Source organism: Rutidosis leptorrhynchoides, chromosome 9, assembly GCF_046630445.1.
Source record: "Rutidosis leptorrhynchoides isolate AG116_Rl617_1_P2 chromosome 9, CSIRO_AGI_Rlap_v1, whole genome shotgun sequence".
In the NCBI taxonomy this organism is placed as follows: Eukaryota; Viridiplantae; Streptophyta; class Magnoliopsida; order Asterales; family Asteraceae; genus Rutidosis; species Rutidosis leptorrhynchoides.
In genome coordinates this window covers 329,739,479-329,883,657 of record NC_092341.1, presented here as the reverse complement: position 1 = coordinate 329,883,657, position 144,179 = coordinate 329,739,479, and the positions used below count along the sequence as shown (strand labels likewise).

The following is a 144,179-nucleotide window of genomic DNA, read 5'->3' as shown; positions in this document are numbered from 1 at the left end:
CCTTGAAGTCTTACGGCTTTAGATGCCGGAAAGAATTGTTTAAGAAATTTTTCAACTAAAACGTCCCATGTATCAATCGCCCCTTCAGGTAACGATTCCAACCAATCTTTGGCTTCTCCCTTTAAAGTCCAGGGAAATAACATGAGATATATCTGTTCATCCTCAACTTCTCTTATTTTAAATAGATTGCAGATCCTACTAAAGGTACGAAGATGTTCATTTGGATCTTCCTTCGGCGCACCACTAAATTGGCATTGATTAGTCACCATGTGTAGAATTTGTCCTTTGATTTCATAATCTGACGCATTAATGTCTGGATGAGTAATTGCGTGACCTTGGCCAGTGCGTTTAGCTCTCATTCGGTCTTCCATACTTAAAGGTTCCAGATTCTCCATAATTGAATTTGTTGAATTGGAATCACTGGAGGATTCTGCTTTAATGGTTCGTTCCTCAACAATCTCTGTTTGAATGATTGGTGGTTCCGGAGGAAAATTTAGTGGTTCAGGATCTATGAATCATCCCTGAATATTCTCCGGATTCTCAATTGTGAGGTCGGGTTCAAAAAATGGATTATCGGAAATTTGAACTGGAGTACTTGGTCGACTGGATGACGATTCTAAAGAAAAATCAACGGCGGTAATATTTTCTAAATGTCTTGATCTAGTTACAGGTGGTGAACGTACAAAAGGTGGTGAACGTCTTGCTCGGTGCATTCACTGAATATCCTATTAGTTTTTAAAAGGAAAGAAAAATTATATAAGTTATCCAATCAATAGACTTTTCTGATTTTGCCCACGTTTCGAATAGCCAAAAGATGCAGCAGAGGGGCAGGATTCGTTTGATCTCAATATAATTGAGGACTGTTTGGCTCCAATAACCCGGTCCACGTACAAATCCAACTATTACTACGAACCAGAAAATTTTGATGTCTATCAATTTAACCACTTAAAATAAATTTTCGTAATTTTAAGAAATTTAGATAAGAAGTAGAAAAAAAAAATCTATGTCCTAAAACTAGAATAGCGAGAAATAAGAAAGAAAAAGAGTGCGTCGAAAAAGAAAAAGAAAAGGGTTGAAAAATAAAAGGCGTCGGAAAATAAGAAATAAAAAGAAATGACTTATAGAACTTAAAACCACTCGACTAACCCAACCTTATTACTATCACTAACTTAAAATTATAATCGCAAATTGAGATTACTAATTGGAGTGATAATTGATACATAGGTAAAAGGCGTCGAAAAATAAAAATAAGAAAGTAGCGCGTTGAAACTTAAAAAGACACTAAAAACTAAAAATTAAAAGTTGCTTCTAAAAATATTAAAGCTTACAAGTAAAACTATATCCCAAATGGCAATAACTTAAAAAGAAACTAAAACTTAAAAAGGCGTCGCAAAATTCTAAAGCACCTAAATCTTAGTCTAAAGAAAAAGCACTTAAGGGATTTTACGGCAAGGCCTAAAAATCTATAAATAAAAATAACTATGGCAAAAACTAAGTTTAAAACTAAATACGAGCGAAAAATACAAATATTACGCTAAAACAATTAAAAAAAAGAATAAAATATAAAAATATACTAAAAGTTGTAAAAAGTACAATTTTTATAAAAATGTTATTTTTATATTATTTATTTTATAAAACTATTAATTTTACAATTTAATTAAACTAAATAAACTAAATATATAAATTAAATAAATAACTAAACAATTAAATAAACTAAACTTAATTAATTAAAAAGTAAAACCTAATTAGGGTTTTTAATTATTAATAATAATAATAATTACACCGTAATTAATGCCTGATTAGGGTTCTGTGTACCCGTGTCAGAGTGGCTTCGCGAGTCGCGGTTCTAGAAGCTGAAAAACTCCTCAAGTCGCGGGGTTCGAAATTTCAGATTAGGTGCAGGCCAAAAATCGTTCGTTTCTGTTTTTTTTTTATATTTTCTGTTTAAATATTTAAATAAAATATTTATAAAAAAATAAATAAAACTTATATTTTAAAAACTAAAATAAAAATAGAAATACTTTATAATTTAATAAAAATAACAATCTAAAAAAATAGATTTATATATATTTATTTTTTTCGGTTTTTTTTAAAATTTTTTATATTTTAAATAAACACAAAATATTTAAATAAAACTTATATTTTTTATAAAATAAAAATAAAGAAACTTTATAAAACTTAAATATTTAACTAACTCTTAAAAATATTTATATTTTTGTTTTTCTTTTTATATTTTTGAATATTTAAAACGTATTTTTACAAAAGCGTATTTTTTTATATTAGTAAAAAATAAAATTTTTTTTTATATTATTTAGCGTTGCGCTTTCGGCGTTTAAGTTCCCCGGCAGCGGCGCCAAAAATACTTGATAGTCAAAGCTAAGGGGTATAAAATACTATTAAATTTTACAAGGAAATACTATTAAATAAAATACAATTTTACACAAGATATTTATTTATTTAGAGAATGGATATACTTAAACCTTGCTACAACACTTATAGGCAGTGTACCTAATCGTACAGTAGTGTAGTTTTTAGTAAGTCCGGTTCGGTCCACAGGGAAAATCTTTTAAACAAAGCTTAACGCTATATTAGTTTTATTTTATAAAAATACAAATATATATATAAGTAATATTATTATTATAAAGGGGGGGTTTTACAGTTTAATGACCGGTTTGTCGATTTTAAAACTTTAGTCGCAGTTAAAACCAAATGTAAAATATTAAATAAATAAAAGACTTAATTTAAAGCGTAAAGTAAATAACGATAATGAAATTGTGAATAATAAAAGTGCGATAAAATAAACTTGCGATAATTAAAAAGTACGATAATTAAAAGTGCAATTAAATACAATAACAATAAATAAAAATGCGATAATTAGAAGTGCAATTAAATATAAAATAAAGGAAATTAAATATGAAATAAAAGAATTATGCTTATTTAAACTTCCGTAATCATGATGTTTGACGTGTTGATTTTAGTTTTATGCCCATGGGTTAATTGTCCTTTGTCCTGGATTATTTAATATGTCCGTCTGGTTTTGTCCATAACAGTCCATCAGTCATAAATATAAAGTGCGAGTGTCCTCGTCAAATTATCCTTATACCCGAAGTTAAATATTCCAACTAATTGGGGACTTAAACTGTAACAAGATTTTAATACTTTGTTTAATAATTACACCAGGATGTCGACTGAGTGTAACCCAAGGTTTTAATACTTTGTTAACAATTATGCCAAGTGTCCTTGTACATAATTTCACCCCTGTTTTAATAATTCTAGTGGCTATTAATCCATTACCGTGTCCGGTTAAATGAACGATTATTCGTACATATAAATACCCCGCCCATCGTGTCCGATTGAGTGTATATGGTTATTTATAGGGACATCCAATTGTAAATCTTTATATTAAAATTAACAAACTATCATTTAGTTAAACAAATATAAAGCCCATTAATAGCCCATAGTCTAATTTCCACAAGTGTCGTTCTTTTGTCCAAACCCCAATTATGGTACAAAGCCCAATTACCCAATTTTAGTAATTAGCCCAACATCATGATTACTTCGTTTTAAATAAGCATAATAATAACTTGGCTACAAGACATTAAATTAAAAAGGTTGAACATAACTTACAATGATTAAAAATAGCGTAGCGTTACACGGACAGAATTTTGACTTACACCCTTACAACATTCGCTAACATACCCTTATTATTAGAATTAAAATTAAAATATAAATATATATATATATATATATATATATATATATATATATATATATATATATATATTACGTATATATTGAGAGAGATAGATTATATGATATTTTTGTGATCAAACTGCGTTTGTTTTTATAGGGATTTGAGTCCAGGTGAGCTCCGCGACTCGCGCCCTTTTTGCTCTTCAAACTCCGCGAGTCGCGGAGTTTGTAATTACAGCTCACCCAGCTTTGGCTCTTTGTTTACCGACGGTTTATTATATAAATATAATATATATATATATAATTTATATAATTAATTATATATTATATTATATTTATATACATAGTTAACTTGTAATTTTTAGTCCGTTGCGTCGAGCGTTGAGAGTTGACTCTGGTCCCGGTTCCGGATTTTCGAACGTCCTTGCGAATAATTTAATATCTTGTACTTTGTGTTTTGAATCTTGTACTCTTGTAATTTTGAGACGTTTCTTATCAATAATTGGAACCTCTTTGATTGTATTTTGTACTTTTGAGCTTTTTGGTCGTTTGCGTCTTCAATTCGTCGAATCTGCCTTTTGTCTTCACCTTTTATTATTTAAACGAATATCACTTGTAAATAGAACAATTGTAACTAAAAGCTTGTCTTTCTTGAGGAATAATGCTATGAAATATATGTTTGTTTTTAGCATTATCAATATACATATTTATAGGCTAAAAAAATAACTTACGTTACTTAGAAAATGAAAGGTTTATATATTTATTGATTATTAATTACTTAAAATTTATTTATGACATTTTATTTAATATGGTTTTTATTTTATTTTTTACTTTTTTACCATAATAATTTTAACCTTTTTTACCAGTCTATTAAATTACGTGGGTAAGTTTTATTGAATTAAACGTATTTAATACACCATACTTATGATTCTAGGACTCAATTACTATAGATAGATATATAGAATATAGATAGATGTATTGTAATTATAAAATTTTAAAATAGCGTTTATTACATTAGCTCAAAACGGTTTCCCGAAACTACGCAGGGGCTACCCATTTATCTCGTTTATATCATTATTTACAATGTCAACCATTAAATGATCAAATAGTTTTTTTTAATAATACAAGTTAAATAATTAAATGAACCTTAGATAAGACCGAGCGATATGGAGCTTTGTACTTAGCCCAATTGTTTGACATAACAATCCATGACGCCCATATGGGCTCAGCGAGGCGTTGGGGTGACTGTAGGCGTTGGGGTAATTGTTTGGGGAAGAAACCACGGTTATCTGCAATGAAATTTTAGCGAATTAAATTTTTACTTCTTCTTTAAATAAATATATTATATTATAATTTTCTCTTTTCTTCATTCAGTTATCAATTACAATTTACTACATTACGCAACACTAATCACCACATTATCACATAAACCTTCTTTCTTACTGTCAAGGATACTATGTAATCTTCGATTACAATTATCCTCCATATTAATATGGATAGTTGTTATAGTCAATATTTTCTTTTAACTGCATATGCTTTCCTTAGTTATAACATTGCATAGCTGTTTTTTATACACATCCTATAGGCTATATATGTAACGATGTGTTATTATGAAATACAAGAAAACACATTTACAGTCCTATATGATATCACGAGCCTTGTTCCATCAAACCTAATTTCTACTCTTTCATTCCAGCCATCTGCAAAGCTTCATAGCCATAACTATGACCTCCCATACCATTCCAAATGATGTTGATCCAAGCCATCCAATCATCGTTGTCACTCTTACGAACATCATCAAACTCACATCCATCAACTACATGTCCTGGAAGCTTCAAATTCAGGCTACATTAGACGGCTATAGTTTGTTTAAGTATCTCGATGGCACTTTTCCAGCACCACCATCCACAACCACCAAGGATAGCACAACTACTCTCAACCCGGCGTATTTAACTTAGGTACGTCAAGGTCAGTTACTCTTTGGTGCGTTAATTGGAACCCTTGATCAACATGTCGTACCACCTATCTCCTTAACAACGACCACCAAAGATTTATGGGATACTCTTGCCAAAACCTTCGCAAGCTCTTCGCGTGGACACATCAAACAACTTAAGCTCAAACTCAAAATGATCACTATAGGAATGCAATCGATCACTGAGTACATGAATGCTATAAAAACTACACTGATCATATTGCTCTTCTTGATACAATTGTTCCACCAGAGGATATTACCGATCGTATTCTAGATGGACGGGATGATTCTTATCAGAGAGTCATCGATGGTGTTAATGCACGAGATTCCTTGATTAGTTTTTCTGAACTTCATGAAAAACTTCTTAATCGGGAACTCACGTTGAAATCCCAACCATTACTTGGAGTTGTTCCTGCATATGCTCATCCTACTTGTGTGCATAACACTCCTAAATCTTCACCTCAAAGCTCTCGGCCACAAACCACTCAAACAGAAAAGTTAGTTTCACTCAAACAGAACAGTTAGTTTCTTTCACAAGTTCTCGTCCTTTCCTTGGTAAATGCCAATGGTGTCATGCTAAGGGTCATTCGATCCAGAAGTGCACTGTTTTCGCAGAAATTCATCCATATATTACTTTTCCTAAGCCACCAACCTATCGAAATAGTAGTTCGCAAGTGCATGCTACCACGGTACAATCGTCACCACACCAAGCTCTGTGGTTACTTGATTCGGGTGCGTCGCACCATGTCACTCAGGATCTCGCCAACCTTTCGCTACACAATCCGTATGATGGTACCGATGAAATTATCATTGGTGATGGTAAGGGGCTCAAAATCACTCATATCAGTTCCACTTCTTTATCTTCCTTTGCAAAAGCTTTAAAAATAACTAATGTTCTATATGATCCAAACATGCGTCGCAACATCCTTTCAATCTATCGTTTATGTAAAGATAACAATTTGCTAATTACCTTTACCTCTAATTCATATATCGTGAAGGATCGACATACAAGAAAACCTATTCTCAAGGGACCAACTAAAAATGGCATCTATCAACTTTCTTCCTCCTTAGCTTCCATATGCGCATACTCTACCATTCGAACATCAGCTATCCACTAGAATTATCAATTGGGTCATCCTTATTTAGCTACTTTCAAGTTTATTGCTTCGTCTTTTATATTACATGTTTCAAATAATGTTTCATTTAATTACAATGTGTGTCATTGTAATAAAAGTCATAAGCTTCCATTTTCTAATAATACATTGGTTTCTTATTCACCTCTTGATATTGTTTATACTGATGTGTGGACATCCCCTGTTTATTCTTTTGATGGATATAAATATTATGTTATATTCGTTGATCATTTACGCGACATTTTTAGTTCTATCCACTTAAGGAAGAAATCATACACAAAATCAGTTTTTATTCGCTTCAAAGCTATTGTTGAAAAACATTTTAATCGCCCTATGAAAACTCTTTATTCTAATAAGGTGGTGAGTTTGTAGCTCTGTCAGACTTACTATCCATTAATGGCATATCTCACCTAACGACACCCCTTCACACTCCGGAACATAATGGTCTTGCCGAACGTAAGCATAGGCACATTTTTTAAACATGACTCTCTCTTCTTTCACATGCCACTCTTCTAATTGAATTATGGTTAATTGCCTTCACCACTGCTTCTTATCATATTAATCATTTACCTACCCTTGTTCGTTTCAAAAAGTCTTCGTATCATCTCTTATTTGGTCAACCACCAAATTATCTTACACTAAGGAGTTTCGATTGCTTGTGTTCTCTGTGACTTCGTTCATATATCTCACACAAATTGGACTCCCGTTCCATCCCATGTGTTTCTATTGGGTATTCGAGTACACAAAGTGCGTACCATTGCCTTGATCCAGTTACCCAACGACCCAATACATCTCGACATGTTAGGTTCGTTGTAACTGAGTTTCCATTTCCATGTTGATCATATACATAGCATTGTATATGTATATTTTATTAGCTAAGGGCTAGAAGCAGAAGCTATGCGAGTTATGGCCAAAAGGTTTGGAATATTCGCTTAAAATAAAGATAGCGGGTCAGTTTCCACGCTAATAAAAGACTGCGGGTCATTTCACTAAGTTTTCGCGGATAATTAAGCAATCCGCAGACCGCGGATATTTCGAATACTATAAATAGAGAGCATGGCCTCTCATTTATAGGTTGTTGATTCTCTGCCATTTGCTCTAGCCTTCGTGATATTCACTTGTGATTTTGCCCAAGGGATTTCTACATTGCGCTAAGGTGAATCATGCTAATTGACAATCAAGACCGGGTCGGGGTGGTTGATCACTTGATTGTTAAAGTGAAAGACGATCATCGGGGCCCAAAATAATCATCAAACATCCCATCCTCCATCTTATTATTGCCCTCAATCCTTAATTAAGTGATAACTTCATTTGGGATTGATCAATTGGCGCCATCCGTGGGACACGTTTTAAGAATTAAACTAGAAATTTTTTGTTTTGTGCTATCAAATGATTAACTGACTTGTTTAATTCTAATCGTGTGTTATTTTGATGATACACAGGCGAATGCGTTTGTAATTGACGGTAAATTATTTGATTAATTGAAATAATGAGCAATATCAGAATGCATAGCGGTACTGCTGTCACTGTGCAAGCGAATGTTCAAAAAAGAGGACGAAAGCGAAAGTCGGCAAAAATGTATCAAAATTGGCAGTTCGCGCCAATTAGTTTTCCAAAAATGCAGAGCGATGATTTCTCGAAACTGCCGATAGTAGTATCGTGCAAAATTGCGGAAGCCGGAATCACAATCATGAAAGTTCATGTTGATAATGGCAGTAGCGTTGATATTGTATATGAACAATGTTTTGTTCAACTGCCGGAGAGTCTTAGAGCAACTTTACAACCAAACGCAGCTTCGCTAACCGGTTTTGCAGGAGAATCCTCATTGCCTATGGGAATTTTGCCCTTAGATGTTGAACTCGTTAATGAAAATAATGATGGTTTAGCGCGTCAAGCACGGCTAAATTTCTATGTTATGCGCACCTCATCTCGCTATAACATGTTGTTCGGTAGAATTGCCTTAGGTAAATTTGAAATTGTTCCATCAACAATTCATGGCATGATTAAATTCGCAACACATAAAGGTGTAGCGACAATAACATCAACGAGCATCATGCCCATTTGTGCGGCTGTTAATGTAAAAAGTGCAGAGCAAGAAATCGTTGATGCTTCAGATAGCATGGTAGTGATTAATCCTGCATATCTAGAACAAAAAATTACAGTGGGATGCAATGTTAGTGCGGACACAAGGAAACAAATTGTGCAGTTACTTGTGCAGTATATGGATGTTTTTGCTTGGTGTAAAAATGATATGACTGGTGTTCCGCGTCATATTGCGGAGCATAAACTCAATGTAAATCTAGCTTTAAAACCTATAGTGCAGAAGCGTAGAGGTATGGCTCCAGACCGCGTAAAATGGCTATGCGAAGAAGTAACTAAATTGGTGCGAGCTGGAATTTTACGAGAAGTTCAATACCAATCATGGATTGCGAATCCGGTTTTGGTGAAAAACCCTGATGGATCATGGCGAATGTGTATTGATTTTAAGGATTTAAATAAGGCATGCCCTAAGGATAATTATCCACTCCCAGAAATCGATTTGAAAGTGGAATCATTGCATGTTTTTCCATATAAATGTTTTTTGGACACGGCAAGGGGGTATCATCAGATTCCAATGGCTCAAGAGGACGTAGATAAAATCGCATTTCATACTGGCAAAGGCATATTCTCTTATATAATGATGCCTTTTGGATTAATTAATGCGGGTGCGACATATCAACGTCTGATTGACACCGCGTTTGAAAAACAAATTGGGCGTAATCTTGAGGCTTATGTTGATGATTTGGTAATCAAAAGCACAATGCAAGAGCGAATTGTTGAAGACATACGCGAAACGTTTGACACACTGCGCAGAATTAACATGAAGCTCAATCCGCTAAAATGTAGTTTTGGAGAAACTGAAGGAAAGTTTTTTGGGATATCTTGTTACAGAACAAGGTATTCAAGCTAATCCAAAGAAAATTGCGGCTATAGAAAATATGACTGCACCAAGAACGGTTAAAGAAGTGCAAAGTTTGACGGGAAAGTTAGCCTCGTTAATGCGCTTCTTGTCTAAGGCTGCTGAAAGGCAATTACCATTTTTCAAAATTTTAAAAGGTTGTTTGAAACAAAAAAGCTTTGTTTGGACAAGCGAAACAGAAACCGCGTTTCAAGAAATGAAGAAGTTTTTGAAAACTTTGCCTACGTTAACAGCGCCAGTTGATGGCGAAATTCTTTACCTATATGTGTCTGTGGCAAATGAAGCTTTTGGCTCAGTATTGGTTGCGGAAAGGGATAAAATACAAAAACCTGTATATTTTGTTAGTAAAGCTCTTACAGGAAGTGAAATAAACTATGCGCCGATAGAAAAGTTTGTGTATGCACTCATATTAACGTCGCGAAGGTTAAGAACATACTTTCAAGGGCATCCAGTGAAACGCCCCGTCCTAATCCATATGGACGAAGTCTTTAACAGTTGGTCCCATTGCGAGGTTCTGACCTCTATATGCCATAAACGACTCCATGTAATATGAGTAAATGCACAGCAGAAGATTTATTTCATACCTGAGAATAAACATGCTTTCAAGTGTCAACCAAAAGGTTGGTGAGTTCATAGGTTTATCATAAAACAATAAAATTCATCATTTTGATAGACCACAAGATTTAAATCCTGCATGGTACAAATGGGCCCGAATCCTATACCCACCTGTAATGTACATGCTATATCTTTTAAATACATTACATCTTTCTCGTGTACGAAACCATTTTCATAAATCATAGTAACCGTACACATATCTTGTGCACAAAAATAACATACCCATAACCTGTGTATAAAATCATTCTCTCGATATATAACATTCACATCAACTGGTAGCAATTATCATGTCTACATAATTCAATTGTGGCAATTATCATGTCCACATAATTCAATGGTGGCAATTATCATGTCCACATAATTCAATGGTGGCAATTATCATATCCACATAATTCAGTAATAATCCGCAGAACTTCTGTCTGCATAATAATTCATTCAAGGAATGTTTTGCTTGTGTCTATCTCGTCAAACATTTATAAAAGCATTTCATGTATTCGCAGTTCAAAATATATTTCAAAAGCATTTAATAAAGCAGTTGTAAAAACAGCGCATGTATTTTCAGTCCCAAAAATGTAAAGAGTAAAAGGGAATCAAATGAACTCACCTAATGTATTTTGTAGTAAAAATACATATGACGGCATAGAACAAGTATAGGGTTGGTCTCGGATTCACGAACCTATAACAATTGTATATCTTATTAAAACATACAATGGAATTCACATAAATTTTCATTTATTAATTATTTAATTTTATATTTATTTGTTATTGTAATTTATATAGAATTTGTACCAAACTCTGCCTATATATATATATATATATATATATATATATATATATATATATATATATATATATATATATATATATATATATATATATATATATATATATATATGTTAATATGTTTATTATATAATTATAGTTAATATAAATATATTTTATGTACAAAATCTTTACTGGTTACAATATAGTAATAATAATGAAAATGATAATTTTTAATAAGAGTGATAGTTTTAATATCTTTAAGAATTTTTAATAATAATGATACTTTACATAAATACGATAATGAGAATGATATTACTAATAAGATTGATATTAATAATAATAATAATAATAATAATAATAATAATACTAAATGTGATAGTTTTTATATAAAGTAATAGTTTTGATAAAAGTGACAATTTTTATGATGCTACTAATAATGTTCTTGATTATAATACTATTAATAATAATAATATTAATATTAATAGTGATAATAATATAAGTTGTGTTACTACATATAATAAGTTTCATGATATTTGTATTAGTGATAATAACAAGTACTCTAAAAATAATAATAACAACATCATTAATAATATTAATAATAAAAAAAATTACTTGAAACTACCTTTAAAAGCTTTATCCCTAAAAAGAATGCCGCAGATAGGGCTCGAACCCGAGACCTATTGCTTCTCAACATCTCCCCTAACCATATGTTCTGCACAGTTTTTCTATTTTAACTCCCAACTTGTACGTATTTAACTACTATTTCCGTTTCTTTTTCTTGGCTAACAGCCCATGTCTATTTCGGCCCAAATCCATTATCTTGGCCCATTTTTAATCTCAGCCTACTCCCTTATTTTGGCCCAAGTCTACTTAAACAATATAAAAAGCTACATCAGTAGCTGAGATTCGGTCAAAGGAAGAAAAGAAAATAAAAATACAAAATAAAAATAAAAATAATAAAATCCAAACTTCATCATTCTCTTTTTCATCATCATGCCATCACCGAATTATCTCATGTATCCTCACAATCATCTCGATCATCATCGTTACTTTAACCGCATCATCATAGTAACCTAATCAATACCTTCTTCGTTATTAAATCATCATAAAATCACAACCTCGTTCATCATTTTTTTTACGAATCATCATCACTAATCATGATCAAGTCATCATTATTATTTATCTCCTCGTCATTTTTTCTGCAGCAGCAGCAGCGAAGGAAAAAAATAAATATATATGCTCGAGTGATTTTCACAGTGGACAGAAACTGATCGGCGACAAGAAACAGAAATGGAGGCAGACGGCAGCAAATAGTAGCAGCAACAGTGGTTTGCAGGCGAGTTTTAAAGGGTGTGTTCTTGGACGGGTTTCGTATGTTGGTGAAAGATGGTGGTGGTTCGAATGCTTGATGAAGGTGGTGGGTGTTTTATGGTTGTTCGAATAGCAGAAATAAAAATAGGAAACTAACGGTTTCGATGGTGGTCGCCAATTAAACAGAAAGTCATAAACAATGGCTGTGATGGTTGTAAGGCTTCACGAAGTAAATAGAAAAAGAAACGGTTTCTTGATGATGATGATGATGATGGTAGTTCAAGGTGGCGGTTTAGTTTGAAGGTGGTGATACCAGTGGTCTAGTGGTGGATGAAGGGTGGTCCGTTTATGTGGTGGTGGGAGGATGGGTTATTAAACAAAATAGAGATAGAGGTGGTCATGATTGTGTATTGATCAAGATGTTGGCGATTGGTTCTTGATGACAAAACATGATGGTGTTTGTTGTGAACGAAAATGAGAAATGAAGAACACTAATAGTGGTTTATATGGTTTAATGGGTTTTGATGGTTTGTTTCTCATGGGAGGTCGAAGTGATGATTCTCGATTGTGGGTTTATATGACAAGCATATATACATATATAAAGGATAGAGAAGGAGGTGACGTTGATTAAATGGGTGTTTAAAGATATGGTTGATCATGAGTCTAGGATGGTGAAAAGTGATCAAGATGAAGTTAGAGTGATGGGTTGGGTGATTTCCGTGGTTATATGCAAACAGAAACCGAATTATTCGAGTATTGTTATCGGGTGTTGTAGGTGATGAGGATGGCAGCGAAGGTGGTGATTGAGAGAAGAGATGGAGAAACGAGAAGAAGATTAGTGGTGTTGGTTTCCATCGAGCAAACAACAAGATATATATGGGTACTCTTGTTGACAGATGATAATATAAAAGATGGTGGGATATCATGCATTCCATATGTATATGTTAATTTATTATGATAATAACATTTACTAGTGCAAGTTGAACGATTAGCAATAGAAAAAAAATGGTGGTGGGGATATGGGTTTGGTGTGATTGGTACTCAAGAAAGAAAGAAAAGTTTTTGATATACATGTAGGTTAGTTATCTGCATATGAATATATATGTATATTTATAATAATCAGGAAGTCAATAAAGGCAATTAATCAATCAATCTTTATATTACTAATAAAATCACAACATACATGGGATGAAAATAAAACAGTGAGCCATCGGATATTTTGTTTTTAATCTACCTACAGTTTGCACAGGCTGTGTATCGTGCGAAATTAGTAGCGGATAAAAGTGTTCAGAAAAATCCCATATTTTTATGTTAACTTTATTTATTTAGGTCATTATGGTATAAAATTCGATCCTTAAATTGTTAAATAAAAATTACATCAACTGTCCCTCTCAATTATGGGTAAAATATAAAAAGTGTTAAAACTTAACAAATAGTTCCTAAATACATTTTTAATAAGCCTAAATTTTATAGAACTCATTTTCGTATCACCGTTTATTTTAAAATTACATAAGTTTGAATTTAACTTGCTTAATATCAATCGAAACATCAAACGAGTATTACAATCATTTAATATTTATTTTTAATATACTTTATTTATATATATAGAGATATATTTTAAATAATAATTATTATAATATCCTATTTTTTATTTTATTAATTTTTAATAACAACAACATATAATACTTCAAATTATATTTCGAATTATTATTTATATATACATACACACATATCTATTTACAATTAATTGTTCGTGAATCGTCGAGAACAGTCGAAAGTCAATTGATTATATGAACATAGTTCCAAAATTTTCTAGACTCAACATTACATGCTTTGCTTATCGTGTCGGAAACATATAAAGATTAAGTTTAAATTTAGTCAGAAATTCCCGGTTCGTCACAGTACCTACCCGTTAAAGAAATTTCGTCCCGAAATTTGAGTGAGATGGTCATGACTAACAATAAGAATGTTTTCACAACAAATATAAGTTGATAAAATAAGTTTTATCATCTATGAGTAATATAGATAAAACAATTCGATTACTCGAAGCGTATGAGTGAAGCTATCGCAAAAGATTGAAATAGGAAAAGTAAAGATTCGTCTTAACTTTGACAGAGTCAGGGTTGAATTCCGGAATTCAAGGGATTTAAAGAAAATCTTCGAAATCTAAAAGATTTGATTCTTCGGTGAGTAAGGAAATTAAAATCTCTAATTTTAAATACGGTGCTCTGCCTCGATTACTCCGTCTGATATTCCTATTATAAATTAAACTTTTCCATTCCATTATTCTCACCATTCCTGTACTTTCTTTCTTATTTCATACATACAAAAGATTGTGAAAATGCTTAATCCAATTCTGATCCTTGTCTTTATCATGACTAGCGCCACAATCATTCTCCTTTTCCAACTTCCACCGGGGGAATCTGTTTTCTTCTACTTCGCCCTTGGGGTTATAGTGTTTTTAATTCTCCCGTGTCTTTATGTTGCGATAAACATTGATATACATGGTTTGTAATTCCTATGTTTGTGATCGGCTTTATATTTTCCTTTATTTTTCGGAGCTCCATGCTCTTATTTTCTCTTCCCAATTCCGAGTCAAGCGAATAATGGTCCAGAATTCGTAGATATAGAGTTTTGAATGATTATAATGTTCTAAGCAGGGTGGAACGTGATAGCACGATTTTATTTTCAAATTTATCAAAAATACAGACGATAGAACTATCAAGAATATATTCTTCTTGATATGTTCGGAGGTTATGTACAATGAAAGAGTTATGTAACATGACATATGATGATGGTATAATCTACTGTGAACCATCATCACGTTTCATTAGAAACTCAGCATGACTTACTGTAATATAATCACGTTGGTCAAGTGTCATTATATTATACTAACTCATGTATCAGTTCCCAACATTACTTCAATAACATTTATATTTTAAGCTCGAGAGTTTACAGAATATAGAAACTAACAGTTTCTATATTATGTAACACTGATAGCACGAAGAGATTAATGATTTCAGATAAGAATGGTTATGAAAATATCTTCAGAAATATGGAGGATATTTATAATGAAAGATACGATGATATCTTAGAATTTCTAATATCGAAGGATGGTGAAGAAAATTTGTCCGCAAGAGTTTGGAGTCAAAAGCAAGGTATTTGCTAAAGATTTCATCAGAAACAGAATCATCAGGATTCTTAATGTACAAGTTTAGTCCTTGTGTTTTGTTCAGAGACTCCTTCGTAGTTTGCTCAATCCATTTTCCAGTTCCAACTTTTCTGAGCTTTTCCAACATACTATTCTTTATCATTAAACTTCCGACGATTAAGGTCGTTTACGATTATCTACAGTTTCTGCTGCTTCATTCAGTTTTTTTCAACATTCAGAGTATTGATTTGTAGACTGAGTGCTGTTCAGAATTTCAGAATGAAAGACCATAATTGTAAAAGATAAATGTTATACATATAACTGTTGATGTAGATATGCGGTGAGTTTTCAAAGTACTGATTGTTGATTCCCGGTAATTGGTATGGCAGTTCTCGTTACAAGATGCGGATGAGTATATGATAGGGTTTCAATGAATAAATATAATGATTTATCAGAGAGATTTAAGCCAAGAAGCATCGAGGTTGTTGGTACGTCTGCTGGTAATATGGTGGAATATAAAAGAATTCTCCAATATCAAAAGGGTAATCGTATATATCAGGATTATAGTAAGACTACTTCGAATGAGAAGTCGAAGTTGACTTGCTGGAGCTGTGACAAAATTGGCTACTTTGAAAAGGGATTGCAAAGTTATTTTTGCTAATAAATGCCAAAGGATCTGACGCGGCTACGTGTTAAACTTTTACTCAGTTGCTGAGAGTTTCTCAGGTGCATAACTATATGCATAATTCTTTTTTTTTTGTAGATGAAGTGCGGTTGATTCATCCTATCGATTGAGGTGTTTTCAAGAATCATGAAAGGTTTGAACGCAGATTGTAATCGTCAAGATATAAATGGGGATTAAGATGAAATCAAGTGGCAACTTGAAGAATTGTTTAGTTTCATAGGTTATAATCAATATTTTAATTCATTTTAATTGTCCAATGTTATTAGTCCACAGTCGATAGTCCACAGTTAACAGTCTAATAATTCATATATAATTTAATATATAATATTCGAATTAATTAATACGTATCGTGACCCATGTACATGTCTCAGACTCGATCACAACTCAAACTATATATATTATTGTAGAATCAACCTCAACCCTGTATAGCTAACTCCAGCATTACTGCATATAGAGTGTCTATGGTTATTCTAAATAATATATATAGATGCGTCGATATGATATGTCAAAACCTTGTATACGTGTCCCGATATTTAAAGTGCGTAAAATAAATAACAGAAATTAAATGACGATAAATTAAATTGCGAGAATTTAAATTGCGATAAATAAATTGCGATAAATAAATGTATTATGGCATTAACAGTTAGTTAGGAACAGTTAGCTGGAAACAGTTAGCGTAGATTCTTAACAAAATTTTCCTCATAGTTAATTTGTTTGTTTCTAACAAATTTTATTTTGTCCAATGTTTTCTTCATTATACCACTTGTTGGATTCTGATAAGTCAAAATCCAAATATGAAATTGAATAAAAATGATTATTCTTTGGTGAACGGATATGTATATCTGTAGATGTAGGTAGAATAGTAACTGACTGTTGAATCAGATTCAAAGAATGTACAGTGTAACTTATTAATGTGAAATCTAAATATTCATCGGGTATTACCTACCCGTTAAAATATTTTTACCATTAACAGTTTGTACGAAAGAATTTTTAATTACAATCTTTATGATAGTATATTTACATATATATTTTCTTCAGATGTAAATCTTAGATTTGATGAATTAATATGATATTAATATCATCTGATTTATCGTTAGAACTAGAATACATAATCTCTAAAACATTAGAGATTACATAATCGCCATGTATAACGAAGATAATTGATGTAAAACGATACGTAGAATGATGACTATACCCGAGGTACAGAATGAGATGTTGGGGCATGGATTGTTGATGGTACTGTTGATGGTACTAGTGCTGTTTATTGATAGTACTGTTGGTGCCGATGATGTTGCTAAAGCTAGTAAATTTTGCACCATATTTTCCAAATTTATTAATCGAGTGCGAAGCTCGTTGACTTCTTCCATTACTCCAAGATGATTGTCGGTCGGGACGAGCGGATGAATAAGGTTTAGAATTTTTAGATAGAATATAATCGTGGTGACATATTCGGGAAATGAGTGAGAAAATAGTGCCTCGAACAGGTTCTCCGGTAAGTGCTTCAGGTTCACCGCCAAGAGGTGAATTTGGTTGATGGAAAGGATTACCTTCTTTTTGTCTCCAATGATTAAGTAGGCTACGAACCCATCAGATGAACTGGCTGATTCATTCTGGTGACACTGCTTTCGGAGCTTAGGTGAAACTCCATATCGGAATAGCTGTCGGAATCCGAGTAATTCGAACTAGTTGAAGGATTCATCTCGTACGATCAGATGAAGGATTTCGATAAGAAATAGATTATAGAATGTAGATTAGTATCCTGCAATACATAATTTACATATGCGTATATAATACTAAAATCTCATAAGTTACGGAGGAATCTACGGAAGCTGTCAGGCAAAGATAACAATAACAGATACGCTAAGATATGAATTAGTAGATATGCTAAGATATGAATTTTGTCTATACACTATTCATGCAGTCAATGTAATAAGATGTGTCTAGACTAAGAATAATAAGCAGGTAATCTACTAAAGATGATAAGCAAATGATTTTCGACAAAAATGATAAGCAAAACTTTTGACATGCAGACACGGTCAAAGCCCAGACTCACTAATGCATCCTAACGACTTATCAGTTAGACACACTAATGTAGACCCGGTTCACTAAGACCACTGCTCTGATACTAACTGAAACACCCCGTCCTAATCCATATGGACGAAGTCTTCAACAGTTGGTCCCATTGCGAGGTTCTGACCTCTATATGCCATAAACGACTCCATGTAATATGAGTAAATGCACAGCGGAAGATTTCTTTCATACCTGAGAATAAACATGCTTTTAAGTGTCAACCAAAAGGTTGGTGAGTTCATAGGTTTATCATAAAACAATAAAATTCATCATTTTGATAGACCACAAGATTTAAATCATGCATGGTACAAATGGGCCCGAATCCTATACCCACCTGTAATGTACATGCTATATCTTTTAAATACAGTACATATTTCTCGTGTACGAAACCATTTTCATAAATCATAGTAACCGTACACATATCTTGTGCACAAAAATAACATACCCATAACCTGTGTATAAAATTATTCTCTCGATATATAACATTCACATCAACTGGTGGCAATTATCATGTCCATATAATTCAATGGTGGCAATTATCATGTCCACATAATTCAATGGTGGCAATTATCATGTCCACATAATTCAATGGTAGCAATTATCATGTCCACATAATTCAGTAATAATCCGCAGAACTTATGTCTGCATAATAATTCATTCGAGGAATGTTTTGCTTGTATCTATCTCGTCAAACATTTATAAAAGCATTTCATGTATTCGCAGTTCAAAATATATTTCAAAAGCATTTAATAAAGCAGTTGTAAAAATAGCGCATGTATTCTCAGTCCCAAAAATGTAAAGAGTAAAAGGGAATCAAATGAACTCACCTAATGTATTTTGTAGTAAAAATACATATGACGGCATAGAACAAGTATAGGGTTGGTCTCGGATTCACGAACCTATAACAATTGTACATCTTATTAAAACATACAATGGAATTCACATAAATTTTCATTTATTAATTATTTAATATTTATATTTATTTGTTATTGTAATTTATATAGAATTTGTACCAAACTTTGCCTATATATATTTTATATACTATATATATATATGTTAATATGTTTATTATATAATTATAGTTAATATAAATATATTTTATGTACAAAATCTTTACTGGTTACAATATAGTAATAATAATGAAAATGATAATTTTTAATAAGAGTGATAGTTTTAATATCTTTAAGAATTTTTAATAATAATGATACTTTACATAAATACGATAATGAGAATGATATTACTAATAAGATTGATAATAATAATAATAATAATAATAATAATAATAATAATAATAATAATAATAATAATAATAATAATAATAATAATAATAATAATAATAATAATAATACTAAATGTGATAGTTTTTATATAAAGTAATAGTTTTGATAAAAGTGACAATTTTTATGATGCTACTAATAATGTTCTTGATTATAATACTATTAATAATAATAATATTAATATTAATAGTGATAATAATATAAGTTGTGTTACTACATATAATAAGTTTCATGATATTTGTATTAGTGATAATAACAAGTACTCTAAAAATAATAATAACAACATCATTAATAATATTAATAATAAAAAAAATACTTGAAACTACCTTTAAAAGCTTTATCCCTAAAAAGAATGCCTCAGACAGGGCTCGAACCCGCGACCTATTGCTTCTCAACATCTCCCCTAACCATATGTTCTGCCCAATTTTTCTATTTTAACTCCCAACTTGTACGTATTTAACTACTATTTCCGTTTCTTTTTCTTGGCTAACAGCCCATGTCTATTTCGGCCCAACTCCATTATCTTGGCCCATTTTTAATCTCAGCCTACTCCCTTATTTTGGCCCAAGTCTACTTAAACAATATAAAAGCTACATCAGTAGCTGAGATTCTGTCAAAGGAAGAAAAGAAAATAAAAATAATAAAATCCAAACTTCATCATTCTCTTTTTCATCATCATGCCATCACCGAATTATCTCATGTATCCTCACAATCATCTCGATCATCATCGTTACTTTAACCGCATCATCATAGTAACCTAATCAATACCTTCTTCATTATTAAATCATCATAAAATCACGACCTCGTTCATCATTTTTTTTACGAATCATCATCACTAATCATGATCAAGTCATAATTATTATTTATCTCCTCGTCATTTTTTCTGCAGCAGCAGCAGCGAAGGAAAAAAAATAAATATATATGCTCGAGTGATTTTCACAGTGGACAGAAACTGATCGGCGACAGGAAACAGAAATGGAGGCAGACGGCAGCAAATAGTAGCAGCAACAGTGGTTTGCAGGCGAGTTTTAAAGGGTGTGTTCTTGGACGGGTTTAGTATGTTGGTGAAAGATGGTGGTGGTTCGAATGCTTGATGAAGGTGGTGGGTGTTTTATGGTTGTTCGAATAGCAGAAATAAAAATAGGAAACTAATGGTTTCGATGGTGGTCGCCAATTAAACAGAAAGTCATAAACGATGGCTGTGATGGTTGTAAGGCTTCACGAAGTAAATAGAAAACGAAACGGTTTCTTGATGATGATGATGGTAGTTCAAGGTGGTGGTTTAGTTTAAAGGTGGTGATACCGGTGGTCTAGTGGTGGATGAAGGGTGGTCCGTTTATGTGGTGGTGGGAGGATGGGTTATCAAACAAAATAGAGATAGAGGTGGTCATGATTGTGTATTGATCAAGATATTGGCGATTGGTTCTTGATGACAAAACATGATGGTGTTTGTTGTGAACGAAAATGAGAAATGAAGAACACTAATAGCGGTTTATACGGTTTAATGGGTTTTGATGGTTTGTTTCTCATGGGAGGTCGAAGTGATGATTCTCGATTGTGGGTTTATATGACAAGCATATATACATATATAAAGGATAGAGAAGGAGGTGACGTTGATTAAATGGGTGTTTAAAGATATGGTTGATCATGAGTCTAGGATGGTGAAAAGTGATCAAGATGAAGTTAGAGTGATGGGTTGGGTGATTTCCGTGGTTATATGCAAACAGAAACCGAATTATTCGAGTATTGTTATCGGGTGTTGTAGGTGATAAGGATGGCAGCGAAGGTGGTGATTGATGTAGTGACCCGAACTTTTCCATGTTTATATATATATTAAATGAAATTGTTATTTACATGATTAAGTGTTTCCAATATGTTAAGCAATCAAACTTGTTAACACTTGATTAATTGAAATAGGTTTCATATAGACAATTGACCACCCAAGTTGACCGGTGATTCACGAACGTTAAAACTTGTAAAAACTATATGATGACATATATATGGATATATATATATATATAGTTAACATGATATTATGATAAGTAAACATATCATTTAGTATATTAACAATGAACTACATATGTAAAAACAAGACTACTAACTTAATGATTTTGAAACGAGACATATATGTAACGATTATCGTTGTAATGAGATTTAATGTATATATATCATATTAAGAGATATTCATACATCATAATATCATGATAATATAATAATTTAAAATCTCATTTGATATTTTAAACATTGGGTTAACAACATTTAACAAGATCGTTAACCTAAAGGTTTCAAAACAACACTTACATGTAACGACTAACGAAGACATAACGACTCAGTTAAAATGTATATACATGTAGTGTTTTAATATACATTCATACACTTTTGAAAGACTTCAAGACACTTATCAAAATACTTCTACTTAACAAAAATGCTTACAATTACATCCTCGTTCAGTTTCATCAACAATTCTACTCGTATGCACCCGTATTCGTACTCGTACAATACACAGCTTTTAGATGTATGTACTATTGGTATATACACTTCAATGATCAGCTCTTAGAGTCACCTAACACATGTGGGAACCATCATTTGGCAACTAGCATGAAATGTCTCATAAAATTACAAAAATATGAGTAATCATTCATGACTTATTTACATGAAAACAAAATTACATATTCTTTATATCTAATCCATACACCAACGACCAAAAACACCTAAAAACACTTTCATTCTTCAATTTTCTTCATCTAATTGATCTCTCTCAAGTTCTATCTTCAAGTTCTAAGTGTTCTTCATAAATTCTACAAGTTCTAGTTTCATAAAATCAAGAATACTTCCAAGTTTACTAGCTTACTTCCAATCTTGTAGAGTGATCATCCAACCTCAAGAAATCTTTCTTATTTACAGTAAGATATCTTTCTAATACAAGGTAATACTCATATTCAAACTTTTATTCAATTTCTATAACTATAACAATCTTATGTCGAGTGGAAATCTTACTTGAACCTGTTTTCGTGTCATGATTCTACTTCAAGAACTTTCAAGCCGTCCAAGATCCTTTGAAGCTAGATCCATTTGTCTCTTTTCTAGTAGGTTTATCCACAAAACTTGAGGTAGTAATGATGTTCATAACATCATTCGATTCATAAATATAAAGCTATCTTATTCGAAGGTTTAAACTTGTAATCACTAGAACATAGTTTAGTTAATTCTAAACTTGTTCACAAACAAAAGTTAATCCTTCTTACATGACTTTTAAAATCAACTAAACACATGTTCTATATCTATATGATATGCTAACTTAATGATTTAAAATCTGGAAACACGAAGAACACCGTAAAACCGGACATACACTGTCGTAGTAACACCGCGGGCTGTTTTGGGTTAGTTAATTAAAAACTATGATAAACTTTGATTTAAAAGTTTTTCTTATGGGAAAATGATTTTTCTTATGAACATGAAACTATATCCAAAAATCATGGTTAAACTCAAAGTGAAAGTATGTTTTCCAAAATGGTCATCAAGATGTCGTTTTTTCGACGGAAATGACTACCTCTTTAGTAATTGACATGTAACTTAATTTTCCGACTATAAACCTATACTTTTATGTTTATATTCTTAAATTAGAGTTCAATATGAAACCATAGCAATTTGATTCACTCAAAACAGATTTAAAATGAAGAAGTTATGGGTAAAACAAGATTGGATAATTTTTCTCATTTTAGCTACGTGAAAATTGGTAACAAATCTATTCTAACCATAACTTAATCAACTTGTATTGTATATTATGTAATCTTGAGATACCATAGACACGTATACAATGTTTCAACCTATCATGTCGACACATCTATATATATTTCGGAACAACCATAGACACTCTATATGTGAATGTTGGAGTTAGCTATACAGGGTTGAGGTTGATTCCAAAATATATATAGTTTGAGTTGTGATCAATACTGAGATATGTATACACTGGGTCGTGGATTAATTCAAGATAATATATATCGATTTATTTCTGTACATCTAACTATGGACAACTAGTTGTAGGTTACTAACGAGGACAGCTGACTTAATAAACTTAAAACATCAAAATGTATTAAAAGTGTTGTAAATATATTTTGAACATACTTTGATATATTTGTCATTATTTGTTATAGGTTCGTGAATCGACCAGTGGCCAAGTCTTACTTCCCGACGAAGTAAAAAATCTGTGAAAGTGAGTTATAGACCCACTTTTAAAATCTAATATTTTTGGGATAAGAATACATGCAGGTTTTATAAATGATTTACAAAATAGACACAAGTACGTGAAACTACATTCTATGGTTGAATTATCGAAATCGAATATGCCCCTTTTTATTAAGTCTGGTAATCTAAGAATTAGGAAACAGACACCCTAATTGACGTGAATCCTAAAGATAGATCTATTGGGCCTAACAAACCCCATCCAAAGTACTGGATGCTTTAGTACTTTGAAATTTATATCATATCCGAAGGGTGTCCCGGAATGATGGGGATATTCTTATATATGCATCTTGTTAATGTCGATTACCAGGTGTTCACCATATGAATAATTTTTATCTCTATGTATGGGATGTGTATTGAAATATGAAATCTTGTGGTCTATTATTATGATTTGATAATATATAGGTTAAACCTATAACTCACCAACATTTTTGTTGACGTTTTAAGCATGTTTATTCTCAGGTGATTATTAAGAGCTTCCGCTGTCGCATACTTAAATAAGGACGAGATTTGGAGTCCATGCTTGTATGATATTGTGTAAAAACTGCATTCAAGAAACTTATTTCGTTGTAACATATTTGTATTGTAAACCATTATGTAATGGTCGTGTGTAAACAGGATATTATAGATTATCATTATTTGATAATCTACGTAAAGCTTTTTAAACCTTTATTGATGAAATAAAGCTTATGGTTTATTTTAAAATGAATGCAGTCTTTGAAAAACGTCTCATATAGAGGTCAAAACCTCGCAACGAAATCATTTAATATGGAACATTTTTAATCAATAAGAACGGGACATTTCAGTTGGTATCCGAGCGTTGGTCTTAGAGAACCAGAAAATTTGCATTAGTGTGTCTTATCGAGTTTGTTAGGATGCATTAGTGAGTCTGGACTTCGACCGTGTTTTCTTTAAAAATGATTGCTTAACATTTTTGTTGGAAACTATATATTATTAACATGTATATATTATGTGATATATTAATCTCTTAACATGTTTGATATTGTGTGATAGATGTCTACCTCTAGCACAAATCCCATTGACTCACCTAATAATAACGAAGAGTCGAATATATATTGAACTGATTCACAAGTTCCCGAAGAGGAACCGGAAGAAGAATCAGAACCGGAAGAAGAATCAGAACCGGAAGAGGAGGAACCGGAGGAGGAACCGGAGGAGGAAATAGAACCAGTGGGGAAAATAATAAAACGGTTAAGTAAAAGAAAATCCTCAACCAACCGACCAAGGTTAATTATGGTCAATGGTGTTTCCGCCAAGGAAGCAAAATATTGGGAGGATTACCAATTCTCTGATGAATCGGATTCCGACGAGAATTCCGATGATGTTATAGAAATTACCCCAACTGAATTTAAAAAGGCAAAAGAAAATAATAAGGGAAAGGGCATAAAAATAGAGAAATCTAATTCCAACCCCGATGAACTTTATATGTATCGTCAACCCCCGAAGTCCTTAAGTTGTAACAATGACCAGGGAACCTCTAAACCACCAGGTTTTTCTAAACCGTTGTGGAAAATGACAGCTAGTATTAGGGGAACATCATATATCCCTACAAACTTGGCAAAACGAACCAAAACCGAAGAAGAAGAAGAAACGAGCGAGTCGGAATAAGATAGTTGTATTCGTGTGGTGTAATATATGTAATATAGTGTGCTTATGCTTTATGATATATGTAAAAATTGCTTGTATTAATAAGTATTTTTTTTATGAATCTAACTCTTGTCTATTTTACAGTATAAAAACACAAAATGGATAGACAACCCAATATTTTAAGAGACCTACCCGGAGACATGATTGATGAAATCTTGTCTAGAGTCGGTCAGAATTCTTCGGCACAACTATTTACGGCGAAATCAGTTTGTAAGACATTCGAAGAACGTTCCAAGAATGCCTTGGTTTATAAGAGACTTTCGTTTGAAAGATGGGGGATATCACATTGGGAAACCCATAAGTTACGATGTGTTTACTTTGACGCATATATTGCGGGGAACCCAAGTGCTATTTTACGCAACGGGTTAAGAAATTATTTTGACTCAATGTATCCGAACATAGGACTTCATGATTTAGAAAAAGCGGCTAACATGCAACATAAAGAAGCATGTTATGCTTACGGGTTAGTAATGTTCGCTTCTCACCAAAGTGAGAATAAGAACAACGGGCTACAACTATTAAACAAAACATTTCCACAAGTAACGGACTCAGTAGTTGGGGTGAGAAACAAGGTTTTTAGATTGTTACGGGACTGTTGGACATTACGTAACCCTCGTCCCTTTGACGACGTTACAACACGCTGTCTTATCAACGGCCATAACGGTTATGTTCCACAAGACCAAGGATGGGAAGTAGTCCTAGTAAAACCAGAATGCATGACTTGTTTCTGGACGTATGAATTACGTGTCTTTATTGCCTTTGCTGAACGACTTGTGTACTAGCTAGAATTTTCTTCACAACTATCTTGTATCAAAGTTATTGTGTGCTATATTTCATGCTTTATGTAAAATAAGCGGTATTGTAAGTTTGTAAAATATTGTATAAAAGTTTGAACGCGAAATATTGTTATAATCAGTTTTTCATATAGAATTGTAGTAGTTGAATTGTATATTAGCTACTAAGTATGAACTTAACGGGTAGGTACTACCCGAATTTAAACTTATAAAACGCTAATATGAAGAAAAAGCTTTTATAAATGAGTTCATATTATGCTACGAAATACTATTAACTAATCTTAATATTCTGTATGATTAACTTGTTCCATTTGACTATTTTGAAGGAAATGGCACCGACTACTCGACACACCATGAATATGAATGAAGAGGAATTCCGTACTTTTCTAGCTTCAAACATAGCCGCAGTACAGGCTGCGCTACATACCAACAATAACCTTGGATCTAGCAGTACAGGAAAACGTGTAGGATGCACCTACAAAGAATTCACTGCCTGCAAACCTTTGGAATTTGATGGAACCGAAGGACCGATCGGATTGAAACGGTGGACCGAGAAGGTCGAATCGGTGTTTGCCATAAGTAAGTGTACTGAAGAGGACAAAGTAAAGTACGCTACGCATACCTTCACAGGTTCTACGTTAACATGGTGGAATACCTATCTAGAGCAAGTGGGACAATATGATGCGTACGCACTACCGTGGTCAGCATTCAAGCACTTGATGAACGAGAAGTACCGTCCCAGAACCGAGGTCAATAAGCTCAAGACAGAACTTAGAGGGTTACGAACCCAAGGATTTGATATTACCACGTACGAAAGACGATTCACAGAATTGTGCCTATTGTGTCCGGGAGCGTTCGAAGATGAGGAAGAGAAGATCGACGCGTTTGTGAAAGGATTACCGGAAAGAATCCAAGAAGATATAAGTTCACACGAACCCGCCTCCATACAACAGGCATGTAGAATGGCTCACAAACTAGTGAACCAGATTGAGGAAAGAATTAAAGAACAGACGGCTGAAGAGGCTAATGTGAAGCAAGTCAAAAGAAAGTGGGAGGAAAACGGTGATAAGAATCACCAATACAACAACAACGGCAATTACAACAATAATCGCAACAATTATCCCAACAATCGCAACATCAATCGCAACTACAACAAACGGCCCAATAACAACAACAACAAAAACATCAACTACAACAATCATCCTAACAACAATAACAACCGCAACAACAACAATCAGAAGCAGCTATGCCAAAGGTGTGAAAAGTATCACTCGGGGTTCTGCACCAAATTTTGCAACAAGTGTAAAAGAAATGGTCATAGCGCGGCGAAGTATGAGGTCTACGGACCAGGGGTTAACAGATCGAAAGGAACAAATGGTGTCGGAACGAGTAATGGTGGAGCAAGTAGTGTCGGAGCAAGTTATGCCAATGTAGTTTGTTATAAATGTGGAAAACCGGGCCACATTATTAGAAATTGCCCGAATCAGGAGAACACGAATGGACAAGGCCGCGGAAGAGTTTTCAATATTAATGCGGCAGAGGCACAGGAAGACCCGGAGCTTGTTACGGGTACGTTTCTTATTGACAATAAATTTGCTTACGTTTTATTTGATTCGGGTGCGGATAGAAGCTATATGAGTAGAGATTTTTGTGCTAAATTAAGTTGTCCATTGACGCCGTTGGATAGTAAATTATTACTCGAATTAGCAAACGGTAAATTAATTTCAGCAGATAATGTATGCCGGAATCGAGAAATTAAACTGGGTAGCGAAATATTTAAGATTGATTTGATACCAGTAGAGTTAGGGAGTTTTGATGTAATAGTTGGCATGGACTGGCTGAAGAAGATGAAAGCAGAGATTGTATGTTACGAAAATGCAATTTGCATTGTACGAGAAGAAGGAGAACCCTTAATGGTGTACGGAGAAAAGGGCAACCCGAAGCTACATCTTATTAGTAATTTGAAGGCACAAAAACTAATAAGAAAAGGTTGCTATGCTGTTCTAGCACATGTCGAGAAAGTACAAACTGAAGAAAAGAGCATCAATGATGTTTTTATCGCAAAAGAATTTCCCGATGTATTTCCGAAAGAATTACCGGGACTACCTCCACATCGATCTGTTGAATTTCAAGTAGATCTTGTACCAGGAGCTGCACCAATAGCTCGTGCTCCTTACAGACTCGCACCCAGCTGGATGAAAGAACTACAATGCCAACTGCAAGAACTATTAGAACGTGGTTTCATTCGATCAAGCACGTCACCATGGGGAGCTCCTATTTTGTTTGTCAAGAAGAAGGATGGTACATTTAGGTTGTGTATTGACTACAGAGAGTTGAACAAACTTACCATCAAAAACAGTTATCCACTGTTGAGAATTGACGACTTATTTAATCAACTACAAGGCTCGTCGGTTTATTCGAAGATCGATTTACATTCTGGATATCATCAAATGCGAGTAAAGGAGGATGATATTCCAAAAACTGCTTTTAGGACGCGTTATGGTCATTACGAGTTTATGGTTATGCCATTTGGATTAACTAACGCACCAGCTGTGTTCATGGACCTTATGAACTGAGTGTGTGGGCCATATCTTGACAAGTTTGTCATTGTTTTCATCGATGACATACTTATTTACTCAAAGAATGATCAAGAGCACGAAGAACATTTGAGAAAAGTGCTAGAAGTATTGAGGAAAGAAAAACTGTACGCTAAGTTTTCAAAGTGTGCATTTTGGTTGGAAGAAGTTCAATTCCTCGGTCACATAATGAACAAAGAAGGTATCCAGGTAGACCCGGCAAAGATCGAAACCGTTGAAAAGTGGGAAACCCCAAAAACTCCGAAACACATACGCCAGTTTTTAGGACTAGCTGGTTACTACAGAAGGTTCATCCAAGACTTTTCCAGAATAGCAAAACCCTTGACTGCATTAACGCATAAAGGGAAGAAATTTGAATGGAAGGATGAACAAGAGAAAGCGTTTCAGTTATTGAAGAAAAAGTTAACTACGGCACCTATATTGTCATTACCTGAAGGGAATGATGATTTTGTGACATATTGTGACGCCTCAACGCAAGGTCTCGGTTGTGTATTAATGCAACGAACAAAAGTAATTGCTTATGCGTCTAGACAATTGAAGATTCACGAACAAAATTATACGACGCATGATTTGGAATTAGGCGCGGTTGTTTTTGCATTAAAGACTTGGAGGCACTACTTATATGGGGTCAAAAATATTATATATACCGACCACAAAAGTCTTCAACACATATTTAATCAAAAACAACTGAATATGAGGCAGCGTAGCTGGATTGAATTGTTGAATGATTACGACTTTGAAATTCGTTACCACCCGGGGAAGGCAAATGTAGTAGCCGATGCCTTGAGCAGGAAGGACAGAGAACCCATTCGAGTAAAATCTATGAATATAATGATTCACAATAACCTTACTACTCAAATAAATGAGGCGCAACAAGGAGTTTTAAAAGAGGGAAATTTAAAGGATGAAATACCCAAAGGATCGGAGAAGCATCTTAATATTCGGGAAGACGGAACCCAGTATAGGGCTGAAAGGATTTGGGGACCAAAATTTGGAGATATGAGAGAAATGGTACTTAGAGAAGCTCATAAACCAGATACTCAATACATCCTGGAACGGGGAAGATGTACAAGGATCTCAAGAAACATTTTTGGTAGCCGGGTATGAAAGCCGATGTTGCTAAATACGTAGGAGAATGTTTGACGTGTTCTAAGGTCAAAGCTGAGCATCAGAAACCATCAGGTCTACTTCAACAACCCAAAATCCTGGAATGGAAATGGGAAAATATTACCATGGATTTCATCACTAAATTGCCAAGGACTGCAAGTGGTTTTGATACTATTTGGGTAATAGTTGATCGTCTCACCAAATCAGCACACTTCCTGCCAATAAGAGAATATGAAAAGATGGAGAAGTTAGCATGACTGTATTTGAAGGAAGTCATCTCCAGACATGGAATACCAATCTCTATTATCTCTGATAGGGATGGCAGATTTATTTCAAGATTCTGGCAGACATTACAGCAAGCATTAGGAACTCGTCTAGACATGAGTACTGCCTATCATCCACAAACTGATGGGCAGAGTTAAAGGACGATACAAACGCTTGAAGACATGCTACGAGCATGTGTTATTGATTTTAGAAACAGTTGGGATCGACATCTACCGTTAGCAGAATTTTCCTACAACAACAGCTACCATTCAAGCATTAAGATGGTGGCATTTGAAGCACTTTATGGTAGAAAGTGCAGGTCTCCGATTTGGTGGAGTGAAGTGGGGGATAGACAGATTACGGGTCCAGAGATAATACAAGAAACTACCGAGAAGATCATCCAAATTCAACAACGGTTGAAAACCGCCCAAAGTCGACAAAAGAGCTACGCTGACATTAAAAGAAAAGATATAGAATTTGAAATTGGAGAGATGGTCATGCTTAAAGTTGCACCTTGGAAAGGCGTTGTTCGATTTGGTAAACGAGGGAAATTAAATCCAAGGTATATTGGACCATTCAAGATTATTGATCGTGTCGGACCAGTAGCTTACCGACTTGAGTTACCTCAACAACTCGCGGCTGTACATAACACTTTCCACGTCTCGAATTTGAAGAAATGTTTTGCTAAAGAAGATCTCACTATTCCATTAGATGAAATCCAAATCAATGAAAAACTTCAATTCATCGAAGAACCCGTCAAAATAATGGATCATGAGGTTAAAAGACTTAAGCAAAACAAGATACCAATTGTTAAGGTTCGATGGAATGCTCGTAGAGGACCCGAGTTCACCTAGGAATGAGAAGATCAGATGAAGAAGAAATACCCGCATTTATTTCCAGAAGATACGTCAACACCTCCAACTGCTTAAAATTTCGGGACAAAATTTATTTAACGGGTAGGTACTGTAGTGACCCGAAATTTTCCATGTTTATATATATATTAAATAAAATTGTTATTTACATGATTAAGTGTTCCAACATGTTAAGCAATCAAACTTGTTAACACTTGATTAATTGAAATAGGATTCATATAGACAATTGACCACCCAAGTTGACCGGTGATTCACGAACGTTAAAACTTGTAAAAACTATATGATGACATATATATGGATATATATATATATAGTTAACATGATATTATAATAAGTAAACATATCATTAAGTATATTAACAATGAACTACATATGTAAAAACAAGACTACTAACTTAATGATTTTGAAACGAGACATATATGTAACGATTATCGTTGTAACGACATTTAATGTATATATATCATATTAAGAGATATTCATACATCATAATATCATGATAATATAATAATTTAAAATCTTATTTGATATTATAAACATTGGGTTAACAACATTTAACAAGATCGTTAACCTAAAGGTTTCAAAACAACACTTACATGTAACGACTAACGATGACTTAACGACTCAGTTAAAATGTATATACATGTAGTGTTTTAATATGTATTCATACACTTTTGAAAGACTTCAAGACACTTATCAAAATACTTCTACTTAACAAAAATGCTTACAATTACATCCTCGTTCAGTTTCATCAACAATTTTACTCGTATGCACCCGTATTCGTACTCGTACAATACACAGCTTTTAGATGTATGTACTATTGGTATATACACTCCAATGATCAGCTCTTAGCAGCCCATGTGAGTTACCTAACACATGTGGGAACCATCATTTGGCAACTAGCATGAAATATCTCATAAAATTACAAAAATATGAGTAATCATTCATGACTTATTTACATGAAAACAAAATTACATATCCTTTATATCTAATCCATACACCAACGACCAAAAACACCTACAAACACTTTCATTCTTCAATTTTCTTCATCTAATTGATCTCTCTCAAGTTCTATCTTCAAGTTTTAAGTGTTCTTCATAAATTCTACAAGTTCTAGTTTCATAAAATCAAGAATACTTCCAAGTTTGCTAGCTTACTTCCAATCTTGTAGAGTGATCATCCAACCTCAAAAAATCTTTCTTATTTACAGTAAGATATCTTTATAATACAAGGTAATACTTATATTCAAACTTTGATTCAATTTCTATAACTATAACAATCTTATTTCGAGTGGAAATCTTACTTGAACTTGTTTTCGTGTCATGATTCTACTTCAAGAACTTTCAAGCCATCCAAGATCCTTTGAAGCTAGATCCATTTGTCTCTTTTCCAATAGGTTTATCCACAAAACTTGAGGTAGTAATGATGTTCATAACATCATTCGATTCATACATATAAAGCTATCTTATTTGAAGGTTTAAACTTGTAATCACTAGAACATAGTTTAGTTAATTCTAAATTTGTTCACAAACAAAAGTTAATCCTTCTAATATGACTTTTAAAATCAACTAAACACATGTTCTATATCTATATGATATGCTAACTTAATGATTTAAAATCTGGAAACACGAAGAACACCGTAAAACCGGACATATACCGTCGTAGTAACACCGTGGGCTGTTTTGGGTTAGTTAATTAAAAACAATGATAAACTTTGATTTAAAAGTTGTTCTTTTGAGAAAATGATTTTTCTTATGAACATGAAACTATATCCAAAAATCATGGTTAAACTCAAAGTGAAAGTATGTTTTCCAAAATGGTCATCAAGATGTCGTTTTTTCGACGGAAATGACTACCTCTTTAGTAATTGACATGTAACTTAATTTTCCGACTATAAACCTATACTTTTCTGTTTAGATTCTTAAATTAGAGTTCAATATGAAATCATAGCAATTTGATTCACTCAAAACGGATTTAAAATGAAGAAGTTATGGGTAAAACAAGATTGGATAATTTTTCTCATTTTAGCTACGTGAAAATTGGTAACAAATCTATTCCAACCATAACTTAATCAACTTGTATTGTATATTATGTAATCTTGAGATACCATACACACGTACACAATGTTTCGACCTATCATGTCGACACATCTATATATATTTCGGAACAACCATAGACACTCTATATGTGAATGTTGGAGTTAGCTATACAGGGTTGAGGTTGATTCCAAAATATATATAGTTTGAGTTGTGATCAATACTGAGATATGTATACACTGGGTCGTGGATTGATTCAAGATAATATATATCGATTTATTTCTGTACATCTAACTATGGACAACTAGTTGTAGGTTACTAACGAGGACAGCTGACTTAATAAACTTAAAACATCAAAATGTATTAAAAGTGTTGTAAATATATTTTGAACATACTTTGATATATATGTACATATTTGTTATAGGTTCGTGAATCGACCAGTGGCCAAGTCTTACTTCCCGACGAAGTAAAAAATCTGTGAAAGTGAGTTATAGTCCCACTTTTAAAATCTAATATTTTTGGGATAAGAATACATGCAGGTTTTATAAATGATTTACAAAATAGACACAAGTACGTGAAACTACATTCTATGGTTGAATTATCGAAATCGAATATGCCCCTTTTTATTAAGTCTGGTAATCTAAGAATTAGGGAACGGACACCCTAATTGACGCGAATCCTAAAGATAGATCTATTGGGCCTAACAAACGCCATCCAAAGTACCGGATGCTTTAGTACTTCGAAATTTATATCATATCTGAAGGGTGTCCCGGAATGATGGGGATATTCTTATATATGCATCTTGTTAATGTCGATTACCAGGTGTTCACCATATGAATAATTTTTATCTCTATGTATGGGATGTGTATTGAAATATGAAATCTTGTGGTCTATTATTATGATTTGATAATATATAGGTTAAACCTATAACTCACCAACATTTTTGTTGACGTTTTAAGCATGTTTATTCTCAGGTGATTATTAAGAGCTTCCGCTGTTGCATACTTAAATAAGGACGAGATTTGGAGTCCATGCTTGTATGATATTGTGTAAAAACTGCATTCAAGAAACTTATTTCGTTGTAACATATTTGTATTGTAAACCATTATGTAATGGTCGTGTGTAAACAGGATATTATAGATTATCATTATTTGATAATCTACGTAAAGCTTTTTAAACCTTTATTGATGAAATAAAGGTTATGGCTTGTTTTAAAATGAATGCAGTCTTTGAAAAATGTCTCATATAGAGGTCAAAGCCTAGCAACGAAATCAATTAATATGGAACGTTTTTAATCAATAAGAACGGGACATTTCAATTGAGAGAAGAGATGGAGAAACGAGAAGAAGATTAGTGGTGTTGGTTTCCATCGAGCAAACAACAAGATATATATGGGTACTCTTATTGACAGATGATAATATAAAAGATGGTGGGATATCATGCATTCCATATGTATATGTTAATTTATTATGATAATAACATTTTTTTTTAAACGGCAAGATTGCATCAGTCCGGACCGAAGCCTAGTCATCATTTGCACACACACACGTTTGGGCAGGAAACCCGAACCACGATCACAGGGATCCGAACCCTTAAACCATCCAGAGGGGCAGGCGGGCCGAACCTTAGTCCCGGATCGGGTCGGTAAAACCTTCCCTTTGGGCTGACCTCAATGGAGCCTATTTCAGTCCATGTTTAATTTGGTCATTCAGAAGCCAGGTTCGAACCCTGGACCTCCACCACCGCGATACCACTCAGGCAAATGCCTTGGTGGTATGATAATAACATTTACTAGTGCAAGTTGAACGATTAGCAATATAAAAAAATGGTGGTGGGGATATGGGTTTGGTGTGATTGGTACTCAAGAAAGAAAGAAAAGTTTTTGATATACATGTAGGTTAGTTATCTGCATATGAATATATATGTATATTTACAATAATCAAGAAGTCAATAAAGGCAATCAATCAATCAATCTTTATATTACTAATAAAATCACAACATACGTGGGATGAAAATAAAACAGTGAGCCATCGGATATTTTGTTTTTAATCTACCTACAGTTTGCACAGGCTGTGTATCGTGTGAAATTAGTAGCAGATAAAAATGTTCAGAAAAATCCCATATTTTTAAGTTAACTTTATTTATTTATTTAGGTCATTATGGTATAAAATTCGATCCTTAAATTGTTAAATAAAAATTACATCAACTGTCCCTCTCAATTATGGGTAAAATATAAAAAGTGTTAAAACTTAACAAATAGTTCCTAAATACATTTTTAATAAGCCTAAATTTTATAGAACTCATTTTCGTATCACCGTTTATTTTAAAATTACATAAGTTTGAATTTAACTTGCTTAATATCAATCGAAACATCAAACGAGTATTACAATCATTTAATATTTATTTTTAATATACTTTATTTATATATATAGAGATATATTTTAAATAATAATTATTATAATATCCTATTTTTTATTTTATTAATTTTTAATAACAACAACATATAATACTTCAAATTATATTTCGAATTATTATTTATATATACATACACACATATCTATTTACAATTAATTGTTCGTGAATCGTCGAGAACAGTCGAAAGTCAATTGATTATATGAACATAGTTCCAAAATTTTCTAGACTCAACATTACATGCTTTGCTTATCGTGTCGGAAACGTATAAAGATTAAGTTTAAATTTAGTCAGAAATTCCCGGGTCGTCACATCCAGTGCATGTGTTAACTAACATGCCGGTCAAGCCAGTCTTAACAAAGCCAGAAATATCTGGTAGACTCGCGTTGTGGGCAGTAGAGTTAGGTGCTTATCAAATTTCTTACCTTCCGCGCAGCGCTGTAAAGGGCCAGGTTTTGGCGGATTACCTCGCTGAAATGACTGGGGAGTTAGAGGTGATTAATGAGCGAACAGCATTAAAACCAGTGGTTGACGAAATTTGGGATTTGTTTACTGATGGAGCTTCGTGTACAGAAGGCGCGGGTGCGGGTTTGGTCTTGGCAAGCCCAAGTGGTGAAGAGCATACGTATGCATTGCGTTTTAATTTTGATGTCACAAATAATGAAGCAGAGTATGAAGCATTACTTGCTGGTTTAAATATTGCGCAAAAAATGAATATCACTAAGTTACGGGCATTTACAGATTCGCAGTTAGTAGCAAATCAGTTTAATGGTTCTTTCGAAGCACATGATTCTTCAATGCAGAAATATTTGCAGTTATTGAAAGAATTGGCAGAGCGGTTTAAGTATTTTGAACTCGCGCAAGTGCCAAGAACCCAAAATAAGAAGGCGGATGCTTTGGGTAAATTGGCTGCTCTAACATTTTTGCACTTTCAAAAACAAGTTTGGGTTGAAGAATTGCCAAGCAAATCAATAGATAACGACTTAATGGTTGCATCTGTTGAAGAGGAACAGCCAAATTGGATGGAACCAATCCTGCAATACATTCGCGGTGATGTTTTGCCAAGTGATAAGCGCGAAGCTCGCCTAGTAAGAGAGCGAGCACCAATGTATATCATTCAAAATGATATTTTATATCGCAAGTCATACTGCGGTCCAATGATGCGATGTGTTGGTCCAATTGAGGCAGAAATGATAGTTGAAGAAGTGCATAGCGGTTCTTGTGCACTACATTCAGGCTATAAAACTATTGCGGCAAAAATTATGCCATGGGTTACTTTTGGCCATCCTTGTATCGCGATGTTGCAAAAATTGTTAAGCGATGTAAAAGTTGCCAAAGACATGCTCCGCAGAATCGGATGCCAAGGCATGATATGATTCCTATTAATTCGCCATGGCCATTTCACAAATGGGCTATTGGCATTGTAGGGCCATTCCCCACAGGACCTGGCAATGTCAAGTTTCTAATTATGGCAATTGACTATTTTACAAAATGGGTTGAAGCTAAGGCGGTTCGCACTATCAATGGCGTGCAAGTGCGAAATTTTGTGTGGGAATGCATTGTCTGCAGATTCGGTATTCCGCGTGAGTTGGTTAGCGATAATGGTGCACAAATAGCGAAAGATCCTTTTAAGACATGGTGCACTGATTTGAATATAATACAAAAGTTTACATCAGCGGCGCATCCACAGGCTAATGACTTATGCGAAGTAACCAACCGTGATATTGTAAGCGGTATTAAAAAGAGGTTATTTGAAAAGCGAACGGGTTGGGTAGATGAATTACCCAATGTGTTGTGGGCACATCGTACTACTTTCAAGAAAAGCATAGGGGAAACACCTTTTAGTTTGGTTTATGGCTCTGAGGCAGTAATACCCGCTGAAATTCTTATGCCAACGCATAGAGTCGCTAACTTTGAAGAAGAAGCAGACGATGATGCATTGGGTGAGAATTTGAATTTCATTGAAGAGCGAAGGTTAATGGCTGCTATCAGAGAGGCAAATAATAAACAGCAAATTGCCAAGTATTATAACAAAAGAGTGCGTGCTTTGTCATTTGATGTTGGCGAATGGGTGTTGCGAAATAATGATGCAAGTAGAGCGGAAAAACTTGGAAAATTAGGACCTAACTGGGAGGGTCCTTATCAAGTTGTGGCAGTTAATGCGGCCGGTTCATATAAGCTTGCAGATGTGGAAGGGCGAACTTTACCCAATGCATGACATGCTGCTTTATTAAAGCGATATTATGCATAACTTTGCGAAAATCATATGAAGGCTGAGTTATATATGTGCAAAGTGCGAAATTAGTTGAAAGGCTTATGCTTGATATTCTTGTTACGTGTTTTTATTTTTAATTTTTGCAAGTCTTGATCACAGTTGTAAAAGTTTAAAAAGTAGACACTTGTACGAATATGCGAAATTTTGTTTGTGAAAGACTCAAAGTTTATGAAATACTTCTGTAGTCTTTTTGTTTCATATTTTTGGCATATTTCGTGGAAGCTAAGTTGCGAAGTGATGAAATTGTCCACTTACGCATAAAATGATTATTGCGAAAGGAATCCAAAATCCTAAGTGTTTGATATTGTCATACTTAGATGCTTCGCAATGCTAATTGATTGCCTAAGGATCGCTTCGACGGACTTAGAAGGTTCATAACGTATAAATATATACGCATACAGATTGTTTCGCAAAAGTACATACTTATTATGTGCACGATAATAAAAGTTGGAAATTGCAAAGGACAAGTCCGTGTTATGAATATTGTTAATGAAAGCGCTATATAAATAAAAGTACTTGCAAATATAAGGATAGCGAAAATTTTATTAATAATAGCGCAGAGGCAGCTGCGCGCTGTTATACAAAGCGAAATTCTATTCTTTGGATAAGTCAAGCTTGATGATGTCATCTGCAGTGACATCCTCTTGCTCGCTTATTGCTGTTATCTTAGGGATGGGAATTTCGGCTATGCCTTTTTTGAGCAACAGAATATGCTAATTGCGCCTCTTCTAATGAGCAAAGGCGATCAGCTATTGCAGTTGGTAGCGGATCTGGCAATGGGCAGTTGATGGCAATCTCATCCATGAACTCTACCCTCTCGCGTAGTTTTAACGCGGCAGCGAATGCTGAAAAATTTGTAGAAACAGGCTTGGAGTTGAGAATTTTTCTAGCCAGTTCGGGGAGATGTTGGCGGAGCTTAGTGAACTTAAGCTCCGCAGAAGCTTTAGAAGCAAGAGCGTTGTCCCGCTCTGTCGTTAGCTTCGCCACATTCTCCGACAGTGCTTTAATGGTGGCCTGAAAGTTGTTTTCTTTCTTAGCTGCAGCAGAAACTTGCAGTTTCAAGTCATCCACCGCGGTTTTTGCCGCAGTGAGTTCATAGGAGAGATCAACACAGCATTTTTCGCTGTCTTCAGCCTTGATCTTCTCAGCGTTGTACTTCAACTGTTCAGCCTCAAAAACATTGAAAATTTGTTCTTGACGGCATATCATATCATACGCCGAATTAAAACACATATAGAAGTTCTGAACAAAGCTGTTATGCGCATCAAGTGCAGAAAGCTTCGAGAATTCACGGCGGAGTTCGCCTGGAATTGCCAACTTCATTTGTTGGCACTGATCCAGTGCTGCAGTAGAAGAAGCGTAAGTATATCCCGACAAGCCATCAATTCTCACACCGTAAGAGTCCAGTGGAGTACGGAATAATTCAGTGATTTTCTCCGCAGTGTGTGGACTTGGAAAAATTGGATTGAATTGCGAACCCCCTACAAAACAATGCGATTAATAAACTGGCAACATAAAAATGAAGTAAGTAATATAAATATGAAATCACGTTTGAACCAGTTTGCTGGTCCCCTTCATACTCCGATGTAATCGGATTATCGTGAAAGGGGGCATCATGTTGTTTGACTTTTTTGCTTTGAGATGATGGCAACGTTTGGTACGATCATTTCGTGGAACTAGGTTTCAATGGGGGAGATTTAGATGTTAGATCGACAATTGGAATTGTTTGCTTCTCTTATTTGGTTCCTTTTTCGGAAGTTGCAGCTGACTTGGATTCCGAGCTTGTTAATAGCCTATTAATTAGTGCCTTTGGGTCAGCCTTACTATCCACTTTGTCAATCTTCATTTTCAATTGGAAAAGAGTTGCAAGTAATGTGTAAAGTGGTAAAGATTGATTGAAAAATTGAGTAATTGCGTAGTATCTTAGAGAAGCGAGTAGGGAATTTGTGATTTTGAATCACAATATATATAGGCGAAGCAATTGATTGTGTTAATTATCCGTTGTGATAATTCAAACGGTAATATTTTCGACAAAAACGGTAACTTTGTTTGCTATAATGGTAACAAAGGCAAAGCGAAAAATGTTTCAATGCGGATAATGGTCAAGTTAACCGTGAATTTTTAGAGTTTATCATGATACATTTACTTCGCAAAATGTATAATAATAAACTGGGGGGACTTGATCATATACATAGCATTGTATATGTATATTTTATTAGCTAAGGGCTAGAAGCAGAAGCTATGCGAGTTATGGCCAAAAGGTTTGGAATATTCGCTTAAAATAAAGATAGCGGGTCAGTTTCCGCGCTAATAAAAGACTGCGGGTCATTTCGCTAAGTTTCCGCGGAATAATTAAGCAATCCGCAGACTGCGGATATTTCGAATACTATAAATAGAGAGCATGGCCTCTCATTTATAGGTTGTTGATTCTCTGCCATTTGCTCTAGCCTTCGTGATTTTCACTTGTGATTTTGCCCAAGGGATTTCTACATTGCGCTAAGGTGAATCTTGCTAATTGACAATCAAGACCGGGTCGGGGTGGTTGATCACTTGATTGTTAAAGTGAAAGACGATCATCGGGGCCCAAAATAATCATCAAACATCCCATCCTCCATCTTATTATTGCACTCAATCCTTAATTAAGTGATAACTTGATTTAGGATTGATCACACGTCTAACGTCCACTGTTTCTCACCCGCCTAGTCCATCCTCTTATTCCTGATGCCATGTTAATGTTTCTGTTGTCACTAGTGTTTCTACGCCCTCTTCATCTTTACCATCACCATCACCACCATCTGTCATATACCCTCTACCTACTACCACCACCACCGAAACTACCACCACCACTGACCCTCTGCCTACTACCACCACAACCGAAACTACCACCACTATTGCTCCTACTCCCTCGCTTGCTACTGAACCTACCACTTCTAGTGGTCCACCACCTCCATCCATCACCACACGTTCTAAGACTAATGTCTATAAGCCATTTCCAAAGTATGATCACCCAACTACCATTCAATCAAGATCTACTGAGCTAACTATAATTAAGCAGGTCCTTAATGATCATGCATGGACACTTGCCATGAAAACTGAATTTAAATCCCTTGATAAGCTTCACACATGGGATCTTGTTTCGTTTAGTTCTTCTTATAAAGCTGTCAAGTGTAAATGGGTATTCCGAATCAAATAAAAATCGGATGGATCTATTGAACGTTATAATGCTCACTTAGTTGCAAAAAGTTTTCAACAATGACCCAGTGTAGACTATACTAAAACCTTCAGTCATGTCGTAAATCATGCTACTATACATACTCTACTTAACCTTGTGGTAACCAACAACTGGTCTCTTAGACAACTTGATATTAATAACGCGTTTCTTCATGGCACTTTACAGGAAACTGTCTACATGGAGCAACCTCAGGGGTTTACTGATACTCACTTCCCATCGCATGTGTGTAAGCTTAAAAAGGCAATTTATGGTCTCAAACAAGCTCCCCGTGCATGGTATAATGAGCTTGGTACATACTTAGTGAGTTATGGATTCACACGTTCAGTTTTGGATAAGTCGGTCTTTATTAATTATACACGTGAAGCACCTATTTATTTGATTGTGTATGTTGAGATTTTGAATGAGTTTATTGAATGCTTAGCTACCAAGTTTCCTCTTAAAGATCTTGGTAATCTCTCCTATTTTTTGGGTGTGGAAGTGGTTCCTTTTGGGGGAATTGACCAAAATACACTTTTTAAAAAAGTTTTCAAAGAAAATACACTTTTTTAAAAAAAATTGCCAATATACACCATTGGGTAGACCAAAATGTTGGTCGACCACCTCATTTTTCAAGGTGGTTGACCAAGCTTCATTGAGTCTCCGGTCAACTACCATGTAAACATGGTCGACTACCTCCCATTTTTTCATGGTCGACTACCCCAACAAAAAATAACGCGGGCGACCCTAAATATGGTCGACTATTTTGGAAACCAGCATATTGGTTGGAAAATGATGAAGTCACTGTTTGGTTTATGCAGCTCCTGAATCCTGATCGAGTTTTATATACTTTATGTTGTTTTTATTTTAGTTTAATTTATTTAAATGAAGATTTTGGATTCATTGAATAATGTATTGTAAATGATGACAAATGGTAGTTGCATTAACTAATAACAATAATATGCCTTGGAACTTCTATGTTTGATGATGATGAAGATGAAATACACTGATTCCATTTCTTTCTGTTATTTTTTATTAATATATAAAAAAAAGTCAGGTGTTATATATGGGTAGTCGACCATATTTAGAGTCGCCCTCGTTGTTTTTTTGTGGGGTAGTCGATCATGAAAAAATAGGAGGTAGTCGACCATGTTTACATGGTAGTCGACCGAGGACTCAATGAAGCTTGGTCGACCACCTTGAAAAATGAGGTGATCAACCAAGATATATGGTGGTCGACCAACACTTTGGTCTACCCAATAGTGTATATTGACAATTTTTTTTTAAAAAGCGTATTTTCTTTTAAAACTTTAAAAAGGTGTATTCTGGCCAATTTCCCTTCCTTTTGCGAATGGTTTGTTTCTCAGTCAGCGAAAGTACTTTGTTGATGTGCTTGAACGCGCTAGCATGTTACACGCTAAACCCGTTACAATACTTATGGCTTCTAACTGTTTGTTGTGTGCAACCTCAGGCTCACTTATTCCGAATCCTACAGAGTATCGGGCTTTGGTTAGTTCACAATACCTTACTCTTACACATCCGGATTTAGCATTCGCTGTTAATCGATTATCTCAGTTCATGCATGCACCGCGTAGTGATCATTGGGTTGCCTTAAAACGGTTTCTTCGGTATATTGCGGGTTCTTTGGATAATGGTTTTACTTACCATCAGCATTCTCCTCTCACATTACATGCTTTTTCTGACGCAGATGGGGAAGGTGATCGAGACAACTATCGTTCTACCTTGGGGAATGTGGTCTTTCTTGGTCGCAATCCAGTCAGTTGGACCTCAAAGAAGCAACGCTTCATCTCTCAGTCTTCTACAGAAGCGGAATATAAAGCTGTTGTTGCTACCGCATTCGAGTTATTAAGGATGTGCAACTTGCTTCGAGAAATGGGTGTAACACCTCCTTCTCGAGTACCAATTATTTATTTTGATAATTTAGGGTGCTAGTCTACTAAGTGCAAATCCCGTTTTCCATTCTCGTATGAAGCATCTTGCTATTGTCTATCACTTTATCAGAGAACAAGTTCAGTTGGGTACATTGCGGGTTACTCATGGTGCAATTGGAGATCAGCTTGCAGATCCACTTACGAAGCCTCTTGGTCAACCTGCTTTTCTCAAGCTTATGTCCAAGATTGGTCTATCTTCACGATCGTCCATCTTGAGAGGGTGTGTCAAGGATACTATGTAATCTTCGATTGCAATTATCCTCCATATTAATATTAATATGGATAGTTGTTATAGTCAATATTTTTTATTATTTGTTCATATCATATATCCTTAGTTATAGCATTGTATATATGTGTTTTATACACATCCTGTAGGCTATATATGTAACGATATGTTATTGTGAAATACAAGAAAACACATACATTGTCCTATACTTACAACACTCCTACGTCAGCATAATTTCCTTCCTACAATTTCACAACACTGTATCAATAATAAAGAATGGTCTAAGTAGCCAAAACCTGATATTGTGAGAAGTAGCAAACCGTGTAGTCAACTCCAAACTATTATGGATCTTTTCGTAAGTTGAGTTATATTTTAGCATACAATAATGAAAAAGGTGGGCTCTAATACAGCGATTAATTCGGGCCCATTTGGCAGGTTTAATAAATAAAGTAATTAATTTAATCAAAAAATAGGATTCGAAATAATAGAATGTCTAGAAGCTAAAAGTTCACTAGAGGGTGCAATAAGCATGATTTACCATAACAAATAATTAAAGTGTGTTAACAATTGTAAAATGTAAATCATTGGGGCTTAATTATTAACCCGAAGAGACAAACTACCAAATTCCATTTACTACTTATCTTCTCTACATGGACTCATCTAATTTATTAAAATTAGAACAAAAGAATGATATATAGTTATTTATTGAGACCCCTCATCAGTTTCTTTTTAGTAAAAAAATGCCCATAAAGGGTTGACCACAAATAAGTTCAAAATAGTTAATTAAACTGCTTTAAAAAAAATTAAAATAAAGAAAAGAAAATTGTTAATTAAACTTACTTATGCATTATCCTTTTTGTTTCAAAATAAGTGCAATAATCAATAATCAACTTGTAACAGGAGAGCCGTTTTAAAGAAGGGATAATAAATTTACTTATCTTTCTTTTTTAGTTTAAAAAAATCATTATAAAATTCATTAATAAATTGTACTCTATAATTTGTTAATGCACATTATAGTGAATTTATCAAAAATATGATAAAGATATTACCTTCCCCGACATAGTGATTATTAGATCTATTATACGAGATTCATTCAAAATGTTGTAACAAATCACATATAAACGGATTAAGTTTTTCTTATTAAGGCTAACCGATAAGAGCAGTTTTTTTTTTTTTTTAAGATGTATGCGAGTGATCTCATGACCGTTTCGAAGGTTTTACATATATGGATTCAATTCGAATACATACGTATGATTTTTAAGGTTTATAAATTTGATAGTAGACTACAAATGTGTTACAAGTATTGGGAGGTAGTGGTGGGGGTTCACAAGTAGTTAAAAGTCAACTTTCAAGTAATGGGTATGCTGTACATGTGATACAAAATCTGGACCCAATTGGATTTTATACCAGTAGTAATTAACAAGAAATGGTTCTTGTTGATGTAGGGATAACATTTCTCTTATTTGGCCCCATTGTATTCGTATTTATATTCATATTCAATATAATATTAAAAATTACACACACACACACACTGAGAGAGAGGGCAAAGCTAAAGAAAGAAAATTTATACTCCGTATTCAATTTTAGTGGACATTTATAGTTTGTGTCCTCTAGCTATATCTATCTTTTAGGGCTTTATTTCTAAAGGGATCATAAATCATCTTCTTGAATGCCCCATCTATCGCCTAATCGTATATATAATATAATGATGAGCATACGTAAAGCAATATTATCGAATCGTTCATGGAGTACCAATGCTCAATCTTATACTTAAACTGTTAGAAGGTCATGTCTATACGGCTAGAACAATGATCGAAATCACAATCTTTAGAGTAACTTATTGCCGCTGGCCCTTTTAATCGGTAGCTTCGATTTTATGATCAAAGATAAAAAAAAAAAAAAAAAAAAAAAAAAAAAAAAAAAAAAAAAGTGATTCAAACTTCTTGATCAAACGTAAATTGCACATTTTGTAAAAAAGAAAAAAAAAAAAAAAAAAAAACAAGAAAAAGACCCAAAAAACTGAATATATGACACGGTTAGGGTCATAGTCAGTGGCTGGTGGGTGGCATATAGATTTAGCGCCAAAAAATCTTGCCCACCAATTTAGCCCTATTCCGACAGTGAAAGACAAAGACACCTTACACTTTTTATCATACAAACATTTATATACTCTCTCTCCATGTGCCATCATCCTTCATCATTAGGGTTTTTTGTTGTTTATCTTTCATAATGGGTGATGATTCGTACACCACTAATTTTTAGCCATACACCACTAAACATGCTTTATAGTATTGTACAGTACAATATCATAATGCATGTTTAGTAGTGTACGGCTAAAAACTGGTAGTGTACGAATCACTTCCCCTTTCATAATAAATAATTCATAGATAATTAAACAGAAAAAGTTTTCTTTATTTTTTTCTTGATAGCAGTACGAGATCACACAGAGAGACTTAATCACCCACGCGTTCATCTCCTGCAGTTGCATAACCAGCCTTCAACTGCTGCCTAGAAAGAAACCCGACACAATCCGATGGCATGAGCGTTAAAACCCCCTCCCCCATTGCCCCTGCAACGTGATATGCGGAAGACACTCTTAGGTGAAATTCAAGGGTAAAGAGGCAACCTTGTGTGTATTGCTGCACCCCACGAGAGTCAGAAGTCCTGACATGTCGTTAAGAGAAGCATGTCACTACCATATGAGTTACAACACAAGGTTAATGTTTCCTCTATTCATATTACCTGAGGAGGACAATTAGTTCAATTATTGGACATATCATAAGAGAGTTATTTTGTGAACATTTTTGCCCATTTTCAAGTCATTCAAGATACGATGTCAATAATGTTTAGACATGGAATATATATTATGAGAATGTCATAACATTAACTACTATGATATCTTAATAAAACGATTAGACGATAATGATTTTTTATTTATATCAATTGAGCGATTATATTACTAAATGATTTCCTAGCCACCCAAATATATAATGCTAGTAAAATTTGAAACTAAAACGTCTTATGAGAATTAATAAACCTTAATCACGATCACGAGACTGACTATATATGTTGAGATGGTTAAGTATTTGTGTATTATATTTATATATTTGTAGTTAAAAGTATTATATATGTTGAGATGGTTAAGTATTTGTTTATATACTCTTTCTGTCCCACCATAAGTGTGCACTTACTTTTTGCATACGGGTTTTAGGAAATCTCACTAACTATATTCTCCACCAATAAGAAATCATCTCTCTTCAAAATAATCCATTTTGATTGGTTGAAATTTCAAGTCGACACTTGAAATGGGACATTCCAAAATGGAAATGTGTACATTTAAGATGAGACGGAGAGAATATTAAATTTAAATATTTTATATTTTTATAGTAAAAATATTTCTTCTTCTTGTTGTTGCTTTTGTCCTATTTAACCTTATTTCTCTGCCATTCTCCTATTGGACCCTCTTCATCTTTTCCTTTTTAGCTTCTTTTTACACTTGGATTTAATGCTTGACCATGGCTTCAATTCCCAAGATCAGACAACCTCAATCTTCTTCTTCTTGTCTTTTTGTCTTTGATTCATCCTCAAATTCTTCCTGCATGTTCGGAACAACCCAACTTCATATCAATAACAAAACTTAACTACTTATCTTCATCAAGATCACATCTTAATTTGGGAGAGCTTTTTTTGTTAAATCAAAGGAGATCGCTTGATTACTACTTGGTACTTTTCAGGATCAAAATCATTGGTATTGAAGTATTTTATCACTTCTTGATTCATTTCATGATATATTGTTAATTAATTACATAATGATTGATATACATTGGGCTCATGGTGTATTTGAGCAAAAATACTACATAAAATATTAACTGCTACTACTGTAAAAGAGCAGAATAAACACAAATTAGTGCTACATATATGTGTTTGTCTACTAGAATTACGAGTTTTCTTCGATTATTACACCCCCAATAAAATGTATATCAACCGTAACACTCTAGTTTTTCATCAATGAAGAATTGATGAACTTTGCAGTGCATTTGTGATCATTTAAAAATCACAAAATACAAAAATTGTAGGTAAAAGTCCTATTTAATTATTGATCACATACTGTAAGTTCGATCTCTATAACTTCACTGCGCTTGTTCTTTTCGAACAACATTTAATTGCACTTCTTAAAAACCAAGCTGTACATTGTTATGACCTTCAACTCATTGTAAAGACAGTATAACATAAATTTATATGTGTTGATTGAATAGGATAATAAGTATATTTGCTAGTTATGTTTGATCATTTTTTTTTTATAAAAAAGCATATCTTAATTTCTATTGTACTTTAATCTTGTATGTATATGTATAAATTATATGTATATACTCCGTATCATTCTTACTACTTAGATCATCTTCTGTAGATAGTTTTATCTCTTGCCCTAGACTGATGATGAATTTTAACTAATTAAGATATGTCATCTATGATCATATGCAAGACCTTCAATATTCATAGGGATTGGTATTAATTAATACTCATCATGAGATTATATTGTTTTGAGTTCATTTGTTCAAAACAAGGTTTAACTTTGCATAGATTTTCTACAAACACAAGGTAAAATTCAATCTAACGGATAATTCATATTAGTTTTTCGAACAACCGAAATTTTATTAAAAACCCCTAGCAAGACACTAGGAGAAAAATTGTCATATTTTATGTTAACTATCAACCATTTTGATTCTAATATTTAAGGAACAATGATTTGTCTTCCTCTCTTTTACCTTTCACTTGGTTTTGCCCTTTAAAAATACATTGGACGATCGAGTTAACTAACAAATTAGTTTATCACTCGATTGCACTAGCCGCGCTGATCGAGTCTAGAAATGCTTCAAATTGATTGAATGTAAAAAAGTTTTGAACAAATATAATTGCAAATATTCATTAAGATTGTCTTTTATATATGTACATCAATAATTAGTGTTATGTAACTGATAATATGAATAGTACTGATAAATGATAATGCACTAACAGTACAAACACTTGATAGAATGAGAATCACAATATCATAGTCGAAAAACATAGATCAATAGATGAATAAATCTTGAGTTTACATCTTGAACGAATCGGAATTCATACATGTCTTCTTTTGCAGTAATTTTAGTCCTGAAAACAAATTGATCATCTAAGATTAGTATGGATTGCAGATTCCGGCGTCATAAAAAATTACTAGGAAAAATGAACACTTTTTCACATGTACCTCCTGGATTTCGATTCCACCCCACAGATGAAGAACTTGTTGATTATTACCTTCGAAAAAAGATCAACTCAAGAAGAATTGACCTAGATGTCATTAGAGATGTTGATCTTTACAAAATCGAGCCATGGGATCTTATAGGTACTACCTTCATTGTATAATAAAATTCCATTCAATGTGTGGTTCTCGTTTATACTTTTCACTCGCTAGTAAATAATCCTAAATACGTCATTCCTAGCTCATTAATTTCTAATGCATAAAGATTAAACAGAATTATGTAGGTTGGGTACCGAAGAACAAAACGAATGGTACTTCTTTAGTCATAAAGATAAGAAATATCCAACTGGCACTCGAACGAACAGAGCTACATCAGCCGGATTTTGGAAGGCTACCGGAAGGGATAAGGCAATTTACTCCAAGAATGAATTAGTTGGGATGAGAAAGACATTGGTCTTTTATAGAGGTAGGGCTCCTAATGGACAAAAATCTGATTGGATAATGCACGAATATCGACTTGAATCAGACGAAAATGCAACCACAACTCAAGTAAGTAGACGTTCGTAATTGTTACTAAAACTTTGATGATTATAACGACTTGGCCGATTTATTTGATCAAAGTTGTTAACAATCCAGTTTAGTCGGTCAAAGTTAGATATATTCGGTCAAAATTTGTCAAAGTAGGACAAAATAGAAAAAATAAAGTTGGTCAACGTCAACTAGTCTTTGACTTGGCCTATTAGTTCCTACATCAAGGTCCCAACCGACTTGCAAGTTTTACAACCATGGTTTACATCTAATAACCTAAAATAAATTTGATTAATCTTGTTGATATAAAAACAGGAAGAAGGGTGGGTGGTATGTAGGGTGTTCAAGAAAAGACTACCTACAATGAGAAGAGCACATGAGCATGAATCGCCAAATTGGTACGATGATAGAGCCTCATTCATGCCAGAAATTGATTCACCAAACCATTGCAACTCTCAATCTCCCTTGGTTAACCATGGCTATCAGTATCCTTATGGTTCCTGCAAGAAAGAGCTAGACCAGCTGAAAAATTACCAGATTACCCCTGATCATTTCCTGCAACTGCCACTTTTAGAGAGTCCAAAACTGCTTCCTACATGTAATTCTTCCATGCCCATTTATGGTATTAACATAAACCAAGGTGGGAATATCAACTATCAATCATCTTCACTCACACAAGAACAAAGAAACAACAATATTATTCATCAAATTAGTGATCAAGATCAAAATGTCAATAATCATGTGACAGATTGGCGAGTTCTTGACAAGTTTGTCGCATCACAATTACTTAGCCAAGGTGATATTTTAACTAAAGAAAATCATTACCCAAATATTGAAGAAAACAGTCCCATATTCCAGTCACACGATGATAATGAACAATCAAATTCTGAGCTTGGTAGAGATTTGAACATGCAAGAACACGAAATATCGACAATATTGCATGAAGATGCCTCAAATAATATCTCCAGCAGTCACATTGATATGTGGAAATAAATAATTAATTGAAAACATAGAAGAAACCTTCAATTGTTGTACATAATAAAGATCTACCGGTGCTATATATATGTAACCTTATTAACATTTATACCTGCTAAGACTATATTCCCCGTACGTAATCACGTAAGTTGATTACAGATTGACGGGTATATTAATTGTAAGGATGGGATCGAGTGTATTGTGTGTCATCATATTATTACTTGGGATCACGTACAACATCATCTGTTATATAGTGTATGTAAATAGGCTTTATATATTATGATGCCTATATATATATAAATCTTGCAGCCTTATGATTGCGCTGTTTATGTTTCTCAATCTTCTTGCTTTAATAAAATTTTAAATTTAATTTACAAGAAGTTCATATCGTATAGTATTGCTTCAGTTTCTATGTACATGATCTAAAATTGTCAATATATAACAATGATCATGATTGATAATTTTTTGCTTTTATATTGCATAATTAATTAAGAAACTGATTTATCTGATCATGCAAGAAAGTGATGCACACTACAAAAAACTGACCCTTTCCCGATGCCTAACTCGGACAACATATTGTCCATATAGGGAAAATGCATTTTTTCGAGAATTATTTTCACGGAAGAATTTAAAAAATTTAATACCCCTTTACGAATGACATATGTTGTTCGTAAAAGTCCCAGTCAAATTTTGTAGAAAAGCATAACAAAAAAACAATTTTCTTGTCATGTAGTGGGCCTTTATCAGTCGACATAATGTCATTCGAAATGCGGCGTGCGGGGAAAAAGTTTCTTGTGGTGACATATGGCGTCTTGGTAAAAACTAATAGTTACTCGTGTTGGAAACTAAACTTGATTGTGGGCTATTTGTTTTGGATTTGGGCTTGCAAGTATACAAATATTTTGGATCAAGATTATAGCCCATTATGTAGAAACTTCTTGTAATATGTAGTAGTGAAAGTGTAATGATTAACAAAAGATCAACCCTCCTATTTCTAACAACTCGATGTAAGAAAAAGGATTTGGTAATTAACAAAAGATCAACCCTCACTAGTTTCTAATGATTAAAATGTGAAAACAAACTTGTAGTGTAAGACATGGGAAAGAGAGAGAAATAAAAAAATAAAAATAAAAAAGACACAAAAAGTGCAATGATTTAAGTGATGATCATGTTGATATTGTAGACTAGGGTTTCTGTGTTTAGAAATGTTATTGCCAAGCTTTAGAACATATTGGCCCTTTTAGGTTTTACAAAAAGGCAATGTAGTATGCTTGCATATAAAGCTTACCTCCCACATATATAGGTTTTGATTGAGAAAGTGATCCAAAGAATGCTTGATGTTTATGCAAACAAATCAATCAACAGAACTTTCCTTTGAAGGGATAGCGAAATTATCAATTTTCTTTTAACGATGTTTAAAAATGTACACTTGTCCTATAAGTAATCATCCAAAAACAATAATGAAAGGTTTCATATGTTTAGAGTAAATCGTTCGGCTTTACTTAATCATTCTACATAGATATTGTTTTTATCTTTTTAACACCGATGAAAATACATTTGCACCTAGAAGTAGAAGTAGATGTAGATGTAGAAGTTATACATCACAAAATTTTCCAATAAAATGTTGATACTTAAAATAAATTTACAAAAATCTACTACTACTAATTCATATATAAGTTTGATTCATTTTTCGTATATATGTTGTATAACCATCAAGTTTGTACATACGTAATGTATGTCATAGTTTTGGGTTCAGATTACTAGGTAATAACAAGGGTGAAGGGTTGTGTGTAAATGAGCCAAAGGTTGAGTGTAGTCGATCTTGATTGTATATTTGGTATAATCAAAAGGTTAAAGCATGGATTATGAAATAAGGTGTTTGAGATATATATGGTCGGTATTGGAGTGATGTGTAGAATGGTAAGAAATAGCGGGTATTGGAGTTGAGGTATGTGTGTATGTATTGGTTTAATATCATACACTATCACAATACACAACAATATATAAGTTCTAACACTGGAAATAATAAATATGGAAGGGTTAAATGGAGTATATAATTTGTGTTAGACCCCTCAACTTTGTTGACTGTGAAGTAGAGTGGTTGTGGAGATTAGTTTGGGGATGATTGTTATGTGGTAATGTTAATTTTTTATATGAACTAGAAATGTTTTTGAAAGAGGACTCATAAAATATTGCGGTGATGTGCTAAAATAAAATTGCTAGTTGAGTGAAAAAAAAATAATAAAATAATTATATAATAATGATAATGATGGGCGCCTAGTTTTTTCTGTTAACGTTGCCTTTGTGATTAACCCCCAAAAAGATTTGTGAAAAACACACCCTAGGGGCGTTCTGACATATTTGCTTCTCCACGTAGGCTGAAAACACCCACATGACCCACACCCGTATTGAATGGTCTTATAGCCTGTCAGCATTGATAAGGAGTTATAACTAACCGTTTACCAATCTTGAATTGAAGAACTCATAGGTATTATAGTGACGACTTCAATTCGATAGAGTAACGGGCATAACTAGGAAGCTAGCAAACATATAATTAATCATGGATAAATGGCAAATTAAGCTCAAAGTACGTGCAATGTTTCTCTTTGAAACTGAGTCTACATCTACATATAATATGTGACGAGTAAGAAAACATATATAAGCAGGTTATAAAAGCATTTAGCATTAGAGATAAGTGACACCTAAACATAAGCATACAAGCATGAGTTATATCTTACTAGCTTTTTAATAGTAGCCTAGCTCTTATACTGCAAGCATGTTTCTAGTGATCAAATATATATATATATATATATATATATATATATATATATATATATATATATATATATATATATATATATATATATATATATATATATATATATATATATAAACGGAAAAAACTACACATAATCATCTCATCAACTGCAATATTCTTAAGCTTAAGCGTTACATGTTAACCAAACTCAAAAGGATCATAAATAATTAATCGAAAGTATAAAGAAGGCACGTACATATAGAGCAACAAACAGGGATAAAATGAATTTGGAGCTCGTTCAAAAAGATCTATTGCAACGAGTACTAGCGACAAGTACGTACTAGCTGCTGTAGTATTTTGTGACTGAAAGAAGATAGAGAAAAGTAGAGTGTGGTTTGATGATGTATCGTTTGAATTGTGATGTAGCAACGGATATATGGTACATAAAAAAGTCAAAATTGGTGGGGGAGTCAAAATAAATAAAGTCAAAGTGTTTAAATTGGAGGAAGCAACTTAACATGTGTACTCATTTAAGTTGTCTTGTGAATTCATGGACACTCATGCATGCACTCTTTGGGGGCACAGAAATGAAGCAGCTTGACCACGGGGAGCCAGGTATCCTAGGATATATAAATAGTATAAAGTTTAGCTAATTATAATATTCCAATACTAGAATATTGTATAATATAATATCGTATAATAATAATAAAAATAATACAATGAATCATTGCAAGTCTCAAGTGATCGACATATGATATTTGTAAAATAATAATTAAAATTAATTAATAGTAATAATAAATCAAAATAAATGGATCATGTTGTGGCCTACAGTGGGATATATTTGAACGGCAGGAGTGGAAGGATAATGGGAACCGAATAATAAGGGTGTTATGAATGTGTTTGCTTGTGGAATAAGTTACCATCATTTGGTCACAAATTCGCGTGTCATTTATTATTCCGCAAACAAAAAGTTAACAAAAGACAGGAACTTGTTTAATATTTAGCGTCACCATCTGATTATTCAAGTTTGTTTTTATCGTTTATCCTTGCCGTCATGTTCATCAAAGTTTTTGGTGAACTATAAAATCTAGCTTTTTGAGCATATTATTTGAGATTTTTTGAGATTGTAATTGATTACTAGTTAATTAATTAAACTCTACAAGCAAAGATTTTCGATGACGTTTTTCTCGATGACTTGTGTCGTCAGAATAAATACCGTAAAGTGACAAAAATTCACTTCATTGTCAGACTCTTCGCCGCTTTTTTTTTTACCAAACCTATCTCGACGACGTATCATCGGAGTGTTGTCGGTAATAATTTACTGATTTCCTTTTTATTTTTTTGTCTTAGTGGCAAACGGGGAAAGATTACTTGCCAAATATTCCCGACGACATGTTGGGATTGCTTTCCCATTTTCATTTTCCTTTTTTGTTTTGGGGTAGGGATATGTAACATTAATGCGGAGGTTATGGGTTCAATTTACATCCTATGTTTCTTTAACCACGATTTACTAGATATCACTGAGAACGTAAAGATTAAATAATTAACTATCCCATCGACCAAATTGAACAAATGATAGGTCAAGATCTCTATCATCTCTGTCATGCTGACCGGAGGACCAGTCAGTGAAACCAAACAACTCGTGATTTACCTATGCCATGTTGACCGTAAAGCTAGTAGGCGAAGCACCACCAGATGGTCGATTTTACAATTTAGTTAATTTTATTTTGTAAAGATCACATTTACTTACAAATTGTACTTGCACAATTTCGATTGATGTTTCGACCAAAAAAATGAAAATGACTCACTCAGGTACGTAAAATTCCCTGAATCGACTAGTCGGCCACTAAGGTTCCAAAAGCCTTAGTAAGGTCCCTTTTGGTAACTTTACATGCCAAGCACGTTTGTAAATGGTATGCATTGCAAGATAATATAATGGTCCATATGTACGAGTAGCATATGATAAAAGTATATAAGAAATGCATGCGCTTATGTCACACCACTTTTTTGAAGAAAGTTTAAGACGGTAAACTAATTCAAACAAAATACTACTATTATGCTACTAAGACCATTTTTAACGCGGCGTCAGAGGGGTCCCGTCAGGCTCGCTGACGCCCTCTGACGCCCCTAACATGGCGTCAGACGAAACGCCCCGGGGCGTCAGTTGAATTTTTAACTGGAAAAAAAGCGTCAGAACATGTGTCAAGCTGTGATTGGTCCATGATTATAACGGGCAACGGCTATTTGGAAGATTTTTTGTATTTTTTTTTAATTATTTATATTCTTATCTATATAAACCCATCAAACTTATCATTTTTAACACATCAAAATCAATAATTTCTCTCATAACAACTGACATAGAAAGAGAACAGAACCAAGAGGATGAGCAAAGTGAAATTGGTGGGAAAAATATGGTTACAAATTATGCCTCTGATGCTTTCAGCATACAAAGAAAATAACCCAATACTACTTGCTCTCAGAACAACCTAATTTTTTAACTAAAGGAACCCGGAAAACAACCTCCTTTGCACAATTTTGTTAAATCCAACTTACGAAAGATTCTTAAAGCATCATATAAGTAACAGCGAAAAATCCCATCATAAGAGTAAAGTTCAGCTTCAACGATTCTCGTATGCTGAATGAAGCTGAGGAGGTTCTTTGTGGCCTGAAAAAGAAAGAAATATGTTATATGACTTGTATCAGATGAGGCAATTTTGACCCATTTACATATGAATGAGTTGTGTTCCATAAAGGGTCAAGTGGGTCGAACGTGTCAAAAGTTGGCCGGAATGTTTTAATAAAAAGTTATCTATATTACTATTGATATGATAAATTGTCAGTTATATTTTACACTATTCATTTTTATTAAAGAATGAATATTTGGTCACTAATTTGTAACAATGAAAAAAACCGAATAGTTGGACAAAAAGTATCTCTAATCCGACCAGCTTAGACTCGTTCTGCAACCCGTTCATTTTACCACCTTGTGGTTATTATCAAGTTTTAAAGAAATCATACTTTTGAAAATGGGCAAGAGCGCCACAAAACAAAATGTTATCGGGTGGTGGCACTTCAGTTTTCTGGTCTTCATCTTCAGGATCAATGACTCGCATATAAGTTTCTTGACCCAAATACCATCGGTCAAGGTTTACCGTCCTAAGGTTCCATGCTCCAACGTTATCAAGATATACCAGTATTGCCGTCCATCCTCCAGGGAAAACCTGTAAAAGTTAAATAAATTCGTCTCACTTATAAAATATATCAGTATTGCGGGTCCATGACCTCTGCTTTATGTTGCATGTCCTCAACCACAGCTACCAAAAATTATAACAATAAAAAAAAAAACAGTTTATTTCAAAATATTTAGGGGTCATAAAGTCATCCAAAATTGGAAAAAGTTATATTGTTGTTAAAATTATAAAAATATAACTATCTTTAATGATATGACACGCTAATAATTGTTGTTAAAATCAAATTAAGGCAATAAGTATTTTAGGTCAACCTCGGCCCCATTTCATGTACCAAAAAATTACCTGCTTTAAGCGAGTAGTCGCGCTGAGATTAGTCGGCAAAGCGACTAGGAGACCCAAGGTAAATTAAAAAAAGTTGAAATAAATTTTTTTTACCCTGCTTTGACCAGTTAACACACCCCACTTTGTAACCTTTAGGTTAATTGCAATTGCTATCATGCTTAAAAGAACATACCTGAGTGGTAGACCTTGCTATTGCATCCCAACGGTTATACGATTCCCTGCTGTTTTCTGTCCATTCCCCATATGCCATCCTAATATATAACACATCACCATTAACATATACAACTTACATAAAAAATATTTATAAAAAAAAAAAAAAAAAAAAAAAAAAAAAGAACAATAACAGAAATATATATACCCGACTACAAAAAAGGAATAACCATCCATATGAAAGCTTTGAACTACGGTATCATTGTTCTCCAATATGATCTCCACAAACGCTTTATATGTTGCGTTGATAAGTGATCGATCGATGGTTGGAGGTCTATTTTGTGGAGTATTTGGGAAGTCGAGTTTATATGAACCCTTCAGCTTATAAGTGTCTGCAAGCATTATTGGTGTATTAGGGTTCACGAATGAAATCCCGTTATATGTAGCTCGAAGTTTCCCGTCAATCGTGAGAGGTGGAACATTTCTTAATGTGTAGACATCTGTCACATTAATAGAACCGTAACGGAATGAACCTTGTGGGTTTGGACGGGCTCCACTTGCTGTGTTGTTCATCCTGAAATAAATATAGCCATGAATTGCAACGGCTTTCGTCAATATTATTACAAGATAGATGGGCTGTTTGAATTCGTTTCATAAATCTGATTATTGCAACTCGAAGTCGACACAATAAGTGTGTGTTTACATGAGAAATTTAAAGGTTATTTTTTTGGAGAGTTTTTAAATGGAAATGGAAAACCATTTTTCTTAAGGTTACAAAGTCACGAGTAGGTCAAGACATTGGAGGGACGAGTTAGTCGAGTCAGGGACGAGTTGAGAGCTGACCAACATTCACTTGTAGTAAAAAAAAAAAAAAAAAAAACTAAAAAAAATATATTACACACAAGTATAAATAATACTCCGTATATGTAAAACATAAATATAGAACACACAATCTAATTTTAAAAATTATTACTCGTAAAATTTTGACCAACTTTGACCGGACTTTTTAGCGTTGACCGACATTTTTGGGCGAAACGTGACGGGTTAGTCTTCAACCGACGCGTCAGCCAACTTTTAGACCAGTGACATTTCTCTAATTTACAAGATACAACTTCAAAAAATCCATTTTACAGTTTTCAACTGATTCTATTATTGAGATGAAAACTCATAATTTTCAAAATGGAAATATTTTCAAATTTTGCTAGTTTTCTGTAGACGAAATATAACAAGCAGACATATCCCCTTTAACTAAAAAGGTAATTATCCGATTATGGTTTCTCAAAAAGCAAATTCACAAACACACACACAAAAAAAAAAGATTATAAGGAACAAACCTGATGGACATAGCCTGATTCACCGCAAACGAATTATCATTTCCGTCATTTGGAGGGTCGGGAATCGGACCCGATGCTGGACCTTTGGAATTTGAGTAATGCAAAACAGCAACGCCTGTAACTCGTTGCCATTCGGATTGATTCACAAATCTAGCACTTGCAACAACGTAATAATCACTACTTGCATTTTGATCCATAGTTACCAAAAATGAGTACGATTGCCCAACATGAATATCCAAACTAGTATAGTTTTGTTGGGACGTATAATGTCCTTCTGCTTCTGCTAGAAGTAAATTGTGACTTTGAATCCTAAAATTCAAACAAGTTGATACTCCAACATTTACCACACGAACTCGATAAACTTTTCCTACAGTACACATTAAACATATCCAAATATATCAGTGTACATTTAACATAACATGTTTATATTAAAAACTCAAATAAAAAAAATAAACCTTGATCAACATTAATTGTCTCATGCTTGATGCCATCAGGTACAGAAGAATTATATTTAAAAGGACCTTTTCCGTTAATAAGAACGCCATCTGGCATACCAAGGTCCTTCCCAGAATCAAGTGAAGCTCTCAGATCCTAAATTAATTTAAATACGTAACAAAAATTAAATACATAAAAATAAAGCATCAACATTCCTAATAGGATATGAATACCAAAATAGGCCAGGATAAAACCTTATGGGTTCGAGTGTACCAATCACCAATCGTGATGACAATATCTTCATCAGGAGTATTGAATGGAAGCGGAATAACTTTACGGTTTGTTATAACAAAACCACCGAAACCACCTGATGCTCGTTGGAAATTGATAGAAGGGGCATAATAGTAACTACCAATTTGATCCTTGACTTGAAATTGGTAAGTCCAATTCCAATTTGCAGGAATCGGACAATTCGTACCAATCACTCCATCTTGCCATGATGTTCGCCTCATTTCTACTCCAGGCCTATCGAAACAAAATAGATATTGAATGTGCCCAATTAAACTATGGTTATATGTCTGAAAATGTATCTAATTTTACCCCAAGTCCTATTGTAAGTATACAAATTTATAAATTTCTATCTATTGTATGTATCTAACATCTTAAAACTTGTAAAACAGTGACCATGTAATGACAACGATAACTGAAACTAATAATAATTTAAAATCAATCTAAACAGTACCATGTAATAAGAAGGCTTTCATCCAACTTGTTCTTAACATTAACGACTACATTGTAATTGGTTGTAACATTCAGTACTGGGCCTGGAAACTTCCCATTCACCGCGATAACCTGTAATTTAAGCTCATAAGCTAAATAATCTCCACTGATAAGCTATAAATACAAACAGTCCTCTATACACGTTTTAATCCATGTTGAGGAAAATAAACCTATGACATAATATAAACAAAGAAGTGACATAAATTTACTCTTTTACCAAAACGACAATTGAAAAAGCATAAATAATACATACAGGCATTTCATTGAACACTTGGTGGATACATTAAGTAAGTATAAACATTAAACATTGATTACAAACACGAAACAGAAAATAACGGACATGAGTTGAAAATAATACACACCTGTTGTGGAACACCAAGTGGAGAAACAGTTAAATAATCAAACACAAGATCGAAATTTGCGAAGGGGTCACCAGCAGAACAAAACCCACCAAACAGCACACAAATATATACAGAACAGTATAAAATTAACCCAATTAAGGCCATTATTTGAGTTGATTTGCCGTCGATTTTTGATGGGTATTGAGGGCTTTTCACATTATAGAAGACGGAACTAAAGTCGGATGTGTTTAGTATAAAAAAAGTTGATTTTTTCTTCTAAGTTTGTGCGTATTTTGAAGAAGGAAATAGCGGCTTTTTGAGTGTTTTCCGATTTGCCCTACCAAATGCCTCGAGAGTCGAGAATACAGATTCACGTTTAACTGAGTATATGCTCTCCTGGATATCGCCGGTAACCAAATAAAGTGGCCTGGACCGCCTGATATCGAGGCGGTTTTTCCGCTGATTTGTTCCAGAATTTTGTCGTCTTCTAACGGCTATATCGTGCACGAACTCACGTGCAACACAAAAACATTCTATCCCCTTCCATTAACTATGTTTTTTCTTGTTTGTTGTGTTTTTTATGGTCGTTTGCCGCTCTCGGATTCTTGTTCCACTCTCGTGTTTGTTTAATTTGATGATTTGTGTAGTGTAGCCAGTTACGTTAAGTTAAAATGTAGAAAATCATTCTCTTAAAATAATTCAACTTTTCTAGTCAGATTCAAAAAGTTGATGAGTAGAGAAAGTTTTTTTCTCAGTATTATAAAGAGAGAGATTGATTTCAAATGAACATCTGACTAATACAGTACGTTAGAAAAAAGTTAAATAAAGAAAAAGATGAGATGTAATAAAAATAGTAGAATAAAATTTTTATAGATTTTAAACATGTTTGAAGTTAGATTTAAGCCTAAATGTTTATGTTTATCGTTTATTTGAGCTTTAAGTTTTTTAATAAGCTTAATATTTTTAACAATTATTTTTGCAGATTCACCTAATTTTTTAGAACTACTGTCGATGACACAAATTTCTTGTCATAATTTTATTAAAGATATTTTTAAAAAATAACATTAAATGACAGTGAATTTTTAAATTTGAATAGTGTGTTAGAAATATTAGTTTGGCCTAAGTCCAATATGTAGACTTGGTCCATTATGATTAAGTAAAGGATTAGGGTTACCATGTAATCTATAAATACCGAGTTATAATAAAGTTATCATTGCGGGGTTCTATTCTATAACATGGTATTAGAGCAATATGATCCTGGTGTTGGTTATTAATGCCCAAGACACAACTTATGTCTATACTACTAATAACATTTGAACCTATAAGGTCACACACAATGAGCAAATAAATAGCAATTACATATTTGAATATGATTCTTATATTACAACCTTATTATACATGTTGTGTTATTGTTATTTAATAGAAATAATAATACTACAATTATATATAAACAAGTATCCATACATATGTATAGAGATGTCTATGTGTTAACAAGTAACCTTTGTTACTTGTTTCTATCTTGTAATTTATATAAAATGTACAAGTATACATTATCAAAGACATTATTAGAAGCTATCCATACACATTGTTTTATTCAATATGTTTAATAAATAAATGTGCATTATAGACTTATAATGGAAGTCATTATGACCTTACACTAATTGGTGGAAGAAAAGAAAAAGTGTCATGATGAACCATGATGACTTAGTTGTTGTAGTTTTCTTTAAAATGTAAGAGAACATACGTATACTATGGACAAGTTAGAAAACACATACACACTTACAAGTCTCAAGATGTTATTTTTCTTTATTTAAAAGGTTCTAAGTATTCTTTCATAATTGAAAGATTAATAAGAAAACAAGATATGATTAAAACAAGAAATAAGAAAGGTTGTTTCTTATACTTGTTTTCAAGGGTTGTGAAGGACTAGCATCCGGTTGATATTGGAGTTTGCTTTCGTGTGAATTACCGATAGAGGGAGGCTACTTTGGTTCCTAAATTCTTAGCATCCATAACTTCTCAAGTTCAAAGTCTTCAAAGATTGTAGTCTTTAAACTCACTATTTATTATTTAGTTTTCTTAACAACGTGCAATTGGATCCTTGGTGGGGAGTTTTTGAAAGGTTTAAAAATTGTTGTACATGCTTCCGCTGCTAAATAATTTTATGAAAAATCATACAAACCCCTACAGTGATATCAAGAGCTGCTTTTGCATGTGTTAAGAAACTTATGTTATATACAATAAGAACTTGTTCTTATTATTAGAAATGAACAACTTTTTTTTCTAAAAAGGAAAAGTTGTAGATTTCTAAAATGCAACTTAGTTATTTTATTTGCTACAACCATTCCTTTTACATGCATGTATGGTTGTAGAAGTTGCTATATATATAATAGTTGATATATTAAGTTGCATGGTGCATAGAAAGCCTTTAGACCATTTTGTGATGTTTGGTTGTGTTGAAATTCGATTGGGTTGTAAATTATTCTTTCATTTATAATGGTTTGTAATAATTTTATTTTTCATGTTTTGTTTAATTTTGAGATGTAAAAGTATTAGTGTAGACTTGTATATTTTATCTATAAAAATGTAACAAGACATGAAGAAAATTCAAGATGGAGTTCTAAGCAATTTTGGAGCCATTTGCAACACCAAATGTTGACTAGGCAAGTGGGAGCTTCAAGACATCACAATGAAGCATAGATATTTGTTATGTCCTTAGATTGACCCGGTCCCTTCGTTTGGCTCACGAAAACCGATTAGGAAAAGGCTTGGCTATGCACCTATTAATTGTTGTGTTTATATTTGTATGTTGCATGTTTGAATATAGAATATTTGCATGCTAGAAAATAATTTTTTTTTTTTAACAAATCAAACACAAATAAGAGTTTGGTAAATTTATATATAATTTTGAAAATGGTTTTTCGTAAAAGTATAAAATGAGTTTTAATAAAAAAGGAGTTTTTACATAAAGCTCAAAGTTAACATTAAAATTATGAATTTAATAAATTTAAACCAAACTCTTGTATAAAGTTTTAAATAAAATGAGTTTTATTAGAAACTAAAATTGGTCTTAAGTTAGCGCGCTCAATGTATACATATTAATATAGGATATTAGTTTAGAATTGGACACGCCGTGAGTGACTAAAATAGAGATTCTATAAACTCAAGACCAACATATAAAATATGATTTTATCTAAAGTATACGTATAATATACTGTTGAATGCATGCAACAATTATTATACGAAATGTTTTGTCAAATTGAAATAATACAAAACACAAAATCCCTTTTAAAATGTAAGTTTATGCCATCATTTTTAAGACACTCGCTTGTCATTTGTACGTCGTTGTGGAGAGAGCATCAGCCAACCACCATGGTCGTCTTGTGATTACCGAGATGGTGTTTCGCGATTCCCATGACAGTCTTGGGCCGAACATCATAGTTTTTAAATAGGACAACTTAATTGGTGCTTCTTGTGGAGAGAGCATCAGCCAAACACAAGAGGCCCAAGGCATAGATGGGATTAAGCATACCAGTTGACAATTGTTGGTAAAGATCCCATTAAGATATAGAAATTGTATTAGACTTGCAATTGGTAATCGCTACCTACCTTGTTAATTTAAACTTAGTGGAGAGAGCATCAGCCAACCACTCAAGGTTAAATGTAACTTGGATTCTAGCCTTTAACAAATTAATTTTTCATAAGAAAGTTAGGGTAATTAATTATTAAAGGATCAAATATTAAAATACTAAAAGAACTTTGTTAATTTTGTAGATGTCACCCAATGCAACTACACCCATTCACCACCTTTCTCTAAGATCTGTCTTAGAGAAGGAAAAACTCAATGATACGAACTTCTTAGACTGGTATCGTAATTTGAGAATTGTTCTCAAAGTCGAAAAGAAGTCGTATATACTTGATGGACCCGTTCCCGAGGAACCCCCTGCTAATGCTACTAAGAGCATCTGAGATGCTTGGACTAAGCTCACGGATGACTCTACAGAGGTAGCATGCCTCATGTTAGCCACCATGATTCCAGACTTGCAAAAGGACCTGGAACATCATGATGCCTTTGAGATGCTTAAGCAGCTAAAGGAAATGTTCCAACAACAAGCTAGGCAACAACGCTTTGAAACTGTCAGAGCGTTACACGCATGTAAGATGACAGAGGGGACATCTGTAAGCTCTTATGTTCTAAAAATGAAGAGCTACATAGATCAACTTGAGAGGCTTGGATCTTCCATTGGTCCTGAGTTGGCAATAGACATGATCCTCAACTCACTACCAAAGTCATATGACCAGTTCGTCTTGAACTACAATATAAACAATTTGGAGAAATCTATCTCGGAGTTGCATTTAATGCTTAAGGCTGCCGAGAAGAATATTCCATCCAAAACCTCTGAAGTCCTCATGATTCGGGAAGGAAAAATCAAGAAGCCACAAGCCAAAGACAAAGGTAAAGGCAAACCTAAGAGTCAGGGCAACTACAAAGGCAAAAAGTTTGTCCCAAAGGATTCTGTCAAGAAGAAAGAAAAACCTGCCAAAGATACCACTTGTTTCCATTGTGGAGAAATTGGTCATTGGAAGTGAAACTGCCCGACTTACCTTGCAGAGCTGAAGAAGACAAAGGCTAGCAATGCTAGCACCTCAGGTATCTATATGATAGAACTATTTGCTTTCTCTAGTAATTCATGGGTATTTGATACTGGTTGTGGAACTCACATTTGTAATAATGTGCAGGGACTAAGAAAGATTAAGAAGCTGAAACCAGACGATTTGGTATTGCATGTTGGCAATGGAGCACATTTTGCGGTCGTAGCAATAGGCACTTATGAACTTTTATTACCAAATGGCCTGTATTTAATATTAAATAATTGTTATTATATCCCTAGTCTAACTAGGAACATTATTTCAGCTGCACGTTTGTATGAATCTGGTTACTCGTATGCTTTTCCTAATGGTAATATTTCAGTTTTCAATAAAGATGTTTTTTATTTTGAGGCACGACCTCACAATGGCATATATGAAGTTGACATACAAGATTCATTCAATAATAGTTCTATGTATAACATAAACACCAAAAGATCCAAGCATGACTTGAATCAAACTTATCTATGGCATTGTCGTCTTGGTCACATAAACAAGAAAAGCATAACCAAACTCCAATTTGATGGAATTTTAAAATCAACTAACTCTGAGTCATTTGATGTATGTGAATCTTGTTTAAGCGGGAAGATGACAAAGGCACATTTCTCCGGTTCTGGAGAAAGAGCAAAGGATCTTTTGGGACTTATACATACCGATGTATGCGGTCCTTTTAGAACTATGTCAAGAAATGGTGAAAGATACTTCATTACATTTACTGATGATTTCAGTAGATTTGGTTATGTTTACTTATGAAACATAAACATGAGGCATTTGAAACGTTCAAAGTGTTTCAAAATGAGGTTCAAAATCAGCTAGGCAAAACGATAAAGGTTCTTCGATCGGATCGAGGAGGTGAGTACTTGTGTCAAGAGTTTGACGACCATCTAAAGAATTGTGGAATTATTTCACAACGCACTCCACCCGGAATACCACAACATAATGGTGTTTCTGAGAGGAGGAATCGAACCCTACTTGATATGGCTCGATCTATGATGAATCATACTTCACTTCCTCCATCCTTCTGGACCTATGCCTTATTATCTACTGCTCGCATACTAAATATGGTACCAACCAAAAAGGTAAATAAGACACCATATGAGTTATGGCGTGGAAAGGTTCCAAATTTATCTTATTTGAAAGTTTGGGGTTGCGAAGCTCATGTTCGACAAGAAACTTCCAACAAACTTGATCCCAGATCTATCAAATGCATTTTTGTGGGATACCCAAAGGATTCTATGGGATATTATTTCTACAATCCTACCGAGAACAAAGTATTTGTTTCTAGACACGCTACTTTTCTAGAAAAGGAGTTTCTATTAAATAAAGCAAGTGGGAGTAATGTAGAACTTGAAGAAATTCAAGAACCACAAAATATCACACCTGAGGTTGGCACTAGCTATCAACAAATTGTTGAAGAACCTGAACAATTGGTTGCTCAGGAACGTGAAGTAACAAGACATTCGTAGATCTAGTAGACCTCGTCATAGTCCCCAAAGATATGATGACATTTTCTTAGTGGATGAAAGTGAGCCCACTAACTACAAAGATGCTACATTAGATCCTGAATCTAAGAAATAGAATGAAGCCATGAATGAAGAGATGCAGTCCATGCATGACAACGAAGTATGGGACTTAGTTGATCTACCTCCTGATAGCAAGGCTGTTGGGAGCAAATGGATTTTCAAGAAGAAAACCGATATGGACGAAAATGTACATACATTTAAGGCAAGACTAGTGGCGAAAGGTTTCACTCAAACTCATGGTGTTGACTATGACGAAACTTTCTCTCCAGTAGCCATGCTAAAATCAATTAGAATACTCATCGCCATAGTCGCATATTATGACTATGAGATATGGCAAATGGATGTCAAAACCGCATTCCTTAATGGACACTTAAGTGAAGATGTCTATATGGAACAACCAGAAGGTTTTGTAAATCCTAAGTATCCTAATAAAGTGTGTAAGCTTAAAAGAGCCATTTACGGATTAAAGCAAGCATCTAGAAGCTGGAATCTTCGTTTTGACGAGAAAATAAAAGAGTTTGATTTTATCCAAAATGAAGATGATCCATGTGTTTACAAAAGGGCTAGTGGGAGCATAGTAGTATTTTTAATCTTATATGTAGATGATATACTACTTATTGGAAATGACATCCCAACTTTACAAAAGGTAAAGTCTTGGCTTGGGAAGTGTTTTCAAATGAAAGACCTTGGCGATACTGCTTATATTCTAAGAATAAAAATTCATAGAGATAGATCAAAGCGGTTAATCGGCTTGAGCCAAAGTGCATATATTGAAAAGATTCTAAAAAGATTCAAGATGCAAGATTCCAAACGCGGATTTTTGCCAATGTCACATGGTACAATATTGAGCAAGTCTCAAAGTCCTAGCACAAATGATGAGCTTAGACGAATGAATGGAACTCCATATGCTTTTGCAATTGGATCCATTATGTATGTCATGTTATGCACAAGACCAGACGTATCGTATGCTTTGAGCATGACGAGTAGATACCAACAAAATCTGGGTGAAAGCCACTGGATGGCTGTCAAGAACATCCTAAAGTACTTGAGAAGGACTAAAGATATGTTCTTGATTTATGGTGGTGTGGAAGAAGATCTTACTGTAAAGTGCTACACAGATGCTAGCTTCCAAACTGATAGAGATGATTCACGATCACAATCTGGATATGTCTTTATCTTGAATGGAGGAGCTATAACTTGGAAAAGTTCTAAGCAGAAAGTAGTTACACAATCTACTACAGAAGCTGAATACATTGCTGCATCGGAGGCAGCACAAGAGGCTGCATGGATGAAAAAGTTCATTGCTGATTTAGGGGTGATGCCAAGCATAGAAGACCCCATAGAAATATTTTGCGACAACAATGGTGCTATTGCTCAAGCAAAAGAACCTAGATCGCATCACAGTACCAAACATATCCGTAGAAGATTCCACTACATACGTCACATAGTGGGAGACGGAGATGTTTGTATTCGCAAAGTTCACACAGATCAAAACCTTGCTGATCCTTTTACAAAGGCTTTGGCACAATCAAAACACGAGGGTCATGCTCGGTGCATAGGGCTTCGTAATGTTAATGATTGGAATGATTTGTAATTTAGTATTATGATATTTTGGAACATTTATGCAACGTTTATATTAAATGATATGATGTATTTGGATATAATCATACTCATTAATAATTGTTGTGCTCTTTATTTGTATGTTTAAATCCTTGAATAACCCCGTTATTCAAAAACGTCCATAGTCGATCACAACTATGGGAATAGTTGTGAGTTAAGACTAATGTGAAGAAGTTGGTTGACTTTCATGAAGATGAAAGTAGAGCAAGGGAGTTGCAACCAAATTCACCTATGTTTATTAGAGAATAAACATTGGACATGACCCGCTTTCAAGATCACTTCATGAATCGATGTCATAAGTGATTTTTGAAAATGGTAATATCTTTATATCCTTTGACCATAGATACATATTGGGTCTTAAGTGTGAGAATTGTTATACTTTAACATAGTCAAACATTGTTCTTTAGCCAGGCAATCATAAAAACTATTGTTAAGTATAATATGAGACACATGAGAGACATGTGTAGTCTAGACGGGATTTGTTCCTCTTATCTGGATAAGAGATTGACATCTATGGGCCCCTCGACGATTTAAATTGATTAAGATGCGTGGCCACGCTCAAACTATATTGATGTATTCAATGATGTTTGTTTTATCATTTTCAATCTTGATCGAGTAACATAATGTATGAGCTAAATATGAGATTGATTACTATCCATGTGTGAAGACCCGTCCTAATCCATCCGGACGAAGTCCATATCGATTATAAACGATTCACAACAGTTGATTACATCGCGAGGTACTTGACCTCTATATGATACATTTTACAAACATTGCATTCGTTTTTGAAAAGACAAACTTTCATTACATCGAAAGTTGACAGGCATGCATACCATTTCATAATATATCCAACTATAATTGACTTGATAATAATCTTGATGAACTCGACGACTCGAATGCAACGTCTTTTGAAATATGTCATGAATGACTCCAAGTAATATCTATAAAATGAGCAAATACACAGCGGAAGATTTCTTTCGTACCTGAGAATAAACATGCTTTAAAGTGTCAACCAAAAGGTTGGTGAGTTCATTAGTTTAACTTAAACAATCGTTTCCATCATTTTAATAGACCACAAGATTTCAGATTTCCATTTCTCATAAACATACGTCCCATGCATAGAGACAAAAATATCATTCATATGGATTGAACACCTGGTAACCGACATTAACAATATGCATATATAAGAATATCCCCATCATTCCGGGATCCTCCTTCGGACATGATATAAATTTCGAAGTACTAAAACATCCGGTACTTTGGATGGGGCTTGTTGGGCCCGATAGATCTATCTTTAGGATTCGCGTCAATTAGGGTGTCTGTTCCCTAATTCTTAGATTACCAGACTTAATAAAAAGGGGCATATTCGACTTCGATAATCCAACCATAGAATGTAGTTTCACGTACTTGTGTCAATTTCGTAAAACAGTTATAAAAGTTGCGCATGTATTCTCAGCCCAAAAATATAAAGGGTAAAAAGGCAAATGAAACTCACGATACTGTATTTTGTAGTAAAAATACATATGACGTCATTGAACAATGCAGGGTTGGCCTCGGATTCACGAACCTATATCAATTGTGTATATATTAATACGTATAATGTAAGTTACAAAATTTCATTTATTAATATGTATTATTTATATATTATAGTTTTGTAGAATTTATTCTAACCTTTATTTTAAAACGTATACTTATATTATATTTTAAGTTATATTTTATATATATATATCGATTTTATGTATATATCTATAATGATTTACGTTTATATAAATAGTGACATTAATATATTTATATACATATATTTGTGGTTAGTATTGTATTTATGAAATTTTATTAGTTTGTTATGTGAATTATTAATACAATCCTAGTATATACCATAAGTATATATATAGTGTACAAAAGATTTATTTGTTAAAATAATAATTTAGATAATAATGATTTACTAATAATAATAATAATTTTATTAATAATGATAATACTAATAGCAAAAAAAATGAAAATGATAACTGTTAATGATACTAATAATAATAACTCTAAAATAATATTAATACTAATACCATACTTATGTTAATAATAAGGGTTCTAATATTTATAAAATGATAAATGATAATCATAATAATACTAGTAAATATTAATGATGATACTGATAAATATGATATTATTAATTGTAAATGTACTGATGATACTATTATTTATAAACCGGTACAAATTCTAATATTGATGATAATAATATATTTTTATTTCCTTCATAATAATAATAATGATAATCATAATCATAATCCTAATGATGATAAAATACTAAAATGATAAGTTTATTACTAATAATAATATTATTAATACCTATCATAATAATAATAGTAATAGTAATGTCTATAATACTTTCAAATATGATAACAAGTATGATACTAATAATAACAATAACAATAACAATCAAAACAATCACAATAATAATAATAATACTAATAATAATTAATATATAATAACAATAAAAAAATTAGAAAAGAAAACTACCTCACATGAAAAGAGTTTCAAAAAAAAAAAAAAAAGAAACTACCGTCCTCTGGACTCGATCTCGTGACCACATGCTCACACGCAAACACTCTCGACCATCCCACCAATTCTGATTCTCTGTACTAATATCGAATTTAAATTTTATATATAAACTGTTTTTCTTCTATTCCTCTTCTTCTCCACAAGTCTCATGGATTCAACAAAACATCAATAACCAAAAAAAAATAAAAAATCGGGGTTCCCTTTAAAGCTTCAAAACATTACAGAAAAAATAATAATTTGGGTTCTAAAATAAAAAAAAAAAACACTAAGGCCTACTGCAGCGTCGGTTCTTGGAACAAAACAAAAAAAATTGATTTCGTAATAGATAACATTATAGATAATGTTTATAACACGAAATAGTTTTCTAAACATGTATAAAAACTACTGGAATCGTCAATTTGATCAGAAACATATACACGAACGCGAATTTGTCTCAAGAACAATTGTTGACTTTTTTTAAACTAAACTTTGACTTCAAAATTCAAGATCGATATAAAGATTTGAGAGTTGAGATTTTGCAGATAGATTCAAAGAAAGATTTCTAACCTTTCTGCATTTTTAGATTTTGAAACTTTATTCGAAATTGAATTAAGAGAAAAAAAAATTGGAGCGTGCAGAGAAGAAGAAAACAAAAATATCGCTGTGCTCTTTAATCCCATTGGATTTCCTTTTTATTTGATTTGCAATTATACATAATCATGTTGTAATAATAGAGATCGGTTGATAAAAAATGGAGAAAATGTTAACACAGGTTCACGAGTTGGGAGCAGGAAAGAAACAAAAAAAATAATAATAATAGAGATAAAGGATACAGAGGTCAAGCGTATAATATAGATCCCTACTGCTTTTTTTTAATTAATAATAATAATATATAATAACAATACTATTAATATCTAATAATATTAATAAAATTAATAATAATGATAAATATAATATTAATGATAATAATAATTGTAAAAATGATAATAATAATAATAATAGTAATACCATACTAATTATGATAATATTAATATTTTATCGATAATAATAATATTAGTAATAATAATCTAATTTATACATCCAATTTCATCTTTATATGATATAAAGTGATATTATGAATACAAATATTGATATTTGACGATACAAATAACATTACTACAACAACTATATTTGTATTTAAATTTAATTTATTAATATCATCTATTATTATGTAATATTTAATAATTATGTAATATGTATTGTAACATATACTGAATATTATATATTTATGCATTTTAATATAAATATATTATAATATTTATTTACATACTAATTATATTATACTTATGTATGTAATTATGAAAAATATAAATGTTTTATATATGTAAGTATTATATATATTTATTAAAATAGTACATTATTTCATCATAGATATATTATAAATTTCTACATATACATAATATAATAATTATGTATAAAATCATATATATATATATATATATATATATATAGTTATATTTATGTATATATGTATACTACCATATATATAAAATCATGTTTTAAATGTTGAGTAGATGATTAATTATGTATATTAAACAATTAACTACAAAGTATAACATTGTACATTTAATATTTTGATAACGTTGGTAAAATATGTTTGAATCATTTATATACAATATACTATATATATTCAAAATGAAAATCTTTAGTTATTAAATGTTATCTTTTATAATAACAAAATTACTTAATAGTTCATTAATACTAATATAATTAGTTTTATATATAATTATTTATATTTACATTCTTAGTTACAATTAAAGGTTCGTGAATCGTCGGAAATAGTTAAAGGTCAAATGTTATCATGAAATAGTTCAAACATAATGAGACTCGGTTTAATAGACTTTGCTTATCGAGTCGAATCATATAAGATTATGTTTAAATTTGGTCGGAAATTCCCGGGTCATCACAGTACCTACCCGTTAAAGAAATTTCGTCCCGAAATTTGAGTGAGGTCGTCATAGCTAACAATAAATATGTTTTCCTGACGAATATGAGTTGATAACTTGAGTTTTATCATCATTGAGTAATATGGATAAAAATAATTCGATTATTCGAAGAGTGCGAATGAAGCTATTCACAAAAGGATGAAATGAGAAACAAAGATTTGTTTTTAACTTTTGACGTAGTCAGGTTTGAATTTAGAAAATAAGGCGCGTCTTAACTTTTGACATTGCCTTGGTTGAATTCCGGAATTTAAGGAATTTAAAGAAAATCTTGAAGATCTATAAAATCTGATTCTTCGGGATTTATGGAAATTAAGATCTCTTTAATTAAATACGGTGATCTGCCCCGATTACTACGTCTGATATTTCCAGTATAAATTAAGCTCTTCCTTTCCATTATTCTCACCATTCTTATACTTTCTTTCTTAGTTCATACATCCAAAAGATTCTGAAAATGATTAATCCAGTTTTGATCCTTGTCCTCATCCTTACTATCGCAACAATCATTCTCCTTTTCCAACTTCCACCAGAGGAATCTGCTTTCTTCTACTTCGCCCTCGGGATTATAATGTTTTTAATTCTCCCGTGTCTTTATGTTGCGATAAACATTGATATACACGGTTTGTAATTTATGTGTTGTTATCGGACTTTATATTCTCCCTTATATTTCAAAGCTCTATGCTTTTGTTTTCTCTTCCCGACTTCAAGTCAAGCGAATAATGGTCCAGAATTTATAGATATAGAGTTTCGAATGATTATAATGTTCTAAGCATGAAGGAACGTGATAGCACGATTTGATTTTCAAATTTATCAACATCACGGAAGATAGAACCATCAAGAATACATTTTCTTGATTTGTTACGGAGTTAAGTAGGATGAAAGAGTTATGTAACATGGCACATGATGACGTTATGATCTGTGAATCATCACGTTTCATTTAGAAACTCAGCATGACTTACTGTAATATAATCACGTTGATCAAGTGTCATTATATTATACTAACTCATGCATTAGTTCCCATCATTACTACAATAACATTCATATTTTAAGCTTGAAAATTTACAGAATATAGAAACTAACAGTTTCTATATGATGTAATACTGATAGCACGAAAAGATTAATGATTTCAGATAAGAATAGTTATAAAAATATCTCCAGAAATATGGAGGATATTTATAATGAAAGGTACGATAATATCTCAGAATATCTAAGATCATAGGATGATAGAAACTATTGTCTGCAAGGGTTTAGAGTAAGGAGCAAGTTATTCACTATAGACTTTAGCAGACATTGAATTATTTGGATTCTTTGAAGTCAAACTTATTCTTTGTGATTTATCCACGGCTTTCTTCATAGTTTCGCATAATCTGCTTTTCGGCACTATATTTTCTATTGAATGTTTCCAATATATTGATACACAGGAAGCACGAAGAGGTATATAATTTCGGACGAGAATATTTATGAAAATATCCTCAGAAATATCAAAGATATTGATGATGATATTTTGGAATTTCTAAGTTCGACGGTTGATGGAGAAAGATTTTCCGCAAGATTTTAACATGACTTCGGAGCAAGATATTCTCTAAAGATTTCAACGGATCCAGAATTACCTGAATCCTTTGAATATAGGATTTGGTCCTTGTATTTGTCCTTGGTCTCCTTCATGGGTAACTCAATCTGTTTTTCAATACCCAATTTTCTATCGAGCGTTCCTAACACTCCTTTCTTTATCATCAAACTTTTGTCCGTTTAGACCATCTACCATTTTTCTGTTTCCTCTGCATTTAATGCTATGATATCTGAATCATCGGTTATTAATCCGAGGTGGTTTCAGGAGAATTGTGTTTTTAGATGATTAAACGCTGATGGTAATATGATGGAATATGAAAGGTTACCTGGTAACAATAAAAGAGCACGCGTATATATAAACGTTATAATAAGGTTGTTTCGTACGAAAAGTCGAAGTTGACTTGTTGGAGCTGTGACAAAATTGGCTAATTTTGAAAAGGGATCGCAAAGTTGTTTTTGTTAATAAATGCCAAAGGATCTGACGCGGCTACGTGTTGAACTTTTACACAATTGCCGAGAGTTTCTCAGGTGCATAACTATATGCATAAATCTTTCCTTCCGTAGATAAAGTGCGGTTGATTCATCCTATCGATTGAGGTGTTTTCAAGAATCATGAAAGGTTTGAACGCAGAATGTAATCGTGAAGATACAAATGAGGTTTAAGACGAAATCAAGTGGCAAACTTGAAGAATTGTTTAGTTTCATATGTTATATTCAATATTTTAATTCATTTTAATTGTCCAATGTTATTAGTCCACAGTCGATAGTCCACAGTTGACAGTGCAATCATTCATATATAGTTTAATATATAATATTTGAATTAATTAATACGTATCGTGACCCGTATACATGTCTCAGACTCGATCACAACTCAAAGTATATATATTATTATAGAATCAACCTCAACCCTGTATAGAGAACTCGATCATTACTGCATATAGAGTGTCTATGGTGATTCCAAATAATATATATAGATGTGTCGATATGATATGTCAAAACCTTGTATACGTGTCCCGATATTTAAAGGGCGTAAAATAAATAACAGAAATTAAATGACGATAAATAAAGTGCGTAAAGTAAATAACAGAAATTAAATGACAATAAATAAAATTGCGAGAATATAAATTGCGATAAAATAAATTGCGATAAATAAATTGCGATAAATAAAATGTAATACGGAATTAACAGTTAGCTAGGATTTTGTTAGCGTGGTTTCTTAATAAAATTTAATATTGTTAATTAGTCTGTTTCTAATCAATTTTTATTGTGTCCATTATTTCTTCATTATGCCACTTGTTGGATTCTGATAGGTCAAAATTCAAATATGAAATTGAATTTGAATGAAAATAGTTATTCTTTGGTGAACGGATAAGTATCCCGGTGGTTGTAAATAGGATAGTGAATAACTGTTGAATCAGATTCGAAGAATATACAGTGTAACTTATTAATGTGAAATTTAAATATTCCTCGGGTATTACCTACCCGTTAAAATATTTTTATTATTAACAGTTTGTACAAAAGAATTTTTAATTACAATCTTTATGAAAACATATATACATATATATTTTCTTCAGATGTAATCATGAATTTAATGAGTTAACATGATATTAAACTCATTTAGTTTTCAGTTGGAACTAGAATAAATAATCTCTAAAACATTAGAGATTACATAATCACCATGTCGAACGAAGATAACTGATGTAGAATGTCATGTAGAATGATGATTATACTCGAGGTATAGATTGAGATGTTGAGGCATGTGATATTGAAATTTGGGTTGTTGGTGGTACCGTTGGTGCCGGTGATTTGGATGAAGCTGGTACGTTTTGCACCATATTTTCCAAGACTACAACTTATGCGCGAAGTTCGTTAACTTCTTCTATTACACCGGGATGATTGTCGGTTCGGACGAGCGGATGAATGAGGTTTAGAATCTGAGATAGTATATGATCGTGATGAGATACTTTGGAAATGAGAGAGAAAATGGTGTCTCGAACAGGTTCGCCGGTAAACGTTTTAGGTTCATTGTCAAGAGGTGAATTTGGTTAGTGGAAATGATCGCCTTCTTCGCGTTTCCATTGATTAAGTCGACTACGAACCCATCTCCAATTCATTCAGAATAGATGATGGCTAATTGATCGATTCATTCCGGTTACTCTGCTTTCGGAGCTCGAGTGGAAATCCATATCGAAATAGCTGTCGGAATAACTATCGAAATAGCTATCGAAATCTGATGGACTCGAACTGGTTGAGGGATTCATCTCGTACGATCAGATGAAGGATTTTCGATAAGAAATAGATTATAGGATGTAGATTAGTACCCTGCAATACATAATTTACATAAGCATATATAATACTAAAATCCCATAAGCTATGGAGGAATCTACGGAAGCTGTCAGGCAAAGGTAACAATAACAGATACGCTAAGATATGAATTTAACTATACACTGTCTATGCAATAAAGGCAGTAAGACGTGTCTTAGACTTTAAGGATGATAAGCAAATAATTTTTTGACACTAAATGATAAGCAAAACTTTTGACATGCAAACACGGTCGAAGTCCAGACTCATTAATGCATTCTAACGACTATCAGTTAGACTCACTAATGCAAGACCTGGTTCGCTAAGACCACCGCTCTGATACCAACTGTGAAGACCCGTCCTAATCCATCCGGACGAAGTCCATATCGATTATAAACGATTCACAACAGTTGATTACATCGCGAGGTACTTGACCTCTATATGATACATTTTACAAACATTGCATTCGTTTTTGAAAAGACAAACTTTCATTACATCGAAAGTTGACAGGCATGCATACCATTTCATAATATATCCAACTATAATTGACTTGATAATAATCTTGATGAACTCGACGACTCGAATGCAACGTCTTTTGAAATATGTCATGAATGACTCCAAGTAATATCTATAAAATGAGCAAATACACAGCGGAAGATTTCTTTCGTACCTGAGAATAAACATGCTTTAAAGTGTCAACCAAAAGGTTGGTGAGTTCATTAGTTTAACTTAAACAATCGTTTCCATCATTTTAATAGACCACAAGATTTCAGATTTCCATTTCTCATAAACATACGTCCCATGCATAGAGACAAAAATATCATTCATATGGATTGAACACCTGGTAACCGACATTAACAATATGCATATATAAGAATATCCCCATCATTCCGGGATCCTCCTTCGGACATGATATAAATTTCGAAGTACTAAAACATCCGGTACTTTGGATGGGGCTTGTTGGGCCCGATAGATCTATCTTTAGGATTCGCGTCAATTAGGGTGTCTGTTCCCTAATTCTTAGATTACCAGACTTAATAAAAAGGGGCATATTCGACTTCGATAATCCAACCATAGAATGTAGTTTCACGTACTTGTGTCAATTTCGTAAAACAGTTATAAAAGTTGCGCATGTATTCTCAGCCCAAAAATATAAAGGGTAAAAAGGCAAATGAAACTCACGATACTGTATTTTGTAGTAAAAATACATATGACGTCATTGAACAATGCAGGGTTGGCCTCGGATTCACGAACCTATATCAATTGTGTATATATTAATACGTATAATGTAAGTTACAAAATTTCATTTATTAATATGTATTATTTATATATTATAGTTTTGTAGAATTTATTCTAACCTTTATTTTAAAACGTATACTTATATTATATTTTAAGTTATATTTTATATATATATATCGATTTTATGTATATATCTATAATGATTTACGTTTATATAAATAGTGACATTAATATATTTATATACATATATTTGTGGTTAGTATTGTATTTATGAAATTTTATTAGTTTGTTATGTGAATTATTAATACAATCCTAGTATATACCATAAGTATATATATAGTGTACAAAAGATTTATTTGTTAAAATAATAATTTAGATAATAATGATTTACTAATAATAATAATAATTTTATTAATAATGATAATACTAATAGCAAAAAAAATGAAAATGATAACTGTTAATGATACTAATAATAATAACTCTAAAATAATATTAATACTAATACCATACTTATGTTAATAATAAGGGTTCTAATATTTATAAAATGATAAATGATAATCATAATAATACTAGTAAATATTAATGATGATACTGATAAATATGATATTATTAATTGTAAATGTACTGATGATACTATTATTTATAAACCGGTACAAATTCTAATATTGATGATAATAATATATTTTTATTTCCTTCATAATAATAATAATGATAATCATAATCATAATCCTAATGATGATAAAATACTAAAATGATAAGTTTATTACTAATAATAATATTATTAATACCTATCATAATAATAATAGTAATAGTAATGTCTATAATACTTTCAAATATGATAACAAGTATGATACTAATAATAACAATAACAATAACAATCAAAACAATCACAATAATAATAATAATACTAATAATAATTAATATATAATAACAATAAAAAAATTAGAAAAGAAAACTACCTCACATGAAAAGAGTTTCAAAAAAAAAAAAAAAAGAAACTACCGTCCTCTGGACTCGATCTCGTGACCACATGCTCACACGCAAACACTCTCGACCATCCCACCAATTCTGATTCTCTGTACTAATATCGAATTTAAATTTTATATATAAACTGTTTTTCTTCTATTCCTCTTCTTCTCCACAAGTCTCATGGATTCAACAAAACATCAATAACAAAAAAAAAATAAAAAATCGGGGTTCCCTTTAAAGCTTCAAAACATTACAGAAAAAATAATAATTTGGGTTCTAAAATAAAAAAAAAAAACACTAAGGCCTACTGCAGCGTCGGTTCTTGGAACAAAACAAAAAAAATTGATTTCGTAATAGATAACATTATAGATAATGTTTATAACACGAAATAGTTTTCTAAACATGTATAAAAACTACTGGAATCGTCAATTTGATCAGAAACATATACACGAACGCGAATTTGTCTCAAGAACAATTGTTGACTTTTTTTAAACTAAACTTTGACTTCAAAATTCAAGATCGATATAAAGATTTGAGAGTTGAGATTTTGCAGATAGATTCAAAGAAAGATTTCTAACCTTTCTGCATTTTTAGATTTTGAAACTTTATTCGAAATTGAATTAAGAGAAAAAAAAATTGGAGCGTGCAGAGAAGAAGAAAACAAAAATATCGCTGTGCTCTTTAATCCCATTGGATTTCCTTTTTATTTGATTTGCAATTATACATAATCATGTTGTAATAATAGAGATCGGTTGATAAAAAATGGAGAAAATGTTAACACAGGTTCACGAGTTGGGAGCAGGAAAGAAACAAAAAAAATAATAATAATAGAGATAAAGGATACAGAGGTCAAGCGTATAATATAGATCCCTACTGCTTTTTTTTAATTAATAATAATAATATATAATAACAATACTATTAATATCTAATAATATTAATAAAATTAATAATAATGATAAATATAATATTAATGATAATAATAATTGTAAAAATGATAATAATAATAATAATAATAATACCATACTAATTATGATAATATTAATATTTTATCGATAATAATAATATTAGTAATAATAATCTAATTTATACATCCAATTTCATCTTTATATGATATAAAGTGATATTATGAATACAAATATTGATATTTGACGATACAAATAACATTACTACAACAACTATATTTGTATTTAAATTTAATTTATTAATATCATCTATTATTATGTAATATTTAATAATTATGTAATATGTATTGTAACATATACTGAATATTATATATTTATGCATTTTAATATAAATATATTATAATATTTATTTACATACTAATTATATTATACTTATGTATGTAATTATGAAAAATATAAATGTTTTATATATGTAAGTATTATATATATTTATTAAAATAGTACATTATTTCATCATAGATATATTATAAATTTCTACATATACATAATATAATAATTATGTATAAAATCATATATATATATATATATATATATATATATATATATATATATATAGTTATATTTATGTATATATGTATACTACCATATATATAAAATCATGTTTTAAATGTTGAGTAGATGATTAATTATGTATATTAAACAATTAACTACAAAGTATAACATTGTACATTTAATATTTTGATAACGTTGGTAAAATATGTTTGAATCATTTATATACAATATACTATATATATTCAAAATGAAAATCTTTAGTTATTAAATGTTATCTTTTATAATAACAAAATTACTTAATAGTTCATTAATACTAATATAATTAGTTTTATATATAATTATTTATATTTACATTCTTAGTTACAATTAAAGGTTCGTGAATCGTCGGAAATAGTTAAAGGTCAAATGTTATCATGAAATAGTTCAAACATAATGAGACTCGGTTTAATAGACTTTGCTTATCGAGTCGAATCATATAAGATTATGTTTAAATTTGGTCGGAAATTCCCGGGTCATCACACCATGTCTCATGCTCAACGTGATGTCAGTAACAAAGGGATAACTGATACCTTACCTATATATTGATTTGAAGTTTTAACTTAAGAATCAATGGATGCTCGGAATGACACAATTTCATGTGTTGTTAGGGGCAGTGGCATGTTGCTAGACGTTTACCACTGTCTGTGTTGACATATGTTGAATCTTGTGCAAGTGAGAGATTGTTGGTTATTAATGCCCAAGACACAACTTATGTCTATACTACTAATAACATTTGAACCTATAGGGTCACACACAATGTGCAAATAAATATCAATTACATATTTGAATATGATTCTTATATTACAACCTTATTATACATGTTGTGTTATTGTTATTTAATAGAAATAATAATACTACAATTATATATAAACAAATATCCATATATATGTATAGAGATGTCTATGTGTTAACAAGTAACCTTTGTTACTTGTTTCTATCTTGTAATTTATATAAAATGTACAAGTATACATTATCAAAGACATTATTAGAAGCTATCCATACACATTGTTTTATTCAATATGTTTAATAAATAAATGTGCATTATAGACTTATAATGGAAGTCATTATGACCTTACACTAATTGGTGGAAGAAAAGAAAAAGTGCCATGATGAGCCATGATGGCTTAGTTGTTGTAGTTTTCTTTAAAATGTAAGAGAACATACGTATACTATGGACAAGTTAGAAAACACATACGCACTTACAAGTCTCAAGATGTTATTTTTCTTTATTTAAAAGGTTCTAAGTATTCTTTCATAATTGAAAGATTAATAAGAAAACAAGATAGGATTAAAACAAGAAATAAGAAAGGTTGTTTCTTATACTTGTTTTCAAGGGTTGTGAAGGACTGGCATCCGGTTGATATTGGAGTTTGCTTTCGTGTGGATTACCGATAGAGGGAGGCTACTTTGGTTCCTAAATTCTTAGCATCCATAACTTCTCAAGTTCAAAGTCTTCAAAGGTTGTAGTCTTTAAACTCACTATTTATTATTTAGTTTTCTTAACAACGTGCAATTGGATCCTTGGTGGGGAGTTTTTGAAAGGTTTAAAAATTGTTGTACATGCTTCCGCTGCTAAATAATTTTATGAAAAATCATACAAACCCCTACACCTGGTTGTAACTATCTACCACCAATACACCTAAAATGCATATTAAACAATCCACATCCAATCATAAGAGACAATATTGGTTGTTATTTTATTTTAAAAGTGTAAATTAAAATATAAATTTAAAATTGGTTTCCTTCTGCCTAGCTTTTATACCTTCTCGTACTCAATTCAAAATAATTAATTAAAATAATTCAAAATTATTTAATTTTAATATTTAATATAATTATTAATAACATTTAATAATAATAATTAATTAATAAGATTTAATTTTAATTCAAAATTATTTAGATTAATGACATCACCCACAATGCTTAGGTTTTTTATTTTTTATTTCTGATTTTTTCTTAACAAATAAATTAAATTAATAATGACATCCTTTTAAAGCATTTTAATATTAATATAATATAATAGTTAATATGATTTTTTTCCCTCCTCTTATTAAAGTAGGAGCCTAATTAAATAATATTATTTTCAAATATTTGATCTTGGTCTGTGTTTAAATAAATCACAATAATCATAGAATTCAATTTACAAATATTTATTACATAATACAAATTTCAATTAAAATAAAAATGACTACAATAACCTCAATTTACATTACATATACAATTACATATACAAATAAATAATTAATACTTAAATACAAAATTCAAAAAAGGTAATTATATCAAATATCGTAACTGTAAGCGATTCTATGCCCATGAATTCCGGAATTTAATTTGAAAATACATTTTCAAAAAATTGCAACAATTCCATATTTATGATGCTTTTTGTATTTTTAAAATACTTATTATAGTTAATATGATTTTTTAATTATAAAATAAATACAATTATGACATCATCTAGAGTGTCTAGATTTTTTTCTTTTTTATTTTAAATTTTTTTAACATATAAAATTGTTTTTTATGATGTCATCATTTTAGCATTATAATAGAATCTATAGATTATTAATCACATTGTTATTTTTGTTTTATTATTATCATTTAAAAAAAAAAGTGAAATTCACACTTATTACGCGAATATGTACAATAATATAATTTACGAATATATCCATGTAGGACTTGAACTTTCTACCTCATTGTTGAAACGGTCACCGTGATGCCACCAGGTCAATGGTGGGACGTAGATGATTATTATTACAATTTTATCTTGAATTGAATCCTTGTAAATACTCATTTAGGTGGATAGTAGTTGTTGATTGTTTTTCAATATATCAAGAAGTCAATAAGAAAATAATAACATCACACATTTTAATGGTAATTTGAAATACTAAATCTTTGATATTCTTTTTTCTCCGAAAATGTTTAACTAAATTAATCGCTTAATATGACTATCATCACTAAATTAACCACATTAATTAATTCGTTATTTACCCAACAGACTGATTACGATGTAATTAACCCTGAAATTTTTAATTATAGCGTCATTTTTTGCGTTTAACCGTCTCAACATTTCCGTGCTCACCCCTATTTGTAAATGGATATTATCATATGGAAAAAACCTCAACACAGTGTTCACCTTTTTCTAAAAAAAATAAAACTTGCTAAAAAATAAGTTGTGGTAGAAACTAACGAAATGCAACAGTAGCTCAGTGGCTTACATAGCCTTCACTTAACTAACCCAAGTTCAATCCTTAGGTGGGCTTTTTGTTAAACATTTAGGCACTTTTTTAGTGAGCCCATCCCTTTTTTTTTTTTTTTTTTTTTTTTTTCAATTTTTCAGTCCCTCAACTCTGCAAACCCTTTTAATTTTACATTTTTTGCGATTCCAAAATCCTATATATTTTATGATTATTGATTCAAATTCTTTTAAAATCTTTTTTTTTTACAGATTTGTTTTTCTTTCTATAAAATATTTTTTCGCTTTCTTTTCCCACATTCTACTATTAACAAAGTATCTAAATTAAGTTAAATTTTAATATCTTTAGTTATTGTACGTTAAAATTATGTGGAAATTTCGGGTCGTTTTGTAATGGGTTGCCTCCCCTTAATAGGCTTCGTGATTAATATAATTTGCTTTTCGAAAAAAAATTATGTGGAAATTATCTAACGGCCGTCTTTAGAGTTCTCGTTAGTGTGTTTAAAAGTGTTGTAAATTTTGGTAACCACCTCATGAAAATCAACGTTTAACTTTCAGGTACAACCATTTCACATTAATGACAGCCCTAAGGGTTGACGTTAGAAAAATCTAATATTTTACTTAATACCTGTAGTTATGTACAACGAAAATCTGCATGTCCGCAATGAAACCCGGATATAAGAAATAAGAATAAAAAAATAGAATGTAAACAAACATTCGAACGTGTTAGTTTTGTTAGCTAATTAAATTGGGCTTTGTAGGCCCAGTTATATCCATGTGAAAACCCCATCTCATACCGGGCCTGAAGTTAACGGCCCAAAAAGTAAAAACCGCGTATTCGTTTCAATTAACCGCTAAAATTACTCAAATCTGAACCCTAACCGGAGGTATGGGAATCATAACCAGCAGTTTTCCGTTTATGTTAGGAGCAGTTTGTGGTGTTTATATTGCTCAAAATTACAACGTACCAAATATATACCAGCTTGCAGATTATGCAGTTTTAATGGCGAAGCAAATTGAACAACGATATCGGAAACCTAAGAAGCCTGACGACGATTTCTAAATTCGCAGGTGTTTCTATCACTGTCACTAACAAATTTCGATTATTCTGTTTTTTTTAGCGATCAAATTGTTACGATTGAATTGAATCGCTAGGTTAATTACAGGAATTACTGTTTGATAATATGCATAGATACATTTTCGAGCATGTAGTATTTCGAAATTCAACGATTATTTTTATGACATAATAAATTGTTTAGTGTCTGGATATGTAGTATTTGCAGGTGTCTTTATCAGTCTTGAATTAAACGGATAGAGTATGATCACTAGGTTTATTACAGAAAGTGTGGTTTTTCAACTCACTTGATGAATACATTTACAGCTATTTATGTAAAAATCTCGCCATATAAGGAACAGTTTTCCAATAGAAGAGTCGTTGATTGTATGTATTCAGTGATTGATTTGCAAGGACGTAGTATAATGCAATAATGCATAGGTTTATTACAGGAAACCTTACTTAGCATAATGAATATGTATTTTTTGTGTGATATTTTCACTGTTAAATATTGATTGAATAAAGTTTTGATTGGTTGGACAGTTGATGCTTTATATTTTGCTTTTGTTGACTGGATCAGGTGGGAGAACACTGGTTTGTGTAAGATAAAAATGAAGCTGTATGATCATTTTTAATATAAGGTCATCTCGCTACTAGTTTGTCAATGAGTTCATTTCCTTGTAAACCACCTAAGTTTCGATTTCTCATAGAAATCTGAATAGCCAATGTTTCTAGTTTCAAAGCTTATTGATCATATACATAGGCATGTATATGCATATTTTAAGTGTAAAAGGCAATTCAAATGCAAGTGCAAACAGAACCGCGCAAACAAATAACAATTGCGTATTGCGCTATTAGATTGCGGAAGCCCGCATAAAACTCAACGTTGCGAAAGTGTCCCGCATTAAGCATTTCGGATCTATATAGTATGCGTGAACATTGATTCCGCGAAGATTCCAAACCTATAAATAGGGAGCTTGGTCTCTCATTTTAGGTTGTTGATTTTGTGCAATTGCTCTGGCCTTTGTGATTCACTTGTGACTACGCCCAAGTATCAATCATAATTCGGCTAAGGTAATGCAATCAAGACCGGGACATGGTGATTGATTACTTGATTCTAAGTGAAAGACGATCATAAGGTCCCAAAAACATTATCAACACCACCATCCACCCCTCATTGCACTCAATTCCTAAATTAGATTAACATCTAATTTAGGATTGATCACTTATCTTGACTCGTAGCTCACTATTATGAGTGAGTTATTGATAGTGTATGCACTATCAATAAGTTATCAGGCCTTAGCACCTATGTGACAAAAACTGTGTTTTATATAGCTACTAATACTCAGAACTTCTTACTTTCTCCTTTTGGGGGAGTCCATGTAGGAATCTTGCCTAAATGCTTCTCTCTAGAACAAGAATTTAAACAAACTATACATTATACATAGAGCCAATTAGAGGGACATAGGACTTTTAGTTAAGTTAAGGTAACATTTTTAATTATTGCTCTAGGGATCAAGGGTTATTTTTATAAGGTTTGGTTTTCCAGGCAGGGGCAAACAATCACACTTTTTGGCTGGAAAGGTCTGTTTCTTTATGGTTCTTAGATTGTATATATTGATAATGATAATTTCCACTATAAACTAAAGGTATATGAACCATATATTTTATATATAAGTTCTCTAAGTATGTGGTGTTTAAACATGTCCTATAATGAGTTAAAAAAAGGCACCTAGTCTGCAAGTTGCCCTTTTGTTTCATTGGAACTGAAATCAGGTTTGAGACAATCCCTTTTTTGGATTGTTCTGTCATTAAAATTCTCAAAGACACAAGATGTTCTTTAACTATAAGTCCCTTAAGGGAGCAAAGTTGCGGTTGATTGCTTAATCTTGAAAGGTATGTTGTTTTTCTAACTTAGTGACTCATAAGTAGACCTTTATTCCCTGGATGACATGTGTAAGAGATTTAAATTCTAGTGGATGCTTAGTGCGAAGTGGATATCCTTTTCAACTAGTGGTATTTGTAACCTTTTCTTCTCTTATATTTAAAACAGTTCAATACACTTGGTAGCGACAAGTCTCTAGCCCACAACCACTGGTCCATGGCTTGTGCAAGTCTTGACAATGGGCCCTAGTGGGTCCCTAAGCAGGCTAACTCACCAGTCATCCTGTCATATGTTGAGGTTCAGATACATCTGACCTGTATTCTCCTACGGATAGATCGTAGATGATTCGCTAACATCCGAGTCACACAAAATACATAAAACATAGATGAGATCTTGCTAGGTTTAAAGTGCAATATGCCAATATGTGGGCTTAAACTACTACGGTAGATGCCAATTTGTGGGCTTAAACGACATGTTCGGTCAGACCCACCCAAAATGATCCTTTGTCCTTAAATTCTTTTTTGTAAATATTAATATCGCAACATCAACATATTTGACTTTAGAAACTATATATTTTAACTAGGTTCGATAGTCACACACACATACACGTACCCTTCTTGACGGTTAGTTGGACTTTTTGAGTTTACCTATTTCTATGTTATAATCTGTTGATACTGTCACTCATATTAGCCATTAGGTACTCTAAATTATGATGCATTCATTCAACAAGTTAAATACTTCAAAATGATGTATACAATGTTTTACATATGTACAAAAGTGCCTTGTTTTCTCTATATACTCGACAATTCAAGCCAATCACACCACCACTACATAAGACACGCGGTTACTAGCAATCACACCCCTTCTTGAATCCTCCCATTTTGTATTTATTTCCGCCACCACAAGTCTTGTAAGAAACAACCCTGCCACAAAAGCTGCCACCATTAACATACTGAAAACAGCACTCCAACTCTGGGTCGAAATGTACCCTGTCAACAATGGCCCAATTGCAGCACCAATCGACCCAGTTCCATCAATGATTGATGTTACAGTTGCTAGCGCTCGAGAGTTGCCTCTTAAAGACCGGTGAGTCCCAAGGTCAGCTGAAACAGCGGTTGTTATGAGAGCGTAGGGCCCGTTGACAAACATGCCAGTAAGTAACATGAGGAGGATGTTTATGGTCATAGATATGTGTCCATAGTTTCGGTAAAAGTATAGGGCCGGAATAGCACAGTACATGAAAGTTGCTGCTGTGATGGCTCGTGCGTTTAGTCTGTCAGATATGTGACCTGCTAGGATTCCTCCCACTACACCCCCTACATCGAATAATGTTGATAGATTACCAGCAGCTTCGTCCGATAAGTATTCGCCTTTTATTGCTGAAATAATTGAAAATATTTAGTAATGTAGCAATGTCGACCCATCTACGAGTTGACCCATCTACAAAGTAGCAATGTCCGACAGCCTATAAGGTAGCAACGTCGACCCATCTACAAGTTTGGCATATTTTATAGTTCGAATTATATAATCGTTGTAATCATTCGTGACATGCTACTTGTAATGTCGTGTATATGATAAGAAAAAATAATTTATTATAAAATTTTGTTCATACAACTTAGACCTAACTGGATTTTGACCCATACTGAAAATTACCCATTTTAACCCATTATATTACCTTCCCGTGGCGCTGTCACGGATATTAAGTTAAGGATTTTGCTAACGTCGGCCATTAAGGTTGTCGTTAACAAGTTTTATATTATTGTACCATATGATAACCGCCAGTAAAAAAGTATATGATAACCGCTAGGTACGATGATCTAATGCATGTTAACAAGAACCCCAAGGGTTTTCATTAGCAAAATTCATAAGTTAATTATAATCATAACTAAATCAAGAAAACCAGTTTAGTTTACCTGTGTGACTGATGTAAAACGGGAGCCAATACAAGAACGTATAAGCAACCAACTTAGCAAAAAAGAGGCAAAAAGCGAAAGGTGCAACCCCAGGTATTTTCCATGCTTCAATGAACCCAACAGGTGGTTCTTTTTCACTGTTCATTTTCGGGCTCGTTAGCAATGGTTTCGTGACTTCTGCCCCTGTTTTACCAGACAAAACCGAATTTTCTTCGTCTCTATCAATCCCTGCAGATTGGGGATCAGCAGGTAGAAACATAAAAAGCAACAATCCAACCAAAATAATCATCAAACCAGGAACAACCATTGACCAACCCCAACCATACTTCAAGAAATAAGATGCAATCAATGAACCAGAAATATTTCCAATAGACGTGTGAGCGTTCCAAATACCCATTATCAGCCCGCGTTTGCTTTTTCCAAACCAATTCCCCATAACCGCAACCACCGATGGCCAGCCCGTAGATTGAAATAACCCGGCTAGCATTTGAACTATCAAATAATAGTAAAAGAAATGAATGTTCGCCCAGTAGCCAACTCCAAATAACGAAGTGAATAACCCGGTTCCTATCATTCCTATTGTCAAGAATATCCTTAGGTTCATTCGGTCTCCTATATGGCCCGAAAAGAAAATACCAATTGCATACACAAATAAGAAAGCCAAGTCAAGATCTCCAAGTAAGCCAGTCCCGTTAGCACCGTTAAATGGGGCCCACCCGCTTCCCATTAACCATGAAAGCATTCTGGAACTTTGTAATAAAGAGTTGTCTGGTGATTGAGGGTCAAGTGAGCTTTTGATAATGCTGGTTGTTTTTCGAGTAGCGTGGTAGCTTGCGTATGCTAAAAATGTGATGATTAGGACTATAATTTGGTGTGTTTTGAACGACAGGTTTGATTTCTTGATACACTCTAAGAATCGAATTCCCGGAGGCTTGGTATTCATTTTCTTTTGTTCATTTTCGAGGTCTGATATCGAACCCATATGGCCACACTTTTTTCTTCTTGTAATTAAGCTGAAACACACGTAAAAGATTATGGTTATTTACTTTTTGTCATGCGATGCATATGGGTTTGTTTTTTCAAATTAAATAAAAAGATACGAATCTAAACATGATGGTGAAAGAAAGTAACAGCAGAGATGACCACGTAAATATATATTTTTTGAGGTGGAACGACAAAACCTCCCAATAAAAGTCTAACGAAATCTTACCAACCAAATCTTATCTCTGCTAGTCCTGTTTTATAACTATGTTTCTTAGTAGAGTTTATAATAACCACAAAGCCATCAATTTTATATTTTTACATTGTAAAATAACGGGGAAAAAAAAGAAAAGAAAGGTCATGGCCATAAAATAATGTAGTTTCGTTTAGTTAAAAAATGAAATAAAAGTTATCGTTTAGAACTTTATATATGTATCTGCCCTCCATACGTCATCCTTCATTCATTTGCAAAGTGCTTCCCGCTTTATTGAACAGTTTTTTCTCCCTTTTGTTTTGTATTTCAGATATAAGATAATTAATACGCTGTATCAAACTAAAGTATATTATCAAATGTGAGACTGGTCAAAGTTTAATCGTATAATCCTGTTGTTAAAAATAGACGATATTCAATCTTGATTGAATCAGCCATTTACCGTTAGTGCTAACTGCTAACGTAACATCAAAGGTGTATCTAGAGAAATGGTTTGTGAAGTTTCGAAATTGATTTTGGTTTTCTGAGAAAAAGAAGATGCTTACGTTTCAAAAGGTAAGAATAAAAAATATTAACATGAAATTTAAGAGAAGTCGTACCCAAAAAAAAGGTACAAACCAGACTTTTATATACAGGATTGAACCAACAAAAGGTTGGGCTATACCAAATTAAAATTGATCAACTAATTAATACCGAACTTAGTTAACACCCCTCATCAAAATGATACTCCTTTTACTTTCGGTTTTCTAGTAAAATGCATAAAGTTATTATTGCACCAAGTCAAAAGGCAATGGTCGGCAGAAATCACACGAAGTTATGTTGAACATAAGAATTATAAAAATGATTATTTAAAAATAAATAAAATATAAACAAAAACTCAACTCCCATGAATACAGAATTGGATATATAATCATTTTATAAGAATTAACTAGCGAGTTTGAAATATCATTTCTTCATAATCATTTCTTCATGGCCTTACGTTATCTCAAATTTGATTAATTTTATTTATTTAATTATTTATCTTTTGAGATTAATATTAATATAAATCTTTCTAAAGCAAATAGCAACTACAATCTACAGTAATACTTTAACAACAGAACCTACATAAAGTTCAAAAACAGAAATTTAATTTTTATAAAGTAAATAGTTATTACGAAGGACAAACGAGGTTAATCTATACACAATCGGAATAAATTTGTTTATTCATTACAAGATTATACTACCAAACAGATTGTGAAGAAAATGTAATTTAACGAGAATTAATGAATTGAAGCCCTTTCAAGAAAAAATAAAAATAAAATTGTACGTACCGTTATATTTAATAGCAGCTGCGTTTCAGGGATTGGTTATTTGCTGTTTTTGTTCTATATTTTCTTTCTGGTACCTCTTTGAAGATTTGCTTTAACTTGCTCTCGGTTTCAAAGTTGTTGACGTAAACTTCCACAGAAAGTTTATTTATATTGTGCAGTTATTATTTTATTTATAGAGATATTGAATTACAAATATACCCCTTATATTCCGTTATAATAGCCTTTTTTTGTCCAATGAATAAATTATTGGGGGCACACGAGTAAATAGAGTCAGCTATGTTAATGTCATACTGCCCCTTGATACCGTAAAATCGTGATTCGTGTTTGCATCATATAATTGTGGTTCACCGACCCACTTAAAATCATTATTTTGTGTTAACCAAGTATTCGGCTAGTTTCAAAGATGAATACTCGTTTTATGGCGAGTTCAAAGTCATGAGTGTGATGACAATGGATCAAATTTATAGATCTGGTGAATCTATATTAATATTTATATTCATTTAATTTTTAAAATTCATATTTATTTAAATATAATTCATCCATGTTCATTAGATGAAGGTGGTAAACGATTATCCGTTGAATGTTAAATTTTCTAAGAGCATTAATATTATGAAATGAAATCATAAAAAAATTCAAATAAAGATACGTAATATATGCGAGATATACGAATTTAATATTAATCAAATAGTTGTATCTTTAATCAATATATTCGATAACATTTTAATAATTTATAATGTACGTATATAAGGGTTTGTAAATATAAACACATATATTTAAGTAATATATGTATATATTTATATGTATACACGTATTTCGGGTGGTAAATGAATATATTCATGGATGAGAAATTATCATCCATACTCGTTTTACTATTTTTTTCACATCATCTTATATCCACTTATCATCTATTTTGATCATCCATATCCATTTAAATGAATCGAATCGGATGAATATACGATGAATTGGACATTCACAAGGGTTAAACTATCGTAATCACAAAGGGTATATATGGTTTTTCTCTTAAAATTTGAACTGGATTCATGATGATTAATGTTAGTAGTGAATTGATTATACATCTGGATACTATTTAAGTTTTCACTCGATAATATTCTAAGTAAAGAACGATGTGTGTTACTCTCAATACATTAGCGGCTTCAGGAATTATAGTCAAAGGTGTCCTTATTTATAAACTCATAAAAATTACAGTATCCAATAATATCATTCAAAAGAATTTACACTATCCAACTGTGTCACTAATTAAAAGCTCAAATCTTTTTTCAATATATGACGTATGTTACTGATAGCATGTGTGACGACCCGGAAATTCTCGACCAAATTTAAACTTAATCTTTATATGGTTTCGACATGATAAGCAAAGTCTATTTAACTGAGTCTCAAAAACTTTGAACTGTGTTCATGTAATCAATTACCCTTTGACTGTGCTCAACGATTCACAAACATTTATGTGTATAGATATGTATATATATATATATATAAGATATAGTTATACTATTTGAAAACATTAACAAAAGTATTACGTGTATGATATCATACATTAAAGTTATTGGTTTCCATATCTATTTGATATATTAAAATATCAAAGTTAAAGAATAATGTCAAACGATTGAATTAAAAGATATTTATCAAGTTCCTTAAGGATTGTGATATTATTATAAGTCTCTGTTGTGAGGTCCACGTTGATTTGAGAAATCTTTTCATTTTAACAATATTCGGAATAAATGGTAAAGTGATTTACATATGAGAACAAAATGTCAATTAACGATAACTAGACAAAAGTTAATGGAGATTCCTGTTTGAATTGCAATACATGCTTTACAATAAATTACTCGTGACTTTTGATAAGGTAACTATTTAACTTTCATATTATTTAATGTAACGGTGAAATTATGAAATGTAGATAATATCGACAAGTTAAGTAAATCGACATTTTATATTAAAATAACTTCATTGGACCTTACCCGACGATTTACGAACAACTATTTGCAAATATATATATATATATATATATATATATATATATATATATATATATATATATATATATACATATGAATATTATTTGTAAATATATAATAATACATTAATAAAGTAGTAATTATTGGAATTAAGAATGTAAAATATTAAACGATATAATAAAGTCGTTATGAATCTCTATATATACAAATATATATATAGATACATATATATATATATACATACATACATATATATACATACATATATATAATATATTAAAAATAAATATTAATTTGAAATGTAATTTGAAGTAATATATGATTTAGTTGATAGAGATGAATAGGTAAAATAATATAAGGAATAATAAAACTTAATATTAAAATAAATCTATATATACAAATATATAGATATGGCTTCGAAGTTAGTAACACTCAATTGTCAATCGTTGGATATTGAACAAAGTTAAATAAATGAATACTTGTAAAGACACAATATATAATTGTAAGTTATTATATAATATATTTACATAATTTCTATACATAATTATTAGTGCTATATTACAGATACATATGTATATATAAAAGGAAGAAATTAGAATATTTCAGTCTATGTAGATATTTGTAAGTAAATATTAAATATTAAAAATATGTTATATTACATGTTTAATAAATTAAAATATCAATATATTTAATGTAATTGAAAGTTAAAATATAATTATTATATTAATATCCTTATTATTTTCATTATAAATATTGATATCAGTATTTATATTATTAACTTAATATATAGATATAAGATGTGTTAAGCATAATTTGTTATATCAATATTATTAGAGTTATCTTTATTATTATCATATTATTATTATTATTATTATCATTATTCTTAAAAATTAGTATTATTAATTCTACCATCAATAATATTATTATTAGTAATGTTATTATTAACATTATTATTATTAAAAATTATTATCGTTGTTCTAAATATTAATATTATTATTATTATTATTATTGATATTATTATTATATTAGAATGTTATTATTATTATTATTTTTAATAATAATATCAATATTATTATTAATATAATTATTAATTATTAAAAATTAAAATAAGATATATATGGAAACTGTACAGCACGCGTAACTTGTTATATATCTTAATCAGTTTTAATTTTTTTTATTTTTAATTATTTGCTTTCTCTCCTATCTGCTATTCGACCTGTGATCTCTGGTCGACTTATATCTAGTCAATCGATCATTGTGTATTATTGATAAACATCTATTCGATTTCTACTATCAATATCCATTGAAAATCGTTAGCTACTATTTGATTTATTTTTTTAGAACATAGAGATGAAGCTCGTTCCCCTGCTCGACAAAGATTTTAGCAAGTACTCAAATTCGTATAAATTTTCAAAAACTAAAAAAGTATTTTTATTAGGATTCATTCACTCAATCTATCTGCCAAATTTGAGATTCCAACTCCTCAAATTGAAATAGAATTTTCGAGTCAAAGTTTTTGAAGCAGAAAGTCAAACAAATTTCTATGAACGAATTCGAGTAACCTAGTGTGATGACCCGGAAAATTTCGACTTATTTTGAACCAAATTCTCGATATGATTTAATGTTTCCGACACGATAAGCAAAGTCTGTAAAACTGAATCTCAAAATTTTTGAACTATTCAATTACCCATCGACTGTTCTCGACGATTCGCGAACAATTATATGTAAAAAGATACATATATACACTATAACTTGAAAGCGTAACAAAGTATTAATTGTATAATACTGTGCATAAAACTTATTGGTTTAAATATCTATTTGAATATATATGATAAGTTGGAATTGTAATTGTATGAATAACTTGCGATGTGTATTTAAAACGTGTTTATGAATATTAACTTGGTTATTATACGTTTTGATTTAAAACAATATTATTAAATATACTTTGATAGATAATGAGACGATGATTTATAGAAGTAAATTACCAAAACACTCGAATGTATAAGTTATATTTCGAGTGATATAGTTTATGGATAGTTAAGTCTATATTTTGACAAAGGTACGAGTCACGAAAGGTAAAGTGCCAGTTTTCTCAGTGTAGGAAAGGACGTTCGAAAAACCGGAACCGGGACATAAGTCAAGTGACGACGTACGACTTATCGGAACAAAAATTACATGTCAACTAGACAAGAGAATATAATATATTATATAATTAATTAATTTAAAATATATATATTATATTTAATTATGTCGACAAGCAAAACAACAAAAAAATTGTGAGCTGGATTTTGGGGCCATGCGATCGCATGGGAAATAGGCATAAAACTCATGCGATCGCATGGGGTCAGATTTCAGGAAAGGTCTAAAAATTGAATTCGTTTTTGCTCGATTACACACACACATATCCTCACATCCCTCTGCTCTCTTTATATATTATTATATATTATTATTATTATTATTATTATTATTATTATTATTATTATTATTATTATTATTATTATTATTATTATAATTAATCTTAATACTATTAGTAGTATTATTATTAATTAATATTATACATAAAATACTACGACGAGGTCATGAGCGTGTCACTTCAAAACAAGCTTTTCGAACGGGATAGAGCTTAGGAAATTATGGGTTATAGATATGGAGGTTATGGGTAATATTCGTGGGTATTGTTTGCAAGTCAAACCTAGTGTTTATCATCTCTGTTGCGTCTACGTACTTTCCTGCAATATTGAATCACAATATTGATACGTGAGCATTCATATCTTATCTTTTATATATTAATAGTGTATACATGTCTAGTGCTCGAGTATATATGTTTATGCATGCTTGTATGCTAAATCTTGTCGTTAAACAGTTTATGATGAATCATGAATTAAATACATATATTACTGATAAAAGGTATATGATATGCATGTTTTTGGAAAGCTGGCGAAAAATCAATAACTTTTCATTTAGAAATCGCGTAATTTCGGTGAACGAATTAAAAGATATGATCAACTGAATTATGATTGACGTTAATTGAAATTACTTTTGAATCTGCAATTGATATTTAAACAGCTTGTTTATAAGATTGATAAAGTGGATTTTTAAATATTACTAATCGAGTAAATGAATTTCTATATAAGGCACGTCTCGTTTTGTTGAACAATTATCAAAACTGACTATTTTATCATATTTTAAAGCCTTATAAAAACTATACTCTAATTTTACAAGTATTGGGAAACTATGTGAAATGTTAAAATGTTTCGATTGCCATGATCATTCAACTATAGTATTGAGTCAGATTAACTTGTTGAAATGACTTTTGATAACTTTTGTATGTCGATCTCGAGCATTAGGATTGTGATACACTATGACCTGACCTAGTTTGATAGACATTTATTGACTAACATATGTTCTCTAGGTTGAGATCTACGATTATTTGGTATTCCGAGTTTCGGTCACATTTCGGTGAACGACTTTATGTGCTGCTAAGGTGAGTTTCATTTGCTCCCTTTTTAATTGCTTTTGCAATCTATATTTTTGGGCTGAGAATACATGCACTTTATTTTAAATGCAATGGATACAAGTACATACTAAATTCTACACCGAGTTTGAACCGAAAATCCCTTAGCTTTGGTAACTAGTAACTGCCGGTTATAAGAACTGGTGGGCGCGAGTAGTTATATATGGATCCATAGGGCTTGATATCCCCGTCCGAGCTAGAGCACTAGCCTTTTAACAGACGTATGCTATTTGAGAAGCGTACACGTTGGTTTGCGTGTATTATTAAGATGATTATACAAAGGGTACAAATTATATATACGTTAAGTTTAGTTACCAGGGTGCTCAATTACGTAGAATATTTTGATAAACGTTTCTGGATGAAACAACTGAAATCTTGTGGTCAACCTTTATATACAGATTATGTGAAACACTAAAACTATGAACTCACCAACCTTTGTGTTGACACTTGTTAGCATATTTATTCTCAGGTTCCTAGAAGTCTTCCGCTGTTTGCTTATATGTTAGACAAGCTATGTGCATGGAGTCATACATGTTTTATTCGAGAAAGCGTTGCATTCACAAAATCATCACCATGTATCTATTTTGACTGTTTCGTCAACGAAAGTATGATTGTAAACTATTATTTACGTGATTGTCTATATGTAGAAATCATCAGATGTCGAAAACTTTGGATTTAAATTTTCATTTATGGCATACCTTTTCAAAAGAATGCAATGTTTATAAAACGTATCATATAGAGGTCAAATACCTCGCTATGAAATCGATGAATAACGTATTGTCCATATGGATTTGGAGCGATCGTCACAATTGGTATCAGAGTGTTGGTCCTAGCGAACCAAGTCTTGCATGAGTGTGTCTAACTGATAGTTGTTAAGATGCATTAGTAAGTCTGGACTTCGACCGTGTCTGCATGTTAAAAGTTTTGCTTATCATTTCTTGTCGAAAATTACATGCTTATCACTCTTAAGTCTAGACATGCTTTCCTGCATTTATTGCATAAATGGTGTATAGACAAAAATTCATATCTTAGCGAATCTGTTACTGTAAACTTTTCCTGACATCTTCCGAAAATTTCTCCGTAATTTATGGGATTTTGGTATTATATATACATATGTAAATTATGTATTGAAGAATATCAATCTAAGTTCTACAATCTAATTCATATCAAAAATCAATTCCCTAATTATACAAGATGGATCCCGCATCTAGTTCAAATTCCTTAAACTCCGACAGCTATTCCGATATGGATATTCACCTGAATTCCGAAGACAGTGTAACCGGAATGGATCAACCAATCAGCCATCACCTATTCTGGATGAATTGGGGATGGGTTCGTAGCTTACTTAATCATTGGAGACAAGAAGAAGGTGATCCCTTCCATCCACCACATTGCCCTCTTGACGAAGAACCTGAAGCACTTACCGGCGAACCTGTTCGTAATACCATTTTCTCTCTCATCTCCAAAATATCTCGTCATGATTATATACTCTCTCAAATTCTGGATCTTATTCATCCGCTCGTCCGAACTGCCAATCGTCCCGGTGTAGTAGAAGAAGTCAACGAGCTTCGCGCTAGGGTAGTGGCTTTGGAGAATATGGTGCAAAGGTTACAAGCACCAGCAGAATCACCGGCATCAACAGTACCACCGACAACAACACCAACAGTACCATTACCACCACCAACAACATCCGCACTGCAAGCCTCAACATCACAATATGTACCTTAAACATCAACGTCATACGCCCTATAGATACCAAGGAATATCAACAACAACAAACGATGCAGTATTGATTCATAACTTCATCGAAGAAATATTCTGCAGAGAATATGTAGTTTCTAAATGTTTTAGAGATTATATATTCTAATGCATATTGTAAATTAGAAGTGGGCGGATTGAAATAATAAAGTGAAACCCTGACAGGAATAGTACGCGATTTACAAGCTAGACTTGTTATACAAGCAGCATCAACAGTACCGTCAGCATCACCAGCACGTCAGTACTATCAGCATCATCAACACTAGCAGCACCTATAACATCACGATTTCCACGAGTTCCATAATCACCAACATCATCACAACAAGTATATTGTATCAACGAGTTATGAAGTATTAACTCATTTCCCTTGAAGAAATTATATGTATATTTTAAATATATATATGTGAAATTTGAAATCAAAATAAATCTTTTCGTACTAAGCTATTACATGTAAATCATAACTAGTAGGTACTACTCGATTAGTTCATGTTACTAATATGCTATACATCATTCGTTAATGACTTAACAATCGTTAACTATAATCTCTGCTTCGACTTAAAAGATTCCATTTCATAATAAATCAAGTGTATTATTCAAATACATGATTGATTTTACACTTTCATTTTTGATGTACTTGAAACTTTCTAGAAAACATCATTTGTGCCTTGTAAGGTTAAAAAAAAAAAAAAAAAAAAATTCCACGAGCCACAACATCTTTCACCAAGGAATATCAATAAGAATAAATAATGAAGTATTGATTTCATTAGTGAAATATTCCGCGAAGATTATATGATCTCTAATGTTTTAGAGATTTTTCATTTCTAATTCAAGCCAAAAAAAAAAAAAAAAAATCAAATGAGCTTAATATGATATTAACTCATTAAATCTGTATTACATCTGAAGAAAATATACATACATATATTTTCATAAAGATTGTAATGAAAATTCTTTTGTACAAAATATTACTTGTGAAATCTTTAACGGGTAGGTAACATCCGGGAAGTATATAAGTTCACAATTAATATGTTACACTGTACATTCTTCAATTTTGATTCAAAAATCATTAACTATACTCACTATCTTCACAGCAATGTACAATCATTTCATACAAATTCAATTACATATTCTGATATTGACGGATCAGAATCCAAGTCATAACTCTGAACCAGTGACATCATTCTTAGATCTTTACACCTTTCAAAGCTATACTTTGACTTCAAAACTGTGCAAGATCCTTTAACGTTGTTATTACCGAAAATAATCTTGCAATTCTTTTCAAAGTATCCAGTTTTATCACACTTCCAACCAGTCAACTTCGACTTTTCAGATTAACCTTATTATAACTTTGATATATACGTTCTTGTTACTGGGGAACCTTTCATGTCCCACCACATTAGCAGTAAATTTACCAACAACTTCATTGATCCTTGACCTTTCAAAAAATCTTTATACTCATTGAAACCCTATCATGTACTCATCCACGTCTTGTAACGATTATTGCCATACCAACTACCAGGAATTAGCAATCAGTATTTCGAATTTCGCAGCAATTCTACGCCAACAGTTACATATATACATATAATGTCTATCTTCTAGACTTACATACTTCGAATGTGAAGTTTCTGAAAAACACCCCAAACTGCGAAACTAGTTCTTTCAAATTTTAGAAAAATGCTGAATAAGCAGCAGAAACTGTAAATGACTTTAACAGTCGAAAGTTTGATGATAAAGAGTAGTGTGTTGGAAAATTACAGAAAAAGAGAAGGTTTAGTACTGAAAAACGATTGAACAAACCATGAAGGAGGCTGTGGACAAATCACAAAGATGAAATCTACCTTCAAAGAATCCAAATGATTCAGTGTCTGCTGAAATCGTTAGCGAACACCTTACTCCTTATTATACACCTTCGCAGACAAATTTTCTGCATCATCCTTTGATCCCAGCTATTTTAAAAATTCTAAAATATCATCGAATCTTTCAGTATAAATATCTTCGATATTTCTGAAAATATCTTCATAACTATTATTATCTAAAATTATTTATCTCTTCGCGCTATCTGTGCTATATCATAAAAGAAACTGTTTTAGTTTCTAAACTTCTGAAACCATCGAGTTTAAATTATGAATGTTTTTGAAGTAGTGTTGGGAACTGAAGCATGAGTTAGTATAATATAATGACACTTGATCAACGTGATTAAATTACAATAAGTCATGCTGAGTTTCTAATGGAACGTGATAAAGGTTCACAGATCATACCCTCATCATGAACCATATTACATAACTCTTTCATTCTATTTAACCTCTAAATATATTAAGAAAATATTTTTCTTGATGATTCGGTCTTTTCCAGATATTCTGGTAATTTGACAAATCAAGATCGTGCCATTACAATTTCTTTCTTAGAACATTAACTATGTTCATTCCGAAATGTATAGCTACGAATTCTGGACCATTATTCGCTTGACTTGAAGTCGGGAAGAGAAAATGAAAGCATGAAGCTCTGAAATATAATGGAAAATATAAAGCCCAATAACAACCCCGAAATTTACAAACCGTGTATATCGATTTTTATAGCAATATAAAGACACGGGAGAATGAAAAACACTATAACCCCAAGGTAATAGTAAAAGAAAATAACTTCCTCTGGTGGCAGATGAAAAAGAAGAATGAATGATACGATAGCCAGAAAAATATCAATAATCAGAACTGGATTAAGCATTTTCACAATCTATTGGGATGTATGAAATAAGGAAGAAGATTATTGGAGTGGTGAAAATAAATGAAACGGAAGAGGTCAATTTATAGCGAAATATCAGACATAGCAATCGAGGCAGATTACGCATTTAATCAAAGGAAATCTTAATTTCCTTAAATTCCTAAGAATCAAATCTTATTTAGATTATGAAGATTTTCTATTCCTTAAATTTCGGAAATCAATCGTTACTACCTCATGAGTTAAAACAAATCTCTATTCTCCATTTCACTATATTACGATAACTTCCCTCATACGCTTCGAGTAATCGGATTATTTTATCCATATTATTCAACGATGATAAAATTCTATTTATCAACTCATATTCGTCATGAAAACATTTTTATTGTTAGCCATGACGACCTCACTCAAATTTCGGGACGAAATTTCTTTAACGGGTAGGTACTGTGATGACGGGGAAAATTTCGACTTATTTTGAACCAAATTCTCGATATGATTTAATGTTTCCGACACGATAAGCAAAGTCTGTAAAACTGAATCTCAAAATTTTTGAACTATTTAATTACCCATCGACTGTTCTCGACGATTCGCGAACAATTATATGTAAAAAGATACATATATACACTATAACTTGAAAGCGTAACAAAGTATTAATTGTATGATACTGTGCATAAATGATAATGCTAAAAACGAACATATATTTCATAGCATTATTCCTCAAGAAAGACAAGCTTTTAGTTGCAATTGTCCTATTTACAAGTGATATTCGGTTAAATAATAAAAGGTGAAGACAAAAGATAGATTCGACGAATTGAAGACGCAAACGACCAAAAAGCTCAAAAGTACAAAATACAATCAAAGAGGTTCCAATTATTGATAAGAAACGTCTCAGAATTACAAGAGTACAAGATTCAAAACGCAAAGTACAAGATATTAAATTGTACGCAAGGACGTTCGAAAATCTGGAACCGGGACCAGAGTCAACTCTCAACGCTCGATGAAACGGACTAAAAATTACAAGTTAACTATGTATATAAATATAATATAATATATAATTAATTATATAAATTATATATATATATATATTATATTTATATATTAAAACCGTCGGCAGACTAGGATCCAAACTTGTGTGAGCTGGATTTACGAACTCCGCGACTCGCGGAGTTTGTAGTGCAAAAATGCCGCGACTCGCGGAGCTTGTAGTGCAAAAATGCCGCAACTCGCGGAGCTGTCCTGGACAAAAATGCCTATAAAAGCTCGCGCATTCTGAACGTTTTATATATCCTAATTCTATCTATCTCTCAAAAACGTGTGTATATATATATATATATATATATATATATATTTTAATTTTAATTTTAATTTTAAATCATAATAATAAGGGTATGTTAGCGAATGTTGTAAGGGTGTAAGTCGAAATTCTGTCCGTGTAACGCTACGCTATTTTTAATCATTGTACGTTATGTTCAACCTTTTTACATTAATGTCTCGTAGCTAAGTTATTATTATGCTTATTTAATCCGAATTAATCATGATGTTGGGCTAAAAATATTTAAATTTGGGTAATTGGGCTTTGTACCATAATTGGGGTTTGGACAAAAGAACGACACTTGTGGAAATTAGACTATGGGCTATTAATGGGCTTTATATTTGTTTAACTAAATGATAGTTTGTTAATTTTAATATAAAGATTTACAATTGGATGTACCTATAAATAACCATCTACACTCGATCGAACACGATGGGCGGGGTATTTATATGTACGAATAATCGTTCATTTAACCGGACACGGGAATGGATTAATAGTCTATGGAATTATTAAAACAGGGGTGAAATTATGTACAAGGACACTTGGCATAATTGATAACAAAGTATTAAGACCTTGTTACAGTTTAAGTCCCCAATTAGTTGGAATATTTGACTTCGGGTATAAGGATAATTTGACGAGGACACTCGCACTTTATATTTATGACCGATGGACTGTTATGGACAAAAACCAGATGGACATATTAAATAATCCAGGACAAAGGACAATTAACCCATGGGCATAAAACTAAAAATCAACACGTCAAACATCATGATTACGGAAGTTTAAATAAGCATAATTCTTTTATTTCATATTTAATTTCCTTTATTTTATATTTAATTGCACTTCTAATTATCGCACTTTTATTTATTGTCATTGTATTTAATTGCACTTTTAATTAACGCACTTTTTAATTATTGTATTTTATTTCATCGCACTTTTATTTATCGCAATTTCATTATCGTTATTTATTTTACGCTTAAATTAAGTTTTATTTATTTAATATTTTACATTAGGTTTTAACTGCGACTAAGTTTTAAAATCGACAAATCGGTCATTAAACGGTAAAAAACCCCTTTTTATAATAATAATATTACTTATATATATTTGTATTTTTATAAATTAAAACTAATATAGCGTTAAGCTTTATTTAAAGATTTTCCCTGTGGAACGAACCGGACTTACTAAAAACTACACTACTGTACGATTAGGTACACTGCCTATAAGTGTTGTAGCAAGGTTTAAGTATATCCATTCTATAAATAAATAAATATCTTGTGTAAAATTGTATCGTATTTAATAGTTTTTCCTAGTAAAATATAAGCTATTTCATATACACCTCTGCGCACATCAATAAAACAGATTGGTTGAAATATCTATTTGAATATATATGATAAGTTGGAATTGTAATTGTATGAATAACTTACGATGTGTATTTAAAATGTGTTTATGAATATTAACTTGGTTATTAAACATTTTGATTTAAAACAATATTATTAAATATACTTTGATAGATAACGAGACGATGATTTATAGAAGTAAATTACCAAAACACTCAAATGTATAAGTTATATTTTGAGTGATATAGTTTATGGATAGTTAAGTCTATATTTTGACAAATGTACGAGTCACGAAAGGTAAAGTGCCAGTTTTCTCAGTGTACGAAAGGACGTTTGAAAAACCGGAACCGGGACATAAGTCAAGTGACGACGTACGACTTATCGGAACAAAAATTACAAGTCAACTAGACAAGAAAATATAATATATTATATAATTAATTAATTTAAAATATATATATTATATATATTATATTTAATTATGTCGACAAGCAAAACAACAACAAAATTGTGAGCTGGATTTTGGGGCCATGCGATCGCATGGGAAATAGGCATAAAACCCATGCGATCGCATGGGGTCAGATTTCAGGAAAGGTCTATAAATTGAATTTGTTTTTGCTCGATTACACACACACATATCCTCACATCCCTCTGCTCTCTTTATATATTATTATATATTATTATTATTATTATTATTATTATTATTATTATTATTATTATTATTATTATTATTATTATTATTATTATTATTATAATTAATCTTAATACTATTAGTAGTATTATTATTAATTAACATTATACATAAAATACTACGACTAGGTCATGAGCGTGTCACTTCAAAACAAGCTTTTCGAACGGGATAGGGCTAAGGAAATTATGGGTTATAGCTATGGAGGTTATGGGTAATATTCGTGGGTATTGTTTGCAAGTCAAACCTAGTGTTTATCATCTCTGTTGCGCCTACGTACTTTCCTGCAATATTGAATCACAATATTGATACGTGAGCATTCATATCTTATCTTTTATATATTAATAGTGTATACATGTCTAGTGCCCGAGTATATACGTTTATGCATGCTTGTATGCTAAATCTTGTCGTTAAACAGTTTATGATGAATCACGAATTAAATACATATATTACTGATAAAAGGTATATGATATGCATGTTTTTGGAAAGCTGGCGAAAAATCAATAACTTTTCATTTAGAAATCGCATAATTTCGGTAAACGAATTAAAAGATATGATCAACTGAATTATGATTGACGTTAATTGAAATTACTTTTGAATCTGCAATTGATATTTAAACAACTTATTTATAAGATTGATCAAGTGGATTTTTAAATATTACTAATCGAGTAAATGAATTTCTATATAAGACACGTCTCGTTTTGTTGAACAATTGTCAAAACTGACTGTTTAATCATATTTTAAAGCCTTATAAAAACTATACTCTAATTTTACAAGTATTGGGAAACTATGTGAAATGTTAAAATGTTTCGATTGCCATGATCATTCAACTATAGTATTGAGTCAGATTAACTTGTTGAAATGACTTTTGATAACTTTTGTATGTCAATCTCGAGCATTAGGATTGATATACACTACGACCTGACCTAGCTTGATAGACATTTATTGACCAACATATGTTCTCTAGGTTGAGATCTACGATTATTTGGTATTTCGAGTTTCGGTCACATTTCGGTGAATGACTTTATGTGCTGCTAAGGTGAGTTTCATTTGCTCCCTTTTTAATTACTTTTGCAATCTATATTTTTGGGCTGAGAATACATGTACTTTATTTTAAACGCAATGGATACAAGTACATACTAAATTCTACACCGAGTTTGAACCGAAAATCCCTTAGCTTTGGTAACTAGTAACTGCCGGTTATAAGAACTGGTGGGCGCGAGTAGTTATATATGGATCCATAGGGCTTGATATCCCCGTCCGAGCTAGAGCACTAGCCTTTTAACGGACGTATGCTATTTGAGAAGCGTACATGTTGGTTTGCGTGTATTATTAAGATGATTATACAAAGGGTACAAATTATATATACGTTAAGTTTAGTTACCAGGGTGCTCAATTACATAGAATATTTTGATAAACGTTTCTGGATAAAACAACTGAAATCTTGTGGTCAACCTTTATATACAGATTATGCGAAACACTAAAACTATGAACTCACCAACCTTTGTGTTGACACTTGTTAGCATGTTTATTCTCAGGTTCCTAGAAGTCTTCCGCTGTTTGCTTATATGTTAGACAAGCTATGTGCATGGAGTTATACATGTTTTATTCGAGAAAGCGTTGCATTCACAAAATCATCACCATGTATCTATTTTGACTGTTTCGTCAACGAAAGTATTATTGTAAACTATTATTTACGGTGATTGTCTATATGTAGAAATCATCAAATGTCGAAAACTTTGGAGTTAAGTATTCATTTATGGCATACCTTTTCAAAAGAATGCTGATAATGCTAAAAACGAACATATATTTCATAGCATTATTCCTCAAGAAAGACAAGCTTTTAGTTGCAATTGTTCTATTTAAAAGTGATATTCGTTTACATAATAAAAGGTGAAGACAAAAGATAGATTCGACGAATTGAAGACGCAAATGACCAAAAAGCTCAAAAGTACAAAATACAATCAATGAGGTTCCAATTATTAATAAGAAACGTCTCAAAATTACAAGGGTACAAGATTCAAAACGCAAAGTACAAGATATTAAATTGTACGCAAGGACGTTCGAAAATCCGGAACCAGGACCAGAGTCAACTCTCAACGCTCGACGCAACGGACTAAAAATTACAAGTCAACTATGCACATGAATATAATATAAGATATAAATAATTCTTAAAAATTATATATATATTATATTATTATTTAAAATCGTCGGCAAACAAGGAGCCAAGGCTGAATGAGCTGTAAAAACGAACTCCGCGACTTGCGGAGTTCGAAGGCTAAAAGAACCGCGACTCGCGGAGCCCCAAAAAAATGAAAATGCCTATAAAAGCCAACGCAGTTCGACGAATTTTAATATCAATATATATCCATCCATCTATCTATACGTAATATTTATATTTATAATTTTAATTTTAATTTTAATTTTAATTTTAATCCTAATAATAAGGGTATGTTAGCGAATGTTGTAAGGGTGTAAGTCGAAATTTTGTCCGTGTAACGCTACGCTATTTTTAATCATTGTAAGTTATGTTCAACCTTTTTAATTTAATATCTCGTAGCTAAGTTATTATTATGCTTATTTAAAATGAAGTAATCATGATGTTGGGCTAATTACTAAAATTGGGTAATTGGGCTTTGTACCATAATTGGGGTTTGGACAAAAGAACGACACTTGTGGAAATTAGACTATAGGCTATTAATGGGCTTTATATTTGTTTAACTAAATGATAGTTTGTTAATTTTAATATAAAGATTTACAATTGAACGTCCCTATAAATAACCATATACACTCAATCGGAAACGATGGGCGGGGTATTTATATGTACGAATAATCGTTCATTTAACCGGACACGGGAATGGATTAATAGCCACTAGAATTATTAAAACAGGGGTGAAATTATGTACAAGGACACTTGGCATAATTGTTAACAAAGTATTAAAACCTTGGGTTACATTCAGTCGACATCCTGGTGTAATTATTAAACAAAGTATTAAAATCTTGTTACAGTTTAAGTCCCCAAATTAGTTGGAATATTTAACTTCGGGTATAAGGATAATTTGACGAGGACACTCGCACTTTATATTTATGACTGATGGACTGTTATGGACAAAAACCAGACGGACATATTAAATAATCCAGGACAAAGGACAATTAATCCATGGGCATAAAACTAAAATCAACACGTCAAACATCATGATTACGGAAGTTTAAATAAGCATAATTATTTTATTTCATATTTAATTTCCTTTATTTTATATTTAATTGCACTTCTAATTATCGCATTTTATTTATTGTTATTATATTTAATTGCACTTTTAATTATCGTACTTTTTAATTATCGCAAGTTTATTTTATCGCACTTTTATTATTCGCAATTTCATTATCGTTATTTACTTTACGCTTTAAATTAAGTCTTTTATTTATTTAATATTTTACATTTGGTTTTAACTGCGACTAAAGTTTTAAAATCGACAAACTGGTCATTAAACGGTAAAACCCCCCTTTATAATAATAATATTACTTATATATATATTTGTATTTTTATAAAATTAAACTAATATAGCGTTAAGCTTTGATTAAAAGATTTTCCCTGTGGAACGAACCGGACTTACTAAAAACTACACTACTGTACGATTAGGTACACTGCCTATAAGTGTTGTAGCAAGGTTTAAGTATATCCATTCTCTAAATAAATAAATATCTGGTATAAAATTGTATCGTATTTAATAGTATTTCGCAATAAAATTAAAACTATTTTGTACCCCCACGCTACGACATCAAGTATTTTTGGCGCCGCTGCCGGGGACAATCTAGCTTAAAAGCCGGAAGCGTAACGCTAAATTTTTTTAAAAAAAAAAATTTATTTTTAGTTTACTTTTATTAAAATACGCTTTTGTAACAATACGTTTTTAATTATTCGAAAATATAAAAAGAAAAACAAAAATATAAATATTTTTAAGATTTTATTAAATATTTAAGTTTTATAAAGTTTCTTTATTTTTATTTTTATAAGTTTTATTTAAATATTTTGTGTTTATTTAAAATATAAAATCAAAAACCAAAAAAAAAAAATTATATATATATATATATATCTAGTTTTAAGATTTTTATTTATAAAATTATAAAGTAGTTCTATTTTTATTTTAGTTTTTAAATATAAGTTTTTATTATATAAATATTTTTATTTAAAACAGAAAATATAAAGCATAATACAGAAAATATATAAAAAAACAAAAAACGCGTCGAATTAAATCCTGTACCTGAGTTGAATTTTAGAACCCCGCGACTCGCGGAGTTTTCCTGCTTCGGGCACCGCAACTCGCGGAGCAGCCCTAACACACGTGACAGAAACCCTAATCAGCATTAATTACGGGTTTTATATTTATTAATTAACTTTTAACCCTAATTAGGTTTAATTTTAATATATTAATTAGTTTTACTTTTTATTTAATTTATATATTTAGTTAAATTAGTTTAATTAATGTAAAATTAATAGTTTTAATAAATAAATAATATAAAAATAATATTTTTATAAAAATTGTAATTTTTACAACTTTTTATATATTTTTATATTTTCTCCCTTTTTAATTATTTTAGCGTAATATTTGTATTTTTCGCTAGTTTTTAGTTTTAAACTTAGTTTATGCCATAGTTATATTTTTATTTCTAGATTTTTAGGCTTTGCCATAAAATCCCTTAAGTGCTTTTTCTTTAGACTAAGATTTAGGTGCTTTAGAATTTTGCGACGCCTTTTTAAGTTTTAGTTTCTTTTTAAGTTATTGCCATTTGGGATATAGTTTTACTTGTAAGCTTTAATATTTTTAGACGCCTTTTACCTATGTATCAATTATCATTCCAATTAGTAATCTCAATTTGCGATTATAATTTTAAGTTAGTGATAGTAATAAGGTTGGGTTAGTCGAGTGTTTTTAAGTTCTATAAGTCACTCTTTTTCTTTCTTATTTTTATTTTTCGATCTTTTTCCGACACGCTCTTTTTCTTTCTTATTTCTCGCTATTCTAGTTTTTAGGACATAGATTTTTTATTCTACTTCTTATCTAAATTTCTTAAAATTACGAAAATTTATTTTAAGTGGTTAAATTGATAGACATCAAAATTTTCTGGTTCGTAGTAATAGTTGGATTTGTACGTGGACCGGGTTATTAGAGCCAAACAGTACTTAATTATATTGAGACCAAACGAATCCTGCCTCTCTGCTGCATCTTTTGGTAATTCGAAACGTGGGCAAAATCAAAAAAGTCTATTAATTGGATAACTTATATAATTTTTCTTTCCTTTTTAAAAAACTAATAGGATATTCAGTGAATGCACCGAGCAAGACGTTCACCACCTTTTGTATGTTCACCACCTGTAACTAGATCAAGACATTTAGCAAATATTACCGCCGTTGATTTTTCTTTAGAATCATCATCCAGTCGACCAAGTACTCCAGTTCAAATTTCCGATAATTCATTTTTTGAACCAGACCTCACAATTGAGAATCCGGAGAATATTCAGGGACGATTCATAGATCCTGAACCACTAAACTTTCCTCCGGAACCACCAATCATTCAAACAGAGATTGTTGAGGAACGAACCATTAAATCATAATCCTCAAGTGATTCCGATTCAACAAATTCAATTATGGAGAATCTGAAACCTTTAAGTATGGAAGACCGAATGAGAGCTAAACGCACTGGCCAAGGTCACGCAATTACTCATCCAGACATTAATGCGCCAGATTATGAAATCAAAGGACAAATTCTACACATGGTGACTAATCAATGCCAATTTAGTGGTGCGCCGAAGGAAGATCCAAATGAACATCTTCGTACCTTTAATAGGATCTGCACTCTATTTAAAATAAGAGAAGTTGAGGATGAACAGATATATCTCATGTTATTTCCCTGGACTTTAAAGGGAGAAGCCAAAGATTGGTTGGAATCGTTACCTGAAGGGGCGATTGATACATGGGATGTTTTAGTTGAAAAATTTCTTAAACAATTCTTTCCTGCATCTAAAGCCGTAAGACTTCAAGGAGAAATTGTTACATTCACACAGAAGCCAAATGAAACTCTATATGAGGCGTGGACAAGATTTGGAAAGTTATTAAGAGGATGTCCGCAACATGGTTTAGACACCTGTCAAATAGTACAAATATTCTACCAAGGATGCGACATCACTACAAGAAAAGACATCGATATAGCAGCTGGTGGTTCCATTATGAAGAAAACCGAAACTGATGCTTATAAAATTATTGATAACACTGCTTCCCACTCACATGAGTGGCACCAAGAAAAAGATATCGTTAGATCATCTAAAGCAGCTAGAGCCGATTCTAGCCATGACTTAGATTCCATTTCCGCAAAGATAGATGCTGTCGAGAGACGAATAGAAAAGATGACTAAAGATATACACTCAATACGAATTAGTTGTGAGCAGTGTGGAGGACCACATTTGACAAACGATTGTCTCAGTATTGAACTAACAATGGAACAAAGAGAGAATATTTCATACATAAACCAAAGGCCTGGAAATAATTATCAAAATAATTATCAACCGCCAAGACCGATCTACAATCAAAACCAGAATTATAATCGAAATATTCCATACAACAACCAACAAGGTCCTAGCAATCAACAAGTATCTAACAATACTTACAACCAGCAAAGACCTAATTTTCAAAACAAACCACAACCCGATGATAAAAAGCCGAATTTAGAAGATATGATGACGAAGCTAGTTGAAACTCAAACGCAGTTTTTCACATCTCAAAAACAAACTAATGAAAAAAATGCTCAAGCATTTAGAAATCAACAAGCTTCTATTCAAAACTTGGAACAAGAAGTAAGTAACCTAGCAAGGTTAATAGGTGAAAGAAAACCGGGAAGTCTACCTAGTGATACAAATGCTAACCCCCGGAATGAAACAGCTAAAGTTATTACCACAAGAAGTGGTACAACACTTAAACCACCTGAAATACCTGTAACTTCTGATGAAGCTATTCCTACTCCACAAGAACCACAACCTGAACAAGATAAGGAAAAAGAACCGGTAGTTGAAAAGGTTAATGAAGATAACACATTTAAGGCTAAATCTTATGTTAAACCATACCAACCACCACTTCCTTACCCGAGTAAAATGAAGAAAGAGAAACTTGAAGCCGAGCAATCCAAATTCTTGGATATGTTTAAACAGATAAATGTAAATCTTCCTTTCATTGATGTGATTTCAGGAATGCCTAGATATGCTAAATTCTTGAAAGATCTGATCACGAATAGAAAGAAAATGGAAGAACTCTCGGCTGTTACTATGAACGCTAATTGTTCAGCAGTGCTGTTGAATAAGATACCAGAAAAATTATCTGATCCAGGAAGTTTCACAATTCCATGTTTTCTGGGTAGTCTTAGTTCAATAGAAGCATTAGCAGACTTAGGTGCTAGTATAAATCTAATGCCGTATTCACTATACGCTAAACTAGACCTTGGAGAATTGAAACCAACCAGAATAAGTATACAACTAGCCGATAGATCAATAAAATATCCTAGAGGGATAATGGAGAACATGCTAGTTAAAGTTGGTACTTTAGTATTTCCAGTAGATTTTGTTGTTCTAGACATGGAAGAAGATTCTCAAGTTCCTCTCATATTAGGAAGACCATTTTTAAACACGGCTAAAGCAATGATAGACGTGTTTAGTAAGAAATTGACCCTAAGTATAGAGGACGAGAGTGTTACCTTTTCAGTTGATAGAGCAATGCAACAACCGCAATCTACAGATGATACATGTTATTATATTCAAACTATAGATTCACATGCAGAATTGTTAGAAGAATTTCCAGAATTACAAGGAACAGGAGAATGTTCTTTAGGAGAAGGTAATGAACCAATTGATGAAGCTGAAATGTTAGCTACACTTATAGCTAATGGATATGAACCAACAACAGAAGAAATTCAAATGCTAAAAGAAGAAGACAGATATCGATATAAATCATCGATAGAAGAACCTCCAAAATTAGAGTTAAAGCCACTTTCAAACCATTTGGAATATGCTTATTTACATGGTGAATCTGAATTACCTGTAATAATATCGTCTTCTCTTACTGAAAATGAGAAATCACAACTCATTTCTGTGTTAAAAGCTCATAAACCAGCCATTGCATGGAAGATTCTTGATATTAAAGGAATAAGTCCTTCGTATTGCACACATAAAATCCTTATGGAAGAAGGTCATAAAACGTATGTGCAACGCCAACGAAGACTAAATCCTAATATGCAAGATGTAGTTAAAAAAGAAATTATTAAACTGCTAGATGCATGTTTAATTTATCCAATTTCTGATAGTCCATGGGTAAGCCCAGTTCAATACGTGCCTAAGAAGGGTGGCATGACTGTCATTACAAATGAAAAAAATGAGCTTATTCCTACTAGGACTGTAACAGGATGGCGTGTATGTATTGATTATAGAAAATTAAATGACGCCACCAGAAAAGATCACTTTCCCTTACCTTTCATTGATCAAATGTTGGAAAGATTAGCCGGAAATAGTTATTATTGTTTTCTTGATGGATTTTCCGGATATTTTCAAATTCCAATAGCACCCGAAGATCAAGAGAAAATCACATTCACGTGCCCTTATGGTACTTTTGCTTACAAACGCATGCCATTTGGACTTTGCAACGCCCCTGCAACCTTTCAAAGGTGTATGATGGCGATTTTTCACGACATGATAGAAGAATGCATGGAAGTTTTCATGGATGACTTTTCAGTCTTCGGTGATACATTTGAAAGATGTCTAGCTAATCTTGAACGAATGCTTATTAGATGCGAACAATCAAATCTAGTTCTTAATTGGGAGAAATGCCATTTTAGGGTTAAAGAAGGCATCGTTCTTGGACATAAAATTTCGAAGGAAGGAATTGAAGTGGATAGAGCTAAAGTAGATGTAATTGCTAAACTTCCACATCCCACCAATGTTAGAGGAGTTAGGAGTTTTCTAGGGCATGCCGGTTTTTACCGACGTTTCATAAAAGACTTTTCTAAAATTGCCACTCCTATGAATAAACTCCTAGAAAAAGATGCTCCATTCATCTTTTCAGATGAATGCATCAAATCTTTTAATATTCTTAAAGAGAAACTCACTAATGCGCCGATCATGATAACACCAAATTGGAATCTACCGTTTGAACTAATGTGCGATGCAAGTGATTTTGCAATGGGAGCCATTTTAGGACAAAGGATTGAAAAACGATTTCAACCTATTTATTATGCTAGTAAGACATTACAAGGAGCACAAACGAATTACACAACTACTGAAAAAGAACTCCTTGCTATTGTCTTTGCTTTTGACAAATTTCGTTCATATCTCGTTCTAGCTAAAACAGTGGTCTATACCGACCATTCTGCTCTTAGATATCTATTTTCGAAACAAGATGCCAAACCACGATTAATCCGTTGGATCTTACTCTTACAAGAGTTCGATATTGAAATCCGAGACAAAAAGGGAGCAGAAAATCTCGCAGCTGATCATCTTTCTCGTCTTGAAAATCCCGATTTAGAAGTTCTAAATGAATCGGCCATACAAGATAACTTTCCTGATGAATATCTTTTGAAGATCGATTATAGTGAAATTCCATGGTTTGCTGACTTTGCGAACTACTTAGTATGTGGATTCCTTGAAAAAGGGTTGTCGTACCAAAAACGAAAGAAATTCTTTAGTGATATAAAACACTATTTTTGGGAAGATCCACAATTGTTCAAAAGATGTCCCGATGGAATAATACGCCAATGTGTATTCGGAGATGAAGCCAATCAAATCTTAAACCATTGTCACACAGGACCAACAGGAGGGCATTATGGGCCTCAACTAACAGCAAGAAAAGTCTACGATGCTGGATTCTATTGGCCTACAATTTTCAAAGATGCACACCTTCTTTGCAAATCCTGTGATGCATGTCAAAGGGCCGGAAAAATAAGTCAACGTGATGAAATGCCACAAAATGTCATTCAAGTATGTGAAGTATTTGACGTTTGGGGTATTGACTTTATGGGTCCATTTCCAAAATCTCCTAATAATCTCTATATTCTCGTAGCCATTGATTATGTATCTAAATGGGCGGAAGCACAAGCTCTCCCAACTAACGATGCACGAGTTGTAGTCAACTTTTTAAAACGTCTTTTTGCAAGGTTTGGAACATCGAAAGCTTTAATAAGTGATCGGGGAACTCATTTTTGTAATAATCAACTTGAGAAAGTTCTCAAAAGATATGGAGTAACTCATAAAATCTCCACCGCATATCATCCACAAACAAGTGGACAAGTTGAAAATACCAACCGAGCTTTAAAACGTATTCTAGAGAAAATCGTAGGATCAAATCCGAAGGAATGGTCCATTAAGTTGGAGGATGCACTCTGGGCTTTTAGAACAGCCTACAAAACTCCAATTGGAACCACACCTTTTAGACTCGTTTATGGAAAAGCATGTCATCTTCCAGTAGAAATTGAACACAAAGCATTTTGGGCTTTGAAGACATGTAATCTTGATTTAGATGAAGCTGGACGTCTACGATTAAGTCAACTAAACGAATTAGAAGAATTAAGACATGAAGCATACGAAAATTCATTAATCTATAAAGAAAGAACGAAGAAATGGCATGATAAAAGAATCAGAAGTTTAAAAGAATTTAAAGAAGGAGACAGAGTTCTTCTTTTCAATTCACGATTCAAGCTATTTCCTGGAAAATTGAAATCAAGATGGTCTGGACCATTCATAGTCAAAAGAGTTTTCTCATAAGGAACAGTAGAATTAATAAATTCAAATGGGATTGAATTTAAAGTTAATGGTCACAGAGTTAAACACTACATAGATAGTCCGATGGAATTCGACAATGAAGTTAATCACAATTTCGATACCACAGCTAACTAAGTGTGGGGAGAATCAAGTCTTTAAAGGATAATATGTATTTTTGTTAGAGTTAGATTGTCTGTTTTCGTGTAATTCTCGAAAATGGAACCCGAATGGTCTTTCCCTAGCAGACCCTAAAGAACTAGTCTTCTCCCCCCATTCTGAATTTTTATTTTTTTAGGTTTTTACGAAATGAAGACTGCCTGTGAACTAAACCATGGTCTAATGCTACACGCTTTGATCACTAAACGTAATAATGACACACTTCCGAGTGAAATAGTATCAGTAATCAAAGAAAGATTGGACGGAGTAAGAAAAGAATCCAGATAAGAAGATAATAAGTTACAATTTGGTAAAGGAAAATCAAAATCCGCAGCGAAAAGAAGAGCACGACACCTTGAAAGATGTCACAAATGCGGAAAATGGTCACATGGAGGTAAATGTTCAAATAATCAAACCTATTCAAATACCGAATTTGTTACTTTATGCAGAGACGGACCGTTCATATGTTTAGAAGAAAAAACACTGAATGCTCGAGGTTACGCCTATGTAGCCATGGAAAACCAATTAAACCGACTATCTTATGAATGGGATAGATCATATCCCTAAGAATACTATCTCACAGGTAAGTCTGTACAGTTTTTATTTTTTTAATTTTTTATTTTTAACCTTTTGATAATAAACGCTAATTTATTCGCTATAAAGTATTAAATTGGTATTGAATAAAATTAGGTTTGGCGACCGAAATTATTGATATCATTCAAAAATTTATTACATCACGGCGAAATTTAACGTTTATTCTTAAGGTATAAATATCTTTAATCAATCAACCCAAAATATTTCAAAAATTCGTCATGAGTCAAATTAGGTTATGGAACCGAAATTACTTTACCGAAAAGAGGGGCGCATATTTTTGATAATATTTGATTGATTAAAGTGGGGTAAAAGCCAAAAAGATTTTTAATTTTATTTTTACCATGTTTTTAAAATTAATATATAAATCTTAAATTAATATTGTGAACTTTGTAAGATCAATATATTTAAGTTTGTCAATATTTGAAAAATTTTAATATTTTTAATATAAGTTTGTATGTATAACAACAAAATTAAATATAAGTTTGGTGTGAATTTATAATATCAATTTTTAATTAAGTTTGGTGTGAATTTTTAATTTTATGCATTTTAAATTTAAGTTTGATGTGAATTTAAAACCAAAAATTTACTTTATTTCATTAAGTTAAAAATATGATTTTTAAAATTCGTCGTAAGTTGAAGACTAGGTCTTTGAACCGAAATTGCTTTACCCGAGGGAGGGACGAGAACTTTTATTATCATTATTTTTAATCTTATTAAACTAAATTATGCCAAAAACATTAAAAAAAAACCCAAAAATCTTTACTTTTAAAACCGCGCTTTGAATTGACAAATTTTAAAATTTTGTCGAGGGACGGACTAGGAAATCGATCTGAAACGACCTCGTCCTAAAACAAAGAAAAACAAATTTTTAAAATTTAATTAATTATAAGTTTTATAAAGTATAAGGTTTTATAAAATAAAATAAAAAAAAAAATAAAAACCAAACGCCGCGAGTTGCGGAGTTTGTAAGGTCCATATACCGCGACTCGCGGAGAGACAAAAATACAGAAAAAAAATAAAAACGGCTGGAACAGATCAGTTGCACACACCCAACACCCACAAACTGCGAAAATACACGAAAAAACACTCCCAAATTCACAATTTTTCACCAAAAATCATCACATTTTTTACTAAAATCATGTTGAGAAGGATGCTATCAAGGAATTACTCAAGAAAAACGGTAAATTTCTACACTTAAACACCATTTAATTCGAAAATTAGTGTTCTTGAGCAATTTTATACCCAATTTGATTTTGATGCTTTTTAGTGTAATTATGCTTAAATTGTTTATGTATTATGCTTGTATAACCTAGATTGATGCTATTTAACATGATTAGAAGCCTTAAACTTCAAATTTTGAGTAATCTAGGGTTTGTGTTCTTGAGCAAATTTAGGGCTTTTTGATATAAACAGGTTATGGCCGATTTTTGTCATGAATTGTTGCTAAATTAAGTAGTGTAACATGTTTAGGTAGTTAAATGATCCAAACTTTGAGCCTAAACATGATTTTGAGAATTAAAGTGAACTTTTTCAAGTCTAAAATTCATGAACTTGATTTCTGGAAAATAATGCCATTTGAAACTTGTTTAATTGCTAGTAATGATTATTTTGACATATTATTTGAGTTGAATGCTTATGAACTTGGTGATCATTTTCGTATATGCTTATTTGAAAAAGTGTAGATTTGATAAAAATATGAAAATGAGCATAAGTTTGATATAAATTGATCATGTCATTGTAATTATTTTGATTGATGATTTTGCTGACACTAATGCATATTTGGATGCACAAAAATTGTGTTTGATGTGTTTTGCAGACTGAAAGGGGTGAATCTTCATCCCAAGCTCGCAATGCTCCTGCTGAGAATACGGAACAACAGGAGGTGGATAACTACTACAAACAAGATATACCTCATCCAGTCATGACATTTTCTGATATGCACTTGGAAGATTTGCACCCGAACCTGAGATTTGACAGACTTTGGATAGATTATCCAAAATACCAAAGGGGTTTGTATACTCTTCATTCTAAAGCTGTTGAAGTACCTAGGGTCATAGAATGGGGACCATTAGAAGCTGTAGAATTGGCCGGGCCAATTAGGGAATTACTTGCACAGAGGTATGGTAATTCTACTTTTAACGATTGGGTACGGTTATTCAACATGCTTAGACCTGTATATAAAGTATGGTGTGAAGAATTGTTGTGTAGTATAGAAATAAATGATCGGGTAGCTAGTTTAACCGATCGATCTTTTATTAGATTTTTGTTAGGAGGTTCGATGCGCCACATGTCTTTACTAGACATGGCTCAGGCTTTACGTATATATACGCCTGAGGAGTTAGCATCTGCCGATTGTAGAGGGTTGATACTAAATGGTAGAAAGATAGACGAAAATTTTGATACGCATAGTGTATGGAGTCAAATGACTAGCCATCACCAATTTAAAGGGGGAAATTACTCTTATTTGGATATAGATAGAGTTGAATTAAGAGTAATTCATAGGTTTTTAGCCAATTTGATTACACAACGAGGTAAGAACAAGGAAAAGGTAAATGAACAGGATTTGTTTTACCACATGTGTATTCGAGACCCACAAAGCGCTGTAAGTATACCTTATTGTGTGGGTTATTATTTATCAGCTATGGTTAGGGGGATGAGACCGCATAGCATAATAGGAGGTGGTATATTTATTACTTTGATTGCTGAATATCTCGGTGTGGATATAAGTCGGGGGAGATTATTAGTCGAAGAACCAGAACCCCGCGATACAATAGGTTTAAATGTATACCATGGTGCGAAGGTTTTGAAGAGGCGAAATAATGCCGCAGTACGATATAATGGTAGACATCCACAGGTTAAGAGAAACCAACAGCCAGGTAATGTGGGAGGGGAAAATGAAATGACATAAATGCAAAGGTTTATAGCTTCACAAGAATACGAAAATGCTAGACATCGAGCATTTGAAGATTGGCAAGTTCATCAAAACCAAATCATAGCTTATTGCCAACAAATAGGTAGAAACTATATTCCTACTCCATCGCCCGTATTTCCTCCCTGGTCTATAGAGATCCAACCACCGTATCCTACGTATAACCCAGCCGAAGCATTTTATAACACATATGGTTATGCATGGAACCCCTACTGGTATCAGTATCATCCCTAGTCTACTTAGTTTTATTTATTTTATAATTTGTAATGTTGATACATTTAATACTTATGTTAATATTGTAATAGTTTTTATAATTTTCTAACTTTTATTATTAGATTTTAATAATTTTTGAATGTGGGGTAATATACCAAACTTCAAAAATATGTATATAAGTTTGCAGTTTATCTTATGTACACAACAGGGTAAAACAACGCATTTTCAAAGACTGGCATTAAGTTCAGCAAAAGCAACTAATTTTGACGACAAGATGCAAAATAAATGTGATATAACAACAAGACGGAATGAACAAATGATGTGCACCATTTATCATTCAACACAAACACAAATATGTTTGGAAACTTTGGTAAAATTTAATCATTTTCACACAAATCACCCTCAATAATTTAAATTGTTACTGATTTCTTGCAAATGAGGGCATTGCAAGATCTTAAGTGTGGGAAGGGGTTAAATTCTTTCGGATTTTAAAATTTTTACTCTATACACTTGGTTACCATTAGAAATACTGGTAAAGTAGTAGTTGTATTAGAATCTAGTGCTCTCTGATAATAAAGAACAGCCCTAGTCTTATATACTGACTACCCAATTCTAGTAAAAATTTTCAAAATTTTCAATTAAATGAACTCAAATCATGTTTATACATATTTATGAACGATAAAACTAGGTTTTAACACCAAAATTATTGTTACCTCGAAAAGGACATAAATTGAGAAACAAACCAAAATGTTAAAATTCATTTAAAAAGGAATAGAGGACAATAAAAAGGAAAATAAAAGCCAAGTGTGGGAAAATTTACCAAGATATTTTAAACATATGTCACATATTTTTGTAACAAATAACTGAAAATACTTTTGCTTTGGACTAAACTAAACTGTTTTACCCGATGAAAGAAAAGAAGAGATGGATCTACACGATGAATCAATTCCATCATTAAAAGGAAGTAAAGTCTTCCGAAAAAGAAACGCGCTTCTTGATTTAGGTCAGGAAGTTGTCGTCCAGACCAGCTGTAGGTTGACGAAAAATCTAGAAAAGTCATCTCTAAAATCAGCAAGAAATCCACGGACCTCAGCATCAAACAGGGTCGCCAAGTGGTCAGATTTATCCTAACCATGAGAAGGATTTATCTCGTACAATGAGAGGGACACCGTGCCAATTAGCTTGATAAGACTAATGAATCAGATCTCCAGAAAGGATAATCTCCTTAAAGATTAAAAATCAGCTTTTAAGACTGATATTACTCAATCCTTGAGATTGACCTTAAAGATTGAGAATTCAAACTCATGGAATTCAATGATATCTAAACTCGAGCTTGAACGAGAAAATATTTTGATCAAATTATAAACCGGTTTATTTTCTGAAAACCCATTTTTAATGCGTTCATTACCATTGAACGTAAAATCCTAGAAATTCACCTGGAGTTCATTAGGTCACCTGAACCAAATCAGGTGTCAACCGTAAGAACGGTGGTTGCATAGCATGGTCAAAGACAGGACCTTGTGCCAGACCGAAAAATTATAAGGGTGAGCTTTACTATTGCTCCTACCAAGGATAGTAATTACGTCCGACACATTATAGACAATAATTAAAAGCATGTCAGGGGACATTGCCTTAACAGTTGCTTGTTCAACGCTTTCCTTTACAACCGTACGGTAGTTTACCGAAAGGTAATATACGGAGCAAGTATACTGGACGTGTTGCTTTCCTAATACAAGGTTAGCAAGTGGGTGACACAAAACCGCAAATTTTGAGCTAAAATTTCAAAATCTGAAACCTACCAAACCCACAAAAAGAATTTGCAAACACCGGTGAAGGGTTATTCCGGAAAACTTATCTAGGGTAAAAACTAGATTTAATTTTCAAAAGATCAAATATTTTCATAAAGATCCAATTTCCTTAATGGATCTAAATTTTATAGTCATGTGGGACTGTAAACCATATCGTTACTACCATTGTTTATACCGCCGTATAGAAATCACTGATGTACAAAGTATGAAGAATAAAGAAGTGATTCTAGTATTTCAAGACTATATTGCTTGAGGACAAGCAACGCTCAAGTGTGGGAATATTTGATAATGCTAAAAACGAACATATATTTCATAGCATTATTCCTCAAGAAAGACAAGCTTTTAGTTGCAATTGTTCTATTCAAAAGTGATATTCGTTTAAATAATAAAAGGTGAAGACAAAAGACAGATTCGACGAATTGAAGACGCAAACGACCAAAAAGCTCAAAAGTACAAAATACAATCAATGAGGTTCCAATTATTAATAAGAAACGTCTCAAAATTACAAGAGTACAAGATTCAAAACGCAAAGTACAAGATATTAAATTGTACGCAAGGACGTTCGAAAATCCGGAACCAGGACCAGAGTCAACTCTCAACGCTCGACGCAACGGACTAAAAATTACAAGTCAACTATGCACATGAATATAATATAATATATAAATAATTCTTAAAAATTATATATATATATTATATTATTATTTAAAATAGTCGGCAAACAAAGAGCCAAGGCTGAATGAGCTGTAAAAACGAACTCCGCGACTTGCGGAGTTCGAAGGCTAAAAGAACCGCGACTCGCGGAGCCCCAAAAAAATGAAAATGCCTATAAAAGCCAACGCAGTTCGACGAATTTTAATATCAATATATATCCATCCATCTATCTATACGTAATATTTATATTTATAATTTATTTTTTAATTTTAATTTTAATTTTAATCCTAATAATAAGGGTATGTTAGCGAATGTTGTAAGGGTGTAAGTCGAAATTCTGTCCGTGTAACGCTACGCTATTTTTACTCATTGTAAGTTATGTTCAACCTTTTTAATTTAATGTCTCGTAGCTAAGTTATTATTATGCTTATTTAAAACGAAGTAATCATGATGTTGGGCTAATTACTAAAATTGGGTAATTGGGCTTTGTACCATAATTGGGGTTTGGACAAAAGAACGACACTTGTGGAAATTAGACTATGGGCTATTAATGGGCTTTATATTTGTTTAACTAAATGATAGTTTGTTAATTTTAATATAAAGATTTACAATTGAACGTCCCTATAAATAACCATATACACTCAATCGGACACGATGGGCGGGGTATTTATATGTACGAATAATCGTTCATTTAACCGGACACGGGAATGGATTAATAGCCACTAGAATTATTAAAACAGGGGTGAAATTATGTACAAGGACACTTGGCATAATTGTTAACAAAGTATTAAAACCTTGGGTTACACTCAGTCGACATCCTTGTGTAATTATTAAACAAAGTATTAAAATCTTGTTACAGTTTAAGTCCCCAAATTAGTTGGAATATTTAACTTCGGGTATAAGGATAATTTGACGAGGACACTCGTACTTTATATTTATGACTGATGGACTGTTATGGACAAAAACCAGACGGACATATTAAATAATCCAGGACAAAGGACAATTAACCCATGGGCATAAAACTAAAATCAACACGTCAAACATCATGATTACGGAAGTTTAAATAAGCATAATTATTTTATTTCATATTTAATTTCCTTTATTTTATATTTAATTGCACTTCTAATTATCGCATTTTATTTATTGTTATTATATTTAATTGCACTTTTAATTATCGTAATTTTTAATTATCGCAAGTTTATTTTATCGCACTTTTATTATTCGCAATTTCATTATCGTTATTTACTTTACGCTTTAAATTAAGTCTTTTATTTATTTAATATTTTACATTTGGTTTTAACTGCGACTAAAGTTTTAAAATCGACAAACCGGTTATTAAACGGTAAAAACTCCCCTTTATAATAATAATATTACTTATATATATATTTGTATTTTTATAAAATTAAACTAATATAGCGTTAAGCTTTGATTAAAAGATTTTCCCTGTGGAACGAACCGGACTTACTAAAAACTACACTACTGTACGATTAGGTACACTGCCTATAAGTGTTGTAGCAAGGTTTAAGTATATCCATTCTCTAAATAAATAAATATCTGGTGTAAAATTGTATCGTATTTAATAGTATTTCCTAGTAAAATTTAAACTATTTCGTACCCCCACGCTACGACATCAAATGCAATGTTTATAAAACATATCATATAGAGGTCAAATACCTCGCTATGAAATCGATGAATGGCGTATTGTCCATATGGATTTGGAGCGATCATCACACCTAGTATAATTAAGGTTCAATTGATGATTTTTGTATATTCTATAAATGATTTGGAAGATAATTCGTGTTGTAACAATTGTTCAAAAAGTTCTCAATTCTATAATCAAATTTTTTGTTTTGTTTTTGTTGAACACCTGCGTCGACAGCAGGTTAGTTTTTTTTTTTTTATATTTTTTTTTCTTTGACTCTTGTAATCACAACTTCCCGGCCGTTTAGGTTCCAATTGAGGAATTTAATTCGTGAGATAATTGATTTGATTATGGTGGTTTTGAATGTATCAGAAGAAGATGAGGAAAATGAAAACCGCGATATATAAGTTAAATATATGTAGATTTTGTAATAAATCAGAAAAGCTGAATCAGAGGAGTGGTTTGTGTGTTTGTTGTGTTATCGAGAGGTCTTGGGTCCGAACCCTGGCAGGGTCACTATATTTCTTTTTGGGGCGATTTTTGAGGTAGTTTTCTTGTATTATTATTATTATTATTATTATTATTATTATTATTATTATTATTATTATTATTATTATTATTATTATTATTATTATTATTATTATTATTATTATTATTATTATTATTATCGTTATTGTTATTATTGTTATTAATTATCAATATTATTAAAATTATCATAAATACTAAGGTAGTAATTATCATTTATTATTATTATTATTATTATTATTATTATTATTATTATGATTTTAGTTACAATTAGGATTATTATTATTATTATTATTGTTAAGTTTACTTATTATTATCACTATCATAATGCAAATTAATATTATTAACATTAATATTAGTATTATTATTATTAAAACTATTATTATTAGTAGTAAAATTATAATTATTATTATCAGTATTATTATTATTAGCATAAGTATCATTATTAACTATAACGTTATTATTAGTATTATTATTATTAATAAATCTATTACTATTGTTATTATTGGTAAACCATTATTATCAAAACTATTATTTTTTTTAGATAATTATTATGTACATAAAGTATACAGATTACATATACCATAATTATATTAACATTTCATATAACTATATATCAAACATATTATCATTTTTTCTTATAAATTCCTTCGTATAACAAACTACTGATTTTAAAAAATAATATTAATCATATATATAACTATATGTATATACATATTAATATAACTAAATGAATAGATATTAATCATTTTAAATATATATATATATATATATATATATATATATATATATATATATATATAAAATAAATATATATAACATGTAGTTTAAAATATAATATAAGTATATTTTTTTTTTGGAATTTAGTATAAATTCTATATAACCACAAATATATAAATAATATATTGATAAATGAAATTATGTAACTTTCCATCATACGTGTTGATAGATATATAATTGATATAGGTTCGTGAATCCGAGGCCAACCCTGCATTGTTCCGTTTCGTCATATGTATTTTTACTACAAAATACAGTATTGTGAGTTTTATTTGCTCCCTTTTTAAATGCTTTTGCAATATATATTTTTGGGACTGAGAATACATGCGCTGTTTTTATAAATGTTTTACGAAATAGACACAAGTAATCGAAACTACATTCTTTGGTTGAATGATCGAAGCCGAATATGTCCCTTTTGCTTGGTAGCCTAAGAATTAGTAAACCGATCTACTAATTGACGCGAATCCTAAAGATAGATCTATTGTGCCTAACAAACCCCATCAAAGTACCGGATGCTTTAGTACTTCGATGTTGTTTTATCATGTCCAATGGATGTCCCGGAATGATAGGGGATATTCTTATATGCATCTTGTTAATGTCGGTTATCAGGTGTTCAATCCATATGAATGATTATTTTTGTCTCTATGCATGAGACCTATATTTATGAGAAATGAAAATGAAAATCTTGTGGTCTATTAAAATGATGAAAATGATTGATTATGATAAACTAATGAACTCACCAACCTTTTGGTTGACACTTGAAAGCATGTTTATTCTCAGGTATGAAAGAAATCTTCCGTTGTGCATTTGCTCATTTTAGAGATATTACTTGGATTCGTTCATGACATATTTCAAAAGACGTTGCATTCGAGTCATTGAGTTCATCAAGATTATTATTAAGTCAATTATAGTTGGATATATTATGAAATGGTATGCATGCCGTCAACTTTCGATGTAATGAAAGTTTGTGTTTTAAAAACGAATGCAATGTTTGTAAAATTGTATCATATAGAGGTCAAGTACCTAGCGATGTAACCAAATGTAATGTATTCATCCTGATGAATTAGGACAGGTCGTTAGAGCATGCGCTACTGCTACTAAAGGAATATATCCGTCCTTGTCTCCAAATGTACCTCGGACAATAAACATGTAGTTTAAAAAAAAATATCATTATTACACTCTACTTTTTATCAGTTTTACAGTTATATATATCTTCGCTTTTACAAGTAGTATGGAGTCCTCTAATTCACTTGTTACTTTTAAATTTTGTTTTATCTATAGTATCATATAAATCTCTAAAATGATGACGTCGTGAATAAGGATTATCCAACTTAAAGAAATTCAAAAATAAAAAATAAAGAAAAAAATTTTAAACCCCTCATGATGATGTCATTAATATAATTAATTATATTTAATAAAAATATTAACATACTCATTACATAATAAATGAAGCATTATACACAACATTATGATAAAACACCCCCATGACTATATTACGGCTCTAGTTATTGAGTCGACAGCAAGCGTAGACTTATTGGCGACTTGACTGACCCCTAGAGCTTAAAGTAAATTTCAGACATGATTTAAAATCCATGAAAATTTAATTTTTACCATTTTCATGGCGTCTCTTTTTTATTTTATTTTATTTTTTATTTTTTAATCCTATTTTTGTTTTCTAAAAAAAAAAATTTATACTTTTTGGCCGGAAGTCCACTCGGAAGCAATCTCTCTATCCGTCGAATAGAGAGAGAGATGACTTTCTCTACTCTTGAGAGTTTTATTCTGTGTAGAGAAATGACTTGTCTTTATTCTCGGATAGGGGAATGATTGTCTACATCTCACGTCCCTCATACACCACCTAGGTGGTATTTAGTTTTTTTTTTTTTTAACGGCCGGTTAGTTTGTTAAACGCACGCACCCGCGAAGGAGGAAACCCACTCTCGAATCCCCGAAGGGGAGTTGATTTTATCTGAGGTCCCACCCACCCAGAAGGTGGAATGGTGACTCAGCATTTGTGAGAAAACCTCCCCTCTCATGGATTCGAACCTGCACCACTTGGAGTGAATACAGGTCTGCACACATGGTATTGGGGTTTGTTGTTGTTGTACCCTCATGACCATATGTACAATATTTGAAGCATTATGTACAACCTTATGATACAAAATCTCTATGACCATATGTACAAACTTTAAAACAAATTATACAATCTTTTACAAAACACCCTATGAATACATGTACAAACTTTGAAGTATATTGTACAACATTCATATAATATTTATATTTTAATTTTTTATAAAAAAAATAATTAAACAGGTCATTTGTTATTACTAATAATTATTATTAAAAATATAAATACTCAATTTTAGAGCAAATTTTATTATTATTATATTATAATTATTATTTAAATATGAGTTCTCTTTACGTAAAATTAATTACACTATATATGTATACGAAATATATGTCTCAATAAAATGTTGTAATGTATGCTTTTATGACAAAAAAAAAGTAATTGTGATGAAAATTAGAAGAAGATCGTGGGAGAAAAATTGTAGTTCATTTATTCTAACTATGTTAAGTATATCAATATGTTTGCAAAAACAACGACACGTTTTTTAGTCGGAATATGTAGTTCCACCAGTTATTAAACTAAATAACTTAGCATTTATGTTCACTTAAAACCTGAAACATATCATCCTTAAATAAATCCGTAATTTTACGGGTCATTTGAATAGAATATATACATTAAGGTCATATACATTATCTCTTTAGTTTTATTTTATTTATAAATTATAAAAGTGAAAGTAAATAATTATTTTGATGCGTTTCAATAGATAGTGAACTTCGTATTTGCATAATTAATCGCGTCTCCACGTACATGACTCTTTTCTTGATGGATCCTGGAGCTGTACTTCACTCCCAACAAAAGTAAACACCCTCTCGTATCTGACGTGGCAGGCATGCATTCCAGCGTGTACTTCTGGGAGTGGGCCCGTCAGCCGTGTAAAATGTTACACGTACTAACATATTTCTTGGTTATATGCAACGTACATGTCCCATTCCATTCATTTCACTTTCTTTAAACCGGTCATTTACGTCCATTAGTATTAAACTATTCCGCATTATGTTCCTTTAATTTTATTGTGTTTATTGATGTATTGATGCATGAGTCGCTTTGTTAACAAATATTTTTGTCATACTAAACACATTCTTTTATCTTTAAAAATCATAACTTCATAAACTCGCAAATTCGCGAATCTTTAACTAGTAAATATAAATATGTGGGAAAGAACACCGGGTAGTAATCAAGACTGTCGGGAAAGAAAAAAAAAATGAAGAGGGACGACATTAATTATATGAACACTTTCTACGACATTTTCTTTGATCAACATGTTAGTAGCCACTAATGAGGATCTACACGTAATGGAGTAACCCACCATCACCCGTCATCCCGAACACAGAACACGAGATTTTTTTTTCGGGCTGGGGAAGTAAAAATCCTAGTTGAGAATCGAACTCACGTCACGTTCTTCAATTCTTTCCTTGGATTCGGGACACGTATTTCAATATCGAATACCACTCAGCTAACTTTTCGGTAATAACACTTTTTAGGACATTACCTGGAATAAAAATACTATTATTTTCAGGAATTAAAACAACTCAATAATTTAAAAGAATTAAATATTTTATTAACTAAATTTAATAAGATATAAATTTATATATATATATATACTTTTTAACAAATATTTAATACAATCATACTAGTTTATAAAAAGAATCATCTAATCTAATCTTAAAAAAAAAAAATATAAGATGATATTATTAAATAATCATTTTCAAGTTTAAAAAAAAAAAAATTTTTAGGCATCCTTCATGTTGTCATTAAATAAATTATTTTAGTTAATAATTAATAAAAATTAAAACATGTTAAAGAAATGTACAATATGGGAAAATACTCACTGATCATATGTACAATATTTAAATGATTATGTATAACCTTATGATAAAACACCCCTCATAATCATATTTACAATATTTGATCCATTATGTACAATCTTATAATAAAACAATTTCATGAACATATGTACAATCTTTAAAACAACTTGTACAATCTTTTACAAAACACACACTCTATGAATACACATACAAATTTAAAGCATATTGTACAACATTCATATAATAATTGTATATTAATTTTTTTAAAAAATTCAAGAGACATTTATTATTACAAAATAATTATTAATAATAATATAATATTCAAATTTTAAACAAACTTTATTACTATTAAATAATACTCCATTACTATTATAATTATAATAATAATTATTAAATTATAATTATTATTCAAATATAGGTTCTCCAGGATTAATTACATTACATATTTATGTTAAGTATATGTTTCAATAAAAGGTTGAAATATAGGCTTTTATAAAAAAATAAAAAATAGTAATTATAATGAAAATTGAAAGAAGGTGGTGAGAGAATGAAGATAGTTCATTTAATCTATTCACGTTAAGAACATCCATATGTTTGTAGTTTATCTTTGAATATTTCGGATGCATATGTTCCGGACAAAATAATTGTGTTACGCTTTCGTTGTAATTATTTGTTCCACACCAAGATCAAATGGGGGGCCACTAGCCCCCTATGGTCCAAATCAAGTTGCTACTTTCCCTCTGCGCTTATAAGTAGATAATGTCAAAACTATATATATATATATATATATATATATATATATATATATATATATATATATATCAAAACTAGGCTTCGAATGACAAAGTTATAGTTATAAATGTAATTCACGTATTTAGTGATTGTGCTTTAGTTAGTTATGTTCATTTATGATCAGGTTTAATAACATTTGTCAACTATAATATATCATTCACAATTTTTCATAAACTAACTCGTGATTCTACGGATCGTTCAACTATTTTTAAAGCTCAAATCTTAATTAAATAGCCAACACAAAATTTTAATCAAACAAATACGAGTAATTATTAAGACCCTAAAAAACTAAAACAAGAAAACCCATTTCCTAAATATTTCTTTTTCTTGCTTTTTTCGATCGTCGTCTACTTTTCCTTTCCTATCGTTAAAAATTCACACCACACTTGAAACACTTCTGTCTTACATGACTGGGGCGTGGTCTAGCTTTAAGTTGTGACTTGTGATCGTTGCCCTAGGTGAACTACGAATAAAAACAACGAAACAATTGAATTTTGATTGACTAGTTTTTAATAATTATTTTATTCCTTCACTCACCCAACTAACAATCACATCTAATCACATCTTACAACACTCCACACAGCATTACAACACAACATTTATCACAAGAAAGCCCTTTCCCACAACGTTTCGAGTACAATTCTTCCTCACTCCCCATCTTAGCATATTTCAACTAAACTTCGCTCATCTACATCATCGCCTCAACAGCACCAACTCCTTCACTTCAAGTTCCTTTCATTTAACTCTTCATATCCTATACTTTGACCTCTAACTTACACACTATTTAAATTAATATTTAAATATACTAAATAATTAAAAAAGATATATTATTATTATTATTAAATTATTTATATTATTGTATTTATAGAATCATGTGTATATGTGAATTCTATATTATTATTACCACTTATTTATATTTATTATTTAATCATAAAATCATACATTATACGTAACGGAAGCACCTGAAATACTAGACGAAATAGGTATTAAGTCGCTAATAGTCGGAGTATACTAATATTAATAGTTTAATGTTGACTTTATTATATGTGATGCATAATTGCCTATATACATACGGAATATCAAAATAGAGTTTCTGAAGTAAAAGAAAAATAATAAATAAATAAATAAAAATAAAATCGGAAATTGAGACTCACTTCTTCATGACATCTAACGTTGTGTTAGTAGTTGACTGGCGAGTGTTTGACGGAGTGATACCTATCTTGGGCAAAAGATGACGGACGCTAAATTTCTTTTTTATGTGGGTAATGACTACCTTTACAACATCACAAAATTCACTCTTGACTCTCCCATACAATATGATTTAAGGTTTGAAATGATGATTTCTAAGGTTAAGATATGTAATAGTTTAATAATAAGTTTAAGATTTAACAAGAATTAATATTAAAACATCTAGGATGTAATCATATTTTAGGTAATAATTAACATATACACTTGAAGATAATGATAAAAAAAAAAAAAAAAAAAAAAGGGAAGTGATATGTACGGAACCCATTTTTGTTATGTACACAACCAACATGCTTTACAGCGTTGTATTGTACAATACTGTAAAGTATGATAGTTGTGTACATATCAAAAATGAGTTGTGTACATATCATCACACTAAAAAAAACTCTAATGATACATATGTGTCATCTAAAGATTGAAGGTTGACTGTATCTAATATAAGTATGTATGATCCTTAATTAGGTATCTAACGTCTTTATTAATAGTTATTATTTATGTGGTAGACATTGCGATAGGCTAATAGAAAAATAAGATGACATTCTAAATTGTTTTATTTAGACTATGGATAATGCAATTTTTTCTCTTCCATCTTTCATTTAACTTCAGTTGTCACCGCAAACGCTTCTAATAGAGCGTTTGCGGCCAAAACCATGTGGAGCGTTTGTATTCCTCAAACGTCAAAATTTTTGAAGTTGCATGTGACGTGGTGATTAGTGGTTGATTATATGGGGTAGTTGTTGGTAATGTAGCTCAGACCTCATGTAGCTGTTGTTTTTATTTTCTTTTCCTTTTTCTATATAAACAAATATGATTTATTATTATTTTTCATACTAAAATCTATCAAACATTCATAAGAATACTTCTCAAATATTTTTAAAAAATATATTTTTTGTCTCAAAGAGTCTAGACTTTGTTTTTAAATGTTCGTTCAAAGATGAAGATATTATTCAAGCTGTGCAATTATATAGTGAAGAACGCGAGAAGGGTGAAACATAAAGGCGACATATCCAACGCGTATTTTTGTTAATAGAGATCGTAAAGGTACGGGTCAACGTTTACGACACGTTTATTTTCAACCGACAATATATCCTCCACACATCTTTAAAAGACGCTACGTTTGACATGTTAATTTGGTCTTTAAATTTTAAAAGAAATTAGTCTAAATTAAGATTGTTTACGGTTCTGTTTTTCAGATATTCGACAACATGACATTTTCATGATTCGTATATATCACCTTATTGTCATACAAATTCAAAATATCTATTTTCGGTTCACAATCTTTCAGAAACAATTACGTACATGAGTTAATACGTAATTGACACGTACGTGAACGTTGCTTGCATATATTTTAATCATATACTATTCGTATCAATAGTGTCTTGAAGATGAAGTATACAATATCGTCAATAAGAGGGCTAAAAAGGAAGCTTCAAAGAAACTTCAATCTCTTGGTTTTTTTCTTTTGACAACGAATAAATTTGGAAATCATTTCATATCATTCAGTAGGATTTATTATTCGCCAGCGCAAGTCATAATTTACCCTATTCACGTTGTCATAAATTTTATTCTATTTCATACACACACATAATATACATATGCAATATGAATTTTAATGACCTATAAATTAGAAATTATTAAAATCATATACAAGGTGTGTCTTTATATTTTTACACCCACAAAAATATACTTAATTACAGTAATAAAGTTTTAGTGTGTAAATGTGAAATACAAGATAAAATTGTACGGAAAACTGTAAACATGTCACCTAAGAACTTAACAATTAGATTTTTCTCGTGGAATCACGGATTTGTGTAAAGGAAACAGTTTAATGATATATTTTTAGTATTAAGTGAACGTAAATGCTAAAGTCATTTAGTTTAATGACCCGTGGAATTACAGAGTACGACTAAGAAACTCGTCAGCTAAACATTTCATCAAACACCTAAAATGCATATTAAACAATCCACATCCAATCATAAGAGATAATATTGGTTGTCATTTTATTTTAAAAATGTAAATTAAAATATAAATTTAGAATTAGTTTTCTTTTGCGTAGCTTTTATACCTTCTATTACTCAATTCAAAATAATTAATTTTAAATAATTAAAATTATTTAATTTTAAATAATTAAAATAATTATTAATAAAATTTAATTTTAATTCAAAACTATTTAAATTAATGACATCACTCATCATGCTTAGATTTTTTTTTTTATTTTTTGATTTATTATTAACAAAATAATTAGCCTAACAATGATATATCATTATAGAAGTTTAATATAAACTATAGATAGATAGATAGTGGTGCCAAATGAAGCTGCTCGCGAAATTTCGTTATATTGGTTTTATTCCATTTTACACTATGTCCAATCCGTCTCTTGCTTCCTCATATTTGTATCTTTTCGACCTAACAGATATCAATTTCTTTTTAGGGTATGTCGGCATATATCTTGCAATTTCATGATTGTACAAGATCTAATAATATGTGCTGGTGTAATTATTAGAATACGTGGTTGATCTAAAATGTGTGAAACTTAAAATAATAATTCAACTCGAACATGGCTGACACTCCATAAAGATAAAGATTTGTCGTAAAATCGAGCATCAAGAGATCTAAAAAGATGATGCAAAAGAAAATATCGCTATCAAGTATATGAAGAATCGAGTAATAACAGTTGAACTTCTTTTTTTAACCTAGGTATCCAACAATCCTTTCTAACTGGCTAATCCCATGACGACTACCCGATTTGCCAGGAATCCGAAGTCATTGCAGGCGAACCTCCGTGGCCATGACATAGAGAATAACTTTGGAAATGGCACGAATCGAACCCCTGACTTTCACATTGAAAGGTCAGGGTCTTACCATGCACTACCACCCTCATGGTTGAGTAATACAGTTGATATTGTGTGTGTGTGTATATATATATATATATATATATATATATATATATATATATATATATATATATATATATATATATAGTAAATGTCCGTTCTATCAAAAATGTAAAGCTCAATTGAAGTAGTGATCGAGTGTTTATGTCCCAATCAATTACAAAAGGAATTCTAACCATGACGATTATATCACAAGCTAATTTTCCCCCAATAAACATGAATAAGGATAGACGGATTCAAAGATCAAATTTAGTATAATCTATACAAATTCAACAAGTTTGGTTTTTTTAAAGACAATAGTTGGCATCGAATACTCTTATTTGCCACGCATACACGCAGTTTGGACGAAAATTCGAACCATATTACAAGGATCCGAACCTTAATGTTGCTTTAACATGTTTAAAAATTAATGAATGTTAGTCAATAACTTTAACTTCCATGCTTCCCCCACAAAATCAAGCTTTCCTGTTGGATCGATCCTTCCCAATATAATTAATGTTGGATCGATCCTTCCCAATATAATTAATCTGTTAATTACGAATACTAGATCTTTAAATAGTAGAATGCGAGAGGTTGAATGCATTGATAATCGACTTTGGGTGACTTTTGGCCTGTTTGACCTTTTCATGATCTCGTTATAGTTAATTCAACTCACGCGGCCTATGTGTAATATATGTCAGTTGACCTATGTTTGAGATAAAACACTCGAACTAAATCGGCCCATTCTTATTTTAGTTTTTTTAGTTCTGTTTATACCTTTTTAACCCATGTGAGATGAAACATAATTAATATCGACCCACTGATAAATGAATGGATGGATATTGTCACCCATAGGCATATACGAAAGTAATTCGCTACTTGAATATAAATTGGTTAAGACTTTATTCCGGAGGTCAGGGTTCCTATATTAGTTTACACTTCTCCTAAATAAGCACGTATTGTCATTGATTCAATGCAAAATAACACTTAAAAGATTAAATACTCACGATAGAGTACATAAATGAATGCCAAATCAAGTGTTTAAATATGCATTTTCCGGGCATGACAACGATTCCAATCACCATCTCTTCCGCAACTGTAAGACCCAAGATTTTATGCATCAGAAAGTGTTCTCGAAAGTGTCAGTAAATGTGTGCATCAGAAACTGCCACTAAAAGTCAACCTATCACTTACGCATTTTCAGAATTTGCATCAGAATCAGAATTTACATCAGAAAACTGTGATGCCTTCTTTTTCAGTTATAGTGCGCGACGCGCGCTTATATGCGCGGCGCGCAAAAGTAGCTGGCAGCACGCCTTTGTTATTTTAAGGTTTTAAAGAGGGTGTTTTGGTCTTTTCACTTTGAGATCGGGTTTTATACCCCAAAACTGATAGAAATCTCATTCTTATCCTCTTTTCTACTGATGTTAAAGCAGAGGTGTACGAAATAGTAATATTTTTATTGCGAAATACTATTAAATGCGATACAATTTTACACAAGTTATTTATTTATTTATAAAGTGGATATACCTAAACCTTGCTACAACACTTATAGGCAGTGTACCTAATCGTAAAGTAGTGTAGTTTTTAGTAAGTCCGGTTCGTTCCGCAGGGAGCTAGCCAAGTTTAGCGCTATATTTTTAAAACTATATTTGTATATATATATATATATATATATATATATATATATATATATATATATATATATATATATATATATATATATATATATATATATAGTATTATTATTATTATAAAAGGGGAGTTTTTACCGTTTAATGACCGGTTTGTCGATTTTATGTCTTTAGTCACAATTAAAACCTAATGTAAAATATTAAATATACAAATAACTTAATTTAAAGTGTAAAGTAAATGACGATAAATAAAAGTACGATAATTAAAAGTGCGATAAATAAAATGACGATAAATAAAATTGCGATAATTAAAAAGTACGATAATTAAAAGTGCGATAAGATATAAAATAAAGGAATTATGCTTATTTAAACTTCTGTAATCATGATGTTCGACGTGTTGATATAGTTTATTACCATGGGTTAATTGTCCTTTGTCCTGGATTATTCGATATCTCCATACGGTTTTGTCCATAATAGTCCATCAGTCATAAATATAAAGTGCGAGAGTCTTCGTCAAATTATCCTTATACCCGAAGTCAAATATTCCAACTAATTGGGGATTCGAACTGTAACAAGGTCTTAATACTTTGTTTAATGAATACACCAGGTTATCGACTGCGTGTAGTCCAAGGTTTTAATACTTTGTTAACAATTACACCAATTACCCCTGAATGTAATCCACCCCTGTTTTAATGAGTCCATTGACTATTAATCCATCCCCGTGTCCGGTAAAATGAACAATTATTGGTATTTATAGATATCCCGCCCACCGTACCCGATTAAGCGTATGTGGTTATTTATAGATACGCCGAATTATAACCTTTAATATTAAATTAACGAGGTATCGTTTAGTTAATATAAAACCCATTAATAACCCATAGTCTAATTTTCACAAGTGTCGTTCTTTTGTCCAAACCCCAATTATGGTACAAAGCCCAATAACCCCGTCTTTAGTATTTAGCCCAACATCATGATCACTTCGATTTAAATAAGCATAATAATAACTTAGCTACGAGACATTAATTTACAAATGTTGAACATAACTTACAATGAGTATTAATAGCGTAGCGTTACACGGACAGAATTTCGACTTACAACCTTAAAACATTCGCTAACATAACCTTATTATTATTAATCTTAAATTAAAATTAAAATTATAAATATAAATATATATATATATATATATATATATATATATATATATATATATATATATATATATATATATATATATATATATATATATATATATATATATATATATATATATATTTGTGAGAGAGAGATTAGAAAAAGATGCCTCTAAATCGGCCAGAAACTGCGAAATTTATAGGACCTGACACGCTACAGTGTGCCATGCGACTGCATGGATTTAACACTGCCTGGCCATGCGATCGCATGGCCACCTTTTTCTGGTCACAAAGCTTCCAAAACGTGGGCTGCTATGATTAATTTTATATATAATATAATATATATAATTATAATTATATATATATTATATTATATTCTTGTGCATCGTTGACTTGTAATTTTAGCTCCGTTGCGTCGCGCGTTGATAGTTGGTTCATGTCCCGGTTCCGGATTTTCGAACGTCCTTTCGTATGATTCAATATTGTGTACTTTGCATTCCGCGGCTCGTACTCTTGTAACTTTTAGACGTTTCTTATCAATAAATTGAACCACTTTAGTTGTACTTTGTACTTTTTAGCTTTTTGGTCGTTTGCGTCTTCAAATCGTCGAATCTGTCTTTTGTCTTCACCTTTTATTATTTAAACGAATATCACTTGTAAATAGAACAATTGCAACTAAAAGTTTGTCTTTCTTTAGGGATAATGCTATGAAATATATGTTTATTTTTAGCATTATCAAATATTCCCACACTTGAGCATTGCTTGTCCTCAAGCAATATAGAACTTGAATATAACTTTACTAGAATCACTTCTTTATTCTTCACACTTTGTACATCAGTGATTTTAATACGGCGGTATGAACATGGTAGTAACGATGTGGTTTACAGTCCCACATGACTATAAAAATTTAGATCCTTTAGAAAATTGGATCTTTATGAAAACATTTGATCTTTTGAAAATTCAATCTAGCTTTTACCCTAGATAAGTTTTCCGGAATAACCCTTCACCGGTGTTTGCAAATTGTTTTTGTGGGTTTTATGGGTTTCAGATTTGAAAATTTTAGCTCAAAACTTATGGTTTTGTGTCACCCACTTGCTAACCTTGTATTAGAAAAGCAACACGTCCAGTTTACTTGCTCCGTATATTACCTTTCGATAAACTACCGTCCGGTTGTAAAGAAAAGCGTTGAACAAGCAACTGTTAAGGCAATGTCCCGTGACATGCTTTTGATTATGGTCTATATCGTGTCGGATGCAATTACTATCCTTTGTAGGAGCAATAGTAAAGATCACCCTATAGTTTTTTGGTCTGGCACACGGTCCTGTCTTCGACCATGCTATGCAACCACCGTTCTTACGGTTGACACCCGATTTGGTTCAGGTGACCTAATGAATTCCGGGTGAATTCCTATGTTTTTACGTTCAATGGTAATGAACGCATTGAAAATAGGGTTTTCAGAAAACAAATCGGTTTTAATTTGATCAAAATATTTTCTCGTTTAAGCTCGAGTTTAGATATCATTGAATTCCATGAGTTTGAATTCTCAATCTTTAAGGTCAATCTCAAGGATTGAGTAATATCAGGCTTAAAAGCTGATTTTTGATCTTTAAGGAGATTATCCTTTCTGGGGATCTGATTCATTAGTCTTATAAGCTAATTTGCATGGTGCCCCCCCCATTGTACGAGACAGATCCTTTCATGGTTAGGATAAGTCTGACCACTTGGCGACCCTGTTTGATGCTGAGGTCCGTGGATTTCCAGCTGATTTGCAAGAAAACTTTTCAAGGTTTTTGGTAGACTCTACAATTGGTCGTCCTAACTTCCTGACCTAAATCAAGAAGCGCGTGTATTTTTCTCTCGGAAGACTTTACTTCCTTTTAAATTTCATTTATATTATAATAAACTGGGTAAAACTGATTAATATCGTTCAAAATAAAAGTATCTTCAATTATTTGTAAAAATATGTGATATATGTTCTAAATAACTTGGTAAATTTTTCCCACACTTGGCTTTTATTTTTCTTTCTTTGCCTTTTTATTTTCCTCTATTCCATTTTAAATGAATTCAAGCGTTTTGAGTTGTTTCTTAATTTATGTCATTTTCGAGGTAACAATAATTTCGGTGTTAACACCTAGTTTTATCGTTCATAAATATGTATAAACATAATTTTGAGTTCATTTAGTTGAAAATTTTGAAAATTTTTACTAGAATTGGGTAGTAAGTATATAAGACTAGGGCTGTTCTTTATTATCAGAGAGCACTATATTCTAATACAACTACTGTGTTACTAGTATTTTTAATGGTAACCAAGTGTTTAAAAAAAATTTAAAAATCCGAAAAAATTTAACCCCTTCCCACACTTAAGGTCTTGCAATGCCCTCATTTGCAAGAAATCAGTACAATTTAAATTATTGAGGGTGATTAGCGTAGAAAAATGATTAAATTTTACCAAAGTTTCCAAACATATTGGCGTTTGTTTGTTGAATGATAAATGGTGCACATCATTTGTTCATTCCTGCAGTTGTTATTTACATATATTTTGCATCTTGTCGTCAAAATTAGTTGCTTTTGCTGAACTTAATGTCAGTATTTGAAAGTTCGCTATTTTACCCTGTTGTGTACAATTGACAACATACATACAATACAAATATAAACATGCATGGTAATTTGAAATGGGACTTAACATCCCACTTTCAAATCAAATATGAAATATTAGTACAATATAATAAAAATTTTAAAACTTACATAAAAGTATCACAATATTATATGTTTAAACATAAATAAATAAAAATAATAAAAAGATAAAAATCATAGAAATCACCAACGGAACTATATCAATCTGGATAGGGGTTCCAGTTCATGTCGTCGGTTGGTGTAACAGACTGAAACCCGTGCTCGTTGTAAGTGGACTATTTTTGCCCTTAGGGTTTGTGCTTAGTCTTAAGTGCTTTTATTTTAATTATTTAATTAGTTTTTTATTATAATTGTGTTGTGACCATTTTGTGACAAGGGTCCCAGAACAGGTTTGTTTATTTAATTTGGACCTCGTTAGGGTATTTTATCAGTTGTGTTAAGTTGTTAGATAACTGGTAAATACCCATGTGTTGTGAGGTGGGGAAAAATAGCAGCCTTAAGTGACTAATGTACTGCCTTCTTCTTCCCATTTCTAGAAATTTCCTAAACCAAACCGTACCCACTTCATCTCCCATCTCTAACCCTAGATTCCTAAATTATGTTCTAGAGCTCAAATTGTTCATACCATCTTGTTTCTTACAGATTACTGAGTCTATCAAGGTAAGTAACATGTGTTTTTGTGTTCAATTCGTTGTTAAATTCATGGTTTTGTGTGAGTTTTGTAAAAAACTTGAATTTGTATCAAAACAAGTGATTCAAGTGTTGTTATGGTCAAATTGTTGTGGGTTTTGAGTCTATAACAAGTAGTGAACAAGTTGTGGTCGATTTTGGTGTTTAAAAAGAGCTCTAGATCGAGATTTGAGGATTTCATCGTAAAGTCCGTAGCCTTTGTTCAGTTTCTGAGGAAGATGAACACAGTCGGCCGACTGTCGGACGACAGTCGATCGACTGAGGGTGAACCGACCGACTGGCGAGTGAACCGACCGACTGAGTTTGACTTTCGGCCGGTTGTGGATATACCAAATAAGTAGACCGATTGGGAAAGTCAGTCGACCGGTTGTGTCAACAGTCGACCGACTGTCTACGTTAGTCGATCGACTGTGTGTCCAGGGCAGAATGTTTTACCAAAGTGCCTTTTTCTAGCCGTTATGCTGCCCGTTTGTATTTTGGTGTTCAGGATGTAAATTTTGAAAGTGCATAAGTGTTAAGCATGAAAATTTTAGCGGACGCAAATTTCTACTAATTTGCTATAATTCGCTGTCAGTGTGTCTAATCTTGATGGTAACACTATTCTAACTTGGTTTTTGCTGTTCTCAGGAGATAAGGACAAGGAGGAAGCTCAGAAATAATAACTGAGCAGTTGTTGGTAATTGGTGAGTGGGTCTATCTACGGATAGAGTTTAAGTAGCATATCATGCTACTGTGGTTGACTCTTTTACCATGCATAGTGTAGGAATTGCTATGATAGAATAATATCGTTTGCCTGATGTTGTATGTGAATTATGTGTACACTGTGTGAATGGCACCAGTCGGGCTTAGGGAGACTGGGGACTCGAGACCGTGCCTAGGAGAGGTTAGAGTCCGTATGAGGTCAACCGTGCCTAGGGGAGGTTGGGTCCATAGGCTACTGATTGTAGAGTACAGTGTGAACGATGCATCCCCTGCATCTGGATAACTATACTGTGAATTGAGTAGCAGGGACTATCGGTAGAATCAAGTCCGATCAGCTAGGAGTCGTGTGCTCGTACAAGCTGCCGATCCTCGTATTGTCTTATTGTATGCTAGTTGGTAGTTAGCAAGTATTGTTGTTAGTATATAGCTTGTGTGTGGCTTAAGCTATATCTGTTAGATAGATTCCATTCACTTAGCGGTGCGCTAATCCTCCACATATTCTCCCCTTGCAGGTTTAGGTACTGCTAGTCGGGATGGGTGCTGTTGCAGAAGACATGTTTGACAACCCAACTCTGATGTGGACTTTTGTATAAATAATGTTTTGTAATGACGTGACATATATTGTGTTTGTAAATAAAGTCTTCCGCTGTGTGTTTTAAAAAAAAAAATGGTCGGTGTTACAGTTGGGTTCCATGGTTGGTGATAGGCGTTCTGGTAGGCTTGGTTGGGTCGTAGAGAGTAAATGGTGGTCGCATATCCGGCTGGTGTGGCGGATAATAAGCAGGTCGGGTCTGTACGTAGTTATTTGGTACCTGAGATGATAGCTGGCTCATGATCTGATACTGATGATAGTGCCATCTATCATGTTGTCGTTGCCTGGAATGCTCGTACACATTCTCGGCGTGCCACTGCTCGTACTGACTATGTCTACCCTCGTTTGTCATTTCTACATCATCTATACGCTGGTAAACGTCAGTAACAACCTCCCTAATGACATCCCTAATGTCATCCGCTTCCTCCATTTCCTCATCTGAACCTCTCTCTACCTGTGGATGAGGGCCCTGATATGGTACTGCCTGATTGCGTCTGCTCTTTAATACCTTTGCACCTTGATAGACCCGCAATCCTAAAGTCTCATCCTGTTCCCTACACACCATCAGTGGACCCCCTTGATCCCTATCTACGCCTAAATACTCTCTAATGAGAGTAACAAAAATACCTCCTCCTATTATTCCCCCGTCCTGTATTCCTTCCACCATCTTAGACAAATAAAAACCAACACAGTAGGGGATATTAACAAAGCTTCTAGTGTTTCGAATATACTTAAGGTAAAATAAATCGTGTAAGGTCATCTTCTCCTTGTTGTTACCTCTTTGTGTAATCGAATTAGCTAAAAATCTATGTATAATACGAAGCTCTGCTTTGTTAATATCTAAATAGGAGTGTCTTCCTCCCCGCGTAAAAACATTATAATTTGACATACGCCTCCAGATGGCGTCAGCGTCAAAATTTCTATCTACTCTTTCACCATGATAAATCAAATGTGTACAATCAGGTAGTAGTAATTCAGCGGGAGTGTAAATCTGTAAAGCCTTGGCCATGTCCAGCATGGATATTCTGTACATTCTACGGCCAAGTAAAAATCTAAGGAAACTCTTATCGTCTAACCTATCTACATCCTTATTAATAGCTATAGAACTCATAAGCTCAGCACACCACTCTTTATATACAGGCCTACGAGTGGTAAATAAACGTTCCCAATCGGGAAAAGAAGAGCTGCCATACCTTTGGATTAGATGCAGTCTAACTGGGTTAGCTAGTTGGACCCTTTCCAAAGGCTCCCAATCGATTACCCTTGGTACTTCCACATTTTTTGTTACCAGTTTATATTTGTTACTTTGGTACATCGGGTAATCTCTCCAACTTCTATCAATCCTTAAATTGAGATGCAACTGTTCTTCATGAATTGTTGGGTGTTCTACTATATGATGAGCGGGGAAATACTACGTTGGTAATAAAAAATTGTGGATCCGGCTCATAGTATGGTACATGTTGATCATCATGTTGCTGTTGTTCCTGTGGTTGTTCTTGTTCAGGTTCTGGTTCATATTGCATTTCTGGCTGTGGTTCGTTTTCAGGTTGTCTGGATGATGATGCAGCACCAGATTCGGTATATTTTTGCAAAACACATTAAACACAAAATTTGTGCATCCAAATATGCATTAGTGTTAGAAAAATAACAAATTACAATAATTACAATAACATGTTTAATCCATATTAAACTCATGCTCATTTTCATATTTTTATCAATTCTACACTATTTCAAATAAGCACATATGAAAATGTTTACAAAGTTCATAAGCATTCTACTCAAATAACATATCAAAATAATCATTACTAGCAATTTAACAAGTTTCAAATGGCATTTATATCAAATTAATCAAGTTCATGAATTTTAGACTTGAAAAGTCCACTTTAATTCTCAAAAATCATGTTTAGGATCAAAGTTTAGATCATTTAGCAATCTAAACATGTTACACTACTTAATTTAGCAATAATTCATGACAAAATTCGGCCATAACCTATTTATATCAAAAAACCCCAAATTGCTCAAGAACACAAACCCTAGATTTCTAAATTTTTTGAAGTTTTTGGCTTCAAATCATGTTAAATAGCATCAATCTAGGTTATACATGCATAATATACTAACAATTTAACTCTAATTACACTAGAAATTAACAAAATTAAATTAGGTAAAATTTAGCTCAAGAACACTAAAATTCAAATTTAAAGAGTTTTAGGGGTAAAATCTTTACCTTTTTACTTCCCCATCTGAAGAAAGGCATGATTATAGCAGATTATTGTGAGAAATTTGGTTGATTTTGGTTGAAAAATGAAGATTTTTGGGTGATTTTTGTGTGTGTGTTCGTGTAAATGTGTGTGTATTGTGAGGAGCAGAGACAGTCGCTGGAACTTTTTGTATCTAACCAGTTTTATGCCTCCATGCGATCGCATGGCTTTCCAGCATAAACCCCATGCGATCGCATGGGGTCTGGTATATATATATTTTTTTAATAAAAATCTTTAACTTATAAAACAAATAATTAAATTAATTTTAAAAATTTGTTTCTTTTAAGAATGAGTGCGTTTCGGATCGTTGTCCTAGTTTGTCCCTCGACAAAATTTTAAAAATTTATCATTTTAAAGCGTTGTTTTAAAAGCAAAGATTTTTTTGGGTTTTTTAAATGTTTTTGGCATACTTTAATTCAATAAGATTAAAAATAATGATAATAAAATTTCTCGTCCCGCCCTCGGGTAAAGCAATTTCGGTTCAACGACCTAGTCTCCAACTCACGACGAATTTTAGAAATCATATTTTTAACTCAATGAAATAAAGTAAATTTTGTTTTTAAATTCACACCAAACTTAAATTTAAAATGCATAATAAAATTTCATATAAATATCATTAATATTAATTTTACAAACTTATATTGAAAATATTAATTTTTAAAATATTTAAAAACTTAAATATATTGGTTTTAAAAATTACAACAATAGTTTAATATCAATTTTAAAAACAAGGTAAAAAATAAAATTAAAAATCTTTTTGGTCTTTTATCTCACTTTAATTAATAAAATATTATCAAAATATACGCCCCTCTTTTGGGTAAAGTAATTTCGGCTATTTTACCTAGTTTTACTCCTGACGAATTTCTGAAATATTTTGGATTGATTGATTAAAGATATTTATACCTTAAGAATAAACGGTAAATTTCATAGTGATGTAGTAAATTTTTGTATGATATCAATAATTTCAGTTTCACATACCTAATTTTATTGAATATCAATTTAATACTTTATAGCGAATGATTCAGTGTAGATTATCAAAAGGTTAAAAGCAATAAATAAAAACAAATAAAAACTGTACATACTTACATGTGAGATAGAATTCTCAGATACCTGCTTTAGCCGACTCATAGGAGAGTCGTGTGATTTGGTTTTCCATAGCTACATAAACGTAACCTCGATTCTTCAATAACTTTTCTTCGAAACATATGAACGGTCCTTCTCTGCATAGAGTAACAAATTCGGTATTTGAATATGTTTGATTGTTCGAACATTTACCTTCGTGTGACCATTTTCTGCATTTATGACATCTTTCAAGGTGTCGTGCTCTTCTTTTTGTTGCGGATTTTGATTTTCCTTTACCAAAATGTGTCTAATGATGATCTTTTCTGAGTTCTTTCCTCACTTCGTCCATTTTGCCTCTTATGAATGATATCAGTTCACTCGGGAAAGTGTTATTATTATGTTTAGTAATCATAGCGTGTAGTAGTAGACCATGGTTCAGATCAAAGGAATTCTTCATCTCGTAAAACCTAAAAGAAATAAAAATTCAGAATGGAGGGAGAAGACTAGTTCCTTAGGGTCTGCTAGGGAAAGACCATTCGGATTCCATTCTCGAGAACTACACGAAAATATAATATCTAACTCTAACATAAACACATATTAACCTTAAAAGATTCGAATCTCCCCACACTTAGTTAGCTGTGGTGTCGAAATTCTGATTGACTTCATTGTCAACTTCCATCGGACCATGTATGTAATGTTTAACTCTGTGACCATTAACTTTAAATTCAATCCCATTTGAATTTATTAACTCTATTGTTCCATATGGGAAAACTCTTTTGACTATGAATGGTCCAGACCATCTTGATTTCAATTTTTCAGGAAATAACTTGAATCGTGAATTAAAAAGAAGAACTCTGTCTCCTTCTTTAAATTCTTTTGAACTTCTGATTCTTTTGTCATGCCATTTCTTTGTTCTTTCTTTATAGATTAACAAATTTTCGTATGCTTCATGTCTTAATTCTTCTAATTCGTTTAGTTGACTTAACCGTAGACGTCCGGCTTCATGTAAATCAAGATTACATGTCTTCAAAGCCCAAAATGCTTTGTGCTCAATTTCTACTGGAAGGTGACATGCTTTTCCATAAACGAGTTTAAAAGGTGTGGTTCCAATTGGAGTTTTGTAGGCTGTTCTAAAAGCCCAGAGTGCATCCTCCAATTTCATGGACCATTCCTTCGGATTTGATCCTACGGTTTTCTCTAGAATACGTTTTAATGCTCGGTTGGTATTTTCAACTTGTCCACTTGTTTGTGGATGATAAGCGGTTGAGATTTTATGAGTTACTCCATATCTTTTGAGAACTTTCTCAAGTTGATTATTATAAAAATGAGTACCCCGATCACTTATTAAAGCTTTCGGTGTTCCGAACCTAGCAAAATGACGTTTTAAGAAGTTGACTACAAACTCGTGCATTATTAGTTGGGAGAGCTTGTGCTTCCGCCCATTTAGATACATAATCAATAGCAATGAGAATATAGAGATTATTATG

The 144,179-nt window shown here is 32.1% G+C and overlaps 6 protein-coding genes across 6 annotated transcripts; 4 read left to right on the top strand and 2 right to left on the bottom strand.

Annotated features, from left to right (window-relative positions):
• The first annotated feature begins 35,955 nt into the window (after window positions 1–35,955).
• Window positions 35,956–36,996, top strand: LOC139869058 (uncharacterized). Its single transcript, XM_071857387.1, has one exon. It carries the CDS (start codon window positions 35,956–35,958, stop codon window positions 36,994–36,996), a length of 1,041 nt encoding a protein of 346 aa, XP_071713488.1.
• A 147-nt stretch (window positions 36,997–37,143) lies between these two features.
• LOC139869056 (uncharacterized) lies at window positions 37,144–37,838 on the top strand. The gene is made up of 2 exons (XM_071857386.1): window positions 37,144–37,203; window positions 37,287–37,838. The coding sequence occupies exons 1-2, from the start codon at window positions 37,144–37,146 to the stop codon at window positions 37,836–37,838; spliced, it is 612 nt and encodes a 203-aa protein (XP_071713487.1).
• Window positions 37,839–48,501: 10,663 nt separating this feature from the next.
• Window positions 48,502–50,242, top strand: LOC139866809 (NAC domain-containing protein 7-like). Its single transcript, XM_071855098.1, has 3 exons — window positions 48,502–48,661; window positions 48,792–49,066; window positions 49,361–50,242. The coding sequence occupies exons 1-3, from the start codon at window positions 48,502–48,504 to the stop codon at window positions 50,036–50,038; spliced, it is 1,113 nt and encodes a 370-aa protein (XP_071711199.1). The 3' UTR covers window positions 50,039–50,242.
• A 4,960-nt stretch (window positions 50,243–55,202) lies between these two features.
• Window positions 55,203–59,516, bottom strand: LOC139865985 (monocopper oxidase-like protein SKS1). The gene is made up of 9 exons (XM_071854107.1): window positions 59,373–59,516; window positions 58,973–59,082; window positions 58,485–58,755; window positions 58,251–58,386; window positions 57,796–58,162; window positions 56,670–57,035; window positions 56,484–56,562; window positions 55,797–55,999; window positions 55,203–55,443 (listed from the first exon to the last, which is right to left on the bottom strand). Exons 1-9 carry the CDS (start codon window positions 59,514–59,516, stop codon window positions 55,341–55,343), a joined length of 1,779 nt encoding a protein of 592 aa, XP_071710208.1. The 3' UTR covers window positions 55,203–55,340.
• A 3,864-nt stretch (window positions 59,517–63,380) lies between these two features.
• LOC139869055 (uncharacterized) lies at window positions 63,381–63,941 on the top strand. The gene has a single exon (XM_071857384.1). It carries the CDS (start codon window positions 63,381–63,383, stop codon window positions 63,939–63,941), a length of 561 nt encoding a protein of 186 aa, XP_071713485.1.
• Window positions 63,942–86,044: 22,103 nt separating this feature from the next.
• Window positions 86,045–89,915, bottom strand: LOC139866003 (putative glycerol-3-phosphate transporter 1). The gene is made up of 3 exons (XM_071854132.1): window positions 89,768–89,915; window positions 87,266–88,278; window positions 86,045–86,731 (listed from the first exon to the last, which is right to left on the bottom strand). The coding sequence occupies exons 2-3, from the start codon at window positions 88,245–88,247 to the stop codon at window positions 86,169–86,171; spliced, it is 1,545 nt and encodes a 514-aa protein (XP_071710233.1). The 5' UTR covers window positions 88,248–88,278; window positions 89,768–89,915; the 3' UTR covers window positions 86,045–86,168.
• Window positions 89,916–144,179: the final 54,264 nt, after the last annotated feature.

Excerpts from the sequence above, each read along its gene's own strand:
- LOC139869058 (XM_071857387.1), top strand. The coding sequence starts at position 35,956 with ATGCCGGTCAAGCCAGTCTTAACAAAGCCAGAAATATCTGGTAGACTC.
- LOC139869056 (XM_071857386.1), top strand. The coding sequence starts at position 37,144 with ATGGCGTGCAAGTGCGAAATTTTGTGTGGGAATGCATTGTCTGCAGAT. Across the intron at positions 37,204-37,286 it reads CTGCAGATTCGGTATTCCGC|TTTACATCAGCGGCGCATCC; the intron begins GTGAGTTGGTTA and ends ATAATACAAAAG.
- LOC139866809 (XM_071855098.1), top strand. The coding sequence starts at position 48,502 with ATGAACACTTTTTCACATGTACCTCCTGGATTTCGATTCCACCCCACA. Across the intron at positions 48,662-48,791 it reads CGAGCCATGGGATCTTATAG|AATTATGTAGGTTGGGTACC; the intron begins GTACTACCTTCA and ends AAGATTAAACAG. Across the intron at positions 49,067-49,360 it reads AAAATGCAACCACAACTCAA|GAAGAAGGGTGGGTGGTATG; the intron begins GTAAGTAGACGT and ends ATATAAAAACAG.
- LOC139865985 (XM_071854107.1), bottom strand. The coding sequence starts at position 59,516 with ATGGCCTTAATTGGGTTAATTTTATACTGTTCTGTATATATTTGTGTG. Across the intron at positions 59,083-59,372 it reads CACTTGGTGTTCCACAACAG|GTTATCGCGGTGAATGGGAA; the intron begins GTGTGTATTATT and ends CTTAAATTACAG. Across the intron at positions 58,756-58,972 it reads GAAAGCCTTCTTATTACATG|GCCTGGAGTAGAAATGAGGC; the intron begins GTACTGTTTAGA and ends TTGTTTCGATAG.
- LOC139869055 (XM_071857384.1), top strand. The coding sequence starts at position 63,381 with ATGATTCCAGACTTGCAAAAGGACCTGGAACATCATGATGCCTTTGAG.
- LOC139866003 (XM_071854132.1), bottom strand. The coding sequence starts at position 88,247 with ATGGGTTCGATATCAGACCTCGAAAATGAACAAAAGAAAATGAATACC. Across the intron at positions 86,732-87,265 it reads GTTTTACATCAGTCACACAG|CAATAAAAGGCGAATACTTA; the intron begins GTAAACTAAACT and ends CAATTATTTCAG.